The sequence below is a fragment of the Eucyclogobius newberryi genome, unplaced genomic scaffold, assembly GCF_026437365.1.
Source record: "Eucyclogobius newberryi isolate DKJ021-1_F unplaced genomic scaffold, fEucNew1.0.hap1 SCAF_17, whole genome shotgun sequence".
NCBI classification, from domain to species: domain Eukaryota; kingdom Metazoa; phylum Chordata; class Actinopteri; order Gobiiformes; family Gobiidae; genus Eucyclogobius; species Eucyclogobius newberryi.
Window position 1 is genome coordinate 24325299 of NW_027315801.1, and position 121896 is coordinate 24447194.

The 121896-nt window shown below is 40.3% G+C and overlaps 4 protein-coding genes and 1 non-coding gene across 6 annotated transcripts; 3 read left to right on the top strand and 2 right to left on the bottom strand.

Moving 5' to 3' along the window:
- The first annotated feature begins 51781 nt into the window (after positions 1-51781).
- Positions 51782-51853, top strand: trnaq-uug (transfer RNA glutamine (anticodon UUG)). Its single transcript has one exon. It is a non-coding gene; the product is annotated as a tRNA-Gln (tRNA).
- A 741-nt stretch (positions 51854-52594) lies between these two features.
- calcrl2 (calcitonin receptor-like 2) lies at positions 52595-76021 on the bottom strand. The gene is made up of 13 exons (XM_072449550.1): positions 75916-76021; positions 66380-66438; positions 65678-65852; positions 59456-59563; positions 59268-59380; positions 57626-57717; positions 57418-57547; positions 56929-57082; positions 56067-56127; positions 55901-55967; positions 54924-55142; positions 54006-54047; positions 52595-53925 (listed from the first exon to the last, which is right to left on the bottom strand). Exons 2-13 carry the CDS (start codon positions 66431-66433, stop codon positions 53638-53640), a joined length of 1503 nt encoding a protein of 500 aa, XP_072305651.1. The 5' UTR covers positions 66434-66438; positions 75916-76021; the 3' UTR covers positions 52595-53637.
- Positions 76022-77007: 986 nt separating this feature from the next.
- itchb (itchy E3 ubiquitin protein ligase b) lies at positions 77008-95184 on the top strand. Of its 2 annotated transcripts, none has more exons than XM_072449554.1 (24): positions 77008-77168; positions 82755-82849; positions 82932-83073; positions 86045-86169; positions 86304-86438; positions 86953-87001; positions 87093-87268; positions 87359-87608; positions 87873-87968; positions 88095-88269; positions 88342-88399; positions 89617-89701; positions 89789-89917; positions 90336-90408; positions 90530-90601; positions 90683-90771; positions 90847-91006; positions 91086-91219; positions 91327-91467; positions 91594-91714; positions 91816-91920; positions 92070-92166; positions 92249-92321; positions 93090-95184. In XM_072449554.1, the coding sequence occupies exons 2-24, from the start codon at positions 82777-82779 to the stop codon at positions 93187-93189; spliced, it is 2658 nt and encodes an 885-aa protein (XP_072305655.1). In that variant the 5' UTR covers positions 77008-77168; positions 82755-82776; the 3' UTR covers positions 93190-95184. The 2 variants fall into 2 exon arrangements, with proteins under 2 accessions (XP_072305655.1, XP_072305656.1); XM_072449555.1 differs by having other exon boundaries at positions 88107-88269.
- Positions 95185-95715: 531 nt separating this feature from the next.
- On the bottom strand, positions 95716-102973 carry znf341 (zinc finger protein 341). Its single transcript, XM_072449552.1, has 16 exons — positions 102886-102973; positions 102258-102368; positions 101983-102173; positions 101288-101437; positions 100304-100624; positions 99810-100002; positions 99631-99721; positions 99462-99552; positions 99195-99375; positions 98119-98369; positions 97839-98047; positions 97669-97765; positions 97108-97240; positions 96634-96745; positions 96489-96559; positions 95716-96359 (listed from the first exon to the last, which is right to left on the bottom strand). Exons 1-16 carry the CDS (start codon positions 102914-102916, stop codon positions 95863-95865), a joined length of 2730 nt encoding a protein of 909 aa, XP_072305653.1. The 5' UTR covers positions 102917-102973; the 3' UTR covers positions 95716-95862.
- A 497-nt stretch (positions 102974-103470) lies between these two features.
- Positions 103471-108572, top strand: e2f1 (E2F transcription factor 1). The gene is made up of 7 exons (XM_072449553.1): positions 103471-104798; positions 105108-105201; positions 106829-107048; positions 107124-107276; positions 107605-107719; positions 107793-108063; positions 108306-108572. Exons 1-7 carry the CDS (start codon positions 104547-104549, stop codon positions 108545-108547), a joined length of 1347 nt encoding a protein of 448 aa, XP_072305654.1. The 5' UTR covers positions 103471-104546; the 3' UTR covers positions 108548-108572.
- Positions 108573-121896: the final 13324 nt, after the last annotated feature.

Below are 121896 nucleotides of genomic sequence, written 5' to 3' on the forward strand. Positions count from 1 at the left end.
ATTTCATGTTAAAATTGATTTAATATAATTTTTGTTTGTTTTAGAAAGACAGACTGTGTTCAATTCGCTTTGATTTGCATTAGTGTAGTTCGTATGCCACACCACAAGGGGAGCTCTATTATCTCCGTATCTGGGGCGTCTGCTCAAAGTAAAACTGTTTCCTGTAACTACAGAGAGCATGACATGGACATTGACAAATGTTTGTCTTTGTTACAGGTAAAGTGGTAAAACAAATGTTTATATGGGAACTGTGAACATGAATAAGGCAATAGAGGGACAGTTTAGGCCGAAATTGTCTGTAAGATTATGAAGTTGAAGCCTGGTTGTTGTTTTATTGTAACTTTGTGCTATGCTAACATTAGTATGCTAATATGCTAATCGAAACAAAGGGGATCACCAGGAGAGTTAAAAATGACACTTTTGCTTAGTCTAAAAACGTTCTAAGAGAACAAACGCACATGTCTGTCACAAATTTATTTTATGTATATTATTATTTTGAGCTATTGTGCATTGTAAAAGTAAAACTGTTTCCTGTAACAACAGAGAGCATGACATGGACATTGACAAATGTTTGTCTTTGTTACAGGTAGAAATAAATAACAATGAAAATACACTTTGAGCCTCATATTTGAAGTGTGCAACAAAATCTGGTGTCAGAAGTGGGATAAGCGGTGCAGCAAGAAACAGAGATGCAAGAGATGGAGTTCGAACAACTACAAGACCAGCTCAGTGAAGTCTTGGTGCAACTGAACTGTGAGCAACTCCTGGAGGTATGCGTGCACGGTAAAATCTCAACTGAAAACCTGAAAAAGAAGCACACGCTGATCAGAGCCATAAGTGAAGTAGTTGATAAAGCTACGGAAGATGAGGAAGAAGAAGTGGCACGTGAGTTTCTAACCCGCTTGATAACATTTGCAAATGGTCTGAAAGGAAGAACTGACACAACTAAGTCTGGTACAGAAAATCACAGTCCAGAGGCAGCAATGTTGGCCGGTCTGAAAGAAGAATATGCCGCTCTCCAAGTTAACTTCCAGACAGCAACACAAAAACTGGAAGAAGAAATGGCAAAACTCACAACTAGTGCCACTAAACATGAACAAAAGCCATCTTTTGTCCCCAGGTCAGCTACTCCACCGCCAACTCAGCTACCTGAGTTTATCATACGCAGAGAATTCAAAATTAATGGTCAAATTGGAGAAAGAGGACAAAAGGATAAATTATCATACTCCAATCTCATTCATCAGATCGAGATGGGACGGAGAAAAGGGCAGTGATCAGAGCTGTTAGCCCAGGCCTGACTCTCCGTGATATGTTAGAGATCAAAACAGACTTGACACTATCTCAACTCCGAACTATCCTTAAAGGACACTACAAAGAGGATAGCTCAACTCATCTCTACCACAGACTGATTAACATCACCCAAGAACACAATGAGTCCCCACAGAACTTTTTGTTTAGAGCAATAGAGTTAAAGGAGCGTCTCTTTGCTTCATCAAGAGAGCCAGGGGCAGAAGAACAGTACAGTGCTGAGCTAATACAAAAAAAGTTTCTGCGAGCTGTGGGTACAGGACTCATAAACGATAATATCAAATACCAAATAAAAAGCTATCTTGATGATGCTGAGGTTACTGATGATGTCCTGATTGCAAAAATTAATGAAGCAGCAAGCCTAGAGTGGGAGAGGCAACAAAAGTTTCGAAAACACAGCAAGGAAACAAGAATCAGGGAAATAAAAGCAGAACCTCAGACATCGAAAGGAGCAGAGATGAATGCTGTTGGAGGCCGTGAACTGTCGTCTGCTGTGCCGCAAAAGACTAAAACACTGCCTACAGTGTCTCATAGAGAATCTGATCTTCTGGACGTTATAAGCAAACTTAAAGGGGAAATAGCTGAAATAAAAAGTGCCATTGTCGAATCAAAAATATATTCCCCCCAACCACGCATGAATAAGAAAAGAGGCTGTAACAAGTGCCAAGAGCGTGACCAGGAGGAACAGTGTGATCATTGCTTTAAATGTGGACAGAGTGGTCACCTTTCCAGAGGATGTAGGGCCCGAAGAAAGCCCATGGATCGAACTGAGCCAATAGATCTCTCAGCTAGCATGGTACAAACGCTTCCACTGGTTCCACAGTCAAAACAAAAAGAGCAAAGGGATATGCACAAACTCATTACAGACAGTATTCAGTATCTTGAAGAAAATAAAGAGCATCAATCTCCTCTCACCAGAACGAAGAGCCCAGCTCCTCCACCTGATTGGTAAGAAACACATGATCATCTGCAGGTTTGATGGACTTAAAACAAAGGCATTGTGGGACACAGGCTCACAAGTCCGTCTAATCAATGAGAAATGGAGACAGCAGAATATCCCGCATACAAAAGTGAGAAGTCTGTCAGAAATCCTGGGCCATAGCATATTGGACGGAAGGGCAGTGAACCAAACTCCAATTCCTTTTCATGGGTGGGTGGAGGTGAAGTTTGAGCTTCCTACTTCTGAGGTCACACAGATGGAGCTGCTCGTGCCAGTGCTGGTAACAGGTCAAGAGGAAATTGCAGAGGATCCCATCATTGGTTTCAGTGTAATCGGGTACCTGCTGGATAGGGGCATATATCCACCACGTGCCATGACAGATGCTGTCAGTGCAGCTTTCTCCTTTGACTGCAAGAAAACTGAAGTGTTTTTGAAAGTGATGAGAAATAAAGAGAAAGGGCTAAGAGAAGGCATGGTGAAAACAGGAAAAGAACTGATTACCATTCCTGCAGGCAAAACAAAGACTGTCCGGTGTAATGTGAGAACCAGTCCCCTTCCAGAACAACAAGATGTCCTGTTTGAGCCAAGTTCTCCTTTGCATCTACCAGAGGGCTTGGGGGTTCAAGAGAGTGTGGTGCGACTACAACGAGGGACGTGGTCTAGTGTCACCCTGCCAATCACAAACGGCACGGCTCATGACATCTTCCTGTCTCCACGAACCACACTAGGACAAACTCAAGCGGTGAAGACAATATACCCAGCTAACACAAAAACAGCGGAAATGATGCAACCGGAGGTAATGAGGCAAACTATTGAACAGACTGTAGAACAACCAAGTAGGATTAACGAACAAGACAACAGTTTATGGGATGTGCCAGTTCCCCTGGATCATCTTGGCCCCGCACAACAGCTCAGAGTGAGACAAGTGCTGAGAGAAATGAGCAATGTCTTTGCTCGGAATGACAAGGATGTGGGAACCATACCATCCCTGCAGCTTAAGATCCGCCTCAGTGACCCTACATCGGTACGACACACCTATATTTCTGTACCAAAACTGCTCCATAAAGAAGTCAAAGAGTACCTTGAGGACCTCTTGAACAGAGGCTGGATCACCAAGTCCAAATCGCCTTACTCCAGTCCAATTGTATGCGTGAGGAAAAAGGACGGCAGCCTCCGCCTGTGCTGTGATTACAGAGGGTTGAACCGAAAGTCTATCCCGGACCGCCATCCCATTCCGCGGATCCAAGACATGCTTAATACGTTGACAGGGAGTTCCTGGTTTTCGGTGTTGGACCAAGGAAAGGCCTATCACCAGGGCTTTCTAGAGGAATCAAGTCGTCCGTTCACAGCATTCATCACTCCATGGGGATTATATGAGTGGGTGAGAATACCTTTTGGCTTATCATCTGCCCCAGCTGAGTTCCAGAGGTCAATGGAGGAGTGTCTGTTGGGGCTACGAGATGAGATTTGCTTGCCTTACCTGGACGACAACCTGGTCCACTCCAAAACGTTTAATGATCATCTTAATGATCTGAAGAGTGTCCTGCAGCGCTATGAGACTCATGGAGTGAAACTTACACCCAAGAAATGTGAGCTCTTTAAGAATCAGTTGCGATTTCTGGGCAGGCTAGTCACTAAGGATGGATACACAATGGACCCTGCAGACATTGCCCCTGTTCAGGCACTCAAGGAGAAAAAAACGACAACAATCGGTGAAGTAAGGAAACTGCTGGGATTTGTCTCCTATTACAGAAGCTATATTCCTAACTTCTCACGCATAGCCACCCCTCTTTATAACCTCTTGACAAAAGACAATGCCTCAAAAGAAAAAAACAGCTCAAAAGAAGACAAGAAAGATAAAGATGGTAAAAAGTGGTCAGCTCCCAGCATCTTACCCTGTTGTGTGGACAACTGAACATGAACAAGTTCTGAATAAGCTCATCGATTTCCTGTCACAGCCGCCAATCCTGGGGTACCCTGATTTTGAACAGCCATTCATTTTACACTGTGATGCATCCCAGGAGGGTTTAGGAGCAGTGCTTTACCAGAACCAGCAAAGGAAGTTGCGTGTTATTGCATACGGGTCCAGAACTCTAACTGCCCCAGAGAAGAACTACCATCTCCACTCGGGAAAATTGGAGTTTCTGGCCCTCAAGTGGGCCATATGTGAGCGCTTCAGAGACTACTTGTACTATTCACCGCCTTTTCTGGTCTACACAGATAACAACCCCCTCACATATGTGCTCACGACTGCCAAGCTAAATGCAACCACACACCGGTGGGTCGCCGAACTCGCAGACTTCCAGTTCATGATCAAGTATCGTCCTGGAAGAGCTAATCGTGATGCAGATGGCTTATCACGCATGCCGCTGGACATGGAAAGATACATGGAAAGTTGCACACAGACAGTGGCACATGAAGTGATGCACAGCGTGACACAGGCTCTGTCTGTCAATGCAGAAACTACTGACCCCTGGCTGTGTCCATTCACGATCTCTTCTGCAATAGCTGATCAGGAAGTAGAACAAATGACGATGTCAGTACAAGGACAGTCCCGAACTGCTCTCAGAGAAGCACAGTGTGATGATCCTATCATTGGACAGGTGTTGAAATATGTCTCCTCAAATCACTGGCCAAAAGGTGTGAAACAGATTCAAAACACGGATGTAGCTGCCCTAGCTCGAGAAAAGCAAAAACTCCATATCAATGAAGACGGGCTACTGTACCGAAGAACAGCAAACCGGTCCCAGCTGGTTCTGCCCAAGAAATACCATGAACTCGTCTACAAAGAGCTGCATGAGGAAATGGGACACCTTGGAGTGGAGAGAGTCTTAAACCTCATCCGAGACCGCTTCTACTGGCCTCATATGCAGCGCAATGTTGAACACCACATAACACGAGTATGCAGCTGCCTCAAGAACAAACGCCCAAACAAACCAACCAGAGCTCCTCTCACAAGCATCACAACAACGCACCCATTTGAGCTTGTGTCAATCGATTTCCTCCATCTGGAAAAATGTAAGGGTGGATATGAGTATATCCTGGTTGTAACGGACCATTTCACTCGATTCGCTCAAGCGTACGCCTGTAGGGACAAATCTACAAAAACTGCCGCTGAGAAACTCTATGGAGACTTCATGTTGAAATTCGGCTTTCCTACAAGACTCCATCATGATCAAGGAAGGGAGTTTCAAAACAAACTGTTCGCCTAGCTTGAGGAGTACAGCGGAGTGAAGGGGTCCAGGACTACACCTTATCACCCTCAGGGCAATGGCCAAGTGGAGAGGTTCAATAGGACACTGCTGAGCATGCTGCGGTGCCTGCCTGAGAGAGCGAAAGCAGACTGGAAAGCCTCTCTAGCCAAAGTGGTACATGCTTACAACTGCACCCGCTGTGAAGCCACAGGTTATGCACCGTATTTTCTCCTTTTTGGCCGCAACCCAAGACTTCCCATCGATTTGATGTTCGGACTCACTGTAAAAGACCAAAGTACATCTCACAGAGATTATGCAGAGAAATGGAGACACCGAATGAATGATGCTTACAGACTTGCCACAGAAACAGCCAACAAAGAAGGTGAACGTGGAAAAATGCAGTACGACAAGAAAACATATGGGGCAGATTTGAATCCTGGATCCAGAGTCTTGGTGAGAAATCTGAATGAAAGAGGCGGTCCGGGTAAATTAAGAGCGTTTTGGGAAGACCAAGTATACGTGGTGACTCAAAGAAAATATGAAGACAGTCCTGTATACGAGATACGGCCAGAAAGTGGAAAAGGACGAGTACGGATCATGCACAGAAACCTCCTGCTTCCTTGTGACTTCATGCCTGCGGAAAAAGTCAATTTGCCTTCACAAAAACAGAAGAACAAGAGTGACAAACGGGCACAAAAACAGCAACCACAAGAAGAACACAGTTCAGATGAAGAGGATGAATGGAGAGGCATAAAAAGATTACAACTACAGAACGAGGGACCTGAGGAACACTATGAGCTGGCAGAGGAGACCACTATAGAAGACCAAGAGGTGGAAAGACACTCAAGTGCAGTAGAGGAAAATGAGCCACAGATGGACGAACAGGAGATGGATGTTGAAAGCTTGGACGAAGACAATGACACACAAAGCAATGGGGAAGACCATCAGTCTCCTGAGTCTGCAGGCAGTGACCAAGAAGACCCCGGTCCATCTTCGATGCAGCAGACAAAGTATCCTTTAAGATTGAGAAAACCAAGACTAATGTTTACTTACCATAGGTTAGGACAACCCACTTTGTCAGATAAATAAGTGTTTAGTTGAACTGTTCAATAGCAACTATTCAGGTTCATAAGTTTAAGTTTCAGCCTTAATGTTATTATTATTGTATTGACATAGCTCTTAAGTACTATTTTAATTTATTTTTGATATATTTGGTTAATGGTAAAGCCTGACATTTTCTTATAATAGGAGGTTATTGCTATGTTAAGAAACCTTACTCAGAGAAAGTGCAGATACCCCTGGCATGTAAGGGAGGAGGCAGTGGACGGTTATAGTGTACGATAACCTTTGCTGCGCACATATGACATCAACAGAGATACGTGTCATATGGTCTTCTTGAAGAAGTTATGCACCTTATAGACTGTGAACTCTGACTCCTACCTTGCTTTAACTTCGAACTATGTAACGCATAAAAGAAACATATGGACTGATAATGTCAGAATGTCGGGACGCCATTTAATTTTGGAGGGGAGAGTGTGGGACTAGCAAAGAGGGCACCCCCCGAAATGTATTTTATTTCATGTTAAAATTTATTTAATATCATTTTTGTTTGTTTTAGAAAGACAGACTGTGTTCAATTCGCTTTGATTTGCATTAGTGTAGTTCGTATGCCACACCACAAGGGGAGCTCTATTATCTCCGTATCTGGGGCGTCTGCTCAAAGTAAAACTGTTTCCTGTAACTACAGAGAGCATGACATGGACATTGACAAATGTTTGTCTTTGTTACAGGTAGAAATAAATAACAATGAAAATACACTTTGAGCCTCATATTTGAAGTGTGCAACATCTGCTTATATTCCAATGAGCCAAGTATGTGGAGTGCTTCTTTGACGTTAATGTTTGACAGAAAGTTAAGTGGTGAAACCCTGTGTTCCCGTCAGAACACTCTCTTGAAGTGTTTGTTATTGGCTTAACAAGTCTTTTTGAATCTGCTCTTTGGAAACCGCTCGTGCCTTGTTTGTTTGTTTTCTCCCTGGCAGTATATTGGTCTCATTTTCTTCACATTTATGCACACAACCACCCCATGGATGTATTTTTAACTGCCTCTTGAATAATACATGCAATTAGCATAGTACATATTTTATATTTCAACACTATCAACACATCAAAAACATATCACTGTTAACAATTGGTATGAGAGTTCTAGTCTTTCTGATAGTACGTTAGATGAGTTAAATTAGTATTGATATTCACTGTTACTATGAGATTTGTGCCCTGTCACATCATGCAATACCACCATTAGACAACAAAGCACTTCTCTGTGTACTTAGCTCAATCAGGGAATAAACAAGACTCTTCATGAAGTATATTTGCACATGTCGTCTGCATTCTCCATAGTGGTGCAGTGTTCCCCTCGCGGCCTGCCTGTGTGTGCATGTGCAGGAATCTAGGCCATCCCTCGTGGCTTTGTGTCTGAGAGGCGGATCAGTCTACACGAGGCCTGTGTATGGGCATGCGCACGCTTACGTTACGTCGCCCCCCTCACGCCGTGTTCAATGAAGAAACGCAGGCACTTCGGGGAAGGGTGTTTTCCACTATGCGAGCAATAATAAACATTCAGTTGTACGCACCGATGTTCAGATTTGCATGGATGGTGTAGGGTTTTCTAAGTTATTGCTCGAGGCAGTGATAAAAGGGTTAGGGATACTCAAAACACTTAATTATTGCTTCAGTTTGGTTCAATTTATTTTTGCGTAGCCCAAAAACACAACAGCTGTGGCCTCGCAGGGCTTCACATTATAGTTGATTTAACCAACAGAGAAATTAGATTAGAATTAGATTAGAAAACCAATCAACAAAACAGTTCGGCAAGTAGATTGACAAAAAATGTATAGTAAATAAGTAGGCAATATCCTTATCCTTAAACTATAAACTGATAAAACAATGAAGTAACATTGATTCGTACTTAATGTTCTCTTTTCTAATATTTAAATCCTTATTGGGTCATTTTATAATATTAAGTTACAGAGTGTAGATTTGTGTTTTTGTGGGTAAAATGAACACTGTTCCTAGATCTATGTTGCTCATTAATCATTGGAGGGATTTTTCCTAGATATTGAAAATTCAACCTCAATATTTTTTCTAAACGGCCCAGGTCTCTTAGTGCATCAGATTTGTCTTTTTGACTATGAGTACAAATTAAAATGGAAAAGGGATTAGGATGCATGTTTACGCAATCAGTTTAACAGTGAACTTTATAACTTTGTTTAGAATATTTCGGGTATTTGCCACAGCAGCAAGGCAAATACCAAGCCTCTGTATTGACGGACTATCCCTAAATAGCAGTAGAACGAGCCAAACTTAAGTCCTTTTGTAATTGGATAGTAAAGACAACAACAAAGTCTCCCACTACTGCCACAGCACTATATAATGCTGCTGGTTCTTGTCCATATTACTACCAAAAAAAACACAAATTCTGCAAATATACCACTGCCAAAAGAAGGTACTTCATGCCTCTGCTGCTATTGTTGCCTTTTATCGCAAACCAGTCAGACTATTCTCCTTTGACCTCTGTATCAGCAAGACACGTCTGCTCACTACTGTTTTTCCACATTTCAAGAAGTTTTTTGTTTTTTTTCTTCCCCTGCATGGAACTTTTACAGATCACAATCTCTCAAATACTCAAAGCAGCTCATCTATCAGCAGTTGTCAAGCCACGAACACCCTGAATGAACTTTTCCTTAGTCACTCTAATACCTGGTTCAGACTTCAGCGGGTTTTCCTTTCCCGAGCGTGTCCTTACTAAGTTTCTGTCCTTGTATTTGAGGGCGAGCAGGTACGGGGGATTTAGCGAACACTCTCTCTTTAACTGCGAATGCCTGTTCACCTCCGCCTCGCTGTCTAACCAGAACATCTTCCTCCGCCCCCAGACACTTTCCCCGCACTCGGAACAGCTGGAAAAGCAAACAGCAGCCGAGCCCGGGCCCACTGGATCAGGCCCTTCTCTGGATGAATGCAGGCTTTAGATACGGCTTCGCTCTGCAGTCGAGGAGAGAGGAAAAAAAAGCGTCCGGGAACAAACATTCGCTCAAACTTCAGGGATTTACACAGTGGCCAATGCATTTATTTTAAGATCAAACTTGCAAAGTGTGGTAAGAAGACTGGCTTTGAGGGCAGGCTTAAAGAGACAACATTCTTAAGCTTGACAATGAGAGGGCAACAGTTTTATACTCGCTCATTTACTTTCAATGTGGACACGCTTAATCGGTCAAGTAAATAAAGTTTTACCCAAGTGCTCTTCTGATTTATTTCATGCAGTTTCTAACGGATTTGTATTTATTTGATACAGATTGTCAGTAGTGCAGCTCAAAGGCTATTCACAAGTGATTCTGAGTAACAGGATCCAATGTTTTCCTTAAATGGAAGCGACATATAAGCAAATGGCATCAAAGTCGAATGCATTTGACAGTGAAAAGGTTCATAATCAGTCGAGTGTGCGTTGAAGATACGGTTCTAAAGCTCATAGTAGCTGTAAAAAATATATTAGCTATAATTTAACTCTGTCATAAACATTTTGAAAACATCTTTCATTAAGAACGTGTTCAATTTAGTATGTTTGAGTAATCATTGCGAGAGAAAAAAACTCATATCAAGGCTATATGTATAATTATCTATTAATGGAAGAGAGGCAGCTTTTGTTCGGATGGGTTTTTATTCATATAATATTCTGCACTACAGGCAGAATGGAGGAGAGAAAATTGAATGATCAAATCCACGGGCAAACTAGCAAATGCGACTCTGCCTACTGTATCCAGTATTATATTTTTTGCCTCTATTATGAATTACTTACGCTGCCCAAGGATTCACATTACATTGAACAAGAGGGAGGATTTATTTGGCCCTTGTAGCCTTCATTGAGGACAGTTGAGTAGTGCTGTCATGGCAATTGCATGTTCTCTCTTTGCCTTGATATGTTTTCACTGCTCCACGGATAAACAAAGAAATATGCAAATACTGCTACATTTCAATCTTGGAGATGACGGTTTGGATGAAGGATAAGTTAACAAATCTTCTTACAAGAAAAACTCAAATTACAAATTTCTCTTACATACTTTTGGTTGCATCGTGCTATTAATATCAATTTACCTCTAAGTATGTAATGTAAGTAATGTAGCTCCGCTGTACAGAATTCATACTGTTTTATTAATTCCAGAGCATAATGTTTCCGTTTTGCTCCCGTTTCAAACAGTAATATTTTTCTCTCAGATTATTCACTACACATTCACTTGAAACCAATGTCAAGCTGCATTAAATGACTAAATACCCCTTTCCTTAAATTCGCCCCTCGGTGTTGACTCTGGCACCACACATGACTCGTGTTATATAATAGCTATGCTGGCGGTGTGAGGGGAATACTTGTTAAGGATCATTTCCACTTGTTGCTGCTCTTCAGGAAGTTTTTAATGTGAAGTGGAGAGCTGAGGGAGTGGAAGCCCTGCTCCAGCGCAGACACTTCCAGGCAGACACAATGCAGCCCACGACGCCAGGCTATAAATCACCACTCGCCACCTGCTCGGCTCCAGTCAGCAACATCTCAGCTCTGCATGGGGGTTTTCAAACATTGAGGGGCCCAGGAGAAGGTTTTCTGGTGATCGAACCTGCGAGATATGATTATAAAAACACAAACGGGATTATTTACATTATTTAACATACAGAAATGCCAGAGCTTTAATCTTAATCTCTTTATAAATCATCATTTCCAGTGAGAGTGTTCTGAAGTATATGGTTTAACTTTGTGTTTCCATGAAATCGTGCAGGTGACTTGCCACCTTCAGAAAGTTTCCAACTGTTAATTTAATAGAAAATAATAATTTCACAATGAGCTAAATCATTTTACCACACACTGAAAAGACCCACCCACAGTTTTATTTGCTAAATATAATATTACATTTATAGATGTTTACAGTTGCATTATGATATGCCTGCAATTCATCTATTTACTTCAACCTCAGGCTCAGATCATTTGAGGTTTATTTTGAAACAATGTAATACTTTAATGGCCTGATAATGGGAAAATATATTACGCATCAGCCATTTCCATCTATAACACTTTGGGAGGCTGCGTTTATTGAGAGAGACAGCTCATTTTGTTTGGTCATTATTTCTCAGGTGGGATTACAAATGTGATTTGCTTTGACTCCCAGCAAGGCTTTTATGATAACCTGATTTAGAGGAAAAATACTGAAAAATGTTTCTCTTTAGCAAGAAACGCCACATGCACTTGCTCAGTTTATCTATTTGTCTATTACATTACAGCTTCATATTTGTATCTCAAAGCTGCTCCTATTTATCTGGCATCAATCTAGACACTTACTTTGATTATGTCACCACATTAAGGCCTGGGAAGGTCTGCCAATAAGAAAATATGCTGTCAGTCTACACAGCTACATGATGGTGTCTGAATAAATAATACACTGCAGACAGCATTACAATACAAGGCAATATCAAAAGCAATAACCTTCTTTCATTTACTATAACTAGCCCTTTCAAACCCAACTAATTAAAGTCTGGAAATGTGTCGTATAACCCTGCCTATGCGTGCCCTTTGGTTGACTCCGTGATCCATGAAAACAGCCCGTTTGAGTGGACAGGAAGCGAGGGAAGACAGATGAAGCTGGGTGGAGGTTTGCAGAAGGATGAGACAATGGAGCTCCACGTCACCGTTCAACAGGCCTGATCAATGTCAGCCTGTTGCACAACACTGAACTGCCCCGTTCCTTTGTCCCGGGCCTGCTTCTCCCCCTGCTAACTCCTCGCGCATTCTCTGACCGCACACGTCTCACTCCGCAGTCCAAACACGGAAAAAAGTGTCACGCAAAACTATTCCAAACTTCACACAGCCAAACTGTCGGGGACAAAGAGAATATAATGTGCTCTATTGTGAGTCGCAAACGACCTCCCTCTTTGTCTGCTTCGGCGCGACCTCTGACCCCGAGAATTCATCACGAGTGGCCGGGAATAGACCCACATCACAGCCTGTTTGGAAACACTGCACAACCTCCCCCCCTCCCACAACAAACAGTGCTGTGGGAGGAACTGCAGCAAAACAGATGTTTCCATTTCGCTTTTATTTGCCACACTTAATCCGAAGAAAAAAGGGGTCTCAGTTTATTTATATAGTATTTCAGGACACTTTGCAATATTTTGTTGCAACAGAACAGGTCATCTGAGGTGAAGCTATGTTCACATGCGAGACGTTCATTGGTTGACGTTGCCTGGGTTGCAGTAACTGGTTTTAACTTTAAAATCAGATTGAATTTAAACTGACGGCCTGTAGATTGCTTTGATTGAGTTTGCTTTCAGAGCCTTGTCAAAAATAACTTAGCTAAACATTGTACAAAGTTCAGATAAGGGCCTAGTTTTCTTAAAAAGCTGACTAAAATGACTGAACCCTTTGGAGTTTAAAGAAATGGCTGGACATTTTGTGAAGCTGAGACTCACATACTTTTTGCCTCTGGTGCCTGGTTTCCTATAATTACAAGTGGTAACAAGCTCTGCAGAGGAAAATCAAATTTCAAATCCTGCCTAGAGTTTTTGGGAAAATATGAAGCTGGTGGAGGAGGAATGGTCTGATAGACTGTGAGTTGGGTATTTATTGGATTTTGACAATTCCACCCACTAAAAATGAGATTTAGGGACTTCCTGGTGGAATACATAAAATTCCTTTTAAAATGTAGTGAATGTTATTATTATTATTTATTTTTTTATTTGAGGGTTTGAATAACAAACTTATTCTGATTCATCCTAGAATGGTTGATTTGACTGAAAATGGATCTGGAAAAGTCGGGTATAGCTTTATCTTTACATTTTAAATGTCCAGGGGTCTCATTTATAAAGCATGTGCAGGTACAAAAATGTGGTGTACGTGAGTTTCCACATTACTTTTGAGAGCTATAAAAAGAAAACTTGACAGGAAATGAGCCAAAAATGGTTCAAAAACTCTGATTTGTACTTTTTTTTTCAGAAATGAGGCAGAAGGTGATCTGAGATCAATGAAACGATATGTTACCAAGTTTCAAGAAGTTTGTTTTTCGTCTGTCCGTACATCTTTAGTAAATGCACTGCTGTGCTATCCAGGGGTCGCGTGGTTATGGTGGCAGCACACATGCCAGGCTCTGGCACATTTTCTGAAACTTTTCAATAAAATCTGGCAAAACCAAGGCAAACTTTGCAACTATTCACTGGCAAAACAGATCAGAGTATTTGAGGAATGTAAATTTGCGAACACAACTTAGAACACTCGTGTGAAAAGGACACTTTGGTTAAAATATAGACAAAATCATAAGATTTATAAACTTATCTCACCATCATCGAGACAGCCCAGAGAACACTTTTAGACGTGTGTTTGAGGGAGTCAGAGACCTAAATGACCAGAGTTACACTGTTGTTTGAGAGAGAGGTTTATGCTGCAAATAAGTATAATATTTTACACTCATCATTTATGTAACAAAAAGGTTTTTACTTTTTAGCATTGGATATCAGAACAGTTTCAGGCATTGACAATGGAATCTCTGGTTCAAATCCTGGTTCAGACATGTTTTCACTTCAGAAGCCTTTACGTTGTCTTCATATTGTGACTTGTGTGTGTTCTGTGTGTGTTCTGTGTCTTTGGTCAATGGGCCTGTATCAGAGTGTGCCGTTTTTAGATGGACAGCCTGTGTTACAATTGTGATCTGTGTTTAAATAGTTGATCATTGTATTTAAGGTAGTGCAAACAGTCATTAAAATTAATGATCACCCTATTCTAAAACGTTCTTGTAGTGCGTGTGCATTCTCCCAACAGAAGAACTAATGCATCGGTCTCCATTTTGAATGCAAGAGCACGCACGATGATGATCCAGAAGTGTCTAAGCTGTTGTTATGATATAAACCTGATCTATTAACCATAACGTCTGCATTTTCAGAAAACTGCCCCAGACGTCTTGTTCCTGAGCGCTTTGGTGTTTATTTATACTCTTTGGTGGAATTTCTGACCCGTTTTGATTGAATTTCAGTGAGCTATGAAATCATACCATTGGTTTGCTGTCTTCCCTGGCCATTCCCAACGTACTTTTTTATATAATACACCACATAGCCCACATTTGTTGACCGTGACTGGAAACTGACAGTCAGAGAAGAAAAACAGACCTATTGTGATTTATTTTTGAACAATGTTTGGGTTAAAAGCTACCCCTGCCCTGGTACAAATGAAACCACAAAAATCAAAAGTTTTGCTTTGCAGCTGCAACTAAAACTGTCTTGTTTTACAACTGCAGGATGTATGAAAAACAAGAAATGTAGTGGAATAACATTGCAACAATAGACACACATAATTGAATCCACTGCTGTAGTAAAAGTTGTAATGGCTCACTTAAAAAAAGGCATTTCACTTTTTGATTTGTGGTGTTTGGTGCAGCCCTGAATATGCAAATATCCAAAGCACACAGTGGTAGAAATGACATTAAGAAGGTAAATATTCATAGGAAATTTTTGGATTTAGTAAAATAAATAAAAAGATTAGCTATTTTTAGTTTATATTTAGTTAGTTTGTGAGGCCAGTATAAAACTTGCATTTTTAAAATATTTATAATTGCGAAAAAACTTAAAGTAGTGAAAATATTGGCACCATTAGAGCCACTCTGCATTCTTTTGGTGCATTCTTGTACATAATACATAAACCGTATTGCTTGGTGTTAATAGCTAATAAATTCAGTCTTTAAAGCTCAAGTGTGAATGACAACTGAGCCTCCTAATTAACATGTTGCCATTGTTTTCATGCTTGAATTGACTTTGGTTCTCCAAACAAGAAACTATTTTAAATTACCCATATTTCACATCCAGGCAAAGATAGAAGTGAGCAGTAACATTTATGATTTCCATTTTTCCTCTAAATGAAAAAATAATTTTAAAAATACATAATAAATATTGAATTTGAAGATGATCCAGAAGCGCACACCCCCAGACTGCTGCGATGACCTGCATTATTCCTGGTGCCAGGCCTCTGAGCCCCCGGCGGTGGTTGTCACCCAAAGCGAGTTTACAGAGATGTACTGCGTGGACTTCGGTGCATTCTGTGCTCAGCACCGCACTGTTACGCACAGCTGGACACCTGAGAGACGGACAGAGTCCACTGTGGTCAGCTCCGGAGCAGAGCACTGAAGCCAAAAGTCTGATCGTACGTGCGCTAGAAGCTGAGCAAATTCAAGTCTGCACGGCCCAGTCTGGCCCAGTAACATGTGTCCCATAATAAAGTTATCCCATAACTGTTACCTAGCAACCTTCTACAAGAGCTAGAATCCATATACATTACACAGTAGTTATGATTTGATGAATAAAAAAGTCTGAGGAATAAAGTCTGGCGGTAATGCAACACTTGGATGCCAACCGCCATAAAACAACAACAACAACAACAACAACCAAAGCAATGGAAGGAGTACTTTTACGGACTACGACAGTCTGAGGACTACGAAAAGTCTAAAGAAAAAAGTCTGGCGGTAATGCAACAATTGGATGCCAACCGCCATAAAACAACAACAACAACAACAACAACAATAAGACCTGATGACACCTTCTGAATTTTCAATAGAATGTCACTTATTGATGACATACGGCAGATGGAGGATTACATTTAGAAGTCAGCTCTACTTCCTCTCATTTGAACTTTTATTTCCTTCACAAACTACACGTTGACTGATGTAAAACTAGGATACATATTTACCACAGGGACTATTATACCAAACAAACTAATAATTAGAAAAACATGAGAACCTGTCACATGCATTTTAAGTTAATGTGGAACCCTTCTCGTATTTACTCTCATTGAAAACATATTGTGTTTATACTTGTGTTTATACTTAGATTTATACTTTATACTTCTGTGCAGGGGTTAATCTCAGGCGTGAATAGCCGCTTCTGGCTTTATTGCAGCTACATTCCACATACTTTTACCAAAAATATCTCAAGATGACCCTTGGCTGATATCTCCCGTTGTATTTCTGCCTCAGTATCGGACGAGGCCGGTGTTTATGGAGCCCAGCTGGAGGGCGAGCACAAACAGGTCTATGTTTCTGTACAGCATTCACGAGCGGACACATGTGACACACAGATCTGCGAAGAGTGAGAGAAGGGAACGTAGTGGTCAGAGAGAGCGCGAAGCATGTGACTGCCTCATGCAAAAAGATGAGAGGGAAAATGCATGGATGTTAGAAGTCACGTACGGTAATTAGGAAAAAGACTGTGAAATAAGGGAAGTAATTTGAGGCATGTGGTAAAAGCAGGAATGGAGGTACTGTACTTAAGTATCTGTACTTAACTTAAAGGGACTGTACCTGATTTTTTTTTTTTGGCATGTAATGAAGTTCAATCTGTTTTGCGGCGGTACAGATATGTTGTAAAAGCATCTGTTTGAGTGAAAATGAGACCACAGCGCTTTTTTTGTACTTTTACTTACATTTTTGTCTTCTTTATCAATACGAAATTGTGTATTTCTTTCACCACTGATGACTGGCAATAGACACGATTATTTCCATGACTGTAAATTACTTCCCACACTTTTTCAAAATTATGCCAATTAACCAACTAACCCTAACCCAATTTTCACACACATAACATAAAATTATGTACAACGATAGATGTTGAATCTACAGTACAGTATATATATATATATATATATATATATATATATATATATATATATATATATATATATGTACTGTAGATTCTCTCTCTCTCTCTCCTTGCATGCCTTGCATCTAGTGTATTGTGAGTGAGGGCATTTACATGTCAAGAAAACATCCACTAGCGATCTTGACATTTCCTTTGAGCAAGAATTATAGATAGAAAATTACACAGCACTATGCCAAGAACTCCAGAGTGGAGCCTGCGCGCACAAATACACACGAGCTGACCATAGGAGTGACGCAAATGTGACAAATGGCACAATAAAAGCACACAGACAAATGTGGAACTGTCTTCAGTCTACAAATCAAGATATTCTGACTGACGGCGCTGTCTTTGGTCGTGAAAAGCTCCTGAGCAGAACACGACCGGTTTGTAAATGAAGGTGATGAGATAAAAAAAAAGTTAAAAAAGTTCTAGGACTAAGGTTATAAAAAAAGCTACCGGTAATCAATATTAACACACTGTAATTGAAAGATATACATTTAAAAAAACAATCAATCATAAATTACATAATTAGGACAAAATTAGACCTTTACATAATTGTTTTGGTATTGTCTTACATTTCTAGATTACGTGGTATCATTACATAAACTACTATTTTGCATTAGGTTACATTGTGAAAAAGTGTTGTCATGGTAGTATTGGTAATGAGAATCAAACTCTTTTCTTGGCATCTAAATCAAGTTTGAAACGTTAGTATTGTGACAACTCTACTTAGGACAACCAGATTTATGTGTATCTGTAACATACAACGTCATTTAATAAAAGTGCGTAATATATATATATTCTTTGGAGTATTGCTTAGTTTGGTGGGATAGGGCCTGTACAAAGGTTTACCATAGTTTTACACCAGTGCAGTGGCAGTTTGGGGAGAAAAGTACAAAGATAAAAGTTGAAAATTATAGAAAATGGTGCTGAGCTCTAAAAAGTAATCCCTCAATCTCATCGGTAGACAAAATTCCATCCAAAAATTACAATTTACACACAAGGAATAGTTTAAAAAACATTATTGTCAATTAATATTTATTGTCTAAATTAGACAAGCTCTTTTAAACGTCATAATTGTCAAACTGGGGGAAAATAGTAAAACCTTAAGGCAACATCGTGTAACTTTCTAGAAGTGGCACAACACTTGCATGATGCATAGAAATAGAAAGTTAAAACCATGCCTCCTGGGATAGACACGTTTTATGCCATACTGTGGAAAATGACAAGCATGAGGAGGATCCTCCAGGCCAGGCTACTAGGTCTTTAGAGATGCAAACCCACTCCCAAACATTTAGGTAGGGCTATATTTAGTATAACCTTAAAAACGCTTTGTCAAAGCCTGTGCTTTTGATTTATGTTAAAATGTTATTAATGACAAATGCTAAGTGTGCTGTCATTATTGGTTGAGAACTTCAGCAATGGCAGCAGTCATAAGAGGCTTGGACTGAGGAAACGCATGTACACTTTGTTACACTGACAAGATACGGATAAAAACAATGTAGTTGATGTAGTTGTGGCTGAATGAACTAAGGCTGGTCAAAGGACTCACGTCACAGCTGCAAAACACCATTGTCTTTGAGCAGCACAAACACTGGGAACTTTCCCCCAACTGCCAGTGTGTCTGTGTTCTGTTGCGTGTTCACTGTTAGCGCTGAGCGACAACTGCATTTGAATATTTTAAACATTCAGTAAGCTGGCGTGGTTAAATAAAAATGAGTAGGCATATTTTGTTGGGACACTTCATGCGCGGCAATAAGCTCCTTGACATGCAACGGTTAAATCATTCATGGAAGTGGGGGAAAGGGGAGGCGTGTGTGTGTGTGTGTGTGTGTGTACACGTGTGTGTGTGTGTGTGTGTGTGTGTGTGTGTACATGTGTGTGTGTGTGTACACGTGTGTGTGTGTGTGTGTGTGTGTGTGTACACGTGTGTGTGTGTGCGTGTGTGTGTGTGTACACGTGTGTGTGTGTGTGTGTGTGTGTGTGCGTGTGTGTACACGTGTGTGTGTGTGTGTGTGTGTGTGTGTGTGTGTGCGTGTGCGTCTACCTGTAAGACCAAACAAGAAATAGGCTCTGTTTCAGAGCACTGTTGCCATAGCAATTAACAATTCAAAACAAAATATGACATGTAATGGACAAGTCCTAAAATATGAACCATAAACAGGAAGCTGAAACCATGAATATTCCAGCTCATTTAGGGACAAGACATTAAATATGAACCACTCTAGGCCTTTGAGTGCAGATGTGGGATGAAAATATTATTCCTTTCAAACATGTTGAATGCAAACTGATTAAAATGTGGCTCAGAGACAATGCCAGGAGCTTGCCAAGGGTAAATATTTGAGTACTAGAGTCGGCACTTGCTGTATTTGTTGCATGCTAGTTTGCTTAGGAGGCCACTGAAGGGGGAGGCGCTGCTACTGCAGCTGCTGTCGTCACCTTAAGGCTCCAGCAGACACTTGCAGACCAGTGACCTGCCTTCAACTCTTCAAAAATCTTTTAACTGCACAAAAACATTTTCTGAGATCTAGACAGACAGAAAGCTACATTAATATTTGAAGGGTCTAAATGATTGTTTGCACAGTCGAATGTACTTAACTGAGGACCTAATATATAATCAAACATTGACATTGTTCTTACAGAATGTACTTTGAGTGTGATGTAACCATTAGGGACAGGTACTTCAAACATCGGGCTGGAGGCAAACAGTGGTGTGTTAAAGAGATTTGTCATAAAAATAAATCAAAACAAAAGAGTTTTGTACAACTTTTGATTTTTAAACAAGTGTGAGGTGTGATGTCACATTGCATATTCACATATATATATACATATATATATAAAAAATATATACTACCTAATATTATATATATATATATATATATATATATATATATATATATATATATATATATATATATATATAATAAATATATAAACTACCTAATATTCATTTATTATTGACCTTTATTTAACCAGGAAAGTCCCACTGAAATGCTAAATGTCTATAGTGTCAACTAAATTATTATGTAACTGTCCCTTCCTAAAGGCCATTTCATACCTGCTTGACAACAGTCGTCAGCTGGACACGGCCTGGTCAGTCCTTGGAGACGGCTGGAACACCAGGTGTCACGGTGGAGCAGCTGGAGGAAATGTTGTTGTGTCCTTATGCAAGACTCTTCACCCACATTGCCAAGAATGAATCTGGTGTACGAGTTTTGGTGGTGCTTGGAGGGGCCTATCCCGCAGATTGGCATCTTCCTTGCTTCGGTCAGTCTGCCCCAGGGCAACTGTGAAGAGTGAATAGCATTGCGCTTTACACTATATAAATCAAATTTACTTTTCCAGAAAAGTGGGACTTTACAAAAGTAAAAAATGAGAAATATTTATTTTGAGCTGTTGCTCAAACTCTGAACCCCAGAGCTTGTTTGTTGGATTACAGCATTCATTTAATGATTTTTAATTTTAGTAAATAATGTATACATTCGTATCTTTATGTGCTTTACAATTTTATTTATGGACTCTAGAAGTGTCTCATTCTAGAATTTGGTGCTTTTTGTTAAAAAATACATACACATAAAATAGAACTTATTTCTAAAACTACATAGAAGACATAGTTGTTCACTGTAGAATTGAATTTTGGGGAAAGAAAAACATTATTTAGAATGTAATTTAAAGTAATTTATATTTATATAGACAATGTACAATATACAATGTTACCCTTTATAATATGCAGATAGAATTTCATAGTAAACTTCTGAATATCAGGCAGCTGAACCAGAATGATGGTTAATCGCTGTTCATATAAATTTTGGTGAACAACACATGCAAGTGTAGAAGTGTAGTAGAGGCTGTGGGATGGGAACCTCAGGGGGAGTCAGTGGAAACAGGTCACCACTTGATATAAAGAGGGAGTAACGGGTCGGTCAAGGCTTTATGTGTGAGACAACATGAAGGAAAATATGAGGAAATGAGGAAAACACCAAGAAACAGTTGAGAGAAGTCATGGAGAGAGGCAAGTATAAAGGCTGAAAAATAACACAACAATATGTAGAAGTGTATCAAAAAATGATGGATACATGACCTGGGATTAAATTGTTATCACTGAAACCTGAACTCCTAAACTTGTAAATGACCTAACTACCATTAACCATACCACCCAAGTAAAAAAAATATGCCATTTTCATGCATTTCTAACTTTTGAATGCAAATCTTCTTTATTTTTGTCATATACCTCCTGCTAGTTTTGAAATGTGATTATTCAAATATAAGAGTTTTATTTTTACTCTATGATCAGTGTGAGTGGCCTATGACTGTGGATTATCAGTGGAAATATGGACTTTGGGCCTTTTTTGTGAACAATCAATTTGAAAATAATAAATACACTGGGAGTTTCGCACAAATTTTGCATTACAATTTTTGAACTGCTGAATAGATTAATTTGTCAAAGATATATATATATATATATATATATATATATATATATATATATATATATATATATATTCAAAATTACATTAATTTATAAGTTCTAACAATATGAATCCCTTAGTTTCCATTTTGTACAACCTATTTATAAAATGTGAATAAAAATCTATAATTATAGAGTATATATATTTATTTTAACCTAAAAAATGTATTAATTCATCCATAAAAATCTGATGTTTTGATTAAATTGATAATAATGCAGTAGTCTTGTATTTGTAAGTAAACTATTAGTACTATTACCCAGTCAAACAAAACAAAAAACATGGAAAATGTATTGTCTTTATTTCTTACATACATGAATAGTGACGAGACATTTTCAGATACACATACCAAACTTGCATTTATGTGTCACGCACAAAAAGCACTATCTTATCCACTGAAGCGGAACTGCAGTGCTGTGAGTGCGCTTTATCCTGAAGTGAACTTTGGCGCGTGTCACCTAAAATAATCCCAGGCTGACACAGGTACAACCAGTCATATGGCTCACTCTTAAAGCACAGCTCCTCTTATTCGTGCTCTCACAGCGGAAAGACAAAGTGTGTTCATGTTATTACATGTTCGATCCGCCGTTAGAACTATAGCAACATATACTATGCATCTTAGGCACTGCTATAGAAGGACTTACAGCAGTTCAACATGTCCGGGCTGGAATGACGGCAGTTAATGTGTATAGTGTTGATTCAGTTTGGGCTTGAGAGGTCGCAGCGGAAAAGTGGGGCTGTGGTGGTAGACTATAAATCTAAATATAAAGCTAAAAAGACAATGAAAGATGTTTTTACAGACAGCATAAGGGATCTGGGCATTCCCCCCCCAAAAAATGCAAGGACATAATTACCACTCTTGGGAATTGAAGAATTAAGTCTGGCAACAAAAAATTCAGTTCCACATTTGCAGTAAAATTACACAAAAATAAAAGTCAACCGGCCACATTTGAGACCCAACCTACAGAATAAAAATCTATTTGAAACAACATCTTGAGCCCTATTTGCACTGCATTAGTTTTACCTAATGACACCACGTAAATTGTAATAACACTTTCCTTTGTTTCTAGTCCCGTGGGAATCGTCCATGTCTGTAAAAAAAACCTCCAAAATTACTTTAAGTACTGTATTTCCGCATACTCAGGTCCTCAGGTGATTTTTAGTCCCATGCAAATGCTCATGTCTGTGATTTGGGCTGTGTTTAGTTGTCAAAATCGATTCAAAATATCTTTATGGTCCATTGTATGTCCATAGTGGAAATAAATGAATGATATTTTGCGCCAGACCATTCTCTAATCCAATCATCATATTATCATATGATGGACTCTGTGCCGGCCTCAGCGACGTGAGATCAATTCCTGACTATGACAATTTGCTCCCTGTCCTCCCTGCTCAGACTACAGACCTTGAAATATAATTCTGTTGACGGAAGACTAAACAGCGTGGAGCTTCTTTGGGAAAGTTGGAGTGTTTTTGGTGCAAAGTTTATATTGATTGGAAAATATATACCGATAGAAAGCAAAAGGGCCTTTAATTCTGTCAACAGGACAAACATTTTTAAGAGTGCATTTCACCACTCATCCAAGCTAGCTTCTTCAGTTCATCTGACGGAACTGCTTTATATCTGTCTGAAGGAAGAAGCTAATTACACTGAGACAAACATGAACTACACATTAGTTTACAGTAAGACGTTTCTGTTAGTTTGGTCTATAGGGTGTAAACAAGGGCTATTCGACTTACCCGTAATTTTGGGTCAGATTTTGGGGTCGAACAAAATATCCTCAACACAAGAGCTGTTTCAAAATGTCTGTGAAACAATAAAATAAAGAAGGATAAAAAAAAAAAAAAAAACATTAGCCATTCCAGTACTGAAGTAGAGCTAACCTAGGACGGGACTAGCAACTAACCAGGTCTGAACCAAGACTAACCCAGAATCAAACCAGGTATAAACTAGGTCCAAATCAGGTCCAAAGCAAGATTTAAATAAGGGCAAAGTCAGCACTAAACCAGATTTAAACCAGCACTAACCCAAAATTAAAGCCCAACACCAATATTTGTGATCACTGTCCTCAAAGATGTGGTTAGTGGCAGTCTAGGAGCAGCTCTCGTCATGATTTTGGTACATTCTGTGTTTTGTAGCGTTCATGAATGGAGTAGACCACATTACTTCATCTGTGGCTCATAGTTCTGCCCTTTGGATGTCCCAGTTTTTGACTTAAAGTGTAAGACCAGGATGTCATGGAGCTTTTCAGGAAATCAGACGCCGTGTCAGGAATTTGCACACCTCTTCTCCTGGACTCTGACTTTTCTGAAGTTTCCTTAACAGTTTTAAAAATGATCTTGAGCTTTATCAGAAGAAGTATAATACAACAACGTCCAATAAAGAACTTACTATAATTGAAAGTGTCAATCTAGTGTCTAAAAGTAGTGTCATCTGAGTACTGCCTTCATACTGCGTTTCATCTGTCAGCTACATGCACACACAGGACAACTCAACCTACTTACTTGGGTGGTTTCTTTAGATACATAACATTAGACTTCGGGCGTGTTTGACTGCAGGCGTTTGTGTTATGTAAGTTGTGATTGAGAGGTGAGAGTGTCATGTTTAATGATTTCTCCTGCAGCTTCTGACTCGTGTTGAGAAGAACCCTGCGTAATGACTATCAATGTGTTTCGAGTTTCGCAACAACATCTAACACGTGCGTGAAGTGGTACTTTAGCGCGTAATCACATCTCTATTAACCACGCTCAGTGAAACATGGCGGTCTTCCTCAAGGACCATTCATTAAGATTTATGTTGAGAATAATTTACAGTTATTATAGCTGTGGTAAAGCAGGGTATAACTGTGACTGTTGTCTCTGAAACACTGATGTATTTCAACGAATCAAGTGGGAAAGTGACGATCGTAGTTGTCCATCTTATCCATGTAAACAAAATACAAAGAGCAGATTAGTAAAGGAGACATATTATGCTTTTTTTACATGTGCATAGTCTTGAACTGTAACATAAGTAGATCATAATTTTACATTTTGATCATTTTAAACCACAATACTGATCTAAAACGGCTTAGTTATAGAAACAGATCCATTGACTTCCTGTACAAAACTGGAGAACGGATAAGCCCCGCCTCTTCATAGTGACATTTCACCTTAGCGAGCAGACAATTTTCATTTACGTGCTTTTTAAATGCCCACGTGACATTTTAGAACCCTTCATGTATCACTTAGATTTAAGTTTTATTAAGTTTATTTTTAACTAAGTACAGGGATGTGGGTGGAGATATGGGTTGGTGAAAACAGGATTTTTTTTTGAGCACTCAATTACAATAAAGGATTAATCAAACATGCAGGAATAATGATGAAGATAAGATAAGATATTCCTTTATTGTCCACACATGGGGAAATTTCATTGTTGCAACGCAGGTAGATACAGAGGAAAAGGACAGTTAATTTATAGGAAGTTTAAAAAAAATAGAATAGAAGATCTCTTGTAAACAAAACTGTTATAAACAACAACTCCCATAGACAAAACCTCATTTCCTAATAAGGAATGGAGGGGGAAATAAATATAAAATAAAATAAAAACAGCTAGCTTAAGACAAGATAATAATACTAATAATAATGGTAAAATAAACACTCTATTTTCATCAGTTATATGCACATGAATGTGACATTATTGCATGTGAGTACGACAGTAATTGCACATGAATATGACGGTATTGCACTGAGATGATGCACCGCTGTAACATGGATGAAAGCTCTTTAAATGTCCCCTTTAATATTTCAATCTCACACCAAACAGAGCTTCACCAACAACAATAATGGGGTTACTTTCTTTTTCTCCTGTTGTCATTTACGTGTATGTAGGTCGACATTCCTGGTGCGCCTGTGATCTGATCTGAAGCTGACAGCAGCCTGCAGCACTGGTACATGCGGGCCGACCGGGGGATTACCAACACCTAGATTAGCACCTAACCCACCCCCCACCACCGCCACCGCCACGCCCACATAACGGCCTGCAATCCATCAGTATTTCGTATCATCAATAAAATATCAAGTGCCAATGAGAGCAGTGCAGGGAGGTCAACGGTTTGAATAAAATCTGTATCACACATGTATAGTTACTTAAAAACCACATGTTATAATTGTTGTGTGCTTTTTGTTTAACTAGGTATAGAAATGAAATGCGCCTTTTTCCAATGTTGTTCCTATGTTTTTTGTGTGTTGTTTTTTGTGTGTGTACGATCTTCATGTGGAATTTTCCAGGCACTATTGTACTTCCAGCTCAGTCCTTGTAGATATTTCTATCTATCACGCTACAGTGGAAGCAAAGCCAGATAATGGCCTCATTTATCAACATCACGGTGAAAATGGTGTACATTTGGCTGTATATTTGTTCATACGCCAGAAGTCACGTGGCTGCTGCCGCTCGGACTCGTGTGTCAATTATCATAGTGCCGATTGATGCTGTAGTTTTACTGCAGTAAGCTCACGATAATAACTCAAAAGATAATTTTCTACTGACCGTACGATTGCTAAATTACAATCAGTTCACTGCATTTTTGCTTAATCTTACTCTATGACAAATACATTATGGGGCAGTACATTTTGTGCAGTTAAAAGTGGTTTTACCATGCCACCTCAGACCTGCCATAGGATTTGAGCCCACGTCAATGTTGATAAATCCCAAAGAGTGATTTGTTTGCTCCGTACACCACTTGTACGCACTGACTTTGCAGAAGTTTGATAAATGAGGACCACTGTGTTTACGAGTCCTGTACTGATGTAAATAAACTTCTGCTGCGTCAGATATCCCGAGCCTCCTGCCTCTCTTCACCAGGACAGGCAACTTGAATGACTTTTAATGTAATTCAAGTTACAAGGTTTACTGCGGGTATTATGATTTCTGTAACTAAATACATTTTTTCTTCCCAATATTGTCTATAACGTATGGAAGAAAGTTACAGAATTCTTAATACCTGCAGTAAACCTTGTAACATATTACACTATCCAATAGGAGTATTTTGACTACTTGGAATGCTTTTGTTTAATATAATATAGTGTAAAAACATGACAGCATTATGTTTGTTGTGGCTTTTGTTATGCATTTATTCATCTCAGATTAGAGAAGGACAAAATACACTCCTTTCCTTTTCTCTCACTAATACAGTGCAGTTTGAAGCCTAAATGGTCTGATCAAACATTGCAATGCATTCCTTACATTTTAGGAAAATAACTGAATACTTCCAAGTGAAAGAGTAACGTACATGTATTTAGTTACTTCCCAACGTTAATTATGGATGACATTTGAGCACTATTTTCCTCTCTTGACTCAATGGAGCAACTTTGTTCGATCAAATAGACTGAACTATAGAAGTGAAGCTGCGTTGTGAATTCCTTTTGCGTTCTGTTAAGTCTTTTTGATGTCTGTACGTTGTAGAAGAGTGCAGTAAACTGGAAAACCATCCTTCTGAGCGTTGCCCCACTTCTGCCTAAGCTTCCTCGGTCTTTTACTGTCAGCCTTGAATCACAGCAGGTTTCAAATGAAAACATATCAGTCTGAACACATGTGCTTTTTCCACTGCAGAAACAGGCGGATCCCAAACTTTCTCATGAAATACAGTAGATTTACAGCCGCGTGGAACACCCAGTGTGCTTCCCGTCCGTCCCCCTGGGCAGTGGCTGGCCTTTTCTCCCCTCCTCCACCTCCTCCCCCACCCCCCACCCCCCCCACCCCGCCTCCCTCACCTCTTCCCTCGCTCTCTTTCATCCTCCTGCCGTCCTGTCGTCACTGCGGCGGACGCGCACGGCTCCCCTCCGCAGAGCTGTCACATGTGATCTGGTCACTCCCGCTTCGCACCCTCCTGCCCACGTTAGCACCAGGCTGTTGGACCGTCCGCTAGCAACGCTGCTGACACGGAAAACAGTAGAAACACAAAGGACAGGGTTACCAAATGTCTTTCATCGTCATCCCTTTTCAAAGCGGCGGAAAACAAGAGAATGGGAAACAAGTGATTGAGTATAAACGTGGTTAAACACAGAAAAAAGCAGTGTGGCTCTGTGCGACTTTCCATTTCTTTTGTACTATTGTCAACACATGAGAACAGTTGGGGGGTTTCCCAATTCTATGACATTTGGAGCGTGTATGCTAAATGTTTAATATTGAAAAAAATAATACAAATATATATAATAAAATACAAAATACAAAAACTTCCAAACTGACAAAAGAAAAGAAACGTAGAACAGTAACACATGTATATACACGTGTACGCTCTGTTATGTTTACAGTGAGAGTAGATTGACATTTAACTTTAATGTGGAGGAACTGTGGATCAATTAGCTGTGTTTTGAGTTCCAAAAATAAAACAACAAAAAAACACTTAAATATTAGTTCATAAATAATAATAATTGACTTGAAATATCACATCACAAGATTCTATTTTTAGGATTTACTTTAATTTAGAGGTGGGCGTTATGATGTTATGACAAATAACTAAATTATATCACAATTTTCTTGGAGCCAGATCACGATTTTGATGTTATAATGATTCATGTTCACTCTCTGCAAGTCCCCACACTTCACAGTGATGGGGTAAATCCAGCTGTCACTCAACCTGGCAGAGGCTAACGAATAGGAGAAATGGGCGGGGGGGTAAGGTGTTCGCATGTGTTTGATCAGCTGCATTAAACAGAAACACAGTGAATCACGATACGACGATATGATCAACAACTCAACGTTGACATGTGACAGCAGTAACCCGTGGCTCATTCGGCGGCCTCACTTTCCAGCACCCCAATAGTTGTCTGAATACAAAATGGGTGCTATTGAAGGCGCGCATGATGCAAACCCCACTCAGTCATTCCTGTGGAGCGGAGAGGACTCTAAATCTATCGGGAGCGTGTTTTCTCTCAGCCAGAGCGACTCCAGGTGGGACCAGCCTGATAAACCCACAGGCGGAGCACTGTTCGGGGCAGGACTCCCACAGACACATGCGCACTGTCAGGAAACCGCCAGCCACTGTGCGCACTCAGACGCACAGGCAAAAGTCTGTCATGCAGTTATTAGAATTAACCTCCAAAAACGTACCTGTTTTTATGTGTGTTTTTTTCTACCTGTGAAAATTTGACAAAAAGACGTTTATGATTATTTATTAGACACATTATCAAGTTGTATGATGTAGAATCCTTGATGTAAGCATGTCTAAATATGTCATAGCGGTCAAAAAGTGAAGGCTACGGTAAATAAGTTATGACATAATAATAACAATATGAATATTTAAGACACAAATACGAAACAAATCGTATTTGTTATTTAGCTCTCCATTTATAATCAGATCAGCTACTCCATTAAACTCAGATACCAAAAATATAAACTCAGATACCAATAAATACTAAACTAGTATTTAAAAAAGATACATTAATACATAATCAATACATTAACAGGAGAACATTTAAATAGATTTAGAAAAGTCTGGATTTTGTTTTTTATCAACGCATGTTCATATTAAAGAAACTACTGTTATTTTCTGTTGAAAATTGTATTAAGTAGTATAAAAAGTTGATTTTTAATTAACTGGTTTCAACTTCAAAAACCACAATCGGTGTTAAAATCAGTTACAAGCCTTTTCCTAAGTATCAAAATTGAGTTTGAAATGTTTGCACTGCAACACTAAGTAGACTGTATCTGTAAAACAAATTAATGATGCCAAAGGAGGGACATTGAATTACCTTTAACCATCCGTTTTGTTTAGTGTTCTGGAAGGATTGGAAAGGATTAAATAGATGTTTATTGGGTTGTGTGTTGCTATAGAACACTAAATAGGATTGGTTAGCTTGTGAATAGACATTAACTGTTTTAAAGCGCTTGTGATTTGACCTTCTGTTTTCTCACAACAAGAGTGCAAGTTTAATCAACCTTACCTTTAGTGCTGTTGTTTTTCTCCTTTTTTACACTTTAGTCAGTTTAAGTTTACTGACATGATAACTGAAGCACAATCCACACGCTTATATTGCCTAAAACGTAACAATATTTGTGAATAAGCTTAATGTAAATCTATTTTAATTGTTTTTTCTTTACATAATTGGGGCTTGATTGGCTTACTTCTTCAGGTATAATCCGTTCCAGGTTAGCCCAGGTTAAGTGGCCTCGAAGGGACTGCGGCGATCCTGTCATTTTTAGCTCTTTAAGTCGCCTCGCTGCTGATTCATGTTTCTATGACGTCTCTATGCAGACGTCTGTGGTCAGAGCAGACCAAGGGCCAGAAAGGCCTCGGTTACTTTAAAATGTTCTGTTTGTGTACGCGTTGAATCCACTTCTGGGGCTCTCAGGAGACATTAACCATTCATGTTTGACTGTAATCTCGGAGTGAGTTAATGCCTATCAGTCGGTAAACATTTGTCGTTTGCTTTATGGTGGCATTTGCACAAAGACCAGATGTGGTTGAGTAGATTAGTGACGAAATTGTACTTTCCACAGTCGTTTTCAGACACCATAATTTTAACTTCTACTGTAATATCGAGTAATGATATTATAGTAATGTTTTGTGTGTAGTAGAAGTCTCTCACTTCAGTAAACGCTTTGGTTAATCTTAGCCACTGTGAGTACAATAAAGGTTTAATGTTGAGATGTTTTTGTATCTTACAACTTGCCTTGAGATATGATTTGCTTTTGTTCAATTGCTCCGTGTCTATTCTTTTACAGAAATTCCAGATTCTCTGCATTATTTGATGTTTTCCGATTATATAAAGTAAATAAACTCATGAATCATAATTCAGCTTTGATATATTTTACATCCAAACTGTTACTCAGTATTTAAATTGTAGTTTCTCCAAATAAATTCTGACTTGTAGATAAATATTTGTATTAAAGCCATTGAGCCAGTATGTGCAAAATATGAAGTATGCCAAGGCTTACTTTAAAGAGCAGCACTTTCAGACACTTCACAATTTGATCCCACTTGAGTCGAGCCGTTCTTTGCAAGTTTTACCAAAGGCATTCAAGAGTTGATCAGATCTGATTCTAAGGCTTCAGCTATTCTGTAGTTTCCTGTAGACCTTGTATTGTCTTTCAACAGTTTTGCAGCAGTTGCTATCCTATCAAGATAATAATAATAATAATAATAATAACTTTTATTTATATAGCGCTTTTCAGTGACCCAAAGACGCTGAACATATATAAAAAAGGGGGGGGGTATTTACAGACTGGGGGGGACAACACGTACAATACACATTAATATACAGATAAAATGAACAAGACAGAAGAAGTAGAGAGAAAAAGATGGGGATGTAACAGGGGGTAGAAGAGTAGGCAATGGGGTAGAGGAGGCTAGGGGTAGGGGAGGTCATAGGCTTGGGTGAAGAGGTATGTTTTTAGGCGGGATTTGAATGTTGTGAGTGAGGGAGAGTGGCGGACAGGTTGGGGGAGGGAGTTCCAGAGTCGGGGTGCTGTTCGGGAGAATGCTCTGTCGCCAAAAGTTTTGAGTCGGGATGTTGGTGCAGTCAGGGTGAGAGAGGAGGAGGATCAGAGAGCTCGGGTGGGGCGGTGGGGGATGAGGAGGTCAGACAGGTAGGGGGGGGCAAGGTGGTGAAGAGCTTTGAAGGTGAGGAGGAGTATTTTAAAGTTTATGCGCTGCTTGATGGGGAGCCAGTGGAGAGAGCGGAGAACGGGAGTGATGTGATCACGGGACCGGGTGTGGGTGAGGAGGCGGGCAGCAGAGTTTTGGACCATTTGGAGTCTGTGGAGGGAATGGGAGAAGATTCCAGTGAGGAGGGAGTTGCAGTAGTCGAGGCGGGAGGAGATGAAGGCATGGATGAGGGATTCAGCAGCGGGGAGGGTGAGGCAGTATCGGATTTTGGCGATGCGGCGGAGGTGGAAGTATGAGGTCTTGACGATGTGGCTGACATGGGGAGTGAAGGAGAGGGTGGGGTCCAGGGTAGAGGGGGTGATGGTCGAGGTGTCGATGCTGAGTGAAAAGGGACCAGTTTTATTGAGAGTGGATTTGGTGCCAATGAGGAGGAGCTCTGTTTTGTCACTGTTCAGTTTGAGGAAGATGACCTCGTGTAGCTTTAAAATCTACAAATCACTACCGTATTTTCCGGACTATGAGTCGCACCAGCCAAAAAATTAATAATAGATTAGAAAAAACCATATAAGTCGCACCGGAGTATAAGTCACATTTTTGGAGGAAATGTATTTGATAAAATCCAAGACCAAGAACAGACATTTCATCTTGAAATGCAATTTAAAATAATAACAGATTAGAGAACATGGTGAATAGGTGAACGTATGCTAACGCTAACACCTTCAGCTACATGACACACAGACAACGAACTGTGGTAAGTGTCTGGTATGTTAACGTAACATATTAACAGTTATTCAGATAACTGTAGCATAAAGAACATGCTAACAAGTTTACCAAAGCATCAGTATTACCCCAAATCATTAAATGTATTGAATTCTTCTCCCTCTGTGTCACTTCTTAACAACTCCACAAACTCTGGAGGTAGAGGAAGTGCAGATTCTTCTTCTGCATCGCTTGAAGTCTAGAGCGCCCTCTTGCGGTTGTCAGTGTGAAAATAATCAACATGTGATATGCTGTTGTGAAACTACGAATAATACCACATATAAGTCGCTCTGGAGTATATGTTGCACCCCGGCCAAAACTATGGGGAAAAAAATCGGATTTATAGTCCGGAAAATACGGTATATAACCTTCAGATTTTTTTGGGTGCTATTCCTGGAAGTAAAGTACATCCGAAAAACAAGCCCCAGCTCTGAAAGTACACCATGCAAGGACCACGTAATGTTGACTAATGCTGTGTGGAATTAACTGGTCATTAAGAATGAGATGTTATTTTTCTTTGCCCAGCCAAACCAAAGATGACCAGCCATCACTGCATCAATCATCCTGTAAAAATAGAACAATGGACATAACCAGGCGGCTTCACCCTTTGCCTGTTACTTTTTCCCATCCATAATGTCAGGAAGCACTTTTCTGTACTTCGGCTTTCATTGTCTGAAGCTGCAGCAATTCCGCCATTAACCAAATGTTCAGCCTGTCATCAGTGGAGACAAAAAGACATTAGCCTTTTTCTAACATGATTCAGGCAGGACTGAACGTTTCAAAAGACATGACGAGTTATATTGAGAAGTAAAATCCTACCCAAAACAGGGTAACCGTCCCAGTCAGTGCAAAGACACTGCCTGCACTCAAAAGTTAGGATTATGTTCTAGACAGTTCTTGCCAATTGATCGGAAAATGGAGAGTTGAAATGTCACATGGATCAAATTCGCTAAAATAAAGATTAAATTCCTACTTTTCACAGAAACTCCTCGCTAAACACAGCCGGTAAGAGGCCCTCGACATAGTTAGAGCGCTTCAGGGCAGTATGGATCAGGCGTGGGTGATAAAAGTGGAAAGGAAAGCTTGAAGGCTAATCCATGTCAATGAGTCTGGCAGAGAATGCAAGACCCAAGTTTACAACACCAATATCTTTTCTTTCATCACACTGGCCTGTGACATGTGAGCTCAAATAATATACTCTTGTATCAGAAGAATCCTAGGTGATTATTCCCCGTCATTTCCCAGAGGCGAGGGGCTAATCTGGCTCATCTGGAGCGGCTTCATTAGAGGACGAGGGCGCAAGGAGCCGTCAGCGCTGCTCCCGGGCCGCCGCTCCAAAGTGGATCAAAGGGGAATCCTGTGACTCCTCCTGACCTCGACCTGCGACGTTTGTTTGGACTGTTTCCAGATACTTCTCTAGACATTTCAAGCCGTATTTACTTTTCATGTCATCTATTCTATGTTCTAATTTAAATACAGAAAACAAGATTTGCCTCTTTCAACATTCATGATTGAATTATATGATTAATTGACTAATCATCATTACTCATGATTCAATATATTTTTATTTTGGCATCATTAAGTTATTAAGTCAAAAAAAACAAAAAAAAGAAACAATCCCTAATTTCCATCACTCACAGTAACTTTATCCCCAAATATTCTCTATCTAAAAGTCTCTAGTCACCATAATTCATAATTTATTTGGTTGATAATGTATTTAAAAGGTCTCAATGTAAAGAGGAAATAATCATCTCTATAGCTTGTGTTTGTAATGCGAGTAGTTTTTATACCACGAACATTTGCTACAGGAAAAGGCATTAAACAGACGCCTGTGTCTAGGAGGAAACAATAAAAAAGGCCCTGTATCCAAACATGTTTCAGTTTGAACTGTTTACTCCGTCCTCTTAATCCCTTCTCTCACTCTGAAGTTGCACCGTGAGAGTGAAACCACTGTTTACTTGTTACGTTAAGTTCTCATCCAATATAAAGCAGGAAATAAAATGTATAGGTGGAATAATTTATTTTATTTCACAACAGGCAAAAAGGGTTTTTTCCTGAACAAGAACAAATAAAAGTATGCTGAGGGACTATTTTTTCCTTAAATAAAAAGTCCACCTGTGGATCGTCCTGGTTAAGGTTTCTACTATAAAGATTACACAAGTTGATGCCAAACCCGGCAAGTCTAAACTCTTCTCATGCAACCATAACAATCTGACCTCTGTGCCTTTTTTTCCAAAACATCCAACAATGTTCCGCTGGTATTCTCTTTTGCAATCCTATTCATTACATTACTCATCACTTCCATGAAAAGAACCTCAGCGTTTTCAACTGTCCCAGCTCTAACTCTGCTGTCTGTTTTTTCCTTTACACTGTATGCATCAAATAGTCCACGGGTTGCATTTAGTTAACAGATGCCTTTATTCAAATGTACTGTGAAATGCACAAAAGTACTTTGGACAATCAAAAATAGTACAATCTATCATATTCAAATTAGAATCTGCTTGTTTGATGTTAATCTTCACAGCTGACTCCGAGCCTATAGTCATAAATAATACATTTTTGACCTACTTTGGACCGTGCAAGCTCAGGCTGCTGTTTCTGGTCAGATTCCTATATACAAAGTCCTGCGCCTATTGATTCCCCACCATGCGTCCATGCTGGTGTTTATAATGATGTGTGCATGTGTACTGGTGTTAAAGAGGGCTGAAGGCCAGGGGTCGAGGGGGAGGGGCTTACTCACGTGTAGACTCAGTGCACTAAGCCGCTGCTATAGACTAAGCCGGAAGACATCGGTTTGGTGTATCCTCACAGGACCTCGCCCAGCTAATGTATGGCTTAATGGAGACCAGAAACCAGACAAGAAACCAGACGACCCGGTGGCTCTGTGAACAAACAAAGGCAGTTAAAATATCACAGAATACGTATCCCGGGCCAGCCCAGATGACTCTGTAGTAACATACTGCCTTTACTTTAATGAAAAATAAGGATTAAAGTTACTATATGATCAAACATTTGTGTTAACGTCTGTTTGCAGTTTTAATAGCTAACATGCTCCCTGTGGGACCGTGTGTGTGATGAGGAACTGTGTAACAATATTCTCATGAATCTTAAATATTTAATAGCTTAAAACCTAGATCTTATGTCTTTAATCTAGTATTGTTTAAGAATTCAGTGACAAACACTAATTCTGTGGGTTAAGAAGTGAATAATTAAAAAGGGATTTGACAACAATTACATATTAAGGAATCACAAATAAACAAACCAAATAAATAGAAATGGAAATATCAGTGCTCTACTGCCTCCCTGTGGCAAGTAAAATATTACAACAACATACATGTGTAGGTCGGTGAAATACATCAAGTATAATAACTTGAAATATACTGTTATGGACCTTGGCTATGTAGTGTTAACGTCTGCATGGCTAATCCTGCACATTCATATGGAGTTATTGTTTGAGTTTATGTTTATGCGACCCAAATTCTGCGCTGGCGAGGGCCCCCAGTGTGTCTCTGCTTATGTTGTGTGTAATGTACTGGTCTCGGGCAGCAGCGGGAGGAAAAACAGGACCCTCTGGATGATGGTCGAGGCTTAACAGGTGGTCCTCATTTATTGACCTTGTAAAACACAAAGAACTGCTTCACTTTCATGTACCATAACTTATGACAAATAAGACAACAACACAATGTTCATTTACCAAATGCAATATTTTAAGCTAGCACATTTACACGAAACATAAAATAGTTTTATCTACTTAATTTAAACCTTGAAAACAGCTTAAACTTTTAAAACATTTTTATGATCCAAATGCCTTTCAAAATATTTACCAAAATAATCATTTAGTGCCTTAATTATGTCTTTGATTTGCGCGAGGATCAGGACCTTGTATTACGGTTTGAGGCGTCACAAAAACAAAGCAAAGTTAGAGCTCCCTCTGTTGGCGAGCAAACAAATTACACTCTTACGTCCACCGCCTGCTGGTTTGATGGCGTCATCACAAACTTATTATAATAAAAACATCAACAATTATGACCACAAACAAGAACCGTCAAACCAAAGTGTGGCTTATAGCAGGGACTTGGTTGGGCTGTACTTGTATTACAAACACATTTTACAGCAACCTCACAAACCACAAAATGTCTTCAAAAAAGCATTATATCACTAAAACATGTTTTTACTTCCCTGCGTCACCAGAGGTACAATTCAATTCTATGTATTTTTGTAACGCCCAAAATCACAACAACAGTTGCCTCTGAGGGCGACAGTGAAAAATGAGGTGAGGTGAGACGGTCCAGAGGTGCGGCGACCTCCTTGTGGTTAGTTTGTATTGGCCAGTATTTCACTTTGTTTGGGTCAAAGTTCAGGGCAAGATGGCGCCGGGCTGTCAACTTTCATGAGGACCATAGATTCTGTGCTGATGTATGAACGTCATGAGTTACTCTTGGTCAAAGTAAATATGGATTCCTAAATTGAAAATGGACATGGAGGGTCTGAAACTGTCTTTGACCCACAGCAGTGTCACGTGCCTCCTCCGTTCCTGTTGCGCACTCGGGCCGCACTCGAGGGGGACGAGCAGCGGCCGCCATATATAAATTATTATTTTTGTAAATATTTTGAAAGACGTTTGAATCATAAAAAAAAAGTTTCCATGGTGTAAATTAAGTTGATAAAACTTGTATTTTTCGTGTAAATTTGCTATCTCAAAATAGTGCAATTGGTGAATGAAGTCTTTAGTGCCTTGACCCGGATGGTGTATCCTCAGTGCTCCTTGTTGATGTTATAAAGTTATTCTGACAGATAAAAACATTTATTGATGGTTTAATGTGCGGATTTGAAGTGAATAATGTTGGGGTCAGGCTCATACTGGCCCCCTGGTATTAGACACATCACATTGTTGCAATAGGAATAAATGAACTTGCAAATTGGTAAAAAAAAATATTCACAAAAATATTTGATTTAATAAAATTGATCACATTAATGTACAATGCAATATCACGTATTTTTATGAAAATCAGTCAATTGTCAATTAACAAAATTCACAAACATAGGAACTTGGTGATTCGATGCAACACAAACAAAACAATGAACAATGAATAGCTACCAGATATATGAAAAATAAATAAGATAAGAAAATAGCATTTTGTAAAATTACAGTAGTTTTGCTTTGTGTTTAGCCTATGTGTGAATATAAAAATAATAATTGAATGTGTTTTTTATATTTGTAACAGAGTGAGAGAAAACAGACCAGAGACCAGAGAAAAGACAAAGCCAGCAAGACAGACACATAGGGAGAGCAGAAAAGAGAGAGATTGAGAACCACAAAAATAGAAAGGTAGGTTTTGATGTGTGGGGGGTTTCACCTCCAGGTGTCCTTAAATTGTACAGAACAGGGGCGCTGACTTTTATCAGTAAATTACCTTTTAGAGGTAATTTACTATATTTTAGTATTATATATTTTTATATACAAATACCTGTTTCATTTGTACTACTTTCTAATCAATTGCAACCATCCTCTTTTCTTGTCTTGCTGTTTTTTTGCAGATACCAAATACAAGAATGCTAAAAAAGGCGTCAATTTTGGACTCTGGAGGCCATGACATTAGCACTGGAAGCGGTGCAGGCAGGCAGCATCAGGCAGGCAGCTGGTCAGTTTGGGGGTCCCGAAGTCCAGCCTGAGTCAATGGAAAGGTGTCCTCGACTTGCATCATGGAGGCTAAGAACCAACTCTCCAGCAAGGATGAGAATGCACTGGTGGAGTACTGCCTGTTCCCCTGACGAAGCCTCAGGATCTGTCCCATGTTTTGGCCATCCACAACAAGCGCCACTCAGAGGCTCCAAAGGTGATGCTTGGTCAGACATGGTGGATACATTTCAGAGAGCGACACAATCAACGCCTCACACCTCGGACCCCAGAGCTTAGTGACTCCAGTGCCAAGAGTGGGATAATTGAGAAGTATGGACTCGAAGGCAGATTTAACAGGTGTTACAATCTGCTGGCTGTAACCCTTTTCAAGGGTTCTTAATATCAGAGGTTAAAAAATCACCTCCATCACCACCACCTCCATCACCATCTCTTCCACCTCCATCACCATCTCTTCCACCTCCAACACCATCTCTTCCACCTCCATCACCACCACCTCCATCACCATCTCTTCCACCTCCATCACCACCACCTCCATCACCATCTCTTCCACCTCCAACACCATCTCTTCCACCTCCATCACCACCACCTCCATCACCATCTCTTCCACCTCCATCACCACCACCTCCATCACCATCTCTTCCACCTCCATCACCACCACCTCCATCACCATCTCTTCCACCTCCAACACCACCACCTCCATCACCATCTCCTCCACCTCCAACACCATCTCTTCCACCTCCATCACCACCACCTCCATCACCATCTCTTCCACCTCCATCACCACCACCTCCATCTACTCGTCCTCCCATTGGTGACATTGGGTTGGAACGGCAGCAGAGCCAGGAGGATCATCAACAAGGCCTAAATCCTGACTGCCGAGGAGATGGCAACATCCATTGAGGAGGCTGAGGACAGAGCTGTGGCTTCCATCCCAGCCAAAGGAGAGTGTCCCCCAGGATCATCATCTTCCAGATACAGACCCCTGTTCCCTCAGACCCCTGTGCCTCCTCTTTTGCCTTCCACAGTTCTCAGCCAGATGCCTCCAGCAGAAGATCAGCACCCATGTGCCTGCCTACTGAGACAGCTTGCACTGAAAACCAATCCAGCTACACATAACACATTTTACCATGTCAAATTTCATTTTAATTTGTGTTAATTTGACTGTACATGCTTTAACTATAGTAGAACATCCAATGGCCTCCGGAGAAAGTGTAGAAAGTCCTCCTCTCCTTGTCATGTGAGTAACAGAAACACTGCAAAGGACACATGAACTCCCAGTTATAGCTTTGATTTATTTAACATTAAATCTCTTGTTTTAATACAGGTTTCCCAACAACTTCCAGCCCCTTCTCCCCGCCCACTGGATCCACGATATCAACCGGTAATGACAGAAAGTATACTGGTGTTTTTGTTTTGCATGAGCCAGTATACATCAAGTGAGCTGAAATTTTCAAATCTAACAACATTTATTTAAATTTTTAATTTCTTCTTTTACATTATTATACTATTTCATCCTTTAAATTATGACATCAGGTATGTAAGGTTTTAACTTGGTTGAACACAAATATAACATTACTGTAAGGTAACTGTAATTCAATCACACAAAAAGTGTTTTTTCTGTGTATGTCACGCCGCCAAAAGACAGTGAGCCAGAGCCAGAGCCAGAGCCAGAGCCAGAGCCAGAAGAACCTCGGTGTGGCCGGTGTCATAAGCCAGATCCACCAAATGAGGCAGAGGTGTCGTGGGTCCAGTGTGATAACTCTGAAGATTGGTTTCACTGCTTTTGTGTTGCCTGGAGTTTGTGAATGGTGTATATTTATGTAAATATTTCATGTAAATTGTAAAATATGTCAATCATTATCATCAATATTGTTATTTTTGTATTAAGTTATTATAACTGTTCATGCTGTTTATATTATTATGTTCTAACATTCTTTACATTCTTACATTTAAAATATAACTAAAAGGTCCTGTATTAAAAATATTTACATTAAAAGGATTAAATTGCATAATTGCATTGCATCATATTGTTACTGAATAAAACTGTATGTTCCATCCCAGTTTCCTCATCATAATGCTGGTGATTTGGTCTCACATAATGAAACGGTCCAAAATTTAAATATGAAAGTCTTTATTTGTGGAAGTCCCTGCTTCAGCCTGCTCTGCAACCCGGCCCGATAAGCAGAAGATGGATGGACTTATTTATGAGGTTTTATTCTATTTTTGACTCTTTTAAACTCTTTTAAAACATCCAATAGATGGCATTGTGTCCTGAAAATGACAAAAACAAAACTTATGCGAAGCGGGATAGTCCACTTTTGAGCAAAAAAAAGAAGAAAATGTAAGGGCCGGGTGACAGCAATCTGTTATATAAACACTGCAATATTATGATGAAGTCAAAATACAGTCAACTCAAGTGAAAACAACAAATAAGACCAGAAACGTTGGAAAGGTAAGAATGTCCAATAATACTGTGCAAGTGTCCATACTTGGCCAAAAACCCAAAAATAGTCGGACTTTTACGAGTTCTACTGAAAGTTTCTGTTTGGAAAACCAATGAAACAAGATATCGTTGGAAACTTAACAAAATAAGCTTTCATTCACACTAAATGTTATTACACTAAATGTTACTAGATGTTATTATTTGAACGCTTGTTAGTGTTTTATGGCAGTTTGTATCCAAGTGTTACATTACCGCCACCTACTCTAATTATACGCTTAGACTTTAGATTTTATTCTTCAGACTTGGAGGCCCGAGGCTCCACCCCCCGGAGCCCACGGTCACCGCCCCCAGGGCTGATGTGAGACTGACATTAGGCACGTGACTAGTACGTCTCAAAGCACTCATCACCCTAACTGTAAATTCAGGCCGTGAGTCCTTGTCCTCTGTCACATACAATCGACACATCGATAACACTCCCGCTGTACTACAAACTACTGAGCTAACAGCTCTGTCAGTACTAGCTTAGTACATCTAGTAAGTACTCATTCTTTCACCCTGTCTTTGTGAAATTAGCCCAAATTGCAGTAGGTTGATTAGTCTCGTGTTCAATTTGCCACCTTTATGATATTACTGTCAATTGTTTCACGTCTTACTTAAATTTAGGGTTAAGGTGATCACTTCTGATAATACGTGGGCATACTTTTTGATTCCCATGAATTAATAGTTGACCTTTTTGCATCTTTACAGTTCTCCATAAAGGACAAACATGGAGTCAGAGACCAGACTGGACTTTCTGGACCTCCAAAAGGCTTCTGGATTACTGGACAACTTTTTGGTCAGCGATAGGTTGTGCCCATGTCCTCCACCTTGTCCTTCGGCCCCTCTGGCCTCAACGCCTGAAGTCAGCGCTGAGCTATTGAGCACCATCGATGTTGAGGCCTATTTGAACACTATGGACTATGAAGAGATTAAGTCCACTCTCATTGCAACGATTGAGGGTTTGTTGGATGATCAAGGGTTGGTTGTTGATGCTGAAGTTCCAGCACTTGCCTCTGTGGGAGGGCCTTCTGTAACATCGATGCCAGCGTCCATACCTGCACAAGAGCTGAGAGGCAACCAACCTGAGGCCCACACTGTGGTTTCTCACCAAATACACATGCCTACCCTGGGACCATACGCTCCAACTACTAGTCCTCAAATGATGGACCCGGCTGGTACATCATCCATCCTACATCCATTTGGAAAGTACGTACATGATAATAAAATCTCTGAAAAGTTATGTTTGATGGATAAACTAATGTTTTTTTCTATTCATATTTGTAGCAACAGCCAGACACATATAAACTAACGTTTATATGTTTTCTTCTTTCAGGAAGCGACAGCGCGACTCTGTCGACTCGAACGTTAAGAAGCCATTAAACGCCTTCATGTTGTACAGAGCTGAGCAGAGGCTGAAAATTCAGGAGGAGCTCAACATCACCAACTCAGCTACAGTCAATAAAGAGGTGGGAAGGTGCTGGGCGTCTCTGTCTGAAGAGGAGAAGGCTCCGTACTTTGAACAGGCAAACAAACTACGCAAGGAGCACCAGGCTCTGTACCCCGACTGGTCGTTCAAGGACAATTATGGCAAAAATAAGAAGAGGAAGATGAAAAACATCTCAGCTGAGTCTGCATATGGCCCCATCATGAGGATGAGTCCATATGCACCTGATCCCTTCTACCTGGCACCATCCTACCAGCCTCAGACTGTACATGTACCAAGCTGCTGTGGACCTGATCCCTGGCAGTTGTAGTATAGTTGTAAATATTATAAATATTGTATTTTCCGGACTATGAGTTGCACCAGCAAAAAAAATAAAGCATAATAGAAGAAAAAAAACATATAAGTCGCACTGGAGTATAAGTCTAGTGGAGTCATAGTCCAAATCTATGAAAAAAGGTGCGACTTATAGGATCTTTTGTAAATATTGTAAATATAAATATTTGTTTTAAACATTGTAAATATAAGCATTTATTCATGCATTGAACAACTTTGTATTTTTTATTACATTCAAAGCGTTTTTGGATTAATCTCACCCCTAAATGGAGATGTGAGATGTGTAGTGAACTAAACGTTAAGTCACAACCCTCTGAAGCATGCAATGTCCTGCAAGTTTTATAAATGAGACCCCAGGGCACAATGATGGTGTCACCCAGCCAGATCTGTGGAGAGGCCACCCCATCCACTAAGAATCCATGTTTTTCAAGGAATTTTGCAGTGAATAATAATGAGTCTAATGAGTCTTTTGAAATATATATATATATATATATATATATATATATATATATATATATATATATATATATATATTCACCTTGAAAATGAAATATATTTAAATGCATTATTACTATTATTGCAGTAGATATTTTTTCAGAGCAATAATGTTGAAGATTAATATAACTCACAAATTAATTGATTAATTAATGTATGTTTGTTCCTAATTTGTTGTATATAATGTGTAAGTTGTGCATGTCCATATTTGTGAATTCTGCTTCATACTTCACTCATACTTCACTCATTCCTTTGGAGGAGGTGCTTGAGAAGCTTTTTTCTGTCAGTAAATTAAACAAATCATGACGGACAGAGTTGACAAAACTGATCAAAAACATGGTAAATTAATATGTTATGTACAAAGGAACAAGAACAAAAAAGGACAAACAAACAACTGGTATCTATCAGTACATATACAATGTTGAGGATTTAGCTATAAATTCCATATTTGAGGTGCTTGAGAAGTGTGACTTTGAACAGACAAGGAAAGACACACACCAAAAAATGAGAGAAGAAAGAAACTTTTGCGGCATCTGCCGTTTTCCAAGTGCACTGCAGAGGATTCCTCCCATAGAAAAGGTGAAATATTGAATACTGAATCTCCAAATGGCCAAAAGACACAAAAATGTTTGATGGGGGATTGCGTCTGTTTAGTCATTTCTTTTTAAACATTACCATTATTATTTGTGGAGGAATGAAAGTGAACACAATCAACAGATTTGTGTTTTGTTTTTCATTGGGTCAGAGCAGTGTAATGATAAACATTCATACTCTGCACGACAAAGTTGAGCATCAAATAAGCAAGAAACACAGAAAGTGGGTTACAGACATTTACATGAGCATTTGAATGAAAGGCTAGAAAGTTAAACAAAAATATTTGAGCCCTTCTTTCAAGATGTATCACACAAAATGTGTTTAGACGGACTGAATAGCATTAATAAAGTGAAGTGAAATGTACCACACTGGGTTATGTGTATATGTACATACAGCACTTTAGAGTATAAGCATTAAGGGTATGTGCAATAAATACAGCACTTTGTTTATTTATTTCAGGGACAGCGCATATTAATGAATATAAATATGCCAGAATTAGTCAAAAGGCTATTTCTCATCTGTAGTCCCACGACAGCTGTTAGCAGCCTAAAAAGTACAAGGCAGGTGGCCTGCAGGGGGCAGCAGAGAGAGCAGGTGTAGTTAATGTTGACAGCCATCGTTTTAACTTTTCACTGTATTTTGAAGGTGTGATACGAGTTTGCATTTCTGATCGTTGTGAGTGTGAGGTTCCAATCAGAGGGAGCGCGGACAGAAAAAGCAGTTTGACTGATGGTACTTTTCCTGAAGGGGATAATGCAATCCCCTTGTGCTGCTCCTCTGGTTCTGCTGCTCCTCTGTTCTGCTGCTCCTCTGTTCTGCTGCTCCTCTTGTTCTGCTGCTCCTCTGTTCTGCTGCTCCTCTGGTTCCGCTGCTCCTCTGGTTCCGCTGCTCCTCTGTTCTGCTGCTCCTCTGTTCTGCTGCTCCTCTGGTTCCGCTGCTCCTCTGGTTCCGCTGCTCCTCTGTTCTGCTGCTCCTCTTGTTCTGCTGCTCCTCTGTTCTGCTGCTCCTCTGGTTCTGCTGCTCCTCTCGTTCTGCTGCTCCTCTGTTCTGCTGCTGCTCCTCTGTTCTGCTGCTCCTCTTGTTCTGCTGCTCCTCTTGTTCTGCTGCTCCTCTGTTCTGCTGCTCCTCTGTTCTGCTGCTCCTCTGTTCTGCTGCTCCTCTGTTCTGCTGCTCCTCTGGTTCTGCTGCTCCTCTTGTTCTGCTTCTCCTCTGTTTCCACTGCTCCTCTGGTTCCGCTGCTCCTCTGGTTCCGCTGCTCCTCTGGTTCCGCTGCTCCTCTGTTCTGCTGCTCCTCTTGTTCTGCTGCTCCTCTGTTCTGCTGCTCCTCTGGTTCTGCTGCTCCTCTGGTTCTGCTGCTGCTCCTCTGTTCTGCTGCTCCTCTGGTTCTGCTGCTCCTCTGGTTCTGCTGCTCCTCTGTTCTGCTGCTGCTCCTCTGTTCTGCTGCTCCTCTTGTTCTGCTGCTCCTCTGTTCTGCTGCTCCTCTGTTCTGCTGCTCCTCTGGTTCTGCTGCTCCTCTGGTTCTGCTGCTCCTCTTGTTCCGCTGCTCCTCTGGTTCCGCTGCTCCTCTGGTTCCGCTGCTCCTCTGTTCTGCTGCTCCTCTTGTTCTGCTGCTCCTCTGTTCTGCTGCTCCTCTGGTTCTGCTGCTCCTCTGGTTCTGCTGCTCCTCTGGTTCTGCTGCTCCTCTGTTCTGCTGCTGCTCCTCTGTTCTGCTGCTCCTCTGGTTCTGCTGCTCCTCTCGTTCTGCTGCTCCTCTGTTCTGCTGCTGCTCCTCTGTTCTGCTGCTCCTCTTGTTCTGCTGCTCCTCTTGTTCTGCTGCTCCTCTGTTCTGCTGCTCCTCTGTTCTGGTGCTCCTCTGTTCTGCTGCTCCTTTGTTCTGCTGCTCCTCTGTTCTGCTGCTCCTCTGTTCCGCTGCTCCTCTGTTCTGCTGCTCCTCTTGTTCTGCTGCTCCTCTGTTCTGCTGCTCCTCTGGTTCTGCTGCTCCTCTGGTTCTGCTGCTCTTCTGTTCTGCTGCTGCTCCTCTGTTCTGCTGCTCCTCTGTTCTGCTGCTCCTCTGGTTCTGCTGCTCCTCTGGTTCTGCTGCTCCTCTTGTTCTGCTTCTCCTCTGTTTCCGCTGCTCCTCTGGTTCCGCTGCTCCTCTGGTTCCTCTGGTTCCGCTGCTCCTCTGGTTCCGCTGCTCCTCTGTTCTGCTATTGCTCCTCTGTTCTGCTGCTCCTCTTGTTCTGCTGCTCCTCTTGTTCCGCTGCTCCTCTGGTTCCGCTGCTCCTCTGTTCTGCTGCTCCTCCGGTTCTGCTGCTCCTCTGGTTCTGCTGCTCCTCTCGTTCTGCTGCTCCTCTGTTCTGCTGCTGCTCCTCTGTTCTGCTGCTCCTCTGGTTCTGCTGCTCCTCTCGTTCTGCTGCTCCTCTGTTCTGCTGCTGCTCCTCTGTTCTGCTGCTCCTCTTGTTCTGCTGCTCCTCTTGTTCTGCTGCTCCTCTGTTCTGGTGCTCCTCTGTTCTGCTGCTCCTCTGTTCTGCTGCTCCTCTGTTCTGCTGCTCCTCTGGTTCTGCTGCTCCTCTGTTCTGCTGCTGCTCCTCTGTTCTGCTGCTCCTCTGGTTCTGCTGCTCCTCTGTTCTGCTGCTCCTCTGTTCTGCTGCTCCTCTGTTCTGCTGCTCCTCTGGTTCTGCTGCTCCTCTGGTTCTGCTGCTCCTCTGTTCTGCTGCTGCTCCTCTGGTTCTGCTGCTCCTCTGGTTCTGCTGCTGCTCCTCTGGTTCTGCTGCTCCTCTGGTTCTGCTGCTGCTCCTCTGTTCTGCTGCTCCTCTGGTTCTGCTGCTCCTCTGGTTCTGCTGCTCCTCTGTTCTGCTGCTGCTCCTCTGTTCTGCTGCTCCTCTTGTTCTGCTGCTCCTCTGTTCTGCTGCTCCTCTGTTCTGCTGCTCCTCTGGTTCTGCTGCTCCTTTGGTTCTGCTGCTCCTCTTGTTCTGCTGCTCCTCTGGTTCCGCTGCTCCTCTGGTTCCGCTGCTCCTCTGTTCTGCTGCTCCTCTTGTTCTGCTGCTCCTCTGTTCTGCTGCTCCTCTGGTTCTGCTGCTCCTCTGGTTCTGCTGCTCCTCTGGTTCTGCTGCTCCTCTGTTCTGCTGCTGCTCCTCTGTTCTGCTGCTCCTCTGGTTCTGCTGCTCCTCTCGTTCTGCTGCTCCTCTGTTCTGCTGCTGCTCCTCTGTTCTGCTGCTCCTCTTGTTCTGCTGCTCCTCTTGTTCTGCTGCTCCTCTGTTCTGCTGCTCCTCTGTTCTGGTGCTCCTCTGTTCTGCTGCTCCTTTGTTCTGCTGCTCCTCTGTTCTGCTGCTCCTCTGTTCCGCTGCTCCTCTGTTCTGCTGCTCCTCTTGTTCTGCTGCTCCTCTGTTCTGCTGCTCCTCTGGTTCTGCTGCTCCTCTGGTTCTGCTGCTCCTCTGTTCTGCTGCTGCTCCTCTGTTCTGCTGCTCCTCTGTTCTGCTGCTCCTCTGGTTCTGCTGCTCCTCTGGTTCTGCTGCTCCTCTTGTTCTGCTTCTCCTCTGTTTCCGCTGCTCCTCTGGTTCCGCTGCTCCTCTGGTTCCTCTGGTTCCGCTGCTCCTCTGGTTCCGCTGCTCCTCTGTTCTGCTATTGCTCCTCTGTTCTGCTGCTCCTCTTGTTCTGCTGCTCCTCTTGTTCCGCTGCTCCTCTGGTTCCGCTGCTCCTCTGTTCTGCTGCTCCTCCGGTTCTGCTGCTCCTCTGGTTCTGCTGCTCCTCTCGTTCTGCTGCTCCTCTGTTCTGCTGCTGCTCCTCTGTTCTGCTGCTCCTCTGGTTCTGCTGCTCCTCTCGTTCTGCTGCTCCTCTGTTCTGCTGCTGCTCCTCTGTTCTGCTGCTCCTCTTGTTCTGCTGCTCCTCTTGTTCTGCTGCTCCTCTGTTCTGGTGCTCCTCTGTTCTGCTGCTCCTCTGTTCTGCTGCTCCTCTGTTCTGCTGCTCCTCTGGTTCTGCTGCTCCTCTGTTCTGCTGCTGCTCCTCTGTTCTGCTGCTCCTCTGGTTCTGCTGCTCCTCTGTTCTGCTGCTCCTCTGTTCTGCTGCTCCTCTGTTCTGCTGCTCCTCTGGTTCTGCTGCTCCTCTGGTTCTGCTGCTCCTCTGTTCTGCTGCTGCTCCTCTGGTTCTGCTGCTCCTCTGGTTCTGCTGCTGCTCCTCTGTTCTGCTGCTCCTCTGGTTCTGCTGCTCCTCTGGTTCTGCTGCTCCTCTGTTCTGCTGCTGCTCCTCTGGTTCTGCTGCTCCTCTGGTTCTGCTGCTGCTCCTCTGGTTCTGCTGCTCCTCTGGTTCTGCTGCTGCTCCTCTGGTTCTGCTGCTCCTCTGTTCTGCTGCTGCTCCTCTGGTTCTGCTGCTCCTCTGGTTCTGCTGCTGCTCCTCTGGTTCTGCTGGTCCCCATGTTAATAAACTGACTCAGTTGTGGAGATGACACACATTGAATGACTTTGTACAATAGACAGCGATGTGAGTATTTGACCATGTTTTAGAAGCTGAATAGACTGTGTTTGTGTTGTATGGGGAAATGGTGAGTGTGGTTTGTCCAGGATTTTTTTGTTTGTTAAGTGATTACAGAGCTTTCAGCGTGACCAGATGGGTAGAGAGTAGGTTGTGAGGGACAGAATCATTGAGTGCATGAACGGCTTGTGTGGACATCTGCTGGCGGATGTGTTTGAAATTGCAGAGATTACATTTCATTGTACTGTATTGCAAATTCTATCGTGTGAGTTGAATGACAGTTTTGAGATAAGATAATCCTTTATTGTCCCACATGGGGAAATTTTATTGGTGCAACGCAGGTAGATACAGAGGTAGATACAGAAGAAAAGAACAGATCACTTATAGGAAGTCTGAAAAACACTTTCAGTAGAAGATCTCCTATAAACAGAAACTCCCATAGACAAATAAATAATTACATAAATACCATTGCATGTTATCACGACAGTAATTGCACATGAATATGTGTCACAACGGCACATAGATTGCACATGAATTTCACAATCACAACAGTAATTGCACATTTGACGGAATTGCACATCAGTATTAGGTTAGGTCAGTATTGCGAGTGTTCAGGACTAACAGTGTTTGTTATAAAGTCTGACAGCAGCAGGAAGGAAAGACCTACGAAACGTCTCCCTCACACAGCGAGGGTGGATCAGTCTGTCACTGAAGCTGCTCTCCAGAGCGGACAGAGTGTCCTGCAGGGGGTGAGACTCATGGTCCAGCATAGATGTGAATCTAGCCAAGACCCTCCTGTCCCCCACCTCCTGCACCGAGTCCAGAGCACAGCCCAGGACGGAGCTGGACTTCTTGATGACTCTGTCCAGCCTCTTCCTCTCCCTCTCTGTGATGCTGCTGCTCCAGCAGACCACACCGTACAGGAGGGCTGATGCCACCACAGAGTCGTAGAAGGTCTTCAGGAGTGGCCCTGTCACTCCAAAAGACCTGAGTCTCCTCAGGAGGTAGAGCCGACTCTGGCTCTTACTGTACAGTGCGTCTGTTTTATGAGTCCAGTCCAGTTTGTGGTTCAGATGAACACCCAGGTACTTGTATGAGTCCACTCTCTCAATGTCCCGTCCCTGGATGTTCACTGGTGAGGGGGCAGTGGGGTGGCGTCTGCGGAAATCCACCACCATCTCCTTGGTCTTCCCCGCGTTGATGAGGAGGTGGTTCCGCTGACACCAGTCCACAAAGTCCTGCGCCAGTCCTCTGTACTCCGCATCATCGTCCGTGATGAGTCCGATGATGGCAGAGTCATCAGAGAACTTCTGCAGGACACAGCTGTCCGTGTCATGTCTGAAGTCTGCAGTGTAAAGGGTGAAGAGAAAGGGCGCGAGGACAGTGCCCTGGGGCGCCCCCACACTGCAGGTCCGAGTGTCAGACACACAGTTCCGGGCTCTCACTAACTGGGGTCGGTCTGTGAGGTAGTCCAGGATCCACTCTGCCAGGTCACACTCCACACCAGCCGTCTCCAGCTTGTCCCTCAGGAGCAGCGGCTGGATGGTGTTGAAGGCGCTGGAAAGATCGAAGAACAGGATCAATAATGCCAAGATATTTGTATTCTGGAACAATCTGCAGTCGTTCTTCTGTAACAAAGATGTCTGGTTCAATGTAGAGTGTGGTTTTAGTGAAAACCATGGCAACTGTTATTGCAGTATCTGCAGTAATAAATATAGCACTTTCGATAGATAAACAATCATTTAGTCTATTTAACCAACTCACAGAGGTCATAGGTCCCACATTATGATGGACAATGTAGATTCATATGGCCTACTTAAAATTATAATGAGGACATTAGTTGCAGGTACAGCAGGTAAACACATTTTGAAAATGTTACGATTCAGAACAATATTGAAACCAATAGAGGGGCTTTATAAAAAAAAAAACATTGAAAGAAAAAAAAAGTTATCTTTTCATTATCGTACCGTTGTTGTTTGAAAGTATAATTTGTTGTCTTTGAAATCATCATAATATTTTAAAATGCCTGCCTGTTTAAAAAAGTTGACCTGGTCTGGCCCTTTTCTCAAACATCACTAATAGTAAATTGTTTAACTCGTGTTTTAATCTCTCAATCCACACTTAAAGTGTCCCATTATTATGGAAAACTGCTTTGATTCTCCTTTTGCACAAAGGAGTCCAGAAAAATGATTTGAAAAATGTCTGTCCAATCTCAAAACTATCCTGCCTAGCAAAACTTTTGGAGAAGCTAATAAGTTACTAGCTGCATGCTTTCTTAACCAAATATTCAATTTTAAATAGCTACCAGTCAAAGCTGCTACCAAAGTTATAAATTGTATTGCTATTGCATTGGACAATCATGAAGAATGTGCTGCTGTTTTTGTTTTGTCAAAGGCCTTTGATTCAGTGGATCACTGTGTTCTCTTGGATTGTCTGGATGCTTTTAGGTTCGATACAAATTCTAAAAAAAATGTTTGCAGATTACCTCAGAAATAGAGCTCAAGCTGTGTCTGCTGGTGGCTTTCAATCTGAATTTTCTCACCTTAATAAAGGTGTTCCTCAAGGTTCCGTGGACCACTGTTATTTACAATTTATATAAACTCAATTGGGCATAATTTAAAACACAGTAGCATCCACTTATATGCAGATGATGCAATTATGTATGCTAAGGCTCCTTCTTGTGCTCAATTGATTCAAAATATTCAAAAGAAGTTTTTATTCCATCCAACAAAACTGTGTTATTAGACACTCAAAAGTGACCCAAAAATATATATATTCTTACACTTGATGGTAATAAGATTGAACAAGTACACTATTACAAATATTTGGGGATCTGGATCGATGATAAATTCTCTTTCAACAAGAGCTGACAAATAATCTTAAAGCCAGATTGTCATTCTTCTTTAGAAATAAAATGTATTTTCCTCTTAATTGTACAGTTAATCCAGGCTACATTTCTTTCAGTTCTAGATTATAGTGATATTATATAAGAGTGTCTACAGAGCCGCGGCGCGTGGCCAAAACTGCCATGTTATTTTGTGCCACGGCTCCTGAAACTGCTGCGCTATTTGACCGCACCGTTTTAGACCGCGCCGGGTTATGGTTAGGGTTAAGGTTAGGGTCAGGGTTAGGGTTAAGGTTAGGGTTAAGGTTAGGGTCAGGGTTAGGGTTAAGGTTAAGGTTAAGGTTAGGGTTAGGGTTAAGGTTAAGGTTAAGGTTAAGGTTAAGGTTAGGGTCAGGGTCAGGGTTAGGGTTAAGGTTAGGGTTAAGGTTAGGGTTAAGGTTAGGGTCAGGGTTAGGGTTAAGGTTAGGGTTAGGGTTAGGGCTAGGGCTAAGGTAAGGGTTAGGGTTAGGGTTAGGGTTAGGGTTAGGGTTAGGGTTAAGGTTAAGGTTAAGGCTAGGGTTAGGGCTAGGGTTAAGGTAAGGGTTAGGGTTAGGGTTAGGGTTAAGGTAAAGGTTAGGGTTAGGGTTAGCCATGAGGCTATATGGCAGGGCCGTGGCTCTGCAGCCACGGCCCTGAGGTTCAGCTCTAAGGTTCAGCTCTAAGGTTCAGTTCTGAGGTTCATTACAGGAAAAGGAAACAGAACTCACCTCTGTCAATTATATTCTAAAGCAGAATGGCAATCATTGGATGCAAGACGAGAACAGCACTGCCTTTTGTTTGTGAATAAGGCTCGAGTTGGAATTTTGCACAGTTCATTGCACATCAGTACAAGTATTCACCGTTTGAGGTCTCAGGACATTTTTATCTTACAATCCCATCGTATCAACATAAAGACAGGAAAAAATACTTTCAGCAACTTTGCTCATGTGGAACAAAACACAGAGACTTTTTAAATTAAATAATTGTTTGCCTTTTAATGATTTTAAAGAACTGGTCAAGGACTTGTTTTATACAATTTTAGCTCACATTGTATGTGTAAATGTGTTTTTATGTATTGGTTGATTTAATTTAATTTTATTTGTGTATTAATATGCTGTGTTTGTTGATTATTCTGTGTTGTGTTTTAACAGGGCACTCATGAAAAAAGAGAACTTGTCTCATTAGATTTCCCCTGTGTAAATAAATAAAATGAATGAATGAATGAGCACATCAAATACAGGAGCCGAGAACCAGCGCCACCAGCAGGAGGGACTGTGAGGTTCCTCTCAGAACAACTACTTCGGGTCAAAACGTTCTGTCCTAAAAGGGCTGTGTACAAATCTGCTTTGACTTTTGTGAACGAGACGCGCACCATCACAACCATCAAAAGTCACCTAAAAGAGTGGTTCAGATCAACACAATTCATGCGCACGATCAATGACAACTCATCTAGCATTTCGCACAATACGTTAGCTCATAGGGTTATATACAGTTATATAAAAACTATCTCTGCTCTTCGGAGCATCTGGTCCCATGGTGTAATGGTTAGCACTTTGGACTTTGAATCCAGCGATCCGAGTTCGAGTCTCGGTGGGACCTCGTTCTTTTCGATAGATTATGGACAATTTTTGTCTTTACGATTGAACTCTCTATATATAATACCGTGTGAATCCGACCGATTCATCACAGTGTATTTTGCCTGAAATGAAAACAGTTGTTGAACACAATTTGCTTATGCTTTTTCTTTATTCACAATGTTGAAATGGAATGTGTTTCCCCGCAATTATGTGCATTTTAGGAATAAATATGCTTTCGTTTAGAGCATATTAAAATACAAATTGGTCATTGGTGAAGCATGGACATTGTAACTTATTTAGACTGAGGCACAATTCTGGAGACAATTGTAGATACAAGGTCTGCATGAATTCAGTGTTTCAGTTCAGGGAAGTAGTAGACCTATTGTAGGCAAACAATTTGATCATTTGGTGTATAAATATGGGCTGTGTTGTTTATCGGAAGGTCACATAAAATAGAACTTGTGTATAAAATTCAACAAAGAAAAATAACAAAATAACACACACTATTTGGCACAATAACAATGGTTATGACATTCAGAGTCAGTGAAGCAGAATTAAACTACTAACATTTGTTCACAAAAATCTAAAACATATTGAAAACACAATTTTCCATCAGTTTTAGCAAAACACAAGCAAAAAAACAAACAAAAAACAACAGACATATTTAGTGATGCATGTACTTTTTGTCATCAGTTCATGCTTTATTTAATGTGAATGTGAGTAGCTTCCTTTACTTGTCAGAAATGACATGAATGGGCTCCTATAACCTCCACATTTAAATATCAATTTAGCAATCAACATTCACATGCAACTGAACAAATCACATGAGAAATACACTGATTTAGGCAAAGCTATTGAGAGTAACTGTAGTAAATTTCATATTTGGGCCATTGCATCAAATCTGTGCCATTTATGTCCAAAGCTGACTACATTTATGTATCAAAAATGACTGTATAATAAATGTTTTTGTTGATCTAAATAATCTGCACCTGGATTCACCTTCATTTATTAATCTGTTTAAAAAATAAGACATCTTTAAATATATTTTATTTTAAATCAAATCTGAACTGCATTGTATGTTGCATGTCAGAAATTTGCCATTGCAACTTTAGCTTCAAATGTTCTAGTTAATGAATTAAAACCTGCATTTCTTTGACATAATTCAGCAGGATAGTGGCAAAAAAAAACGTTGTCCTATATTTTGACTCAGTCCTGTTGCCATAGTTTTCCCTGTGTAAAAGCCTGCAGTGCCCCTCAGAGGACCTCACAAGACCCACAGGCAATGCTCTTGCAGACAGGTCAAAGTAGGGCTCTCTTTTGCTGTCAGGATTGGAAACTGGCTTATTCTGTTTTAAACTTTATTGCTGTTGTTTTTAAAGTAATGGCAGTTATAGGACAGAGACTCAGTCCTGTTACCCTCCTCCTGTCCCTCTTTTTTAATGTTAACTTAAAAAAAAAAAAAGACTAAATCATGTGTCTTTTCAAATAACTACCAAGACTATTAGATGATGTTTCCAGCTACACTTATGTAATGTGATTTTTTACCAAATGTTTACAAAATAGTTAATTGAAGGAAATATAAAGAAAAATACTGGGAAAAACATAAAATGTTTTGGTAACAGGACTGACACAAATATCGACCTGATCAACTTTAAAGCCTTATACAACATTTAAATAAGTAAACAGAGAGTGACACGCAGTATTTTAGTATAGTCAACAATACAAAGTATTATGTACAGGTTTTAAAAGATAACAATGTATATTTTACTTTTAAAAAGTCACAACATGCAAAGGTTCTTTTTGCAGTCATTTGTCGGTGGTCTTGTTGAGGATGTCTCCATCCCCGTTGCTAAGGGCAGGTTTGCTCTTGTGCTCGCTGGAGGCTTTGCGGTGCACTAGTGACAGAGGGGGGCAGGGGTCATGCGGATCATCAGGAGGGTGCTCCAGGCTGAGGGTGGCCCGGCTGGTCTCAGTTATGGAGGAGTTGGTGTGGTAGTTAAAGTGGGAGTTGTTGGTGATGCGTGTGACTCCCCAGCCTGTTTTACCCCACGCACTCTTCCACTGGGCCCACTTCCTCCGCACAGCTGTCTGGGCCTGCAATTTTGAATATCAGACAATAACCATCATTTTGGATCATTTCTGAATACCTTCAACTTAGTGATATGGTTTTGTACCTCTCCATTGCAGAAGCAAAAGATAACAGCAACCAGAAGTCCCTGAAAAAATGAATTAGGAAACAAATTAAAAGTATTACTTTCTGCATCAGCTAAATCAGCACATTTTTTCTATGGCCGCCAGAGTTAAGGGATAAGATGTACTTTATTTTGTTGGAAAAAAAAAATTAAAAAATGGCTTTAAAAAAGTTTTTTGTCCTTAAATCCTTACACAGCAAGTTGCAAACTGATCAAACAAAGTTCAACATTCCAATTCTACAGAACTAAAATAAAACAAAGTTTGAAAGCTTGCTGTGTGCTGAATATCTGAAACTTTATAAACCACAATTGTTTGGTATTAAATATGTTACCACACGGCTGTTTAGGCTCCACTGTGCATTTAAACACCAGTACACAATGCAGGGGATGTGAGACAACGCTTAAGGGGGAGACAAAAAAGATTGGGGAACTTTTAATACCTACTTCTTTGACACTATGTTAAAGGAGTGAAGTTTCTTGAAGATGAAAATAAAGTGCGTGACAGCCATCAACACGTGACAGCCATGTCAACAGAGAGATCAATCAAACTAACAGTATTGTGCTGAAACAGAGAGCACTTGTAGCCAACTGTTTTCATTGGCGTTTGAGAGATGATGAACTCTGACAGCTCCCAGAGGTGCAGAGACGGACAAACACAACGTGACGCTTTACATGTCACGCACGTCCTTTAAGACAACACTGCTGGTCAGTTTATAACACAGAGAGCTTTTCAACGTATTACTTGAAAAGGAGCGTGAAGTCCACATCCCATATAAATGCATAGAAACAAATCAACAATGGAAATGTCCTGTAGCAGATTTATTCTTTCTCTGAGTTCAAGGAAAGATTAAATGGCAGCACATTTTCATTTTGTGCCCAGGATATTGCAGCTGCCGTTACCTGGAAATGGCTGAAGATATTGATAAAAAAGTCATAGATGGCACGGCTGATGCGTCCTTCGGGTCTCCATGGAAACAGGATGAACTGCACTCCCAGCAGCGGGATCAGGATGAGGGTCGCTCTGACTGCTTTCATGTACGCAGTGGACTCCGCACAGTGCGTCTCCTTTAGTTTTGTGATCAGGACCCGCACAATGTTCAGGAGGAAGAATAAGTTCACCTGGAGGGAGTAAGTGCAAAGTTTTAAAGTCTATAGGCAAGGATAAACTACACATGCCAGTAAAACGTGGTGAACCCAATTATATTTCAGATTTTACTCAACATTTTCCCTATTTGTCCCCGGTTTGGCAATTTTTGTTTTTAGGTTTATATTGTTACTTCCTGGTTGGACGTGGGCAGCAAATATGACATAGATATTATAACAGATCCATGGTTAAGTGTAGATTATCTCTGCGTTTTCAATGGCATGTCGCACTTTGATGACATCACAGAGGGATTCTCTGTTAGAACTCAGCTCAACTGTCCTTTTAAACCTTTATTACGGTATTCCAAATGTCTTCACAAACTGCAATTTAAGGGAAGTAAAACGATCATAAATATTTACCATCAAACTATAATAATGAGAAGCTGACCTATAATGTTAGTGGCATTCATTAAATTCACAAATACATTAATAATGGCTATGATTGATTTTCTATTATGTAAACTACTCCAACAACTGTAGACTGTTTCTAATTTCAGATATGTGAGATTCCTTGGGATCCAACATTAACATGACAATGTCACAGCAAAAAAATGAAAATCTATATTTTGAGGAAAAATTATTAGGTGAGTAATCAAAATGTTTTTCAGTAATTATACAGTATTTGTGACCAATTTGGTGTTTTATCCATGCGCCAAATTGCAGAAATAGCTCATAGCTTTGTTTGTTTTGGTTGTGTAATTGATTAAATTGCTCATTGAAAGTGAGACACTCACAAGCAGTGCAGCCTGAATGGGTCCATGAATGATGTAGAGCAGTTGTGTGTGAGAGCTGATCCAACATCTGAAAAGGAGCGTGAGGTCCACATACTTCCAATTGCATTATCTTTATTAAATAAATAATAATATGCAAGTCACTAATATTAAAAGCATGGCATCTTACTTGTCGTTATAGAGCAGTCCCCGTGCCACGGCGTAGATTATGGCTGGAATGACTGGAAAACCTGAGGATAGACAGCGCTTTGAGTGCCTTGAAGATGGAGAAGTGCAATGAAATGTGACCATTTACCATAAAAAGGTTTCACAGGACTTCAAACTGAGTCCAGATGACTACAACTGAAGCTTTTTCTACTATTTCACAGTATATGTAGATATATAGGCTTTGAATTTAGTTAAAACCTATCGGAGCATACAATGTTCAAGGTAGAGAAAAGAACTGCGACATGTTCAACATGCACTTTACAAAGCGTCAGGGCTCAAGTACTGTGAAAGAGCAAGAGCTTTACAAAGACACAAAAGAACCAATTACAGATGGAACATTTGTAGATACACTAAAATGACTATGTCAGAAACACACATTATATATTTATAACAATAAATCTTTTTTTAGTTTGGATGCACTAATATGATAGATTAGAAAATAAATTACTTTTGCTGATGAAAATTATTTAATAACCGCAGAAAGCCTGTGTAGAGGATAATAGGGTGGCTCTTCAGATTAAGTGGTGCTCTACATGGTACAATGTACCAGAACTGCATTACCAGTGCAGGGAATGGAAAGCATAAAAGCATTTTGAAGTTCTATGTTTGCAAAGAAAAATCTCACTGCCGGGTGTATTGAAAAGTTTTGAGGTGGTAAATCTTACTGATTAACCTAAATTTCATAGGTCATTTAATTTATGTATTAATGTGCATAAACGTAAAATGTGCAGGCCAAATGTTGTTGATGATAAAAATAACGTAAACGTATAACATTTGTTATTGTAATTCTGGAAAATGACAGTAATGCTTGAGTTTAAACTCACCCCATCCCAGGACGTAGTACCAGAAGAGCTGCTGTTCTCCCACAAACACAGCCACGATGATGAGGGTGTGCAGGTAGATGCCCTCACACAGCATCCAGAAGTAGTTAGAGGTGGACGTATACTGGGTCAGCACAGCCAGGACCTTACAGCTCACCTAAAGGATTTGTAATACACGTTAGACTGCTGGTGATGGTATACAATACATTTACTTCATGTTTAATAACATAACAGAATGTATGTAACATATAGAACAAGTTTTTTTTTTTTTAATTCAGCGCTAGTTTTTGTGTAAAACAGAGCAAGGCACATGCACAGAAATCTAGGTCTTTCCACAAGGGGACAATATAAAAAGTTCTAACGTCAGTAATAATTGACATTTCCATCGTTAAAAGCGTGCCAATTAATATCAAAAATTCAAAAAGGTCTGTGTGTATTTACTGTGTCTAACAAATGCACAATAACAAGAATAATTTGTGAGTTTTGTCTCACTGGGTTGCTGGCAGTTATAGCCTGGTTATTGGCCACAGTCAGCGACAGCCACATGATGGTCACTATAGAGTTGAGGATAAAGGACATAAACATGTTCTTGTGGAGGGAGATCCTCTGGCAGCTCAGACTTCTGCAACAAAACAACACGACGAAGGACGATTAGCTGGTCAATTAGACACAAATGTTGCTTGTTTATAGCGTTACTCACTTGAAGTAGGAGAAGATGATGAGGCAAATGATGAGGGAGACTATGGAGAGACCGTGACCCACCATAGCCAAGTAGTAAAGGCTGATGGCAAACTGTAAGATAAAAAATGTGATTAAACTTTGTCAAGATAAACACAGGGAATTCACTGACCTTATTATTTTAGTTATATATATATATATGTGTGTGTAAATATATTTATAACCCTGCAACAATACTTTAGAGCATGCCAGATAAGCCAAAATGCTGAAAAGTATGTCTAAAACTTGATATTGATACGAATATAATATCAAAATACAGTTTACGTTACATAAGCAACTCCAAGATCACTTAACAGCGTCATTAAAAGTAATTTAAAACTGTTCTAGTCCCTCAACGCAACGCAATTTCTTATCAAATATTGATATTGGCATTGGCTTGTATTCATCTGCTATACCGTACATAATCAACTGTGTGGTCAAAACTATGAGACGGCGGGGTTGTCTGAGCTGACTTGTCCTAAGTGCTGCGGTGAGAAGAGATGAGTCAGCTGATGGTGCTGGCCTCAGTTCAGGTAGTCGCTGATGTCCGAGTGTGTGTAAGTATCAGATGTCGACAGCTGTCATAAAACATCCTGCTGTTATTTCCTGTGGAGGTTCACATTTCGATTCCCAGAAATGAGGGAACACTACAGCCTCGCCACAACAAGCCTCGATTATAGTTTGAAATAGAAAAGTATGTATGCAAATAGGGCTGTTTCTAGCGTAATGGGGGCCTTTGCAAGATTTTTGTTTTGGGAGATTTGACAAAATTGAGAGATTATTGCCCCACTACTCTTGAATTGTATAAAACAAACACATAATGACATCTTCTTTTTAGGCCTAACTGTCAGTAAAAAATATGTACTGTATATGAATCAGTGTTTTTGTAATTCAACTTTTGGGCCCCCCTAGTGGCTGCTTGTCTTTGCCAGGAACAACACAATATCAGTTTTCCTCCTATGCTGATACATCCGACTATGCAATATGTTGGTGATAGCCTGTCCCTTCGAGTGTGCAGCAAATGAAAATAAGGAAAAAGAAGATTACATTTTTCATCTGAACTTTTTATCCCTTGAGCAAGGTAACAATGTCTCTGAAGGTCAGTGGATTGTGCAAAAAAACCTTTACCTTTTGACAGGAGAATTTTACAAGGGTCAAACATACAAATACAGCGTTTGCGTTGTGGCAGCTGGGGCCGAGTGGGTTGTGAGATTGCCCTCTTGACTTTGGTTAGGAATCGATGAAAAGAAGATTTGGCATTTCTTTCCATACAATTTTCCTCACAAATAAATAAATGAGAGAGTCCTTATTTTCTTTTTTGAACCTCAGGTAGGACAGTAAACTTCATAGCTTGGCAATCCACACTTTTCCAGTTTTGATGGCCGTGACTGACTTTCATTGTCAAAAACACGTCCGTATCAAAACAAACACACCGGCTTATGAGTTAAAAAAATAAGCTTGCCAACAGTATACAAGCATATTTTGAGCTTGTTGTTATACTGTATGTGTTTTATGTGTAATGTTTAGACATAAAACATTGATCATTGACCATTAAACTATGGAGATTACCAAAGTACATTACAAGTCCCATTCACAGATGAACTAAAATGTGAATATGGCTGTACCTTGAGCTTGTCTTTGGTGTAGATCTGACACTGGGTGTAGTTAGTCCAGACCCGGTTGCTTTCTGGATGATGGAACCACTCTCCGTCAGGGTTACACACCTTGGTAACCTTCTCTGCACAAGACAATAGAGCGCCATAAGGTTAAATGTACGCTGTTGTTAAATGTACAGTGTGTTTGAATAACTCACCTCCAGGGTCAAAGTCGTGGAAGTATTCGGGACACATCTGCATGACTGTCCCAGGAGCAGTGTCCGCCCAGCAAAGCCATCCGTCCCATGTGCGGTTACAGTGCGGACCTACAGGGGGCAGCAGATAACTCACGTCATGATTCTGAGTGCAAATTTCAGTCAATTCAAGTCAACAAACTAGATGTTTGTCATCAAGTCATTGCAACAAATTTTGTGAAGAGGCAAGGCAAGTTTATTTGTAGAGCACATTTCATACACAAGGCAATTCAAAGTGCTTCACACAGCAGGAAAAATGCATTCAAATCACAAAGAAATTACAGAAACAGAAATACAATAAAATTAACTAAATTAAAAATTATCAATCCAACTGATTTTCTAAACTAATAAAATCACAAACAAAAGAGAAGAGTGCAAAGATAAAAATTAACTACAATAAAATTAACTAAATTAAAAATTATCAATCCAACTGATTTTCTAAACTAATAAAATCACAAACAAAAGAGAAGAGTGCAAAGAAAAAATCCTTTCAGTCATATGCGCAGCTAAACAAAACTGTTTTTAGCTTAGATTTGAACATTGTCAGAGTAGAAGCCTGTCTCACATCTTCAGGAAGACTGTTCCAGATTTTAGCTGCATAAAACTGAAACGCAGATTCCCCATGTTTTGTCCTGACTCTGGCACCAGCAGGAGGCCGGTCCCTGAGGTCCTCAGAGTCCGAGATGGTTCATATGGCACTAACATATCCAAGATGTACTTTGGTGCTAGGCCATGGAGAGACTTGTACACAAGCAGAGCTGCTTTAAAGTCTATTCTCTGAGCCACAGGAGCCAGTGCAGAGACCTGAGAACAGGACTAATGTGATCATACTTCCTGGTTCTGGTCAGGACCCGAGCAGCAGCGTTCTGGATGTACTGCAGCTGTTTTACAGCTCGTTTGGAGAGGCCAGTGAGCAAGCCATTACAGTAGTCTAATCTACTGGAGACAAACACGTGGATAAGTCTCTCTAAATCTGGTTTTGACACTATATTTTTGATTTTGGCAATGTTTTTTAGATGGTAAAAAGCTGCTGATGTTATTGATTTGACGTGGCAATTAAAGTTCAAGTCTGAGTCCATTATTACCCCCAGATTTCTAATTTGGTTTGTAGGTTTTAGAGCGAGACTCTGGAGGTGACCGCTAACACTTTCTCTTTGTTTCTGTGGGCCAAAAACGATTATTTCAGTCTTGTCTGAGTTCAGCTGGAGAAAGTTGTTTTGCATCCACACACTGATCTGTTGGATGCAGTGACAGAGTGAATCTACTGGTCCATAGTCACCTGCCAATAGTGAAACATAGATCTGAGTGTCATCTGCATAATTGTGATAGGACACATTTTCACTGCGTATCAACTGACCCAACGGCAAGGCAGCATGTAGAGGTTGAACAGAAGGGGACCCAGGACTGACCCTTGGGGCACTCCACAGGTCAGGGTCATGTGGTCTGAGACACAGCTACCAATTTCAACAAAGTACTTCCTGTCTTCCAGATAGGACCTTAACCAGTTTAGGGCAGTGCCAGTGATGCCTACCCAGTCCTCTAGTCTCTGTAAGAGGATCCCATGATCGACAGTGTCAAAAGCAGCACTCAGATCTAACAGAATTAAGACTGAGGCTTTGCCCGTGTCAGTGTTCAGGCGGATGTCATTTGTCACCTTGACAAGAGCAGTCTCAGTGCTGTGATGAGGTCTAAAACCTGACTGAAAAACATCAAATGAGTTGTTTATTAAGAGGAAATCTGTGAGCTGTTGGTAAACAACCTTTTCAAGGACTTTGCCCCAAAATGGCAGATTAGAGATGGGCCGGTAATGACTCAGTACTGCAGCATCAAGACTGCTCTTCTTTAGGAGAGGCTTTATGACCGCAGTTTTCAAAGACATTGGGAATGTTCCAGATTGAAGCGACATGTTAACTATGTGAGTGAATGGTGCTAACAAACTGTTCAGCACAGACTTTAGAAATTTGGTGGGTAACACATCAAGGCAGCATGTAGATGAACTCAGACTGGTGATGATCTCATGGACAGTTTTGTCAGTTACTGGTGCAAAGTGAGTTAGCTCTAAGTGTCTTGGTGGTTTTAGGGTAATTTTTTGCATTGTGGGATTTATAGCATTTTTAATGCCCTGAACTTTGTCATTAAAGAATAATGCAAACTCATTACACTTGGATGTGGAAATGAGTTCTAACGGCAGCTGAGCTGGAGGGTTTGTTAATCTGTTTACTGTGGCAAACAGGACACGCGAGTTGTTACTGCAGCTTCCAATTATTTCAGAAAAATATCTTTCCCTAGTTCTACATAAGATTAGGTTGTACATGTTCAGCTTTTCTTTGTAAATCTCTTTTTGAACCTGGAGCTTTGACTTGCGCCATTTCCGTTCGGCCCTGCGGCACTCCCTTTTCTGTGCCCTGACCGAATCATCATTTCTCCACGGCGCCTTCTGCTTATTTTTAACCATTTTAGCCTTTATAGGGGCGATGGTGTCCAGAACATTCAAAACACTAGATGTAACAGAGTTCAACAAATCATTTACATTAGAACATGAGACATTTTCAAAGTTTATCATTTCCATAAACAGTGCACTTGTGCCATCACTTATGTGTCTCCTCTGAACAACTGCAGGACCAACCGGAGGTTTGGGAGAAACAGACAGGTCAAAGAAGACACAGAAATGATCAGACAGAGCAACATCGATCACATTAACATTTGAAATATTTACCCCCTTTGTAATTATGAGATCTAGAGTGTGTCCTTTGCTGTGGGTGGGGCCTCTCACATGCTGAGTAAGGCTGAAGGTTTCAAGGACAGCATCAAGCTCTTTAGCGTTTCTGTCACAAATATTATCAACATGCACATTGAAATCACCTGTAATGACCAAACCATCAAAGTCTGTGCATACGACTGAAAGCATCTCAGTAAAATCATCAATAAAACTTTGGCAGTGCTGGGGAGGCTTGTATAAAACAATGAAGAGAATGGATGGAGACCGTTTTAGCTCCATTTTAAAGGATACATACTCAAATGATGAAAACACCCCAAAAGACAACCTGCGGGTAATTATTTCATCTCTAAAGACAGCACAGACTCCACCCCCTTTTTTGTTTTCTCGTGTTTCAGATTCAAACTTAAAGTTGGGTGGAGCAGATTCTATCAGAACTACATTTCCTGTGTTTTTGTCAAGCCATGTTTCAGTTAAAAACATAAAATCAAGATTATAAGAAGAAATAAAATTATTAATTAAGAGAGATTTGTTACATAAGGATCTGACATTTAGCACAGCAAGTTTCAGACTAGTTTCAGTGAGACTGGGCTTTATCTTTTCACAGGGAATATGAATCACATTTCACAGATTGGGCCTGACTCGCATTTTGTTTTTCCATCTCTGTGATGATGTGACTACAGAAATAGCACTAGGGGGGGCTCTTTTTACATAGGGCCCCGGGTTTGTTTGATTTTTAATGTGACAATAAGTCCCGGCAACGCTGAGACCCAGTGCATCCTAGCTATGGGAGATACCAGGTGAAAGGCGAGGTTGGATGGGTGGTGGGGCTTTTGTAGCCAAGGAGAGTTTGGGACCAGGTGAGAGGCGAGGGGGGATGGGTGGTGGGGCTTTTGTTGGTGTAGTCGGTACTGACATAGCCCTTGCTATATTGGGCGTGAGTGGAGCCATCTTAATGCCTGATTTGATCAGACTTTCAAAATGGCTGGGAAGGCCCATGGGTGAGAGTGGAGATGAGAAGGAGAATGATGAATCTTTAGTGGGAGTAGATGTTGCAGGGGGAACCCAGGGCTGGTGTGAAGGCAGGGGCGATGACAGGGATGTTGTTGGGCTTGTCACAGATGGGTCCAAGGCCTTTGAATATTGTTCCTTTGCTGGAGGCGGTGGAGGTGAATGTGGAGCAGCTGGAGCTGAATCCTTTGCTGGTGGTGGTGGAGCAGCTGCTGATGAATCCTTTGGTGGAGGCTGAGGTTGTGGTGCTTTTGATGTTGAAACATTGGCTCGGTCTCTGGCTGATGGAGCAGGAATTCTTCTCTCATTCCTCTCTTCTCTAACTATCTGCTCAGGACCCTGTCCAGGCCCAGTCCAATGCCTCAGAGCGTGGAGCAGGTTCTCTGTCAGCACCCTCACTCCACCTCTGCATAGGTGGGGGCCATTTCTCTTAAACAGGTCCTCTCGTTTCCAGAATAGATAGAAGTTCTCAATATAGTGTAGTCCTCTCGGGGAACACTCTTTGGACAGCCATGTGTTCAGCTGAAGAAGCCGGCTAAACTTGTTTATCCTCCTGTCGATGTTTGGAAGAGGTCCACTTATGAATGTTTTGATTTCCATTTTATCAAGCACGTCGAATAACTTCAAGAAGTCTTTTTTCAAAACTTCAGTCTGTTCCCGCCGCATGTCCACTGCACCCACGTGCACAATCAGCTGTTTAGCTCCTCCATGCTTAGCCATAATATTTGGAAGGAGTGACGTTATCGCAGAAACAGTGGCGCTTGGAAAAGAATGTGTGTTTATCTTTTCATGCGTCACGTGACTTATCGCGCCGTCCCCTACTAACGTGACCTTGGCTCCTGGCACAGATCCTCCTCGCTGTATTTTGGCCACGTCATCTTTCCTTTTTTCATTTGATTCCATCTCTGAAAGTGGTAAAAATCTGTTGGTGAGCTGTATTTTAGGTGACTTCGCGTTATCTTTGTATCGTTTAGGCTTTGCTCCAAGTTTGTTCCAAGAAACAGCCTGGTCTTTCTGGTTTTTAGACAGTTTTGGAAACGACACAGAGTCACTGCGGTTTAGGTTGAAAGTAGCAGTTTTTCTTGTAAAAAGTGTGCTCTTCTTACCGTCGGTTGACACAGGAATGGTATCGTGAAGAACTTTTTCAGATTCCAAAACAAATATCCGTGTTTTCAGCTCATTAATTTCTTGTTGATATTTCCGACAGCGTTCACAGTCTTTCTCCCTTCTTCTCCCGGACATGTCGCTGGCGTCAGATATGTCGTTAAAACTGGAAAAATGTTCTTAAAATCCTTGGTTTACTTGAAAAAGTCTAAAGCAAAAATGTTTGGAAGACAAAAACTGATTAAAAAGCTAAATAAATAAGGAAAGCAGCGATAGCAAGCGGAGCGAGCAAAAAAGCGTGTGCACTCTTCGGAAGCAGGATATATAAGAGATGATTCCTTAGTAGATATTAGTTCATAGCAAATTGCAGCTACAATTTTGAGAATAAGCTGGATTGAATGTATTTATTTCCTATTAACAAAGGTTTCAATGAAGACATTTAGACAATGTTTTTAGGTTGAATTCGAATGAGAAGGGAAGTCTTGACCAATAATAGGCCCTATAGCATGATGTATTTAAACATAAACTTTGAGTGAGCCAGCAGCATGTACAAATTTGACCAACAATAGCCGGAAAGCTGTCTTTACCAGGCTGCACAGTGGCATGTTGGGAAATGCAGCACAAAACAACTCTGCAGGGCCAGAGTTTGCAGAGCATGAAACAAAGAGAGAACTTCCTGTCTTTCAGACTCACTTCCTGTCCGTCTTACTGCTGCTCTCTGCTACATGTGCTTCATGTCCAGTGGAGTAGCAGCTTCTGTGAAGCTCTTCATAAGTTAGCTTTTTAGCATATTTTTTTAGTAGTTATTATTTATTATTTTGTAGTTTTTGCCTCAACTGTTTGCAGTTTATTGCTTTTATCCATGTATATAGGGTTAGAAGTATATAAATAAAACATCTCTCCCTCTCTCTTTTGCCTCGATAGGTGGCGCCCTATAAGCACTAAGCATTTATTTATATCTTTAGTCAATGTAGGGGATGTCACGTCATATCTTCCTGTAAATGTACATGTATACAGAAAGTTATTCTGAATATTGAATTGGAATCAGTCAAAAAGAAAGAGAAAAAAAGATTTACGGTAGTTAGAAAGGATCAACTAAATGTGTGTGACTAAAAAATATTGTTATAGGCAACATTTGATTACTTTTTCACCATTCAAAAGATAGCATATTTAGTTTTGTTGTAAGTTGTTAAATGCTAAGCCAGTGGTTGTAATTTAGATTGCACCAGCTTGTGAAACAGCCAGTTACGGTACATTAAAAACAGATTTCAGTGCTTTTGGTTAAAACAGTTTCTCCCAGACAAAGCCACAGCCAGTTATCTGTGAGGCTGATATCGTGGAGCCAGTGCTATCACCTTGTTCAGTGTACGGGGGGTCGTGGATTATCTTCAGGTAGCACTCAAACTGAGCAGCCAGGATCTGGTGCCGACTGTTCCCCAGGACGGTGGAGATGTCCGTGAAGTTTGTCTGCATCTGCTCCTCCTCCACCGGGGTCTCCACTGTGAACGAAGCATCCTCGCAATGACACACCTGACACAAGAAAGAAAAATGATGTATGTTTATGAATGTAGTATTGTATTAGTGCAAGGACCAGCTTAGGGGTTTTTCAGACCTCTAAATAGCCATGCAACAAACCCCTTTTGAATTAAGACTGAGACTAGCTGGAGTTCTGATGTATATGAGTTTAAAAACATCTTTGTACCACTTTAATTGTTTCATATGAATTAACTTTTGAATTAATGTTTAGTTTTCTTAGCCTACAGTCCGACATGAATCAGCCATTTGTGATACTTCAAGGTGCGCAGTGTAATTTTCTAGTGGTGAGTGTGCTACCTGCTTGTCCCCATGGAGATAGTACTGTTTTTCCCTGAATGTTCCACAGTAAAGCATTAGACGTCGCTCATTATCCATCATTATTGCTCAAGAATACCTTGACAAACCTACATTCTTACTGTAAGCGTGTTTGCCTCGTTACATATCTAACCTGTGACACATCTAACTAGAAAAGTTGAATGATAAATATAATTCCCAATCTTTCACACAATAGAATTACTCACCTCATGTCTGAGCAAGAAAACAGCAACTATTGAGAGTGGCAAGCTCCTCCACATCTTTCTGCAAGAGATTTAAGAGAAAAAAGAAGGTAGAATAAGTGCTGCATTTGCATAATATTGGACTTTTTGTGATTATTTTGATGGCACTATCGATAGTATTACAATGTTTGAATATACATTTTGACACAATAATTTCAGTTATATTAAAACAAATATGTGCCGTGATGTATGTTAGTCAAACAGTGTCAAGATAAAATAAAACAAGACAAAATTAAGACTTAGAAGAATTGTATACACTCCATGGTTTCTAATGAATAATACAAAATAATGAATGAAATCAACCTTTAAAAAAGCAAAATCATCCTTTAAAAACAGTAAAAACAGAGAACCTTTGTGTTATTGCAATACATTCATTCTGTCGCAAAATCGATTGACGTGTTTGAAGCCAATAACATTCCTCAACAAATAATATTCCTCAGTATTTCAATTGTATTTTCTGTCATTTTGGAATTCAAGCCTCTATTCTAATGCTTTGAGAACATGTGAAGAGTGTTGCGTGCTTTCGTGTTTATTTCCAGAGTGCAGGGACAGGAAGTTCATGCTCCTCACTGCAGCCTCAGCCAGGCCTCACTGGAGCTGTGTTTAGTACAGAGGGGAAAGGCCACACAGTTCCCTCTCATTTTTTCACTTCATCAAGCCAACAGGGAAATTGGTCATTTACAGAGCAGAATATAGGCTGTGCAACAGCCTTTTCATGATGATTTTTATGGATTGCAGAAATGGAACGAGCAAGGTTTTAGTTCTAATTATTCAAGCCACTGGGTTTGATTGTTTTGCCTGGAAACATAATCTATTTTGTGCGTGTTGCCAGTTTTTCTCGTAAACTGATATAATTGTAACTTATTGTAACCAAACCTTCTTTTGAGTACAGCGTAGGTGTTTGATTGTTTCAGATTTCAATCCAAGGACACACACAGTGACACAGTCTGATAGCTTGGCCACGATCTTTCTTGTCTGTGTTGCCAGCTGTGTACACAATGGACAACACACAATACAAAAGGAAAGTGTTTTAAACAGCGTAAGTCTCATTATTGAACAAAGTATAACCTTTCCACAACTATACTAGGGAAAAGAAGTGATTATCTGTTCTGTTTTGCTTCTTTTGTCCCTGTAATCTGTTATTGTTTAATTTTTCATTTTATTTCTAGTTGTGTCAAATGATTCTGGTACGTACTCTCATTTATGTAATTATAAAACATTCATTCTTCACGATGTTGTGACATTCAGGCGATCTAAAAGCTATAATCAGAATGTATTCAAAGGCGGACAATAAGTTCCATACAAGTTATCCATGAACTGTTTGGAATTCAAGAGAAATATACAAAGGTCAAGTCAATTCCTTGCACATGTGATCGATCATAAAAACATTCCATTGAAAGGTTTGATCATACTTTTTCAATGACGGCTTTATGTCACATGGAGAAGGAACCTTTTTAGTGAATAATATATAAGCATCTTTAAGTGTCAGTCTGTCAGTTTAAGAGAAATCCCAAAGACAAAGAGATGCCACTGATGGGAATTTAAAGTCATATGGGATTAGATTCTATTATGACCATTACTGAAACAATAAATCTTTAAACTCCCTTTACACTTAGCGAGTGTCAATGCCAGGAGACAGAATCCACAAAGTACCAAAGATGTCTCTTAACAACTGTAGCCTAGCATTCAAGGTAAGACATTTTCCCTTGGTTGTCCTTTTTAATCTACGAGTCATTTCCAATAAATTAAAATAATAATAAGGCTTTTTATTATAGCCTCCAGTCACCCACAATCCCTGACGGGAACAAGCGGTGGAAAATAAATGAATGAATAATGACATAATAATGCTTTAACAAAAAGTGTTACAATGCTTTTTGGTAACACCACTTGATATATAATGGGAAAACAAGATCATTTATCAGGGGGAAAACAAGTAGTTTACAATTCCTATTCACTGGGATGGGCATACATTTGAAACTGATTTTGGACTCTGATTATTTACTTAATTTGTGCCACGATAGGAGTGTATAAGCTTTCTTCACTTTTTCTCTCTTTTATATGTAATACCGGTAATCTCTCATGTCATTATCATTACTTTACACAATAGAACATACCTAAAGCCAAGGTGCACTGTGAAACCTGTTATGTGGAGTGTATACCGCTTGTCTCCATGGAGATAATATACAGTTATAGCACAGGTCAAATCTGTGGAAAGGCCACCTCCTTCACGGTAAGAATGCATGTTTTTCTACAACATTTTTGTGCAATAAATACACCCAGAATTAAATAAATACACGATAGAAACCTTCAATTCTGTGCAGTGAAATATCCCAGGCAAAGCCATAACGACTCTTTTAAAACTCTTTAATGTTTTCTAGCTTTAGTCCAAAAGGCTCATCATTTAAATCATAGGAAATCCAAACATTGCTGCTTGTTGGCCCTTGAACTCCAAACTGAGAGCAGATGTTTTGACGTATAAAATAACCCAGAGGTCCTTTTCTGACATACAAACTTTAACATTTTAGAGCCAACACTAAAACGCTACTACTACATTGGAAAATTTGATAGCAGTCTATTACCGAAAGCAATAGCAGTAAATGGAGAGCCTTTGTGCATGAAAGAGTGTTCACGAGAGATAAAATGTGCTAGGAAGAGGCAGGGAGGGTGAAAGCAAAGAAACAGCCGTGGATTATTGTGTGGATTGATGACTGCTGCTACAAAATTAAATCTCCCATCTATTATTCTTGCATCAGACAAAACAGGAAAGAGCCGGAACTGACCTTGCACTATAAGACAACCAACTAATGCTTCAGAATTACCATGAAGCGCTGCAGGCAGTTAAAGTGGTCTGGAAATAGGAAACATGACACAGAAAAACTAATGCACTTCATTCATAGGCAATTTAAACAGGAAAATGAGACAATGATGTGCAATAAATAGATGCAAATTGATTTATAGCTTGTTCAGTTCCTCAGGGTGAAAATGGAAATGTTTTAAGGTGTTAGCTGTCACCTGAGTCTTCATTGTCCAGGCCCTAATGGGTCATCTAAGTTTAGTACTTGTTGGCAAAGATACAAATGACCCAAGGTTGAATTGCAATTCACATTACTTTTGTTCAATTTTACTTGCTAGATTTTATATGGAAATTAAACAAATGGCTTGATATCTTTCAATACCAAAATAATTATTAAAACACTTCTTTTTATAGAATGTAATTTTCAATACAAAATAAGATCCATTTATGTATTAATATCATCGAATGTGTCGTTCAGATTAAGACCATTCATAAACCATTGTGTCTTTCTTTTTAATCAACACTTATGCAAATGACTATATTCTTTTTTCCTTTTTCTTTTTTTTTAAATAATCATAATCTGTTCCACAGGATTCTTGGCCTATTTTTTCTACACCACACTTTTTTCTTTCAAAATGTTTTGATTTTATACTAGTGTTTTACAGATTTTCTTTAAGTATGTATTTTTATTGATAAAGCGATGAATTTCAATAAATGAGTTCAATAAATAAACAGCAGAAATATTAATTGTTTCAGTTTCATGACTGGTTAAAAGTGAAATAATACTCTCTTAATTATAACAGTGCATTATGCAGTAACTCCAGCAAGTTGAAATACACAACAGCTTAATATCATTTCTCTCAAGTGCAGCATATTACTGTAGTGATTTTTACTTTAGCACACTTGGCAAAGTTTCACAGGCCTGTTTAAATCTGTGTGTGTGTTATTATTACTCCATTGCCAACTCCTAAAACAGCCACTCTATCTTTGGAACTACAAAGCCACAGATAGGATCAGCCTCTGCACATAGGTCTGCTGTTTTTCATCTGAACACCACGCTCCACTATTCATTCAGTGGCAATACAAAGTTGTGTTGTGACAAAATGAGCATTCTTCTGGATTCTTCTTCAACCAACTAAAAAGAATGTGCGGCTTTGACAATAATGAAAAATCAGTGCGCGTAACAATCTAATTTCACAAAAATCATATGCACCCGGGAGAAAAGCAAATGAATATTATTTGTGATTGTCATAACTACAAATATAAACTTTGGTTACAGACAGAGCAACAACATTCTTCTTATGCTTGTTGTGAACAATCTTATCATATATTTTCCCAAGCCAAATTTCTGCTTATTGGATGAGTGATTACTAGTATTATTTTCCCATAGCTGACTCCAGAAATAGCACTCGATCCTGGGAAAAAGCCATTTTCAACCACTTTTACATCCCTGGGGTTGTGTAAATAACAAAATTAATTGAGCGACATCCATTTTATAACCGCCCACAGTAACTTTCCCACCATGCCAGTGCCACATAATGGTCACTAAAGCACCTTGTGTCCATCAGAATGGGAGTCTGACAAGAGTGTGATATGGTCACCGTGACACATGCCCATGTACTTCTGTAGTTCTTCTGCGGGGAGTTCCTTCTTACTTATCAGGGTTTCTTGACATGGTCCATGCACACATTCACTCACTTTTATCAGTTTATCGAATGGATGGCTTTTGTCAATTTGAGACAACATACAATGCATATATTATATGGGGTTTTTCCATGAATAACTATATGTATTTTTGTTTAAATATATACATTTCTCTCAATATGAAACATCTATTGAGTTGTCTGTAATACTTTGTAATAACTATATATATATGACTACATTTACAGTCAGTATATGGTAGCATTGTGATGATGGTAATAATAATAACATATAGTATATATATAATAATAATAATAAATATAGCCGCAAGCGGCAATGATCGGCCCTCGCCACGCCGCCGCCACACCGCCGCCACGCCGCAAGAGGAGGGGGCGCTAACGCGCCCCAATTGTCCTTTTATTACGCCTACTGCTGAATCTGTGACGCTGTCACATCTTCTCCCCTTTGTTTTACCATCAAAAAGCTATTTTATTTTGAATTCTTGGCAAAATGTGCAGCTTTGCCGCACAGACACCGTGACTCTTTGAATGAAAATGTGGATAACTTTTGATGGTCCTGAAGATGAGTCTCACCAAATTTCAGGTTAATAGGGCTGACGCCCTGGGAGGAGTTTGTGAAAGTCTAAAGTGTAAACATGTTCTGGCGATTTCCCCATTGGAATAACATGAAAGGTTTCGGTCATCGTTACGGCAACGCCATAACAATTATGACATGGGTCTCATTGACTTTTTTGATGGGGATGCTAAAATTGAGTTGTGTGTCAAATTTCATATAATTTCGCAAAACTAAACATTTAACCTCCATATAAAATCTGTAGGGGGTGCTGTGGCGCCAAATGAATTTATTTCACTTCAAGTAGGTTTAGGGCAAAGAGTTTAACAACTGATTCTAATTTGACGCAATTCGGACTTTATCTGCGCAAACGGCAGAAATTTTAAATATGGGAGATTTCTGAAATTCTAGCTACAGTTTGCGGCTTCGCCGCACCGAGACCGTGAGAGGTATCAATGTAATTTGGATAACTTTTGATGTCCCACTCCTCAGTAGCATTTTCACCAAATTTCAGCTTTTTAGGGTCAACGCCCTGGGAGGAGTTCGTAAAAGTACGACGTTTGGAAAAACTCCGAAGTCATGTTTAGCCATTTTTGAAGCAATATGGCCGACATTTGGTTGGGCGGACGGCATTGCCGTAATAATATTTTTTACTTCTCTTGTCACCATCTACCTCTGCGCCAAATTTCATGATTCTACGATCAGATTTTTTTTGGGTCATTTCCCATCTCTCAATGCATTTTTGGTACATTTGGGGGCGCTGACGCGCCAATTTTTTTTTATTTTAGAAAAGGGAAATAGCCAGAATGTAGAGAGGCACGATTTTTAGAGGTGTGCAAATTTTTGTGACTTTTCGTCAATGTTCACTGGGTGAAAAATAGGGGGGTTGGTCCCGAGAAGAAGAAGAAGAAGAAGAAGAAGAAGAAGAAGAAGAAAGAATAATATTCCGATGCGAAAACAATGTTTCCCATTTTTCAAATGTCATAAACTATACATTTTCCTACCTCATGGTGTGGGTCCCTGGTCACTGACGGGTACTTTCGTTAATTTTGAGTGGGCTCCGCCCACTTTGTGTTTTTGGCCCTCTATACAGTAATAATGTTCAATTTTTGCATTACATGCTTATATGCACGGAACATGCAAGAGATGGGGAACGTATTCGTGAGCTACTTAGCGCAAATGAGTGCTTTATATGGGGATGACGACCGCTTCGCGGTCGTCATCTCAATGTAAAGTGCTCGTTTAGTGCGCACTTTTGCACGGGCTTCGCCCGTTTACAACGGTAATGTTCCATTTTCCTACTACTAATTAGTATGCACGGGGCGTGCATGAGTGAAGGAGTGCGTTAGTGAGTGTTTGGAAGTGGGCGAGCGCTTCGCGCTCGATTTCGTGCGCACTACGTGCGCACTTTCGCAGCCGTGCTTCGCACGGCCTTACGAGATTAATAGGCCTCTCGCCAGCTTGTGGCGCTCGGGCCTAATAATAATATGCATAAACACATGCACACATATGCACAAAAAAACATATGCACACATATGAACAAACAAACACACAGACACGTACGCACCCACGCACACACACACACACACGCACACACACACACACACACATGCACACACACACACACACACACGCACACGCACACACACACACGCATGCACGCACGCATGCACACAATCACCCCGCTCTGAAGTTTCACAACTGTTGTCCCTCTATTTGTCTAATGTCTGTGTTGTTGTCTGTCCTTCTCTGTTTTTGTTCTGGTTGTTCTCACTATTTTTACTGTTTTGCTACTTTTTTTTTTAATTTAAAAATAACAAAACAAAATGCCATAGTGTGCCAAAAAGTGCATAAAAACTATGGGACACAGGAAATATGAAAATGTATCAAACTAGTAGTTAGTAAATAGTGTTGTTAGTAAATAGTGGGTAAGTTGAGTCTATTGCATGAGCATTTTATTATTGATAACCATTTCTAAAACACTTATAAGACAAAGATGGCCTCCATTATTTTAGCTTGCAACGAAAAACTTGCTCCTCGACGTCCTGCCGAGAATACTTCACTGTGCAAACTAATAACTTTACCCTCTAACTACAACCCTCACGACACAGAGTATTATTGACATACAGTCTGAAGCCCAGGAGCGTCAGTAATCCACCCGGCGAGCCTGAAATAAGTGTCGAGCTTTTTTCAGGTATCAGGCTTGGAGGGCAGGAGGGCTGGTTGTGTTGGGACCAAAGTAGCAGCCAAAACACCTATTAATACACCGCGAGCTGTTTGGCAAGAGCACGTTCTGAGATGTAGAGGCGCAGAGGGCAGGCAGCTCATTCAGAGGTGAAGCGCATAGACGTGGCAGATTATTACAACTTGGCATGGTGTCTTCCTCAAGCCACGCAAAACGGATGCCAAAAACAAAACACAAAAAATGCCAAAGCAAACATAAACTAGTACAAATGTTAAATGTAATAGCTGTGAAAACCGTTCTACTGGTCCCAACAGTCTGGCGAGGAGACGAGAGCCAAGAAGCAAGTAGTATTTCACGGCAGTTCAGTCGTTTGATGCAAAGGTGGAAGAAGTAATCGATGTTGCTACTAAGTAAATGTATGCTACAGGTACTGGGGGGAAATATCTATTGAGTAAAAGTAAAAGTGTCGCGTAAAAAAAGTCACAACCTTCAGTGTCACTCTGAATGGGCTAAAAATAACCCCTCAAACAACATGAGTAGTACTTACGTTAAAATATGTAGAGACGTAGAATGTACAGATACCGTCTCTCAAATTCTGTAACATCAAACTAGGAAGTATCCACAGTAAAATGTACTCAAGTAAAGTACAGATTCCCTAAAATTGCACTCAAGTATACACTTTAACTTAGTTTGTACTGCATTACTTCCACCACTGATTTCCTGTCTCTAGAAGCCCTGCAAAGTTATTGTCCAGCGGGTGAAAATATCTATCACTGCCATTAAATTATAACGCAAAACCCATAAAGAGTAACATTATAGTCCTGCCATAAAAGTATTATTACAACAAAATTACAAAGTCTTGGGGTTTATTTTATTTGTATTTATTTCTTTATTACCAGACTTTGTTATTCCCCAGACTGAGTTGACATGAAGTGCAGCCATGTGTAATTGTAGGGAAATGATCAGGAAACATGCAAAATAACTTGCCTTGTTTTTGTCTGAATGTCTTTGAATGGCCCTAGAGCCAAAGTGCAGGCAGTGCATCACACTAACAGCCTACATATCACAGTGATAATAACAGGAAATGTTTTAAAATAGGCCTACAACGCAGCTCCAGAACAGCTTTAACTTCCACTGTAGCTCCTCTTTGCAAAAGACCTGGTTTAAGATCTGGAGAAGAGCCCTCAACACTGCACAACAAAGACACAACAACCTACGTGGTGAATCATTAGGAAGATATAGCTAAACCTTCAACAATTTAGTAATTCAAAGATGCTCGTCTAAATTTGCCCAGTCGATTAAATGTGCATCAAGCGCCATTTGTTTGATTCATATTGAAAAACCTAAACAATCTTGAATTGTCACTACACTCAATAGCTTATGGCCTACAATATTTCAAATGCACATGTTGTACGTGTTGAAATGCAGTTAATGATGACAAGTCCTTCCCTTTTACTGTGACACTTTGTCACAAGCTGACTTCTGCCTAATTAAATCTCCGCTAATGAGAGGAAAGGCTGCTACTTCCAGTATATAATGAATGTGGCTTTGATGACTCCTGAGAGGTTGTTTACTGTTTCTTTTGCTCATCAACCCCTCATTTGTCACAATATAATAGATAATAGCTTTATAAACTTGTTCCCTTGTTCTATTGATGTGCTACTCATGTGTTACTCAGAACAGCACATGTGTAGCCTAAAGAAGTGTCTGGCTAAAGCCTGTTCTGTTGCTCATGCTGTGACTTCCACATCTGGACTCATTGAACTAGGCTCTATGTTTAAGGTGGAGGGTCTGAAACCTTCTTTTCTCCATGAAGATAATGCTTTGCCTGGAATTTTCATTTTCCACAAAATATCACAAACCTTAGTAATCTCCTTGACTCACAATTGAGTATTTTTTTTCGAAATCTGTACTTGAATAAATGGAAGATACAGTAAGTTGAACATTCAAGCCAAATAATAACAAGCAGGTGGCGGACTGTCCACCAGAAAGCTTTCACAATGCTTCTTTAAAATAATAGAGATCTAAAGGTGATGGGCAAATGTCTTGATCCAAATATGCAATTAAAGATGGTCAAATGTAGCCTGTACTAAACATGCATTGATCGGATAAATGCATGCTTAAAAACGCTTTAAAAATAAAATAAAAATCCTTTAAATTCAAGTTAGGACTTTAATTCGCGCCCATCCGTGTACTTTTTTTTAAAATGTAACGTTTGAAACCAGAGATGCTAAACAACATAGAAGTTCAATTCATATTCAGCATTTCAGACAGACATTTTAGATGGCAATCACTTGTTTCTTACCTTTGTTGTATTCAGAAAGTGAGCAGTCAAAACGTATTTTTCTGCAAAAAGCGCCGCGCTTGCATGATCCGTGAAGTTCTCATGCTGCTGTCTCCACTGAGCTCCTGAGCTCTGCCCTGCGCTGAGACTGAGGACTCTGACTGTAGCAACACACTTTTCCTGATTCATCCTCCAAAGTAAAAGAAACAAAAGAGAAGGCCTCGTGTGTCTCGTGTTATACTTGTTGTTTTTCATAATTAGTAGGGCTTAATAAAGCAACGAAATCAGAATCAGTAGTTATATATTTGTCTGTTTTTACCAATGTTAATCATAGCGGCTTCTGAAGTCTGAACTCAAGTGATGGCGCCTCCTGCTGGCCTCAATCAGTAAGATTTGATTAGAACTTTTAAATTCACCCGTTGGCCAACTTGACCAATAAAAGCATGAACCCGTGAGATAAAGGCTTGAAAACTTAATGGGTATGTTAGATTAGAATAGAATAGAATAGAATTTATTATAATTTAAATGAACTTTATTGACCCCTGAGATAAATAGAATAGAATAGGACAGAATTGAATTGAATAAAATTGCATTGAATGTAAAATGAATTTAATAGAATTTAATAGAATTGAACGTGATTGACCCCTGAGATAAATAGAATAGAATAGAATAGAAAAGAATAGAATAGAAAATACTTTTATTGAACTTTATTGACCCCTGAGATAAATAGAATGGAATAGAATTGGATTGAACTGTATTGACCCCTGAGATAAATTCAATAGAATTGAATAGAATTGCATTGAAAAGAATAGAATAGAATATAATAGAATATACAACAAACATTCAAAAACGGCAAGGATAGAGTATAAATTAATTCTAAAAGAAAGAGATACAAAACAAGCTTGGTATGGTAAAGTGCATTATTCTTGTTTAAGTTTTGTTTGCCAGGAAAAAAACAAACAAAACAGAAACTACTTTTCTGTATCTCTATCATGATCAATATTGATCTAGATTTACCACATTTACATTACGATCGATCCATGTGTCAATCGCGTGCATCAGTGGCCATTGGTCAGTCTCGTTTCCGTGTCGGACCAATCACGCGTCCGAGGGGGAAAGCACGCGCCCCACCTTGTTTCGATCACGTGACCTGCACTCGGGGAAGATGGTGGAAGTTTCCTGTTCCTTGAACAGAAACCCCGACAGAAACCCAAACATCCCGTAGACACCGGGCTGGGATTGTAGCGCAGTGCGACCAGCGTCTCTTCAGATCCGGGTAAGCAGTCGAATACCTTGATCAGATCTTTATTTGTTTACGATCCACCGCTGCACTTTGGGGTTTCCCACCAGCCATGATGATGACACAAACTAGCTGCTAACATTAGCCGCAGCAGTGTCTAAAGGTGTCAACACAGCGCCCCAGCTCCACATTCAACACGTACTCCGCAACTTCAGCCAGGCTCAGCTCAAACTGCACATGACTTATTCAGATGTGGCCGGAGCTTTATTCTGCTTTCCCAATGTGTGACTCGCTGTCTGCTCCTGACTGGATTAAATTATGTAATCTTATACTCCCTGTTAGCTTAGCATTTCCCAAAAGGGTAGTTTAGCTGTTGATTCTTCACGGTTATTGACACTTGCATAGTAAATGTGGCATTATTTTAATGTTTGTTTTGGAACACGTTTAACTAATATCATTATAAGACTGTATCATTAAACTCATCACATTTGTCCTCGTCATATTTCGAAGGCTTTCCGTAAAGGAATGTTGTCCACTGCGTTCAGTGAGTTTGATCACGTGGTGCTCCTGTCAGATTGGTGCTATAATACAATTTACGTAACTGATAACACTGTGGCGACTACGTTCCTATATTTTTTGTAATATATTTTTTTGTTATTGTCAGTGTACATGACAGACAGTGCCGGTGTATTTGTTAGTGGATTGGAAATACGAGCAATAGTATTATCATAACAATTGGTCGTTCAGCTCCTCATTCAGAACATGTTTAAGTCAATCTCGAGTTGTTTAATACGGAGTAAAGACTGTCATCCCAAACAGACTGCCCATGTGAGTCTGCGATGAATATTTAACAGAGACCAAAGCTTCAGTGTGAGTGAAAGTTTACCCTGAGCTTCTGACTTCCCCCTGCCCTGCATCACAAGTGAGGGCCAGGCAAATATGCATTATTCAGTGTACAACAGATAGACTTGTCTCTGCAGTGTAATGATGCCCTTAATTTTGTGAATTTTGTGGTTCTGTCTTGCCTCAAATATTGGAGCACCTTTGCACGTCAAAAAGTCTTTAACTTAGATACTTTATATTGTTAGCATAGATTTCAAAATTTGAATCTATGAAAGAATGATTAGAGCCCCCAAAATGACCGACTCTCAGTAAAAATCATAATGTATTTCTAATTTAAATATTATTATAAAATTCTAAAAGAGACTCAAGTCCTCTCTACAAATACGTTCTTTATTGGCTAAAGATAGAGGTCGGCAGGTATTATTAAAGTATTTATAATATTGTGAATGTTGTTTTGGAGATCGAATGTTATGATAAAAAATGTTGCAAAAAATATATATTTTAAGTATGAAGTGAGTTCTCTGCTCTTTTTTGGTATTTTACAGTCCTTTCACCTTTGTCTGATACAGCTAATAAATGTAACACATTTCTGTTGGATTAACATACCTTATCAATAGCGTTATCGGTTTACAATTAACCGACCAATCATGACTTGTTCCCTATAGGCTAGGCAAGGCAAGTTTATTTGGAGAGCACATTTCATACACAAGGCAATTCAAAGTGCTTCACACAGCAGGAAAAATGCATTAAAATCACAAAGATATTACAGAAACAGAAATACAATAAAATGAACTAAATAAAAAACACCTAGCCAAATCCAAATTGATCGGACCACATTGGCAGGCATTCCAGACACTTCCCATATTTATTTGACATTGCAGCATGGCAGGTGTCTCCGGGATGGATACATCACTTTTAGATTGATTTGTTCCCATTCCTGCGCGCTTTCTGCAAACTACACACGTCTGTGCTGAGCGTATGTTTCTTTTACGACGACTCTCTCGTTGACGCCTTCACCTGATGTGTGCCGCTTTGTATCTTTACCGACGGACCTAATCTCGTCCACCCTTCCCTAGATTTAGCATTAGCTAAACTCGACCAAAGCTTTAGTGTTAAAACCTGGCTATTGGTCAGTGGGTCGGTGCGCCAGGCTCTTCCTGGGCTTTACAGAAGGCTTAGTGCCGACCGACAATCTAACCAGCGTGTGTTCTGACCCTCTTCCCAGGCACCTGCGATGAGCTGCGCTTGGACACCAGCGCAAGGGGCTATTGTGTCCAGCAAAATTATTTACATGTTCAAATGCAATCGTATCTAAATAGTAGTTTTAGAATTGTAGAGAATTTCTCTAAAGAAAGACCTTTTAATTTGAATAAATTTAAAAGGTGCTATTTTTAAGCTAAAATTTAAAGGTGTAGGGTACTACCTCAAAATAGTCCCAGATACATATTTTAGTATTTAAAATGTCAAAAATAAAAAATAAATAAAATAAAAAAAGGGTAACGTGTAAATAATTTAAGACATAAAAGAGAAGAATGCAAAGAAAAATCCTTTCAGTCATATGCACAGCTAAACAAAACTGTTTTTAGCTTAGATTTGAACATTGTCAGAGTAGAAGCCTGTCTCACATCTTCAGGAAGACTGTTCCAGATTTTTGCTGCATAAAACTGAAACGCAGATTCCCCATGTTTAGTCCTGACTCTGGCACCAGCAGGAGGCCGGTCCATGTTTAGTCCTGACTCTGGCACCAGCAGGAGGCCGGTCCATGTTTAGTCCTGACTCTGGCACCAGCAGGAGGCCGGCCCATGTTTAGTCCTGACTCTGGGCACCAGCAGGAGGCCGGTCCCTCAGGTCCTCAGAGTCCGAGATGGTTCATATGGCACTAACATGTCCAAGATGTACTTGGGTGTTAGGCCATGGACAGACTTGTACACAAGCAGAGCTGATTTAAAGTCTATTTTCTGAGCCACAGGAGCCAGTGCAGAGACCTGAGAACAGGACTAATGTGATCATACTTCCTGGTTCTAGTCAGGACCCGAGCAGCAGCGTTCTGGATGTACTGCAGCTGTTTTACAGCTCGTTTGGAGAGGCCAGTGAGCAGGCCGTTACAGTAGTCTAATCTACTGGAGACAAACGCATGGATAAGTCTCTCTAAATCTCTATAAAAAGTAATCTTAATCTTAATAATCTTGTTACTTGGACTAAACAGACTTGCATCACCAGTGGAAGGGACATTGAGAGAGTGGACTCTGTAAGTACCTGGGTGTTCATCTGAACCACAAATTGAACTGGACTCAGACGCACAGTACAGAAAGAGCCAGAATCGGCTGTAGCTCATTTCTTTTGGAGTGACAGGGCCACTCATGAAGACCTTCTACGACTCTGTGGTGGCATCAGCCCTCCTGTACGGTGTGGTCTGCTGGAGCAGCAGCATCACAGAGAGGGAGAGGAAGAAGCTGGACAAAGTCATCAAGAAGTCCAGCTCCGTCCTGGGCTGCGCTCTGGACTCGGTGCTAGTTTCACATCTATGCTGGACCATGAGTCTCACCCCCTGCAGGACACTCTGTCCTCTCTGGAGAGCAGCTTCAGTGACAGACTGATTCACCCTCGCTGTGTGAAGGAGACGTTTCACAGGTCTTTCCTTCCTGCTGCTGTCAGACTACAACAATCACTGTTAGTCCTGAACATGTGTAACTGTCAAACCCATGTGCAATACTGACATAATTATGTGCAATACTGTCATATTCATGTGCAATACTTTGACATAATGTAAATCATATTGGTGCAATATTCTGCTGTAAATAAGAGTGTTGCTATTGTTATTATTATTATTTTTTACTTTTTATTAAGAATATAAGTTTTTTTAATAAGTGTTTTTATAAGAGCTTTTCTATTATGAGTGTTTTTTAAAGTTTTTTATAAGTTATCTGTTCTTTGTTGTTTACTTATGTACCTACATTGTGTTGCAACAATGGAATTTCCCCATTGTGGGACAAATAAAGGGCTTATCTTATCTTAAACTGATTGTCATCAATAATACTTTTTTTTTTTGCTCTGACGTTGGTTGAATGACATAGAATGTAAACGATAAAAACTAATTTAACCATCAGTTCTGGCCTCTATTCGACTGGACGCTACACTCCCCTATTTAAATCTAACTTTTGAACTACGTCTGCTACTGACGCTCATTTGACTTCCGCTCATTGACTTCCACACATTCGATTCCTTTCCGCTTTGATCCCATGAGCTTTGAAGACAATGAAACATAAAAGCAGGGCCGTATTTGGTATTCGGCGCAATTGATGACAGTGCAGGGAGTGGAATTCTAAAAAAAGAGGCGTGATTATGCCAAAAATATATGAGGTGGAGTAAAGCAACTTGAGGGCGTGGTGTGGTGCATTCTGTGAATGGCCAGAATTTTTGCAACTAAAAAAACTAGTACACTATATGGACGAGATAATCATAATAAAATGGCATTGAAGGGCATTAATAACACAGATTACAAGTTATAGAACAACGAATACAATAAAAATCCTCCCACTCACGTAAACTTCACATTCACCCAAAATCCTTGTCATAGTCAGTGTGTAATAGTGTGTAATACTGGTCCAGCTTTGCGTAAAGGTGCGTAAAGTCCAATTCAGCAAGAAGTTTGATCGTTTATCAAGGGCTGCAAGAACAAGAACCAAGATGGTTGTTTCGCCTCTGGCATTCATACTGAAGCCCCCTGTGAGCCCCAACAACTGTTTCCACGCCGTTGCTATGGAGAGCATTATCACAGACAGCTGATAGACAGTTGATATCGTTTAACCCAGAGTTTCTCGAACAGTTTTTCTGGTGATCCACTTTCTCTAATATGTCAGATGTTCATCACAGACATTGCTTAATTGCTTAAGTTTTTTACTCTGGCCCTCAGAGGCAACCGTTGTTGTGATTTTGGGCATTACAAAAATAAGTTGAATTGAAGATGTGCAGGAAGCAGATAAACCAGCTCACATACACACAGAGACTGGAGAGAGGAGACAGTGGGGACTTTGCAGATGTGTTCTCTGTTAAATGCTTTGTGTTTTACTACAATCGGTCACATATTCACAGAGAAACGATACGGGTGAAGCGCGGACATGCAACAGAGCGGGAGAGAGGGGGAAAAGAGCGAGCACGCATGCGTGGCACTATGGCTGGTCTTGTCACTCAAAAAAGACTTTCAGCATTACAGTTATGAGAATAAGAAGGTGTTTTACGTGTAAGTTTCACCACCAATGGTTCAGCCAATCAGAGCCTAGTTGACGACAGCTCTGCCGAATTAAATAAAGAAACAATGTCCCGAGGTTGCATTTCAATATTTGATTTTGGGAACAAATTGAAAAACATAAAATTAAACATGTGTATGGAATCAAATAAGTATATGAACTTGCACCATCCCACTCCAGCCTCCAGCGGCCAAGTCCCGCCTCTTTACACTAGCGTTAAGGTCGGGAAGGTAGAAAAAGAGCGCCCCGGCCCCTCACAAAGGCTGACGTTAACGCTACCTCGGGGGGTAAAATACGGCCCGCAGTGGTACGAATGAGTCAGCGCCGCACAGAAAGCAGTGTGTGTGTGACGTTGTGGACCCACTGTAAAAAAAGTGATGAGAAGTAACGCGAGTCCGTCTTCTCCTTGAAATTGGGCCTGGATACTTTTTGTAATCTCTCTTCCAGCTGTCTTCCACCATATAAACTAGTAGATGCTTGCCCCATTTCTTTATTTTCAAATAAATCATATATTATGTACTTTGTTTTACAGATTAGTACTCCAGCCCTATGTCATGGCCGGGGGAACCACCAGACCACCAGGGACATCCAATGGCTACCCTCTGAAAGCACAACTACAAATCATTGGTAACAAAGCAACACCTTGTTATAGCCATTCAATTCATAAGTCAGTATAGGGTCATTAGTCATTTTCTTATGCATCTTTCAGTGTTGTCAGCTAAACTAAAGGAAAACAAGAAGAACTGGTTTGGGCCCAGTCCGTACGTGGAGGTGACGGTGGATGGACAGTCTAAGAAGACGGAGAAATGCACCAACACGCACAGCCCCAAATGGAAGCACCCACTCACTGTGTAAGTTCGATACTGCCAACACGTGCTGCGGTGGTCGAGTGGATAGTGGTTTGTTACAATGCCCTTCCGACAGTCTCATCCTCATTTCACCTTGTCCTGTCCCGTTATGTTAGTTATGTTTACGTGACCGCACAACATGTCCCTATAGTTAAAAACTGAACTGGAGTGCAGGTCATACATTTGCAGCTTAACTGTCAGATCGCAGAGTGTTGACCTGGTTTATGGGTCGTATCTCTGTAATGACTGGTCCTATCCAGATTAAACAAAAACTGTCAGCGTAAATAAATATTGGTGAAAAATGTTTTCACTATAGCCACAGCCATAATGCCATTATTCAACTCCAAAGGCATGGTTGGTTAAGAATGGTTTCTAATTTGAACATATCTTTCAAAAACGGATATATGGTACATAAGCTCTTGCCCACCAACTGACATTATGACATAATCCAATTTCAGAACATGAACACAGCTTATAATGCATTAGTCTTGATCACGCTTTCCCAGATCACTGTCGCTCCACAATGGGTTTTTCATTCATTTATTCCATATTCATGGGTGCGAAATGCGAACTCATCCAAATTTTCTATTCTGTTTAATTGGTTTTATTAAAGTGTTTTCCACTGAACCTGAACTTCCTGATCAGTACTATTGGAAAGTAACCTGAAACCTGTGTAGCAGGATAGGCATGTTGTTAAAGGGTTTTCTTTCACTTTTCTTTTAGAAGAGCAGTCACTGCGCCTGACCTCTCACTGATGAAACATGATGAGTTTCCCCTTAAATACATTGAACTAAAAAGGACATATATTAACCCTTTGTTTGAATAAGTATAAGATGAGTTGCAGTTGTAGTTGCAGATTTTTTCCCATTATGTTCAGCCCTGCTAATCCTATGCTGCTCATCCATATGTACCGTCTGTCACTTGTATTCTCACTCGATCACACTGACACTGCTATTACTTCAGAGCATCTTCTCTTAGACAAAGGCTTTGACAGCCACTGAAATTATAGCCTTGTTCCCTGAAACTTGTAATCAAAGATGGACACACTGTGATAATGCTATTTGCTGTCCACAAGTTGAGTGCTATGCAAACACTATTATGGTGTTTGGTGTAGTCTAAAGCAAACGGCATAACCAAGACTGTTTTCTTTTGGTCAACCCCTAATGCATGCCGTGTTATCTAACAGTTCTGAAATTCTCATGTGTCCTTTCTTTTTTTTTTTCTGTATCACAACAACAGATTGAAACTCTCAAGTCTCGCTGAAATGATCATGAATTAATTATGACAAAATCATTCCATGCTGTCAGAAAGACTAAGAGGGGAACCAAAGTTTAATTCTGCGTTTCTAGACGGCCCTCTTTTGGTGTTGCCTTTGTTCAAGCTAACTATTCAGCAGCACCACATGTTGTGTGCGTAATTACCCTTAAAAGACATTCTCAAGTTATTCCAGTCCCCTCTGATTCTCTCAACGGCCCACACTGTCCTCTCCAATCAGCGTTATTCCCCCTTGGTCAATGTGGACATCTCTACACATGCCATTTCAACTGTGGAGTTTGGAGATATATCAAGTAATAGATAATATCGCAAAATTATTCTAGTGATAATTAGAATATTGAGTACATTATCTATAAGGTGATCTGCACTTTTGTGGTTCATGTTGTGGTCATTCCTGTTTTGCTAATTGTTTTTATTGGCATGTTTCAACCCATTTGCTAGTAAGTATCATCTCTATATCACCATTGTGCAAATTGAAAAAGATAATAACATGAATATATGTCCATATTGCCCACAAATTGCCCAAACATTATATGCATATTTTAAGGACTGACTTCAGGTAGAATGATTTTTGATTCCTGAACATCATTTTCTCACATTTGCTGCATGTGTGTAAAGTATGTGTAATTCTAACCGCTTGTACACACTGGCCTTCTAAAAATAGCTGTGATCTATAGTTTCTGCTGCACCCAGGGGGACACTCATCTCATTATATAAGCAGTGTTTACTATTGGACGTAATGGGAGAACACACATGCCTGCTGTCCCTAAATAGCTTTAGATCCACATTTAGTTCAAATTCCCGTTTGAGTCATCGCCTCCATTTGTTGGTGTAGAAAGTTTATTCCTTTGGAGCTCTACATTCAGTCATGGTGTGTTGACAATATGTACATTCCGCTGCTGAATCCCTCATCCATGCCTTCATCTCCTCCCGCCTCGACTACTGCAACTCCCTCCTCACTGGCATCTCCTCCCATTCCCTCCATAGACTCCAAATGGTCCAAAACTCCGCTGCCCGCCTCCTCACCCACACCCGGTCCCGTGATCACATCACTCCCGTTCTCCGCTCTCTCCATTGGCTCCCCATCAAGCAGCGCATAAACTTTAAAATACTCCTCCTCACCTTCAAAGCTCTTCACCACCTTGCCCCCCCCCTACCTGTCTGACCTCCTCATCCCCCACCGCCCCTCCCGAGCTCTCCGATCCTCCTCCTCTCTCACCCTGGCTGCACCAACATCCCGACTCAAAACTTTTGGCGACAGAGCATTCTCCCGAACAGCACCCCGACTCTGGAACTCCCTCCCCCAACCTGTCCGCCACTCTCCCTCACTCACAACATTCAAATCCCGCCTAAAAACATACCTCTTCACCCAAGCCTATGACCTCCCTACCCCTAGCCTCCTTTACCCCATTGCCTACTCTTCTACCCCCTGTTACATCCCCATCTTTTTCTCTCTACTTCTTCTGTCTTGTTCATTTTATCTGTATATTAATGTGTATTGTACGTGTTGTCCCCCCCTGTCTGTAAATACCCCCCCCTTTTTTATTATGTTCAGCGTCTTTGGGTCACTGAAAAGCGCTATATAAATAAAAGTTATTATTATTATTATTATTATTATTATTATTATTATTATTACATTTGATTGAACCTTTGAATAGATCATGTGATGAGACTGACAAGTGTATGTTTTGTTGGACAGGATTGTGACCCCATTCAGCAAATTGGTCTTCCGCGTATGGAGTCACCAGACCCTGAAGTCAGACGTGTTACTGGGCATGGCCACACTGGACGTCAGTGAAACCCTCAAGAAGAATGACATGAAAAGTGAGTGTGGAGAAGCATTAGAAGAGCTTTATTGAATAAGTATATATTTTGGTGCTCAGACCTCGGCTGTGGGCAGAGCATGATCTTGAGGAGCGTCACGATGTGTCTCATAATGATGACGTGTGTTTCCGCAGTCACGGAGGTGGTGCAGACGTTACAGCTGTGCACAGACCAGGAGCAGACTGATGTGGTGGGAGACCTGTCCGTTTGTCTGGACGGAATGACTGTCGACCCGGAGATGTTCGCCAACGCAGAAGCTGCTCAACACAGTCCGTTCAACACTTTCTATTCGACATTTTCTAAATGACTGCAGGATATTTTCTAATTATGAAAAACAGCTGAAAAGTATGAGCTTTTCATACTTAGTTTGAGCTTTTTATACTTTTATGTGTAGAGTAAATAGATAAATAAATTGAAATATAAGGCTCAGTGTTTATGTTGAGCATCTTTATTTGCACTTGATGGAAAAAAGAGATGTAGATACATTTATTTAAAATAATAATTAATATATCTATGGCTGTAGATAATAATCGGTCATCTAGAAATGGGCTTATTGAGATTATCATATAAGGTTTATTATGGTAAACAATAGTGTGTGCGTGCGTGCGTGCGTGCGCGTGTGTGTGCACGCAAACGCACACACACATCGCATTGTGTGTTAAATTAGTTATATTTTTTGTTTTCCTTAAAAGATCTTTATAAATGTTAGTTTAGTTTTGAGATTGAGTTTGTAAACTTACTTTACTTGTGACCTAATGGCATATATTAATTTATTTTATTCAGGTACAACAAACGGGGAGTCAAATCAACCGAATGGAGATCCTGTCATACGGTTTTTTTCTTGTTATATTTTTTGTTATGTCATTAAATTTCATGTCTTTTACTTTTGTAGTATTCATTTCTCTGCTCCTCTGCTCCTCTAGACGTAGTCGGGACAACTCTCCATCTGTAGACGGTTTAGAGCACAGGTCTGCTTCACCGGGAGGAAGGAGGCTGACCAACAGCACAGGTTCTCCCTCGCCAAGTACTAGACCACTGAGACCCCCCAGGCCTTCCAGACCTCCCCCTCCTACGCCTCGAAGACCTACATCATCACCAGGTATGTTGAAGCCCTTTAGAATGCAGTTATCATCATTTAGTGGCCACATGTGCGTACCTGGAATCTTGTTTTAATAAATTGCCTTTTCAGCATTATCTTCTAACGGCCCCTCGTCTGCTGAGAGCAGTAATGGTCAGTCTGGCTCTGATACTCCGGTTCGAACTCCAGCCTCTGCCGGGTCCACAGCGCCAGAGTCCAGTCCATCCCCTGCTCCAGAGAGGACCTCCACTGCCGCCTCCTCCACTCCAGGTTCTACAGCCCCCCGACCGCCCACCAGCACCGTCACCCCCGCAGTTAATCCAAGAGTACCTGCCATCAACACCGGACCACTCCCTCCGGGGTAAATGTTCACTCAAGAAGGTTATTGTTAGAGGAGGCTTTTATGATCTCCTGACACAGTGATAAAGCAGTTTAACCATTCAAACTGGAGCGAATTGTTTCAGTCTTCAACCGTAGCTTTCTGTAATGAGTTGTGTGCAAGCTCCTTTATGATGGTTATATTCTCGAGTAAAAGGGAGCTTCAAATAAATGTTCATGAACAGCTATTGTCTAAATAAGCACATTGTATTCTGCCTGATCATAACATGGTCTTTTTCTGTTTAAGATGGGAACAGAGGATGGATCAGAATGGTAGGGTTTATTTTGTCGATCATGTGGAGAAGAGAACTTCGTGGGAACGCCCTGAACCGCTGCCACCTGGGTAAAAATCTTTTCAACTTCCGTTCTTAAAGACTTTGTTGGAAGTATCTAATCTCTGTCTGTCTTTCTTGGGTTTGTGCCTAACGATTGTGGACTCATCAACATTTCTCTGGTATCTTTTGTGAAGCTGGGAGCGCAGACTGGACCCCATGGGCCGAGTGTACTTTGTGGATCACATATCCAGAACCACTACATGGCAAAGGCCCACTATGGAGACCGTGCGCAACTATGAGCAGTGGCAGCAGCAGCGCAGCCAGCTGCAGGGAGCCATGCAGCAGTTTAACCAAAGGTTCATGCTCGGGGTAAGACACTCACGTCTTTCTGCACACATTGGGCTTGTTCTTATGTAAAGCTGAGCATGTTCTCTGCTCCAGACACAAGATCCAGCCTCTCAGGAGTTTGATCCTCTTGGTCCTCTGCCACCTGGATGGGGTATGTTCTCTCCAAATTATTCCCTCTTTCTCTGTATTCGACCCTTGCGCCACAGTGTACATTACCATTGCCACTAACATTCCACTGTACTTCTGTCTACTCTTAAAGGTGCCATAACATGCTTTTTTTCACGTTTTGTAGTCTATCCTAAGTGTATAATTGATAATAATAAGGGTTGTGCAACACCCTTAACATAATAGTTAAGAAATATCACCCAGACCTTGGACCCCCTCACCAACCCGGAAATGCAGACGGCTTGGTTTGATATTCGCCCCCACCCTTGTGAAGAGCGATCTGGCTCTCCCCCGCCCAACCCGTGACGTAGTCTCAGAGCGCATGTGTGCCCCGCCCAACCCGTGACGTAGTCTCAGAACGCATGTGTGCCCCGCCCACCCGTGACGTAGCCCCACAGCTGTCTGCTCCGCGCTGCGCCGCTCCAGCCGCGCGAATGAGTGAGAAACGATAGAACTTCAGATCAACATTACTTTGAGCCGAAATAAATCTGGTGTTTATTCTACAGCGTGCGCAGAACAGATATATATATATATATATAAGTCTTATGTCCATCGCGCTCTTATTTCCTGGTTTTTCGGTATCGAATAGAACTTCTCTCCGTTTATTTTCCCGCAGCTGCCACATCAACCTTCACCATTGTGATAATAGTAAAGAGTGCGATATCATTAATGAAATTTTGGGCCTCTTTGAGCCGTGTTTCGTCGTAAATCGAAGCAGAAAAACTCCGTAATGGGCTTGTGGGGAGACAGCAGCGCGGAGCCGGGGGGAAGAGGGCGGCAGGCGGGAGGCGGGAGGGGGAGGGGGAGGGGGGGTGGAGAGGGGGGTTAATGACGCGTGCTTGCCCTTATGACGCGGTCTTGCCCCACCGCCCGTCAGTTTGGAGATTCGAGGAAAGGAGATAGTCTGTAATATAGCTAAACACTGCGGGAATCAATCAAAAAAACACTCTGGGTACATATATGAAGCACAAATAGTAATGTAAGAAGGTTAAAAGCTCTGAAAAGTCGATTTTGCATGTTATGGGACCTTTAAGACTTAAGAAACATGTTCATTGCTTCTAAATGAGTTAACATACCACATGTTACTTTTACAACCCTGTAAGCCTGGTTGTAATATTATTTTTTAATTTGACTTAAAATAATGAAGCCTTAGCAAAGAGATATTTTCCTATCTGATGTTTCTGCGTTCCACTTGTTTTCTAGAAAAGAGAACAGACTCCAATGGCAGAGTGTATTTTGTTCATCATCCTACTCGCTCCACACAATGGGAGGATCCTCGAACTCAGGGGTTAGTGAAATATTAGTTTACTCAACCCTCCATCCATCCTCAAACGAAGTCACACTTACTGAATAATAATTGTGTTTTTGTTGTTAGGTTGTTGAATGAGAAGCCGCTTCCGGAGGGGTGGGAGATGAGATTCACTGTAGATGGTATTCCATACTTTGTGGACCACAACAGAAGAACAACCACCTACATTGATCCACGAACTGGAAAGTCTTCACTGTATGTACTTCACTCTTTACTTTATGTGATCGTAGCTGGTCATGTTTGTTTGCACGAAGTAACTTAACCGTAACCTGCAGTGAGTCACTGCGAGTTCCTTTTCTGTTACTGGACTGCCTGACGTTGTAAACCATTATGACTAATGTACAAGTCATTTGCATAATAGTAGGAAAATACAATATGAATGATGTATTTGTTTAGTACGCCTGTCCTTTTTATAGTGTAATTCTTGAAATATTACCTCATTTATTACCTAAAATGTTACTTGTACATTGTAAATGGACTCAAAAATTACTATGAGGATAATGATGGGTATATGAAAGTACAATTGTTCATCGAAAAAGTTAAAGTAACTTAATGTGCTTTTTATTCACACAATATATATATATATACTTATGTAGCTTTTATATGTCAACAGTGAAAATGGACCTCAGATCACATATGTCAGAGACTTCAAAGCCAAAGTGCAGTGCTTCAGAGCCTGGTGCCAGGTATGTGTTACTCAACATAATATTATATGAATGAATTCTTCTGCTTCTATGAACAAACTAAACCGTTTGGTTTCTCTGTTTTCCCACTCTGATCATCTAATTTACTACTTTCTCTTTGTAGCAACTGTCAATGTCTCAACACATAAAAATCACTGTGAGCAGAAAAACATTGTTTGAGGATTCCTTCCAGCAGGTAATTACAATCGCTTTCCCTTTTACACTTTTGTGAATTCATTGTACATCCGAGTATAATAAAAGTTCAATTCCCCTCTAGATAATGAGCTTCAACTCTCAGGATCTGCGGAGAAGACTGTGGATCATCTTTCCTGGTGAAGAAGGCCTCGACTATGGAGGAGTCGCCAGGCAAGCACATTTTCAAATCAATGTTTAAACTGTGGTACTAAAAAAATGACATAATAATGATGTGTTTTTCCTCAGGGAGTGGTTCTTCCTTCTGTCCCACGAGGTGCTGAACCCCATGTACTGCCTGTTTGAATACGCTGGCAAAGAAAACTACTGTCTTCAGATCAACCCTGCTTCCTACATCAACCCTGACCACCTCAAGTACTTCAAATTCATTGGACGCTTTATTGCTATGGTTTGTACTGTTATTTTACCATGATTACATTTAAAAACGACAACTATTTCACTTTTTCTTTTGTGTGTTTGTTCTCTAGGCTCTTTTCCATGGAAAGTTCATTGATACTGGTTTCTCGCTGCCTTTTTACAAACGCATCCTGAACAAGCCTTTGACACTCAAAGACTTAGAGTCCATAGATCCTGAGTTCTACAACTCTCTAATATGGATCAAGTGAGTGAGCCTTCCACAAAACGGCCCACTTGTCTTCCGTTTAGTCTTTTCTTCCCCCACAGAAATCCCATTAAATGTATTGATTTTTGTCGTCTGCTCTTTATCAGGGACAACGACATCGAGGAGTGCGGCCTGGAGATGTTCTTCTCTGTTGACAAAGAGATTCTTGGAGAGATCACGACTCATGAACTCAAATCTGGAGGAGGAGACATCCTAGTCACAGAGGAAAACAAAGAGGAATATGTCAGGTGTTTGTTTTTTTACATCTTTAGTCATGTTTTAAAGTGTCTACGTGTCGAGTGTGCTAATATTGCAGTGACTTTACAGACCATGTTCTTGTAAATCATCCGTGAATGTGTTTGGTCTCGTCACAGGTTGGTGGCGGAGTGGAGGATGTCCAGAGGCGTGGAGGAGCAGACCCAGTCATTCTTCGAAGGTTTCAACGAGGTCCTCCCGCAGCAGTACCTCCAGTATTTTGATGCCAAAGAGCTGGAGGTACGGCCGACGAAAGATGCGATTGAGATTCTGTTCTGAAAGATGCGATTGAGATTCTGTTCTGAAAGATGTCTCACTAAATATGCTTCCACTTTGCGTAGGTAATGCTGTGTGGGATGCAGGAGATCGATCTGGGAGACTGGCAGAGGAACACGATCTACAGACATTACGCCCGCAGCAGCAAACAGATCGTCTGGTTCTGGCAGGTCAGGCAGCAATCGCAGTTTTATTTAATTATACGTAACTATGGCGCTGTGTCTCGTACTTTTTACTGTGACTTGTTCTGTGTTGTGACTGAATATACCAATAATAATGGACGATAAATAATAAACCATTACACTGTTTTTATTTGTAGTTTATGAAAGAGATGGACAATGAGAAGAGAATGAGGCTTCTTCAGTTTGTGACTGGAACTTGTCGCCTGCCTGTGGGAGGGTTCGCTGACCTCATGGGTAACTTCTGCTACTGATTGACTTCTGTTTTTAATAATGTTGCTTGGTGACTAATTGCTTGTTTTGGGTTTTTTTTTTCTAGGGAGTAATGGTCCTCAGAAATTCTGTATTGAAAAGGTTGGAAAAGAGAACTGGCTTCCCAGGAGTCACACGTGGTGAGTGATCTCAACCCATTTTGTGTTAGTTTGGTAATGTTCATTTTGTCTTCAAACTTGGCAGATATGTAACTTTTCCCTTTAGCAGACATTTTATAAGGGATTCTAATTATCTTGACATGTTTTGATAAATGTCAAGCTTAAAAGTGACTTGGTCTTGGTGACATGTCACTTGTTTTGGATGTTGTTATTTTTTTTTCTTTTATACATTATAATTGTAAACTCTATAATAACAACTACAACAGCTTGTCAGATATGAGATGCTTTTGGCATTACATCAGCACAAATCCCTAGTCTGTTATACTCTTCCTGCCAAGTTAGAGACATCAATCCTGTTGTTTACTTACCTAGTTTTTCCATCTAATATCATTTTAACGATTGGGTGTTTTATGTGTATAAATTGCCAAAATTGCACATATTTGGGACAAATAAATCTGAAGAATTAATAGAGCCATGTTTAAGTTTCTTCCTTCATTTTGTTCACATATTATACAAAAACATTTACAGAGGGCATATTGGACATCTTATTTAGTATTTCAATAAACTAGATCTGATTGAAAATGTTTGTTAAAATGCATTAATTGTCCGGAGTTTAAACTTTGGCTCCATCAGGAATTAAATATCAACAAATCCTTCAGTACAATCTGTCAAAATCTTGTAACGTTCGGTGCGTGTAAATGCTCCATGTCTTATGTCTCCAAGTTACAATAAAATAGAAAATGTGTTTCTAGTGCCGTCTTTGAAATTGTTCGCCCTTGTCTCCTGTAGCTTCAACAGACTGGACCTGCCTCCGTACAAGAGTTTCGAGCAGCTCAAGGAGAAGCTGTTGTTCGCCATTGAGGAGACGGAAGGTTTCGGACAAGAGTAAACTGCGAGGCCTAAACTGGTGTTTAAATCAGGGATTGTCTCGTGTGGGACAACAGCGAGTCCAGCGGCTGTTGAACTGTGGTCTTTACCCTTACGCACTGTGCTTCAGCGGGCCTCCAGTGCCTGAATGGTACCAGAAAATACTTTTATTATTGAAACCAAAAACACAGAAGATTCTCCCGTCTCTCCGAACGAGCACCAAAATATGCATGAGACCCAAACCTCACCCTCAAATCTCACTTAGCTAATAATGCATACTAATGAATTTTCAGGCAAAATACAGTTGCGCTTTATTAATGAGGATTTTAATTTTACACCAACTTTTGGTTGTAAGCTTTATTTCCCAGAAAGATGTTGAATTGACAGTATGAACGAGCATGAATGATGAACTGCTAACTACAAGATCGATGTCCAAATCCAACTCCCCCAATGTGCTGCATCTGTGGTACTTTGTGCGAGTACTTTGGTGTGTTATAACTGCCACGTCACTCTCACCAAAATGTGAATACAGATATGGCCAAGAAGACTAAACTCAATATTCGCTGAAGGTCCCAGTTTTCTGTTTTCAACGTTAAACCAATGAAAAGAAAATCTCCTTTGTGTTTGTAACTTCTGCCATTTTTTTTTTAACCAAATGAACTCTTTAGATCTGGTCAAAGACATCGTCCTTAACATTGCTCCAGTGTGCTGCTCAGAAATGTAAATGACACTAATCTAATCCTCTACACTTCACACAAAAAATGACTTAATCATTTTGGTGCTTGACATGAACGGGAGACAATAGCATAACAGATGAATGGAGGAAGGGTCCTGTGTTCCTGGTTCGATAGTATTTAATCTGTGAATCACATCTTGATTGTGAAAAAGTGTTGTAAGCTTCACTTATTTATAGACTTAAACTGACCCTAGTTTTATAGGGACAGAGTTGTGCGCCGATACTGATTTCTAGGATTGGGAATATGGTTTGGGAGAATAGTGTATTTTAATATTCATCTCACCTTAATGAAGTGATGTTGTTTGAAAACTAATCATGGAAGACAATTGAAAAGCGGAAGACGTGTAAATGTTCACACAAGGATCATGAAAACGAACGGGGTTAGTATTGAAAGTGTGAGTCGTCTGCTCGTTTTGCCAAATGGAAAGTCGGGTAAATAAGTTGCAATACCATCTGAATAATAAATAAATAAATATGCAATCATAAGAGAATTGGCCTCATTACTTAACACTCAACATTAGCGGACTTGTCCATAGAACCAAGTTATTTTTGCAGTTCATATGAAATTTGGGCCTGAGCTCAATAAACTTTCTTTCTGAAGAAAATTGATGTCAATGTATTAAGTAGGGCTGTAGAATCATGTACCAAAATATAGTCTAAATACAACAGTCTTGTGCCATTCCAGTCTATTTACAGATGATGTTGTAACCTGTGGTAGCTTTGTGGGGCCATCACTCATGGTCTATGATGACATGGAGCAAAATCAAGCCCAAGTATTCATCTGGAGGTGTTATTTATTGTATTATAAGGTTAACCAGCCTTAAACTGATGTCAGGAGTTGACTTTTTCATGATCCTTGAGTGAAAAGATGGTTTGTTGTGTTTATATGAAACTCCAGCAGTGTGGACAACTTAAAAAGAAAACCTGTTTGTTGATGTGACATTAAAAACAACCGGCTCATTAAAGAAAACCTAATGAATGTACCACTGTTATAGACTAATGCCTACATTTTCACTTCTGTGTTGTATTGATCTTAAACTGGGTCGATCTTCAAATCCCAGGGACATAGTTATTAAGCAATTCTGTAAATAGGATTTTTTGATTTTTCCAAACCACTGTCACTCTCCTGTACATGAAACACTGTAAATGGTGTCAATAACAGATTTTCTTTTGTAAAAAAAAAGTTTTAATAAGAGGTTTATGATGACTATTTTTTCTTTTCCCTGTTCATTTCACAGATGTGTTCAATATAAAATGTCACATAAATATATTAAGTGAATACTTCTGAATACTTGATTACTGTCATGGGTTTATTCATTGCATTTTGGTAGAATTTGATACACATAACCGAACCCATATCACTTTTTAATGAAATAATTATGAATAATTAAGATAAGATAAGATAAGATAATCCTTTGTTGTCCCACATGGGGAAATTCCATTGATGCAACGCAGGTAGATACAGAGGTAGATACAGAAGAAAAGAACAAATAACTTATAGGAAGTTTGAAAAACACTCTCAGTAGAAGATCTCTTATAAAAATCTCAGGATGTCCGCCGGGATAACGTGACGATCTCCGGGTAAGACGACTGTTCTCCGCAGTCTCATGAGTTCCTCCTTTGTGTAAACGCGGTACGGCGCCGGCCGGGGGGGCGCAGGGGGGCCGGGGGGGCTCGGAGCCAGGGCACATCGCGATGACACGAAAACACTCAATCCAGCCGAACAAAGTCAAAACAAGTTGAATTAAAGCGAAAAATTATGTACCTTTGGCACCATCTAGAGGTGAAAATGAAGAATGCTGTTCCAGGACCCAAATTGAATATACTTTTATTTACATATGCACATTTTGGTAGCTTATATTGGGCATTAAAAATATAATATTTGATAGATACATATAAATAACAAAAGTACAAATATCTTCAGTTCAATAGTCGGAGCAATACTTGTGTTTGTGTGACCTACAAACACGGCTGCTGTAAACTGTTCTGCTCCACCTCTCCATCCTCTCTTTCCTGTAGTTCCACAATGGACATGGCGGCTTGACAGTTTTCATCACTTTCTGCCCTCTCTCTATTCTCCTCCTGTGGTGCTCTTTTTTGAGCATCATTTGAACATTCTTCCACTAGCCCTTGATTGTTTGTAAATTGGCTTTCATCATTACTGTTGTCCTCCCCGTTCTTCTCCTCATCATCCTCTTCCTCATCTTCCTCCTCTCCCTCCTCCTCCTCCTCCTCCTCCTCCTCCTCTTCCGCCTCAGCCGCCTCGTCTTCATTTCCTGGCCCACTCCCCAAAGCTGGACATTTATGGTCCCTGTAGTAGCTCTGTCTGGTGAAGCCCTTGTTGCATGAGGAACATCTAAAGCGGTAATTGTCTGTGTGAGATTGTTGATGCTCCAACATGTGGGCTCTCCGACTGAAGGCCTTCTGACAGAAAATACACTTGTATGGCTTGATACCTGAAGGAACATACCATATGGTTAACATTTAATGATAAACGCAAGTCACTTATCGTGTTTGTTTTGCCTGTACATATACTGTAGTTTAAAGGTTAGTCTGTATTTTCGATGATACTTCATTAACCTCACCTGAATGAGACAGAATATGTGCTTTGAGTTTGTCTGGTCTGTTGAACTCTTTTGTGCAACCCACGTGTGTTCTGGAGGGATAAACAAAACAATCGTACATTTTTAATGCAGGAAGTGATAAAGGGCCCTCGAAACCCAAACATACCTAAAAGGACACTTGTACTTCTTGAACGGTTCATGAATGAGCATGTGTCTCTTGACTTTGTCCTTTCTGTTGAATGTGGCATCACATAATGAACACTTGTATGGCTTTTCCCCTGGAAATATGTGAAATATAGACATACAAGCATTTATTACAAGGGTTGGGGTATGTGGTAATCAACTTGTCTGAGCAGTGCACCACTTTTTTGTTTTGGTAATTTTCATATTAGTGTTATTTTGTGTTTTCAATACACTGCAAATCAATGCAAGAATTATTTTCAACTTGATTTCAACTGCTGCCAGTTGCTGGAGTCCTACTGCCCTCTTCTGACGGTTTCAGAAACAAAACTTTTTTCCTATAAATACTGCATACGGTACATCACTTTTGGTTAAACAACATCAAAGACCAAGTAATGGTTTTGCTCGCCGATCCCTTGGTCTACTGTTGGTGTATAGTTTTTTTTACACTATGTTGTACCTGAATGAATCCTCGAGTGCAGTTTGAGGTAGTGTTCTGTCTTAAAGGCCTTTTTACAGATCTGACACTTGAACCTTCGTCCAATGCCGTGGGTGGGGAGGTGGCGTCTGAAGTACCTCTCACAGGGGAACACCTTGTGGACAAACACACACATTACATCTAAAAACAAAATAATGTTATCATATTCATATCATACAGTTATTACTTGTTTATATTATATTCATACTTTGTGAATTTTGTTCAATGACAATGGCAATAAAGCTTTTTCTGATTCTGATTAAGAAAACTGAATTACTAAAATTCTACATAAAAAAATATTGAAGACGTGGCAAAATAAGCTTGGTTTTTTTGCCACGTCTTCAATATTTTTTTGCACATCATTGTCAGTACATGTATTTATATATTTATTTTTTTATAAAATTAACTTAGACAACTATCATGCTCTTACTGCGGAAACCCTGGCTTTGGAAATGAAACCAGAGCCTTCTGTGTGGAGTCGCCAACCTCACCCGCCCAACAACTGAGGCGTTCAAGTATATGCTTTGTTTCAATATACACTACCTTTTGGCAGTGTGGACAGGGAAAGCTGTGTGAAGCAGTGAGTAGATGTTGTTCTAGGGCTTCTTGAGTAGAATATCTACTTTGGCACTTTAAACACCTGGAGAACAGAATGGTGGTCACATTCATCCACTAACAGATTCTTTCTCTGCAGACTGCCGTTAGGGCCTGACCTGTAGACTGTGGCCTCTTTACGTGTGCTCTGCTGGGGACAGAAGCAGTGCGAGTACTGGTGCACCCCCAGCTCAAACAGTGAGGGGAACACTTTGTTACAGAGGTGACAGCGGTACGTCAGCTGCTCCTGGTGCGTCCGGATGTGTTCGAGAAACTGGTCCAGCTTCTGAAAGGTCTGGGAGCAGGACTTTAACACACACTTATAAACCTAAAAGAAAGAAAACAATGTTTTAAGATAAGAATAAAAGAAATGTGCATTTTAACTGACACCCCACTCACCTGTTCTCCTTTGTGCTGAGTAAGATGAGACTTTAGTTGGAAGTACGTTTTGAACTTGTTGGAGCAGAACTGACACTGGTATGAGCTGTCGATCACCACCATCTGTTTGGACTGAGTTTGGTTTTGTTCACTTTGAGTGTTCAGGCTTTGGTTCTGGACCTGTGTGTGGTCGTTTTGAGCAGCGTGTTCTTGGCCTGTGCCAGGATCTGCCTGCATTGATGTCACACTTTCTTCCAGCTCCCTGGCAGCTTCTGCAAACAGCCAGAAACAACAGAACTTTAACAAAAATATACAGTATTCTGAAAGGCTTTCTGGCTTTCATTGTTGTACTTTGCAGGAATACTTTTTATGCTGATAATAATAACATAATTTCACAATGTTTCTTATTTCATGTTTGGGTCTATGTCCCACTCAATACATGTTACATGTCAAAGGGTATTTGATATGTTGTATCCAGTAATGCTAACTAACTATTTTAAGGCTGTGTTCACACTGTAGGTCTTGAGAATCAACTCCAAATCCTATTTCTTTGGAGAGGTGGCTCAGAACATTTTGTGAACAGGATTTGTGGTGTTGTCACATTATGAGACAGATTTGTGAGCAAGCACCTCTTGTTAATATATATGTATCAAAGTAAATGGACAAAAGTTGAAGATTTATCTATGTCACTTTCCCAAAATACTGGTTCACAACTTTATTAGCATCATAAAGACTTTATTGGCCCGAAGGTTTTATTAGACAGCAAAGGTAAGCGTGAAATGGGGGATGAGAGAGAGGGGAAGACATGCAGTACATTGTCAGAGTCGGGGTTCGAACTCAAGACTGCATTTTCAAACTGATTTTGTTCTTATTTTCTAGTGCAAAAATGTGGCACTTGCTGTATTTCAGGTCTGTAGAAGTCAGCCAAATGTTCAGTATGCAGTCACTTTGCAAAAGATCAGATGAGAAGGAATGTCCAAAGAAATTTCTAAACAGTTTTTGTTGTTGTTTTTTTTGGTTAAATTGCACAAACATTGTTGTAATCACAGGTGTAGAATATGGTCTGGAACATAAGTATAATGTGCTGTAAGCTTTACCTGTTTGTGCCTGCTGCTCTTCGGCCTGTGATTGGATGCTCTGCAGTTCAGGCTCCTCCCCTTCCTCTTCCATTTGCTGCTGCTGTTTGTCATTGCTGTCTTCTTCGTGACACGACATTGGCACCACTTTGACTGTGACTGGAGACCTGGAAACTGTGCTGGATGTTCCCATAGGCCATACCTTTGGATAAATACAGATATAAGATTTGACAATAGCATTTATGTTTGTGTATTGAAATTAACCACATCCACGCGACACTTTCATACCTTGTGAGTCTGCATGTGTTTCTTCACATTGGATTTCTGGGCGAATGCACGGCCACAGACAATACACTGAAATGGTTTCTCTCCGGTGTGACTGTGTACAATGAAAACGCAACGGTACAATTGAAATAAAAAGGGGATTATTAACCAATTCCATTAAGTAATAACCCACCTTCGAATGTGCTGCTGAAGATCAAAATTTTTTGAGAAAATTTTGTCACAGAAATTACATTTAAGCTTCGGACCCTTCCCTTTCAAATGCTCTGCCACGGAGGACAGATAGGAAGACATTATTATTGCTGTATTGTTTTCAGAAGGACTCGATCTGTTCAACACATTTTGCTCACAAACCTGTTGCTCCTGCTGTCCCTTTCTTGCTGCTTCTCGGACGTTTGGGGATAATAACCTTTTCAAACTCTCCCATCTCGTTCATGTTGGTGGTGACGCTGCATGTTTTGGTTTTTGAGGACGGGTTTTCTTGTTTTCCAGGACTGTAGACCAGAGGAGAGGTAAAGGACTGACTCCCTACACACTGACTAGGCACCTATGGGATACATGAAAAAGGTTAGACACACCAATAGAAAATATACTAAAATATACATTCAGACTTAATCTAAAAATGTACACATTTGACCGACATTGGACCAAATGTAACTTTTTATTTAAGACAATATGTGCCTTAATTTTCTTTTGACGCCTTTTACAGCCTTTTTTCCGATCTTATTTTTGTTTCCTGCTCTCTCTGGCTGTGTTTTTATGTTTTATATACCTGTAAACAAAATAAAAAAATTAAATATAAAAAGGTACATGCTACTATTCCCTGCTACTGTTGCTTTTATGATTACCTGTACAGGATGAAATGGCTGTAGTCCTAGAGTGTGGATCTCTGCGCTGGTTCCGGACATTTGAGGTAAAGCGCTGTATACTTGTACCACGGAGTTGCTATGGCTGGCTGGGACCTGAGAGGACAGATTCTGTTGGGATGGGGGCAGCTGCGATTGCTGCGGGGGTTGAGGCTGCTGTTGTTGCTGCTGTTGTTGCTGTTGCTGCTGTTGTTGCTGCTGCTGCTGCTGCTGCTGCTGCTGTTGCTGGGGATGGTGATGGTGATGAAGGTGGTGGTGATGCTGAAGGTACGACACTCCAGCTGTGTGCATGCTCAGGTTGCTCTGCAGGCAAATCAGGGACAAATGAGGTATTATTTAAGGGAGTCTACATGCTTTTATTACTCTTTAGGTCCGTATACTAGTTCCTGTGTTGAGGATACATGTTTTTCCTGTGTCAGGGTTTCCTCCAAGTATGAAGAGTCTCACTACAAACCTAAAACCTCCAGCTCTGGTCCAGGATCCAAGCTCAAGATTTGGTGTATCACAGGGAACCACACAGCTGACACTCTTGACAGGTATATGACACATTTCCCAATAAAGACAGGAAAGTGAATTTTCAAATTATTACTTAGTTTGGTGGGATAGTCCCTGTGGTAAATATTTATCATAGTTTTAAATCAGTTATGTGGCAGTTTGTGAAGAAAAAATGAAAAATAAAAGTATGGATTGTGTCCTTTGATTACAATATGTTTGTTAGAAAACAGTTATAGAATTGCCTCAACCGATATCAGGTGTGTAAAATTATAAGCTTGGGAAAAATATTCATTTTTTTTGTTGTAAAATCGTAAATATAATCACAAAGTTTAGTGAAATGTGAAGATGTTCTCCCACATTAACCACTCACCTTCCCTCCGGCATCTGCAGCACTAATATGTCACTGTGACTTAAACCACAGAACTTTTATTCTGACCTGAGACATCGTAGAACCTGAGTTTCTTGTGTTACCTGCACTGGTGCCTGCATGCTGGCCATAGGCTGCTCGATAGAGGTGAACGCAGAGATGGCTGACATAAGAACCTCGTCACTGACCAGAACGTTTCCCTGGACCAGAGTGTGAGTCAGAGGAGAGGGGGGAACTGTGATGTATGTGGACACCTGTAAACAAGAAAAACAAAAAATCTTATTTTGTTTTAACATTTCAAACATTCAGTGTGTTTGATGAAGAACAACTTTCCAACGCATTTTAATTAAAATAGCAAACGGTCATTCATCATTACAACCATTGATCAACTAATTGTGAAAGGTAATCTATAAAAATAATCGTGATCGTAGTTTTTATAATAATAATCTTTACCTGGTCTTTACGGAGTCTAAAACACAAATGAAAAGATAGTGACATCATTAAATCAAAATGCCAAAAACAAATAATCACTTTCTGATTCTCTATCCAGAAGCCTTCATTCACCATATCCCAACAGTTATTTGGTTGATTATGTATATAAAAAGTCTCAATGTACATTATAAATATTTAGTAGTAAAAGTTTGCTCTATTCTCTATTATTGTTTTATGACTAAACGTATCTTCAAACTACAATCACGTTAATAACACATGAGCAATCGCTGCGTCATATATCATTACATTATAATTATAACTATCATAATAATAACATTTGTTGCATAGTAGTTACACAAGAACGGACCTGTCTGTTGGTAGGAGCCTGTGGTACAGAGCTTATTGATGGGACGGGGGTGTAGACGTTCGTTGAGGCCAGGGACACAGTGGACAGGGATGGGGCATTGGACTGGCACTGCTCCCTCTTGTGTGTCATGAAAGCAGGGAGCGAGTTGAACTGTTTCTTACACTTCCCACACAAAAACACATCCTCATCATCTGTGAAAAATACATTGTTTACATGTATTTCATCATACAATAATGTACAAAATAATAATAATGAAGTTTTATTATTTCAGCTACCCATAGACTGGATAGTGGGTGTCCCAGAGACATTTTGATTGTTGGGGTCTGGAACTCCGCCTTGGCCATCGAGCAGTGATTGAACGGCCAACACTGTCTGGTTATCCATGCCTGCAAAAGAAGGAGGAATCAAATATACAGTTAGTCTTTATTCATACACTGTTTTTGCATGTACCTTTTGGTTTAATTTTGAGGTGACAGTTTATCATCAAATAAACAAATATGTTGTAATTGTACGTTTATGTTTACCACACAAACACTACGGCCATTCATTCATGTTTAGCTTGTAAACAAAGTCACAGTTTTTTGGAGATTCCATACCAACCACTCAACTATTCAAACTAACTCCCATTAATTATAGTGTAGAATGCAGTGTTACTATTTACAAAATGCAAATGTACGTATGTTTTTAACGCATATGACTTCAAGAAACTGATATAATAATAAACACATTTTAAAATGTGTAAATGTGATCCTTCATCACTGTAAATTCATAATGTAGAAGCAACTGAGGGTCTCGTAAATAATGGTTTGTATGTAAAAATGAGAACGTTTTTATTCGTCAATGTATGGTGGTTGTAGTAAACTCAAATGAGTGAATATGCTGTAATAAATGGATAATTCATACCTTCGAGTACCTCAAATATTGCCTGCGCCATCTTGAAGCTGTCCTACTGAGAGATTGACACTCGACTGGCACAGTCTGCTTGTTCAGGGCACGAGAGAGAGTGTGATTTTCTATTACATGTCACTTTTGCTACTAAAGGTCTCGTGTCCAAAACAAGTGGTTTAAGATCAGAATTATGCCAGACCATTTAAATGTGTTATAGTAGTAAATCCTTATTAAAAAAAAAGAGCAGATGTAAACAAAAGTAGATTAAACACATTGTTTTCAACTCCTTACCCTAGTATAACAATACTATTTGATTTTTATTGTTATTATTAGATTATATATTATGATGGTACACATTTTCAGAAAATTCGTGAAAATAGAACAACCCTTTATGGTTTACTCTGGGTTTACTGTGAGGACTCCTTTTGTTCCCACATCTTCAGGGACGTGAACGCCTCATCTGCTCGATGTCTCTGAGCTCGTGACAGTGAGCGGCAGCTGCGAGGACAAATGACACCTCTTCAGTCCCGCCCTGCGGAAAGTACGTCCTCTCAGCCAATGGCATCACTCAGATTAGCTCACGTGATAGTTTCGCGGCAAAAAGGGTTTCGCGCGAAAACTGCCCGACCCTTGTTTCGATGTAGATCAGCTGGGACAATAACAACAATAACAGCGGGGTCGGGACGGGGCTTTTGTCCGTGGACGTGACACAGGGAGAAGCACCCGCTGGAGCCACGGCTGGTCTTTTAAACGGATTTGTGTTTTTATTTCACGCTTTGCTTTGCTTGTAGATCCAGCTTCCTGAGTGCCCCAACAAAACGAGGGGGTTGAAGAACTGCGGCTAGCGCTAACATGCTAATCAGATCCGGACTTTCATGGACAGAGATGCAGACTTCTGTGTAATTTTCACTCCGATGCCCGTGCTTTTGAGGGCTTGTGCTCTGAAACATCTGCCGTTTGCACCGTTTTGTGTTTTTTGCCTGCTAGCCTACTCTTGTAAAGCAGTTATAAAGTTGTAATAGTTCTTACAGTCAGCCGTGCTTCTCGTTTAACCACTTCTAAATAGACTAAACTCGTAAATATCTCTTTTGGCAGCCCGATCGGTCACTTGTATCACTCATATTCGTACTCGGACCTAAGCTAGCGCATTAGCATTGCTGTAGTTTTGTCTGTGACAGTGTGGCCAGGCCTCGCAGTACACTGTACTGACAGGACACATGAAAACAAAAGATTAGCCTGTTCTGCTGCTAGCCCGCTAATCTAAAGCTTTTTATTGTGCCGCATGGCTGTCTAATCGAGGCTAAGTTTGTCCATTCTTTTACAATAGAGTTGCAAATGGAGAAGCTTCAGTGCATTTAGCTGCGTTATTATATTTGACTAATTTCCTGTTTGATGCCACAATACGTCTTGTTTGCTGCTCAGTCGTCTGTGAATAAGTCAAGTTTTTGAAGTGTAGACTATTTATATGTGTAGTTTATACATTTACCATCGTTATAAATAGGTAGTTATATTGAAATGTCAAACTTCAAGACGAGATATCATTTGTAAATAGGATGATACAAGCACAACATCTTGCAACATAAATGAAATTCCTGCAAATGCATTTAGCTTAGTAGCCCCCAGTGTTTATAACATCTGAGCCTGCACTGAACTGTCCAGTAGAATAGGTTTTTGCCATGTCAGAGACTCTGATATCTGGACGCACATCGGAGGACCTGTTGGCAGACTTTGAGACTTTGCTGAACTCTGGGACAATAGCGCTTGGAGAGGACCACCAGATTGTGATCATCACCAGCCCAGGCCATGAGGGACTCCACCCTGCTGCTGCCCCGACCAGCACCGGCGAAATACTGCTTTTCGCCACACCACAAGGACCCCCTAATGTTGCCATTCAAGACAAGAAACGTCTGCCTCTGGGAAGACCACCGGTGAGGGCAAAACGAAAGGGAAAGACACGTTTAGCTGAAGTGAACTATACACTTTTGATTTCATTATCTCCACTTTGACTCTGAGCAATAACCCTGCGTTCAGTGCTCTTAGAAATCACTTTTAAATATGTTTTGAATGTTATAGTATGAAATAGAAATATTGCTTTCGATGCATATTCTTGTATCATTCATAGAAATGGTAGTAATAGGTAAGTTTGAAGTCATATAAACTACCAAGAGCCCCTTTGACCTGTAAACAATCTTCAGTTGATAATGAAAAGATGATAAACTTGGTTGTTAATTGCACAGGTAAAGAGGAAGTTGGACCTGGACAGTGACCATCAGTATGTGAGCACCACCAGGCCCTCCACCGCTCCCCCCTCCACTCCAGCCCCTCCGCGAGGTTTGTACTGCACTTTTAGGTCACCTCCCTGACCCGGTGACCTCTGCGCAGCTGTCTCTGCCCTCCCAACACTTGTCCTTTCATAAAGACACACAACAGCCTTTCACACTGGCATTGTCTTGTCCTGGTCGTCAAAGTCTGGCATGTCAAAAGATCAGGGTCGGAGCCTGTCGGTTGTTTTTTGCTGTCTAGTGTTAAAATGCAGGAGGCACATTGAGGAATATGGTTGTATGAGATAAATGGTGTAATTACCCACTGTTCATGCATTATTACATTTTGTGCTAATAAGTACGCTTGAAACAAAACAAAAACATTTTTTGTAACAAGCCACGTTCTTATTGAATACTGAATATGTTGTAATCCACAGTAAGTTCCTGTAGTTTGAAGGAAAACAAAAATGGATCCACCTTATTTTTATGTTTTACTCAAACTAAATATTGTGTTATATGGCAAGATAAGCATATGTGTATTTGTACCGTAAGTATTAGTCGGTATACAAACAGAATTAAGTAATTGTGTAGTTAATTTATTTGATTAGTATTCACACATAGACATGATTGATGATGAAATTAAATATGAAACAGCACTATGCTCAAACTGCATTCACTGCATTTCTTTCAGAAATCAATGCAAGTTTAAGTTCTAATCAATTAAAAAAAAAGTATATATATATATATATATATATTTATTTACGGTGTACAGTATATAATGTATAAAGATATAAAGTATGAGGGTAAAACGGTAACTGCTACTTTTTTAGGGATTATGTGTGGAAAAAATACTCCATTGTATGTAATAATGTCTTTAAAAAATAAGTATTCAGAATCAGAAAAGGTTTATTGCCAAAATTAACAAACATAGGGATTTTCTTTGGTGATTCGGTGCAACATACAACGTACATATATACGATGAACAATGATAAAAAAAAACAAGATATATAGAATGAAAAAGGGCATGCATTGAGGAAAAACTATTTAAATTAACTGGAAAATAAAAATAGGCTTACTATGTACTCAAAATTTAGTTAAATTTACATATTTAGTGCAGAAAGTCAACATTGCAGTGAGTGATTTAAATTATGGTTTAACTGACTGAAGTGTTCATGAGTCCAACTGTCTTCTGGGCATTGAACTCTGGATTGTTACTGCTGCACCAGCACACTCTTTTGCCCAATAAAAGGATTTATTTCCGCAGAAGATGCTTAAAAAAACTAGAACTAAATCTGTAGGAGTTGTGGTTCTGATAGGACACTGACACACAACAATACGTACAAAAACAGACAAAACAAAGTACACCGACACACCAGGGCATCCGTCTGCAGCGCCATCTTCTAGTCACATGTCTTCAAATGTAGGAGAAAAACTGTTCAGAATTTGGGTATATTTGTTGATGCTCTGTCTGGCATATTCGGCATAAATGAGTGACAAAAAACAAACACCCCCAGGAGAAACACTTCTTAATCAACTCAAAATACAGCGCCTTTTCTTTGTTACATGTTTTGTGATCTATGTGTGTTCAACCTGAACAAGTGCGTTTGACTAAAAAACACCAGCTTGTCATTATTATGTATGTCAACAGGTGGTTAGTTCCTTTATTCTGCTCTTCACTGCTCTGTTTATTCTTTCAGTTCCTCGAATCATCTCTGAGAAGTCCCGTTATGACACGTCCTTAAACCTGACCACCAAGCGCTTCCTGGACCTCCTGTCCCAGTCTGCTGACGGAGTGGTGGATCTCAACTGGGCCTCACAGGTGCTGGACGTGCAAAAGAGGAGAATATATGACATCACCAACGTCCTGGAGGGCATTCAGCTCATCTCCAAGAAGTCCAAGAACCATATTCAGTGGCTGTGCGTGTCTAATCCTTCTCTGTTTTTTAGTTGTTGACCTTTTCTTTACATTTGTTTCTCCGTTCATTCCAACAGTGGGAACCGTATTGATGGGGAAGCCGTATCCCGTCAGAAAGATTTACAGAGAGAAGTGTGCGATCTCTCAGACACAGAGGAGAGGTTGGATGAGTTGATAACCAAATGCAACTTACAACTGAAAATGCTCACAGAAGATCAACAGAATAAGAAATATCCTTTTCCAAGTGACAATCCCAGAAGGCAAAGCTGAAAGAGCTTGATTGTGCGTTCAATTCATGTTCAGAAAAGTTCCGTTTCACTAAAGTCTTTTGTTTCATAGTCAAGGTAAAGCCTGCTGTTGGTGCAGTTACTTTGTGTCTTTTGTGACTGTTGTGGAGCATAAATATGGGCAAATAGTCATACCCATTCTTTTAGGAAACATAAACTTAATATAAACGGTAAAGATCGTTCCTAAACAACAAAACGTCTTGGCTTCACTCTCCTCTGCGGCGCTATTTTGCCCCATGTGTTATCTGTGGTTGTCCTTAATTTTGTTCACGTTGGGATATGTGCGGTGCCAGGACTTGAAGAAGTCTTTTGACTCTCCGGATCAGCTGGTGATGGTCATCCGAGCTCCTCCAGAGACACAGATGCAGGTTTCTGAGCCCAGCGAGGTACGACTATGGTCCATGCTCTTTGACTTCCCTAAGATGATATGATTGTAACATTGGTTTGTGTGTAACTCAGGGTTACCAGGTGTCGCTCAAAAGCACGCAAGGGCCTATCGACGTCTTCCTCTGCCCTGAAGACAGTTCTGGAGTTTGCAGTCCAGTTACAGGCAGCAGTCCTCTCAAACCTAATGGAGATGTGTCTCTCACCCCTCATCACACTTACCAATCACCATCCAGGCTTTCAGCAGCCGACCTGGAAGTGGGTTTGTCCTCTCCAACCTCCACCTGCTCCACAGCGACAGCGGCTTCTCAGCAGGACGTCTGCGGTCTGTTAGGGGGAGACACAGGTCTGTGGCCTTTCACATTCATCATGGTTAGAGATACTAATAGAGCTTTTCCTACTCTACTTTATTAAAGCTAATCAAAGTGTTCAGTTGCATGGAGTCCTGTATGTAGTAGTATATCAAATTAATTTGAGGTCTTGCTCTGACTTTACTAATGTGCTCAGAAGATTAGGGAGATGGAGAGTTTTTGATGCATCTAAAGATTATTAACCATCAGTCTCTTCACACTCTCATTGCTCTGATAGAGTCTCTGCTCGGAGGGGACCCCTTTCCTGCTCTGGGCGACATGGCAGACTTTGACTTTTCTTATTTGTCAACTTCGGACTTCCTGGGTGGAGATGGACTTCCTCTCCCATTGGACGGTTTCATTAACCTGTCCCCACCTCACGGTCACGACTACCACTACGGCCTGGAGGACCATGAAGGCATCAGTGAACTGTTCGACAGTGAGTTTGGGGACCTCTCCCATGTTTTAGGGGACTCCTGAAGAAGACAGTCACTGGCATTCATGAGTAAATGTAGTGAATGGATTTTGTACATTGATGTGAGTTGTACAGATTACTAGCACTTCTTCTTGGCCATGTAAACCTTTTAGACAATGTTCCTAGCTTTATTCTAGCTATTTAAATTATTTATGTGAGTATATACTTTTGATATTTTGTACCAAGTCAGGTTGTTTTGTTGCTAATGTTTCATGGATAGAGCAGGTGTTTCAGAGCATGTAAGACGGATTATCTTTCATCACATACATCTTTGTAGCTCACATGTTCAGGGGACGTTCTGAAGAAAACAGTCCTGGTTATAAAGATGTGGGTTCCCACTGTTCAAAAAGCGGCACTGCAGTTGATATTTTAAACTGAAATAGTAAATTAATATCCAGGTATGACATGCTAAACGGCATGTTCATTAAGTAGAATAATGTATTTTTAAAAAGAGATGGTGAAGTAGTAAGAGCTCCAGCAGTTGGTCTCTTAATGTCTCTTTTATAAACTTAAACCTCAAGTTAACATCTACTGAGTAGCAGAAAGCAACTGAATACTAGGAATTAAATTATATTTTGGATAAATCCAGATGTTGGTGGCAATAAATGAGGTAAAACTTTGTTGAATGTTAATAGTGTGAGGAAATAGACTGCTGCAGTTGTGTTAGCAGATACTAGTCCTGTGTGTTAGGCATTTAGGCCTAGTTTCAGGTGTTTGGAGGTGGCAGGTATGTTTTAATGCAAATATGTGTGAGTGCTAAATCTTTTATTGTCCTGGATAGAAATGCATGTTCTCTTATACACCTGCGAGTGTGTGGGATTGGCCCTTAAACTTGTAATGGACAGTTGTTTTTTTTGTCTAAATGACAAATTAATTCATGACGGCTGGCTGTCAGTAATATTCAAAATCTGAAGAAATTAACTTCTCATTCTCTTGCTGACTTACATCATCGTCCTTCCTTCTACATTTAAATACAATGAGCTTCATATCAGCGTGACCCCAAGAATAGCTCATGGAAGAGACTATTTTGTTTTGGTCCAACCCAAACATCCTGCTTTTGTTATCGGCATCACAAGGTTACATTTAGTTGTCTTCTTGTCTTAAATATTCAGATATCAAGTTCTTCTGTTATAAAACAGCATGATGTGTCCATCAAGTTCATCAAGTTGAAAATGAGAAACTGCCTTTTGAACTATTATATAGTTAGAAATGCCTTATCTTTAAGTTATCTAAGCTAACATGTTTGATTTGATTGAAGTTAAAATATTTTGTTTGTGTTTCTGTGTTGATTTTTATATTTATTTAAATGGGGTTTCTGAGAGAAATGGTACACAATTTATCATTGTTTTTTCCCTTTTTCTGGGGCAGTTGTTAAATTATATTTTACTCTTATAATTTTGAAAGTCTGGTTCAGTATTTTGTAAAACTAGGTTCTCTCCTGGCCCACAGAGTCATGTAATTAAAATGTCATGATATTGGGCTTCTGGCAAAGGTGGTTTGGAATAGCAGTCTCTCATTGTTCCTTTTACAAAATACTGGACTTTATCTGACTAAATTAATGCTGGTAATGTTATGTTAAGTCCATAATTTAAATTCGATTGTTCGTCTGTTGAGACTGTGGCTTCTTGAGAATAAATGTAATTTGTGGGCCATAGAGTGCTTTTGTGTGAGTGTGTGGAAATGGTAACAAATTATGTTTTCAGTTTTGTGGGATTTCATTTAGAATTTTCTTTGACACATTTGCACCAGGGTTGGTCTCAAATCACAAAAATCAATCATTACGTTAAATTGATTGTCAATGCCCATTTTATTTGATTTAAAATATATATTAATGTAAGATGTGATTGATACCAACCCTTATTCTGCCATGCTTTTAAGGGACACTGATTTTCCAGTAACCGCCCCTATTTTTGCTATAAATTTTATTTTTGTTGTTACATACTGGGTAGAACAATTTTGTACTTTCAATTATTTCTCGAGAAAACTATGCCCTTTTGTAATAATTGTGGACAAAAATAAAAAAAAAATGTTTTAATAATTTTTTTATGTTTGTTGTATCTTCACTTATACACAACACATTGTCTCTAAAGTACTGTGCAGATAACAAACAAGCATAGATAAAATAGGCTAAAAACATACAATATACAATATGTATCTTATATTATATAAAACAATAAAAGACATTCAGAGGACCAAACAATTCTCATGCCGGGTTTAATCCCAGTGAATAAATACATTTTTCAACGAGACTTAGAAGCGTCAACTATTTGTGTTCAACTACCGGCCTCTAGTGGTAAAAGACGTTATTGCACTGCATTTTAAATCTGTCTATCGTTGCTCATGAACAATAGTACTATATGCCACCTTTATTTACAGTATGGAACACTTTAGACAGACCTGACAGAAATCACAAAACAGTTTAAGACCTAAAAGAGAAGAGTGAAAGAAATCATTTCAGTCATGCGCAGCTGAACAAGAGCTTAGATTTGAACATTGTCAGAGTAGAAGCCTGTCTCACATCTTCAGGAAGACTGTTCCAGATTTTAGCTGCATAAAACTGAAACACAGATTCCCCATGTTTAGTCCTGATTCTGGGCACCAGCAGGAGGCCGGTCCCTGAGGTCCTCAGAGTCCGAGATGGTTCATATGGCACTAACATATCCAAGATGTACTTTGGTGCTAGGCCATGGAGAGACTTGTACACAAGCAGAGCTGCTTTAAAGTCTATTCTCTGAGCCACAGGAGCCAGTGCAGAGACCTGAGAACAGGACTAATGTGATCATACTTCCTGGTTCTAGTCAGGACCCGAGCAGCAGCGTTCTGGATGTACTGCAGCTGTTTTACAGCTCGTTTGGAGAGGCCAGTGATCAGGCCGTTACAGTAGTCTAATCTACTGGAGACAAACGCATGGATAAGTCTCTCCAAATCGGGTTTAGACGCTATACTTTTGATTTTGGGAATGTTTTTTAGATGGTAAAAAGTTGCTAATTTGGTCTGATGTGGCTGTTAAAATTCAAGTTTGAGTCCATTATTACCCACAGATTTCTAACTTGATTTGTAGGTTTTAGAGCGAGACTCTGGAGGTGACCGCTAACACTTTATCTTTGTTTCTGTGGGCCAAAGACGATGATTTTAGTATTTTCTGATTTCAGCTGGAGAAAGTTGTTTTGCATCCACACATTGATCTGTTGGATGCAGTGACAGAGTGAATCCACTGGTCGGATGCTCCTCCGGCCTACAGGTCAGAGTCGATAGATAGGGCATCTAAGGTGCAATTATCTACAATACTTTCAATGATTTTGGAGACAAAAAGAAGATTTGAAAGAGGTTTGTAGTTTACCAATAGTTCATGATCATGTTTAGGCTTTTTCAGAAGTGGTTTAATGAATGCATGTTATTAGGACTGTGGAACACAACTGCTTTCTAATTAGGTATTTATTATGTTAAGAATATAATCTAATTAGGGGGAGAATGTCTTTGAGGAGTCTGCTTGGAATTGGGTCTAGGACACAAGCTGAGGTTTTAGAGGACCTAAAGTCTAAAGTTATCTCTGCTTGATCTACAGCAGTGAACCTTTCTGGTGTTACTGGTGGATTTATTTTGGACACTAGTTATACAGCTTGGGCTCGTTCAGGGCTAAAAGTTGGAGTATTTTCATTTAGTTTATCTCTAATTGTTGTGATTGGGCCCACTGTGCTATTTATGCCATTTATAAAACTTGCAGGACAGTGCATGCTTCAGAGGGTTGTGACTTAACGTTCAGTTCACTACACATCGCACTGCTTTTTTATTAAAGTCTATCCATGTCCTTACTTTCTCCTCATCCAGTTTCTTTATTTGTTAAATATGTTAGTATGCTGCATTCAGCCTTGTGTCACTGCAAGTAGCTGAGGTGCTTCCATTTAGGGGTGTGTAGATTAATCCAAAAACACTTTGGATGTAATAAATAATACAAAGTTGTTCAATGCATGAATAAATGCTTATATTTACAATGTTTAAAACAAATATTTATATGTATACACAATTTTTACAACAAATCTTTCCATTTACAATGTTTACGTGCTTATAAAAAATCTTTATATTTACTTGTTTATAACAAGTTTTTTAAAATGTCTACAACAAATCCTTATACTATGTGTCTATATATATACATATATATACTATAAGTCGCACCTTTTTTCATAGTTTTGGACTATGACTCCACTAGACTTATACTCCAGTGCGACTTATATATGCCTTTTTTCTTCTCTGTTATGCATTTGTTTGGTTGGTGCGACCTATAGTCCGAAAATTACGATATTTATAATATTTACAACAAATCTTTATATTTCAACTATACATGTACAGTCTGAAGCTGGTAGGAACCATCCTACCAGGTAGAAAGGATCAGGTGCATATGGACTCATCCTCATGACGGGGCCATATGCAGACTCAGCAAAGACGTTTTTCATCTTCTTCTTCTTACATTTCTTGCCATAATTGTCCTTGACCGACCAGTCGGGGTACAGAGCCTGATGCTCCAGACGTAGTTTGTTTGCCTGTTCAAAGTACGGAGCCTTCTCCTCTTCAGACAGAGACGCCCAGCACCTTCCCACCTCTTTATTGACTGTAGCTGAGTTGGTGATGTTGAGCTCCTCCTGAATTTTCAGCCTCTGCTCAGCTCTGTACAACATGAAGGCGTTTAATGGCTTCTTAACGTTCGAGTCGACAGAGTCGCGCTGTCGCTTCCTGAAAGAAGAAAACATATAAACGTAAGTGAATGCAGACTTAAATTCTAGTGGCCTAGTGTTATAACCTTATTCAACCAGAATGTTTTATTTATTTTCAAGTTACCTTGAAGTGACATTGCTGGGTGCCATAGGGACGGAGCCATGAGCGGTAGAAGGTGTCCTGGTGTACAGTGTCTCCTAGTTGCTACAAAAATGAAAAGAAAAAACATTAGTTTATCCATCAAACATAACTATTCAGAGATTTTATTATCATGTACGTACTTTCCAAATGGATGTAGGATGGATGATGTACCAGCCGGGTCCATCATTTGAGGACTAGTAGTTGGAGCGTATGGTCCCAGGGTAGGCATGTGTATTTGCTGAGAAACCACAGTGTGGGCCTCAGGTTGGTTGCCTCTCAGCTCTTGTGCAGGTATGGACGCTGGCATCGATGTTACAGAAGGCCCTCCCACAGAGGCAAGTGCTGGAACTTCAGCATCAACAACCAAACCTAGATCATCCAACATGCCCTCAATCCATGTAGTGAGAGTGGACTTAATCTCCTCATAGTCCATGGTGCTCAAATAGGCCACAACATCGATGGTGCTAAATGTCTCAGTGATGACTTCAGGCTTCAGAGGGGCCGAAGGACAAGGTGGAGGACATGGGAACAACCTATCACTGTCCAAAAAGTGACCCAGTAATCCAAAAGTCTTCAGGACCTCCAGAAAGTCCAGTCTGGTCTCTGACTCCATGATGGTCCTTTATGGAGAACTGTAAAGATGCAAAAAGAGTAACTGTTAATTCATGGTAAATATTTTTTTCTGTGATGCTATGAAATGTATCAAAAGTATGCCCAAGTATTATCTGAAATTAGCACCATAAGTGTATATTTAAGTAAGACGTGAAACAGTTTGACAGTAATATCATAAAGGCGGCAATTTGACCAAGAAGAGACTGATCAACCCACTGCAATTTGGGCTAATTTCACTGTGATTTACAAAGAATGAGTACTTACTACATGTACTAAGCTAGTACTGACAGAGCTGTTAGCTAGTAGTTTGTCCAGCGGGAGTGTTATCAATAGTGTGTGACCAGCCAAGTGAAACAGACTGCAAATGAAGGAATCACGGCCTAAATTTATAGTCAGGGTCTTTATGACGTACAAGTCACGTGGCTAATGTCACTGTCGCTATGTGCGTGACGTCAACGCTGACAACAAGCATTCAAATAATAACATCTATGCTAACAATGTCAACACTTCTTTGAATTCAACAAGTCATAACACGGCGAGTTTAAGCTCAATCACAAATGCAATTAGTGTGGATTAAAGCTTATTTTGTTAGGTTTCTAACGATATCTTGCTTCATTGGTTTTCCAAACAGATGTTTTCAGTAAGACTCGTTTTTAAAAGTCCGACCATAGTTTTGTTTTAGTTTGTCAGGAAACAGCGCTCTCTGGTGGATGTTTTAAAAGGTCCACATAGTAATCTAATTATAGATTTATAGATTTTGTGAAACTGTTAACTATATAGCCTAATAAATAAATCATTTTATAGTTAAATTATTATTTATTTTGTGGTACCAAATTATCAGCATTATGAAGAGGAAATGGGGTTAGAAAATATAGTATAATTCAGTGACAATATGATGAATCATTTAAAGTAACAATTTATTATACAGGACATTTATAGTTATATCGAGAATGAGAATGTGAGAAAATAAGAATATAAAACAGTATGAACAGTTAATAACAGTAATATTAACAACAATGAAAAAGCTATAATAACAAAATAACAATAATAATGATGATAATGCTTGACACATTTTACAATTTACACAACACAAGTCCCTGGAACTAATACTTTAACCTCTGATATGAGTGTTTTAGAACCCTTGAAAATTATTTTTGGGAATAAAAAGAGTGGCTTACAGCCAGAAGATTGTAACACTTGATAAATCTGACTTCAAGGGTCCAAAAAAATTCACATCCAAAGGCTGTAGAATGTGCGAGGTGTGTGGCGGTAAGCACAGAAGGACGACCCCTCCCTTTGTGCCGCTCCGACCAGCTCTGGCGGGTGGAACTGGTGGCCCTTCATTACAGGCAGCAGCGGACGCTCCTTGATGGCAAACTTTAGGAAAATCCAGACAAACCACTTGAGGAAGAGCTCTCCATCCTCCCTGCTTGTGACTTCCCATAGAGAGCATGAAGAACCCCTTCCTTGTTGTAGGGGCTCCCTAGATATCCCCCCTTGTAGATGCTAAATGGAGAGATATCCTCCCCAGCCGGTGTTAAAGCAGGCCAGGACGGTGATATGGCCTCTTGTTCCAGGGGCCAGCCTATAAGCATGCTTTGTCCTCCGGGGCATGGCAACTTTCCTGCAAAGGCTGCCCAGCTGAAACCCAACGTAGTTGTATATTTTAATATTTGATGGGTTTCCCCCCCTCAGTCCATACTTCTCCATGGTGTTTTTAAGAAGTTTAAAGTAGTCTTCAATTAGCCCACTCTTGGCACAGGACGCCCTCCCGCGGTCACTAAGCTCTGGGGTCCGAATTGTGAGGCATTGATGGTGTTGCTCTCTGAAATGTATCCACCATTTCTGACCAAGCACTGTTGTGGAAAAAATATAATCTGGCCCTTTACTTTTTAACTTTCAATTCTATTTCTAATCAGATTTAGTTCTAACAGCCTGACAACCCCTTTTGGCCTGGAAATTTACATGTCCGGACTCCCTGGAGTGGCTAGGAAGTCCCACGTTATGTTTCACACTAGGCAAGACATGTGAATTGAATGAATGCAAATGTTATGTACTGTCTCCTTCCTGAAACCACTGTTTCTTTGATGTCCCATTTGCTCCTTGGTTCCTTTGTACCTGAGAGACCAGTGACCGGGAACTTCTGTGTGTGTGTGGTCATGTGATCATCGGTGATTTAAGGAAGGGGACAGAGGGGGGACGGGAGGATTTTGGGAGACACACATTTTGGGAAGCAGGCAAGAGACAGACGCGTGGACTCGGCCTTCTATGAGAATGGCCGAGTCCACACGAGTTTCTTTCTGATTCAGCCACAAGATTAAACAGTTTACTTTTGAAACGAGACAACTTGCTTCTTTGTCTTAACTAGAGATTTTTGCCACTACAGCACCATATTTGGAGTCTATGTCAGTGGAAACCCATAACTGTGCTACAGGCAGTACTCCACCAGTGCATTCTCATCCTTGCTGGAGAGTTGGTTCTTAGCCTCCATGATGCCACCTTTCCTTTTTTTTTTAAATGTTTTAAAAGATTTTGTTGCCCGTAGGCTTTATTAAACAGGAGAGGACAGGGTGTAATGGGGTTAGACACATCAAATTGTTGTTTCAGAACCCCCAAACTGTGCAGTAAATAGTTGGAGTTGGGATTCAAACTCACAACACTGCAGCTGGCTGTACATGGAGCCTGGCATACGTGTGCTGTGCACCACGGGCCACCTTTCCACTGAATCTGTCACACAGGCTGGACTTCGGGACCCTGAAACTGACCAGCCTGCCTGATGCTGCCTGCCTGCACCGCTTCCAGTGCCAATGTCATGGCCTCCAGAGTCCAAAATTGACGCTTCCTCTCCCTCTTTTTGAGCATTCTTGTATTTGGTATCTGCAAAAGACAAGAAAAAAAGAATGGTTTTACTTGATTAGAAAGTAGTACAAATCAAACAGCCATTAGTATTGAAAAACAAACAACCAAATAAAAACTAGTACTAAAATACATACTTAATACTTATGTGCTAAATTTGACTAAATACAATAATTTTGTGATTTTTTTTTTAGTCAATATGCAAGTTAATTTATTCCTTTTGCAACAATGTGATGTGTCTAACACCAGGGGCCAGCAAGAGCCTGGGCCCAACATCATTACCTTCAAATCTGCACTTTAAAGGTGCCATAACATGCTTTTCACGTTTCGTAGTCTATCCTAAGTGTATAATTGATAATAATAAGGGTTGTACAACACCCTTAACATAATAGTTAAGAAATATCACATGATGACGTGTGCTTGCCCTTATGACGCGGTCTTGCCCCACCGCCCGTCAGTTTGGAGATTCGAGGAAAGGAGATAGTCTGTAATATAGCTAAACACTGCGGGAATCAATCAAAAAAACACTCTGGGTACATATATGAAGCACAAATAGCAATGTAAGAAGGTTAAAAGCTCTGAAAAGTCGATTTTGCATGTTATGGGACCTTTAAAACCATCAAAAAAATGTTTTCTTCTGTCAGAATAACGTTTTTTCAACTTTCTCCTCCCTAATATTTTCTTCTGAGCAAATCTGACAACAAATGAACTTCATTTGGATCGACCTCGGTAAGTTAAATACAAAATAACAACAAAGATTATGAGAAGTAATATCACGTAATATCACGAAAATATCTCAAAATAACGTCACCAAAGCGCTTCTATGGCATCTTTCTACCAAACTTGCATTTATGCCTTAATTACTCCCCAAAAAATGTAAGATAAAAGTAAAGCATTTCCATTTTGGCTAGAATGACATTGATATGTGGAGAGTTTACTTACGGTTAGCCAGTGAAGTTTTGTTTGGACCATCATCATCATTAACAACAACAACATTAACAATAGTTATAATAATAATACATGTAAGATATAATCATACTCAGAATATTAGTTTTTTACTGTAATCATTATCATTGGAGATGTTTTTTTTTATTAGTAGTATTCAATCTTAGGCTTAGGAATTTATGATTTCATATTTTGTTTGCTTTGTGAGTGGGGCCCTGTAAAATGAACAAAAGCTCAGAGATAACCCATGACCTGCTGCTAAAGTGTCCATGTGTGCAGCTTGAGAGCAGAATATTCAAGTGAAATTCAACACATTCAGCTAAAACCAGATCACCTCAGAAAATTACTTGTGTATCTGCAGCCAGCCCCCTGCAGAGAGCTGTCTGCAGCAGAGGCAAGGCAAGGCAGGGCAAGTTTATTTGTAGAGCACATTTCATACACAAGGCAATTCAAAGTGCTTCACACAGCAGGAAAAATGCATTCAAATCACAAAGAAATTACAGAAACAGAAATACAATAAAATTAACTAAATTAAAAATTATCAATCCAACTGATTTTCTAAACTAATAAAATCACAAACAAAAGAGAAGAGTGCAAAGAAAAAAATGTTTCAGTCATATGCGCAGCTAAACAAAACTGTTTTTAGCGTAGATTTGAACATTGTCAGAGTAGAAGCCTGTCTCACATCTTCAGGAAGACTGTTCCAGATTTTAGCTGCATAAAACTGAAACGCAGATTCCCCATGTTTTGTCCTGACTCTGGGCACCAGCAGGAGGCCGGTCCTTGAGGTCCTCAGAGTCCGAGATGGTTCATATGGCACTAACATATCCAAGATGTACTTTGGTGCTAGGCCATGGAGAGACTTGTACACAAGCAGAGCTGATTTAAAGTCTATTCTCTGAGCCACAGGAGCCAGTGCAGAGACCTGAGAACAGGACTAATGTGCTCATACTTCCTGGTTCTAGTCAGGACCCGAGCAGCAGCGTTCTGGATGTACTGCAGCTGTTTTACAGCTCGTTTGGAGAGGCCAGTGAGCAAGCCATTACAGTAGTCTAATCTACTGGAGACAAACACGTGGATAAGTCTCTCTAAATCTGGTTTTGACACTATATTTTTGATTTTGGCAATGTTTTTTAGATGGTAAAAAGCTGCTGATGTTATTGATTTGACGTGGCTATTAAAGTTCAAGTCTGAGTCCATTATTACCCCCAGATTTCTAACTTGGTTTGTAGGTTTTAGAGCGAGACTCTGGAGGTGACCGCTAACACTTTCTCTTTGTTTCTGTGGGCCAAAAACGATTATTTCAGTCTTGTCTGAGTTCAGCTGGAGAAAGTTGTTTTGCATCCACAAACTGATCTGTTGGATGCAGTGACAGAGTGAATCCACTGGTCCATAGTCACCTGCCGATAGTGAAACATAGATCTGAGTGTCGTCTGCATAATTGTGATAGGACACATTTTCACTGCGTATCAACTGACCTAACGGCAGCATGTAGAGGTTGAACAGAAGGGGACCCAGGACTGACCCTTGGGGCACTCCACAGGTCAGGGTCATGTGGTCTGAGACACAGCTACCAATTTCAACAAAGTACTTCCTGTCTTCCAGATAGGACCTTAACCAGTTTAGGGCAGTGCCAGTGATGCCCACCCAGTCCTCTAGTCTCTGTAAGAGGATCCCATGATCGACAGTGTCAAAAGCAGCACTCAGATCTAACAGAATTAAGACTGAGGCTTTGACCGTGTCAGTGTTCAGGCGGATGTCATTTGTCACCTTGACAAGAGCAGTCTCAGTGCTGTGATGAGGTCTAAAACCTGACTGAAAAACATCAAATGAGTTGTTTATTAAGAGGAAATCTGTGAGCTGTTGGTAAACAACCTTTTCAAGGACTTTGCCCCAAAATGGCAGATTAGAGATGGGCCGGTAATGACTCAGTACTGCGGCATCAAGACTGCTCTTCTTTAGGAGAGGCTTTATGACCGCAGTTTTCAAAGACATTGGGAATGTTCCAGATTGAAGCGACATGTTAACTATGTGAGTGAATGGTGCTAACAAACTGTTCAGCACAGACTTTAGAAATCTGGTGGGTAACACATCAAGGCAGCATGTAGATGAACTCAGACTGGTGATGATGTCATGGACAGTTTTGTCAGTTACTGGTGCAAAGTGAGTTAGCTCTAAGTGTCTTGGTGGTTTTAGGGTAATTTTTTGCATTGTGGGATTTATAGCATTTTGAATGCCCTGAACTTTGTCATTAAAGAATAATGCAAACTCATTACACTTGGATGTGGAAATGAGTTCTAACGGCAGCTGAGCTGGAGGGTTTGTTAATCTGTTTACTGTGGCAAACAGGACACGCGAGTTGTTACTGCAGCTTCCAATTATTTCAGAAAAATATATTTCCCTAGTTCTACATAAGAGTAGGTTGTACATGTTCAGCTTTTCTTTGTAAATCTCTTTTTGAACCTGGAGCTTTGACTTGCGCCATTTCTGTTCGGCCCTGCGGCACTCCCTTTTCTGTGCCCTGACCGAATCATCATTTCTCCACTGCGCCTTCTGCTTATTTTTAACCATTTTAGCCTTTATAGGGGCGATGGTGTCCAGAACATTCAAAACACTAGATGTAACAGAGTTCAACAAATCATTTACATTAGAACATGAGACATTTTCAAAGTTTATCATTTCCATAAACAGTGCACTTGTGCCATCACTTATGTGTCTCCTCTGAACAACTGCAGGACCAACCGGAGGTTTGGGAGAAACAGATAGGTCAAAGAAGACACAGAAATGATCAGACAGAGCAACATCGATCACATTAACATTTGAAATATTTACCCCCTTTGTAATTATGAGATCTAGAGTGTGTCCTTTGCTGTGGGTGGGGCCTCTCACATGCTGAGTAAGACTGAAGGTTTCAAGGACAGCATCAAGCTCTTTAGCGTCTCTGTCACAAACATTATCAACATGCACATTGAAATCACCTGTAATGACCAAACCATCAAAGTCTGTGCATACGACTGAAAGCATCTCAGTAAAATCATCAATAAAACTTTGGCAGTGCTGGGGAGGCTTGTATAAAACAATGAAGAGAATGGATGGAGACCGTTTTAGCTCCATTTTAAAGGATACATACTCAAATGATGAAAACACCCCAAAAGACAACCTGCGGGTAATTATTTCATCTCTAAAGACAGCACAGACTCCACCCCCTTTTTTGTTTTATCGTGTTTCAGATTCAAACTTAAAGTTGGGTGGAGCAGATTCTATCAGAACTACATTTCTTGTGTTTTTGTCAAGCCATGTTTCAGTTAAAAACATAAAATCAAGATTATAAGAAGAAATAAAAATATAGCCGCAAGCGGCAATGATCGGCCCTCGCCACGCCACCGCCGCCACGCCGCAAGAGGAGGGGGCGCTAATGCGCCCCAATTGTCCTTTTATTACGCCTACTGCTGAATCTGTGACGCTGTCACATCTTCTCCCCTTTGTTTTACCATCAAAAAGCTATTTTATTTTGAATTCTTGGCAAAATGTGCTGCTTTGCCGCACAGACACCGTGACTCTTTGAATGAAAATGTGGATAACTTTTGATGGTCCACACCTGAAGATGAGACTCACCAAATTTCAGGTTAATAGGGCTGACGCCCTGGGAGGAGTTTGTGAAAGTCTAAAGTGTAAACATGTTCTGGCGATTTCCCCATTTGAATAACATGGAAGGTTTCGGTCATCGTTACGGCAACACCATAACAATTATGACATGGGTCTCATTGACTTTTTTGATGGGGATGCTAAAATTGAGTTGTGTGTCAAATTTCATATAATTTCGCAAAACTAAACATTTAACCTCCATATAAAATCTGTAGGGGGCGCTGTGGCGCCAAATGAATTTATTTCACTTCAAGTAGGTTTAGGGCAAAGAGTTTAACAACTGATTCTAATTTGACGCAATTCGGACTTTATCTGCGCAAACGGCAGAAATTTTAAATATGGGAGATTTCTGAAATTCTAGCTACAGTTTGCGGCTTCGCCGCACAGAGACCGTGAGAGGTATCAATGTAATTTGGATAACTTTTGATGTCCCACTCCTCAGTAG

Coding starts and splice junctions, on each gene's coding strand:
- calcrl2 (XM_072449550.1), bottom strand. CDS start 66,433: ATGTGGAGGAGCTTGCCACTCTCAATAGTTGCTGTTTTCTTGCTCAGA. Junction 65,853..66,379: donor TTTTCTTGCTCAGACATGAG/GTGAGTAATTCT, acceptor TTCTTGTGTCAG/GTGTGTCATTGCGAGGATGC. Junction 55,143..55,900: donor CCATTCAGGCTGCACTGCTT/GTGAGTGTCTCA, acceptor TACTCCCTCCAG/GTGAACTTATTCTTCCTCCT.
- e2f1 (XM_072449553.1), top strand. CDS start 104,547: ATGTCAGAGACTCTGATATCTGGACGCACATCGGAGGACCTGTTGGCA. Junction 105,202..106,828: donor CACTCCAGCCCCTCCGCGAG/GTTTGTACTGCA, acceptor TTATTCTTTCAG/TTCCTCGAATCATCTCTGAG. Junction 107,720..107,792: donor AGGTTTCTGAGCCCAGCGAG/GTACGACTATGG, acceptor TGTGTAACTCAG/GGTTACCAGGTGTCGCTCAA.
- itchb (XM_072449554.1), top strand. CDS start 82,777: ATGGCCGGGGGAACCACCAGACCACCAGGGACATCCAATGGCTACCCT. Junction 88,400..89,616: donor TCCTCTGCCACCTGGATGGG/GTATGTTCTCTC, acceptor CTTGTTTTCTAG/AAAAGAGAACAGACTCCAAT. Junction 92,322..93,089: donor CTTCCCAGGAGTCACACGTG/GTGAGTGATCTC, acceptor TGTCTCCTGTAG/CTTCAACAGACTGGACCTGC.
- znf341 (XM_072449552.1), bottom strand. CDS start 102,916: ATGGCGCAGGCAATATTTGAGGTACTCGAAG. Junction 102,174..102,257: donor ACCCACTATCCAGTCTATGG/GTAGCTGAAATA, acceptor TATTTTTCACAG/ATGATGAGGATGTGTTTTTG. Junction 96,746..97,107: donor GCACTCGAGGATTCATTCAG/GTACAACATAGT, acceptor ACATATTTCCAG/GGGAAAAGCCATACAAGTGT.